This window comes from Sinohyriopsis cumingii, chromosome 8, assembly GCF_028554795.1.
Source record: "Sinohyriopsis cumingii isolate HCF-2022 chromosome 8, ASM2855479v2, whole genome shotgun sequence".
Taxonomy (NCBI): domain Eukaryota; kingdom Metazoa; phylum Mollusca; class Bivalvia; order Unionida; family Unionidae; genus Sinohyriopsis; species Sinohyriopsis cumingii.
In genome coordinates, this window is record NC_142968.1 from 39,034,011 (window position 1) to 39,176,038 (window position 142,028).

Consider the following 142,028-nt stretch of genomic DNA (forward strand, 5'->3'; position numbering starts at 1 on the left):
AGACAGAGACAGAGAGAGATGGGGTCAGTCGCTAGCCACGACCTTCCAAATGTTTGTACAAGCTACATTCTGACATGTGCGAGTGGCCGAGTGGTCTAAAGCGCTCACCGTTCCGGATCACGGCCATCTCACCTCTGTCTGCGTGGGTTCGAGTCCAAGGCTCGGCATGCGTAGGTACGTGGGAAAGCCTGCCAGTAGCTTCTCGTGGGTCGGTGGTTCTTCCCTGGGAGCAGCAGGGAGGGCGAATCCTACAAGCTACTTTTTGAAAAATAACACTTCCACGTAATAATAAACAAAATAAACCCTTATTGTGATAAAATAACCCTTATTTTTAGTAAATAAAGATCCGCTGACGGGTTCATCTCGCCGAACTGTAATTGAAAAAAGTTACACAGTGTTAAAAAATTCGGCGAGAAGAGTTTCAGAAACTCGAAGAGTTTTCAAGTTGAGTGCGTTAACGCACCGAGCGATGTTGACATCGCCAAGGAAACATTTTTATGTCAACCATACAATGTATCAAGGCCGATACGGTATCGTGTCCGCGGGTCGTGTAAATTTATTGTCACAAATCCGTGCGGGGTTCTTTGAGCGCGACTAAAGAAATTTTTGAATTTATTTATGTCCATATCACCGCTACACCAGGTTTGATGAATATTTCTCAGCGTGTGAACATCAACTCCGTTAAACACAGCAAGAAGATTACAGTTATCCCTGATTACTTTTGGTATTTGTGTGTAACGTTGAGTAACATAAATCACATCAGTGTTTTTGTGACGACCCCGGGAAAATATTCTTGCAGGATTTTTTTGCTTGTCCAGCATCACATCATCGTACACTACTAGGTTATTTATTTCACCGTCGAGGTCTTCAACGCTGGGAGCTTCCTCGATATCAGTTATAAATTCAACAACATCCTCGTCACTCAGCGCTTTTGCACTTTCATTAAAATCTTTTATAACATCATAACATCGCTGATCATCTACAGACGGAGCTACCAAATACATTTTATCCCATTTCATCCACTTCATTATTAAGTTCAGCAACAGCTGCGTTTTACCCGATCCTGACGGTCCTATAATAATCATCCTAATAGAGTTTGGTAGCACTGAATTATGCTTGACTGGTTCTTTCTTTCGCGTCGCAGAAAAATCAGTGATCTCCATTTGCATATAAGGAATAATAATTATGGATCTATATTGTGTGAAGTGTAAGGCGCGAACCCCTACGAATGATTTAACAACGGTTACAACAAAAAATAACAGACAAGCACTTTCTGGTACTTGCACGCAATGTGGCACAAAAAAATTTAGATTTCAAAAAAAAAGCTTGACAAAGTCAGCGGAGGTGATATCGCAGCCGCCCTCGGACGACTTCCAGGTACCCCTTGGGGAAAATATCCCGGAGAAAAACATCTCCCAGGATACAATTACTGTGGTCCAGGGACACGACTAGATATTAGACTTGATGAACAATCTAAACCAAAACCGGGAGAGTATCCGATAAACGCTATTGACGCAGCGTGTCATATGCATGATGTTGCTTATCGAAGTAAAGATCTACAAGACCGGCATATCGCGGATGTGAAATTAATTCACGCATTAAGCGCCATAAAAAATAAATCATTTAAGGAGTCACTCGCTAATTGGTTAATAAGATCAGCGATGAAATCTAAATTAGCATTAGGTGCTGGATAATTAAATAAAAATGCAAGCGATTTATTATTCTCCAATCGGATACTGGAGAGGTAACTCAGCAATTAATAAACTCGCCAACGCGGCATCAGTAACACGCGAGGTTGCCAAAAATTGGCTGTCAAAACAAGCAGTATGGCAAATCTACTTACCACCACCTCGACGAATCAACTTTGCACATTTTGATGTTAGTACCCCCAATGAAGTTCATCAGGCTGACATACTATTCCTGCCTCATGATACTGTCCGTGGCCGAACATACAAATATGCGCTAACAGTAGTTGATGTTGCTAGTAGATACAAAGAAGCAGAACCGTTAGCGACTAAAACAGCATCCGAAGTCGCCTCTGCGTTTAAACGAATTTATCAACGAGGACCTCTAAGCTGGCCACGATTATTACAAGTTGATCCTGGTAAGGAATTTCAGGGCGCGGTGTCATCGTTGACAAAGCAGCATAACGTTACCGTGCGACGAGGACACACTGAAATTCATCACGATCAGGCAATTGTTGAGCGATTTAATAGAACACTCGCTGAGAGATTATTTGGATACCAGTACGCGAGGGAATTCATTTACGATACGAGATCTCGTGAATGGGTTGCAAGACTGCCAAACGTGATAGCCGCGCTGAATAATGAAATTACTAGATCAATCAATATGAAACCTGTAAATGCAATCACAAAAAAATATATACCCCGTGTTAGTACACGCGGACAACAGCAGCAGAATGTTCCAGTTCAGCCAGGGACGCTAGCGTCCCCACTGCTGGGTAATGTCATTGTTAGGTATTTATACGAACCAGGCGAACTAGAAGGAGGAAAAAAAAGAGCAACCGATCCCACGTGGAGTGTTACTACACATAAGATATCCAGCATAACCAGATCAACTGGGAGAAACGCAATCTACAGATTAGATTCGACAGCTCCTCAGCGTGGATTCACACGCGAGCAACTTCAGGTGATCCCCGCGGATACGCAATTACCACCCCGATCACTGAAGTGATCCACACTTAAATAACTGCAGCAGCACCTCTGCGTCGGTTACACTCAAGACAGGTCAACATTACATTTTTACGTGTGTGACCACGACTGCTGTCTATTCTATCTACGGTAAATTGTCTTGGGTCGTTTTTCGGATACTGCCATAATAATAAACAATTACAATTCGCGCAGTGATTATTCTGACGCTCACGTAACAACAACACAAATTCAACATCCAGGTTAAACTCTCTATTATTTTTTTTGTCGCTTTGTCGGTAACTGTCTAATTTTTTTCCTATTTGATCTTTTTGTGTTAACTCAACAACGGCTGACTTTGTTGACGTATCTAATACAATCCTTCGCAACTGAGCCATCTTTCTTACCCTGGACACAGCCAAGTAAACTAAATTTGACCATTCGATGCGGTCATCAACGATCCAAACAGTTGTATCAGAAATAGTTAATCCTTGTGCGGAATGAATCGTCATAGCATATCCTAGTGTCCACGGTGATTTATTCATCGCTAATGCATCTTCGACCGCATCAACGTTAACTGTTACTATATCATTCAATACTAAATTTTGTTTCTCTGGCTGTGACTGAGTTCCGCGTCCTGGAATATTAACGTCGATATTTTGCAATCGTGTATCATCTGGTCTATAACATAACGGCACTTCCCGCGTTGGAAATTTCTGCCGATGTAACTGAAATAGTCGCCGCTGAAGTGTATCCCTGACTGATTTTCTACTTGCGACAATTAAATCATCTGGTTTCCACGCCGTTAAAAAGTTATTGAACGAAGTCCTAGGGATTACCTTACGCATTATTTCACACTGGACTTTATCGGTTTGCAGTCTAATCAACTTTTTAAATTTTTTTAATGTGTCATCAATCGCTCTGATGTCATCACACATTTCCTCGTAATAATCAACAAACCCTCGTAACCACTCGTGGGGAGATTCGCCGACAAATGGTGGTGGTTGACCGTGATCGCCGCACATCACTACTGCGGTATTTTTCTTTAGCAGCCAATCCAGAAACTGTTTTAATGTATCCAACGGCACAGTGTCTATCTCATCCCAGATGATTTTCTCGGGAATATATTTTGTTCCCATTCGTTCAGGTGTCCACGTACCACCACTGTATTTGAAAAAGCCGTGCCAAGTACAGGCTTTTACACCGCGTTGTGTCATTTCTCTGGCAAGTCTATGTGTCGGTGTTAGCACAATCATGTCAGAGCCGCGAAATAATTCGATTGCACGAGTTGTTTTACCGCAGCCTCCCTGCCCGTTTAAATAAACTGTTCTGTGTCTAGCAATTGGATCGTACACAGAAGGCAATGATAAAGTTAACAAAGATACGGGTAAAGATTTACGATATTCATCTTTGATTTCAACATCAGCTGATTCACAGTACGGGTGCAACTCCTCCTGTTTTACTCGCCAAGTTGCCCATTCATCCGATATTGGTAAATCTAACGCGATTAATTCTTCCCGGGTAATGTAAAACGAATCAGTCGCAACCCTCACCGCGTTGGGAACTCTGTTGACCATAGACAATAAATTTATGGAAACGTAAGCTAACATAGAAGATCTCAAATGGGTGTACTGGGATGAATCACCGTCGAGATAAGTAACAACTGTGCCTAATCGTTTTCCCGACATGTCCCCGGACAGCAGTATATCCTCGCGAAAACAAAACGTATCTTTCGCAGTAGTATCAGCGATAATGAACTTTAATTCTTCCTCGTCCATAATCAAGCGGCTATGATGTCGTTTATGATCAAACGCCCCCCCTTGAGTAAATTTACCTATTAATCTTCGGCCGAGATCTTTACAGTTGCGCTCATCGCGTTTCAACGCTAGTACGTGCAATTCTTCTTCGGACGCATCATCACAGGTTAATTTTAAGTCATCGGAAATCGGGCCACGTTGTGGGGTTGGTAGCCAAACCGAAGTTTGTTTTACGTAGCAAATAATGGCTTCACTGACAATAACGGATATTAAGATTTTTTTGTCAACCATAAACCGCAACAGCGGAAACGACGCCCATTTCTTTTCAGAAAAATGTCTGCCAAACCAAACGTAATTAATAGGATGTAGCCGCGCTGCAAATTCGAATGATTCCACGCGAGCAAATCCGGTCAAGTCGAAGTCAGGTAATGGTCCGTTAATAGCTACCCGTGTCATTAAATTTGTGGGGTGTCCAAATCGCTTAAAATATTCAGCGCATTCACCACCGCCAAGAAAACTTCCAGGATAACACGCGATCATATCCACTGATACCATATCGTCGACGTTAAACGGCTTATTCCATAAACCACCGTGACCATACTCAACGCAACTCTGTTGGACATCTTCACGAAGCGAGCTCGGAGTTGGTTTCCAATTATTTTTTTGTCGTGCCGTGTGTGCGACAACACTTGGAATAGTAAAACAACAAGTTAGCAATTTTTTGTCGGCGTCATCAGTTGGATATCTTTCCGCGAGCGCGTTCATCTCCGCGTGTAACTCCGCGGTTCTATATATTTCTCCGTTTGGTTTCACGAACTGGTCATAATTACCAATTTCAGAACTTTTAAATAACCACACAGACACAGGATCGGTTTTACTCATTTGATAAATACAATCGAACATATCCCCGGAATAATACCTTACGACACGATCTCGCGGAAATATTTTAACTGAGTCCGTCCAGGCGTGGCTGTTATGGTCAATAATTGTTATTGAAGCTCCATTGCGATTATATTTTGACTTGTACAATACCGTACCGGTTAACGATGAAACCGTTATAGGAAATTTTAATGATTTTTCCAACTCGGCAACGTCATTAATCGTAGCCCCCGTGGATGCTACTCGATTACCCCATTCGGTTATTTTTTTTTGTCTGATCGTTGTTAGACCATTCCCCCGCGTTGCGTTTTTAAAATGTTCCGTTACCCGCTCGGCCACACAATTTAATACCGTTGATGTTCTCATCGGGGGTAGTCTGTTTATATCTCCGGCCGTGACGGGATATATTCCGTAAACGACCGCCGACGCCGGGTAAGCCCGAGCGTAATACGGTGTATCAATTCCCGTTAACATTCCCGGTCTAGAATTTCCGCTTAGTAAAACAATTCTTCCCTTGACGTCAAGTACAGGCTCCCTCTTGTCGCGAATAATCCATCTGGTTTCACCAGAATCATCGATGATTTTAGTGATAAATTTTATCTGTGTGATATACCGCGTTGCGCCGAGACGTCCAATGATAATTCTCGCGATAACATCGGTCATAACGCCGTTATCAACAGTACCGCGAACAGAGATAGATCGGTGCGTTGACCAAACGTGAGATGCCCCTTCGTCACGAAACTCTCTCTTAGCTGTTCTAATTTGGTCACTCAACACCCGGTTTTTTGGTCTTTGTCGTACACGAATTAATGTCCGCAACCAATCAAAATCAAAAAGTCTTCGTGTGTTATTCATTCTATATATTTAAGGCCAAAATAGCATCTAATTAAAAATTATCGTAATTGTATAATGCCTGAAAACTATTGTAGTTGGAGAATACTAAAAACGAATCAAATCTGTAATAAAAAGTGCCGGGGAGAGTTTTGTGCGAATCACAATCAAAGTATCAGAAGAGGATCTTCCGGGTGCGTATCTTGCGCGATTTGCGGTGTTGCAGTCAGAGGAAAAACGGAATTGTGCTTGAGTCATGGAGGTAGAAGTTTTCGAGAACTTGCAAGATATTACTTGCGGAAACACAATCGCGTACTCACAGTACAACAATATATAGCAAACAGACAAATCAATCATTTAGACAAACAAATTACATCATATATAGGATGGAATTCAGAAAACATCCCTTGTACGACAACTACGAATCCTCCGCTGATGGAACAATCAGACACTGCGTCCGAGGCAAGCCACTTGGTACTGTGTCCAACACCGGGTATTATAGGTTAACAGTTTACAAAGACGGTAAACAAAAAACTTATTACGCCCACAGGTTTGTTGTTGAGTGTCATCACGGACTAATTCCCATGGGAAAGGTTATAGATCATATTAACGGAAATAAAACAGATAACCGTGTGACAAACTTGCGAATTGTTACTCAGCAGGAAAATAATAATAATAAACCACCACAGACTCCCAAAATCCCTCGACCGGTAATCGCTGTCACCGACAACGACGAAATAGAATTTTCATCAATGAGTTCCGCGGCTAAATATTTTGATATACACCACGCCTCGGTTCACAGAAATATTACCGGGGTAACAAAAACTGTTTACTCGCCGAAATATCGCACACGAGTAACTTTTCGTGAACCTGAGTCTGAAGACTTCGAGTCCGAATCCGACGAAGACTCAGAATAAGATTTTAAGGATTATACCTCAGTGATATACTCAATTTAAACAAAAAAAATACTAGTATATAATGAACGATGAACGCGTTGATGAACTTTGCGTCGAACTTGATGCAGTTGCTAAACTTCACTCAAATGAAATTTTCAACTCGGTTTGGTTGCGCGAACAGTACGATGATGTAGTAGATTCCCGCCTACAAGGATTTAAAACTCATAAAAATGAGTACCGAATAATAAAAACACTTGATACTCAGTTGCGATCTGATATTATTATTGGTCGCGATTTAAAATTGTTTATCGCAGTAGCAAAAAAAATTAAATTTATTCTCGCGGAAATAGGAAAAGTGTTCGAAAAGGAGAAGGCCGGAAAGGGTCTTTCCGTGCAACTTGATAAACTACTCGAAGAATTAACGTTGTAAAATTTATCCTGATACAGTCTCTGACTGTCCGGGACAATTACTGGTAATTTTCAATTACTGGTAATTGTCAGTAATTGTCACCGTAATCGTTATCATAATTACCAAATAATTGTTACCGTAATTGCAATAACAATTTCTGAAATAAAAAAATCTGAGATAAAATCAAAGATTTTCAATCAAAGATTTTCAAAAATTTATCATTTTATTTTTTTTTTGCCGGATTTTTTCTGCGGGGTTATTATTATTATGGTAAAAATTACTCTCACTGAGGATCAAATACAAGAAATAAAACTCGCGCGAGAACTAACCCCGATTCGCGATATTGCACGGCAGTATCACATCGGATACGGCAGAATTTATGATATTTGGCGACAGGACAATCCTGCCTCGGTTCGAAACAAAGTTTCATCGAAGGATCTCATAATTCGCCAACTACAACAACGACTTGATGCGATTCCGAAAGATATCGCCGGAGACAATCAAAGATTGTCAAAAGATAATCAGAAACTTATCGCGGACAATCAAAGAATTTCTCAGGACAATCAGAAACTTATCGCGGACAATCAAAGACTATCTCAAGATAATCAAAGAATATCTCAAGATAGTCAAAAATTGTTAAATCGATCAAAAGAGACCTTAGCGAAATGGGAAGCAGCAAAAAAAAAGATTACGGAAAAAAATCAGAAACTCGTTGCGAAAAATCAGAAATTGCATCAAGAGAATCAAAAATTTTCTCAAGACAATCAAAGATTGTACCAAGAAATCCAGAGATTGTACCAAGAAATCCAAAGATTGCCAGACAATCAAAGACTATCTCAAAGACTCGCGAGTAGCAAAATCGTCAACGAGATACTGTTACACGCGAAGTAAATCGTGTAATTGCGCCGGTGTCAGACACGAGTGAGCGTAATTAAGAATCTGACATCGATCACACACAATACTAGTAATAGGAGTCCGCGACAGTTGCTGTAATTGACTTTCTGTTAGTAAAAAATCTTCATTACCGTGCTTGCCTATTCGGATATTAACGTGAGAAACGCTCTGCGTTTCCAGAGAAGTCAAAGGACTTTCAGCGATGTTTACCGGGTGTTTAAAAGCCTGTCTGATTGCTTGTTCGAGAATCTCTTTATCGTAAATAAATACTCGTTTGTGATAATACATTATATATTTTTTACTTGTCGATAATTGGAAGTCAAGGCATTTCTGAAAATCGTTTACGATTTCACTAGTAAATGTACCGAGATTGTCTCCCCGCGCAGGTCCAACAAATTTCCTCGTTGGTCAGCAAGTTTGAAATTTATCGTTGACAACCACCGATTATTACACCGCAGATAGACGGGATTGATTGGTTCTTGCACAATCAAAAAACCCGGTGGATCTTTTGGTGTGAACGTATACAGGATAAATCCCTGCGTTGCTGTGTTAACGTCAGAAACGTTTCCAGCGCTGTAGCTACCGTCGATGACGTCACATACAAGATTAACCGCGATAACATCTGTGATATTTACGATCCCGACGGAGATGTGTCTGCCATCGGATGTTGTACTGTTGTCGTGTCTTAAAATAACAGGTTGTGGTTTTGTTCGCGTGTACGCGGCAAGAATATCTTCGAAAGATTTATCAATAAGATCCTGAACCGATTTTTTTAACTCGGGCACATTATATCCGGGGAGTTTAAACAACGGAATATCTTCCACGCAGATATTATTCAACGTCGCAAATTTTATTCTTCTGTCCGGGGTAGGATCATCCAAAAATCTTTGAATTACTTTTTGATTTATAATTTCCATCAAGGATGCGAGTTTGTTTAGTTTTTCTATGGTCGTGATAATTTTATCGCGAGTCGCGATTTTATCACTGGAAGAAATATACTCTTGAAAATACCACCGCAATAGTCTTAGCTCTTCTTGATGATATTGTTTGATCAGATCAAATAAATTAGATCCTATCGCGGATACGTGTATATTAAGGGAACCAGGGTACCCGGTCCAGTAGAACCTTAACCCCAACCCGTCTTCGAAGACTGGAATGAAATGAACTTCACCAATTATTGGTGGAGTTTGAGGCTGACCAAGTCTGTTGGTCCTTGGTCGTGCGAAAATGTCGTGTAGATCTTCTTTCGTTGTCTCGAAATCCGATTTTTTAGGTTCTGGTGGACCCTGTTCAAACCCCGGTTGTATTTGTGGCCATCCTAATACTGTTCGAAGAGAGCTATTATAAATATCAACGGCGTATCCCGGTGTTGAGATTTCGATGACAGTAGACAGTGTTGGTTCGTGCGCGGTCACAGATATTTTGGCTTCCTTGCCGGTGATTCGTTTTATTTGGCGTTGTATCTCATTGTTGATTTCTTCGATCTGATAACTCCCAGTGGGTAGCGTAATTGTATCCCAGTCGAATTCGTCATTAGGTTTGTTTTTCCACGAGAACACAAACGAATTATTCGGCTGCTGACCAGAAAATGATGCTGACCTGATATTGGGCCAGCTGTGATACACACTGAGCTTTGCTAATGCGATTTCACTCACTGGAATTGGAGTTCGAAAATTAATGCTGAATTCTGGTGTCGTCGAGGACACTGAGATCATTGTGGTCCTTACCGGTGTTGTGTTTGTAACTATTTGTTGAAGCAATTCCTGTGGCGTTGTCATTATTTATTTGTTTAGTTTTTAAATAATCATTGTACGCATCTGACATTAGTTGAAATTCAGAATCTGATATTGACGCGGCGTCGCTGGATTGCGCGTTTAACGATGATGATATCATCAACGATAATTTCTGATATGCGGTCGCGGCTGCATTTAATTTTATCGTGTAATCGTGTAATTTTGTAACCGAGCACGAGGATATTTTTTTTGCTATGATGCTGAAAACTCCCGCCGCAGTAGTTGTTGTACAAACAGAGATTGTGGCCGCGGCTGCCACCGGAGCAATCGCTGATAGTATTACTCCCGCGGATACAACAACGGCAGATACTGAATAAACCGCGATGTCTAACACTGTTATGCGTCGTTTGTATTTTTTTACCTTGGAACTGGTTATTTCGATGACAGTTTTTAACTCAGATTGCCACTCACGGACTTGATTATATCGATATTGTTGAGCATCTGGCGTCGTTGACATTTATTTAAAAATCGCTGCCGATTTTCAATTACGCGGTAACCAATTGAGGCGTTGCAGCGACGAATTCCAAACAAAACCAGTAAGATGTTGCTGTTAAACTATCGTCCTCGGCTTCAAGCATAAATGTTTCCTCGGTTCCGCTGTTTAGTATTACAGTGCAAACCCCGGAATACTTATCGGTGGAATGTCTCCAAGGATATGTTGTGAAGATTTCAAATTTAGCGGCTGAAAACACAGACAACCTGTAAACACCGGTGGCTGTTGCTGTATATTTGATAGTGTTATTTTGTCGTGACCATGTTGCGAATCCCGATGATACCGTGAATACGATGTTGGTGATATGCCCGGGAGTAACTCCAGTGGGAACTTTAATCAAACTGGTTTTGTTAACGATATCAGGAATACCCGATATGATATCCTGCTGTCTTTGTTTGATCGTGTTAATGTTATTTTCTATTATCTGAACTTGATCTGAAAAACTTTTTTCCGTTCTGACTACACCTAACCGGGTATTAATTTTGTTGATATCGTTGGCGTTATTAGTAAGATTTGGTATGATTTCAGAAAGTTTCGTGTCGACGACTGGAGGAGTCCCAAAGAACTTATCCACGACCTCATCAGTTTTTGCGAAGTTTCTTTGGAGTCTTTTAAACCCGTTCACGTGAACATCATACTCTGACCGCAGCGTATTTAGTTTACCGTTGACGATGTCCACGTATTGTTTGTTTGACGCATCCTGGTCGGATTCGGGATTCGCTAACGCGGTTATTTTGTTGCCGTTCATGCTGAGTTCTCCGGTCATTACGTCGCCGGATTTTGTTACTTTATCGCTGACTAGGCCAGCAACGAGTTGGTACTGCGCGTCGACGTATTGTTTATTTGCGGCATCTTCGAGACCTTCCGGATTTATTAGAACGGTTATTTTGTTGCCGCCGAGGCTGAGTTCTCCAGTCATTACGTCGCCGGTTTTTTTCACACAATTTTTAATTTCATCGTTGATGTCTTTGATGATTTTGTTTGATATATTTGAATCCCTGATGCTACCACGGTCAGTAAAAACTGGGAAGTTACCGGGGACAGCTGTGCGAACATTACGGATTAAATCATTCCACTTAATGTTGCTAGTTTTTAGTTTTCCTTGCCGGTCCTGAAAAACAGCAACTTCATCTTGTTCAACTCCGGCTAGATTCAAAAGATTATCGACTTCATCTCGGGTCGCATATTTTGAGAGATCAGCATCTGTGCTAGGTTTGACTTTTCTTGTGAAAGGTCTTCCGTAAATATCCACCATTATTCTTATTGCTGTTTTTCAAATGCTAGCATGGGAAACGCTAGCGTTGGATGCGGTATATTCATGCACTACTCGATGCGGAGACGTTGCTGGATTTCTTGAGATTGCATCAAGAACATTTAAAACCTCGTTCCCACAAATGGGCGGATCAATTAATGTTTGTGTTGGTAGCGTCGACTGCCACACTGGAATATTAAAAAATCTGGAAACATACCTGAGGAACTCAACTGGCGGTGCTAAACCGTACGAATCAAAATAGATAATTCCACGTGGATCGATCGCGTAAGCAACCCAGTGAGTTCCCGGACCGTCTTTGTTGTCGAGATTGATAATGCCAGTTTCTGGATTATTTGGTCGTTGCGGTAATTGATCTCGCATGAATACACCTCTGAAATGTTTTATACGCAATTTTTTAACAGCATCTAATAAATCAAAATTGCTCATTGGAGACTGACGAAGCGTTTTTAAACCCGTTTTGGGTACCATGATGCGGGAGTTCCCGGTAGTCTTAGACCTGATCCGCGAGTGGATCTTCCCTTTTTTTTCTTATACCCGTGTCCGGTTGCTTTCTTTAGTGCCATTCCAGCTGCGGTTCCAACTGCACCAAGTGCTGCTGCCTTTGCTACGGCTGGTGCTGCCGCGGCAATCAACGCCGGTATTGCTGCGAGAAGAGGAAATATTCCACCGGTTTTAGTCATGTCCTTGATAGCTGCAGCAGAGAAATTAAGTCGGACACCGGTTTTTGCTGTTAGTGCCTTATTAAAATGTTTAATCTGAGTATTGGTCAACGACAATTTGTTTGGACCACCAACAAGTTGATCTCGTTTTAGTGTTATTGATGTCCCGCACGTGCTTGCGTTCTTCGATTGCAATTTCTTTGTCTGACCGGAAGTCAAGGTGACATTAACGTGACTGTATGACATTATATTTCAGAAACTAATCTAATTGTTACATGTTTTCTACTGGAGCGTCAATAACTCTCATTCGTCCGCCAACACCTTCAAGCAGCATTGCTTTATCGGAGAGTATAACCGCGACAGCTCTAAAACCAGCAGGCGGGCCAGCGGGAAACTCACCTACATGAGCTTTGAAGTGTATATCAACGACAGATTGTTTTGTTAGATCCAAATGTTCCAGCGAAAAGTAATAAATCGGATACAGCGTTGTAAAATCCAGTTGTGATATCTGCAACCCGGTATCAATATTTTGATCACGTCCCATAAATGTCATCAAACGATGATACGCACGCGCAACTTGATTATTTTCAAAATCTATCGCTATATCCTCGGATGGTTCTTGATGTCCGTTTATTCGCAGCGAAACTTCAGAGACATTAAGTTTGTCAAATATCATATGACTCTGTAGTTGGGAAGTCAACCTCGCATTTTGCTGGAGTGCAACAAAAATATGTCGCGGCGCTGATATTCCCTGTTGTGATGATATATGCCACGTAAACTGCCCGAGACCGGCACCTTGAATGGAATCTGTTGATGTTGTTAACCACGATATCAGTGATTTACCGCCTGTGTCCATGAAAGAGAGTAACCGTTGCTCTTCAGTGATCGATGGGGACATCACTGGCATCCACAAAGCAAGCTTGAATAATATTACTTTACCGCCAGCAACACCGTCTTCTCGCCAGATGGCGTCAACATCATCACGTTTTCGGTTAAGTACAACTGTATGATTGGCTCCAAAAATAACCTTTCTGACATGTCTGCAAAATCCAAAGATGTGAGACAGTGGAATTGCGCATGAAAATCTCCTACGTTCACCTGATAACATTAATTTACGTGTAGCAAAACCTAAATTGTAATCTGGACTAGGCCTTAATATTGGAAATGCAGCACCTGGCCTGGCCGCAAATCCAGCCGGTTGTGGGTCTACAGCAGTGACTTGTGCTGTTTGTACTTGAATAGCAGATCTGTGTTCAGGATGATCAGAATTATCCTTAGCGAACATCATAGTCGGACCAGCTGATCTAGTGTAATCATCTGAGTATCTCGCTAATCCCAGGATTGTTGTAGCAACGTCAACATTATCCTGAATTATTTCAATTTCTCTTCCGTCAATGCTGTATGAAGCACTTTTGAACAGCGCCATGATACCGTTGTTAACAAAACCAACTCGAACATTAGCTCCGTATGCTGTATTAGCGGCAACATCTGTTACAAGTTCACCCGTGACTTCAAGAAATGCTTCAGCGGGCAGGAAATATCTACTTGTATCCTGGACTCGTAATTCAATTCGTCCGCGTTGATTAGGTACTGTTGCCTCATAAGAATAATACTGATAATCACGCACGGACTCATCTTTTAGTGTTGGTGCATCCATATCGAACGCTGGATCAGATATAGGTTTAAACATTTTATATAAAATTATCGTCTTCTAAAACGAAATCCGCTTCCTGATATCAGGCTTGTATTTATTTGTTCGGGTGTTTGGGTTACAAGCTCTGCAAGTTTTTGACTAGCAGCATCATTTATTACTTTACTAATCCCCGCCGGCATAAGTTCAGTACTGGCAAGTTTCACCGGTGGCGGTTTTTTTGATCTGCGAATTAATCGTGTCAATCTGTCTTTGATTGACGCGAATGCCTTTCCGGCGAGATCACCAACACCACTAAGGGCTTTATCCTTGATAACATCAATAGCTTTCATCGACAATTGTTTTGCAATTGGAATCGCTTTAGGGGCTATTCTTGAAAACAAACCAGTAATTGTATCACCGAGACCATCACCGTATGTTACTCTATAAACTGGTAATCGCGAGTTTACTACGCGGACCTGTAGCACGCGGCTGTGTCCAGGCTGAGAATTGTGCACGATCATTTTATTTAATTATTGTTTCTCTAACTGAATTCGCTTGCAAATTCATTTGTTAGTCGCTGTGGTAACCATCTACGAGTTCATCAATAAGTCCCCGGTAAACGCCAATATCCATAATGCCGCGCTGAAATAGTCGCTGACAGATATCTGCGGCTTCATTTATGATTTCCCGAGAGTTGTTTCCGGCACGTCTTCCTCCGATGAGAACTTCCAACCGTGACACATCATTGACGACGTTACGAGAACAGATGTGGTTGTTATATCCGCTGCCTGTTTTCTTTTTTATTTTTACTAATTTTTCCACTTGAGAAGCAATTTTATCAGATACAAATTTACTTTCATCTTCTATTTTTTTTAATCTTTTTCTTCCACCCTTATTCGTTGGTATTCCTAAACTTTCTCTTTCCTCCACTAATTTTTTTAATTCCTCCTTTAAATTTTTTATTTCCTCTTTTAGTATTTGTTCTTCTGACTTATCGGGGGACAGAGTCGGTGACAGAGTCGGTGACGAAATAGGAGTGGTAAAATCATCATCGTCGTCGGGAGCGCTAGCGGGTTCACGCGATAAAAATTCAGGCACTGGATCGGGTAGTGTCATTTGCAGAATTTGAGCTTGTGTTTTCTTCTTCGGTTTTTTCTCCTTTTTTATTTCCCTTTCCTGAATTTTTGCCTGCTTGGCCTGAATTTTTGCCTGCTTTTCCCTTTCCTTTGCCTCTATTCGTTGGTCTCTTAGTTTTTTATTAACCCCAATTACGCCAGTTTTTATAAAATTATAGGTATCATCAACGCTAGCTATTCGAGGAATGTCTCGGTTTACTTTGTAAACATAATCCCGCCACTCAGCCTGAGTCATACCCGAGGCAGCTCCTGGTTTTAGAAAATCTTGCCGGTTAGGATAATTTAAGACAATCCAAGCAGAAAATTCCCTGAGCTCATCTACGTTGGTAAGTGGAATATTTTTTATTTCAGTAATACCATCTTCGGTAAATTTATTAATAAATGTTTCCTTAGCAACTGTCACTACTCCGGCGGCACCTGGATCAGCTACAGCACCTGCATCTGCCTGTTGTTTAAGTTCTTCTATTGCTTGAAGTAAACCTCGTTTTGATTTTGTAGGGTCAGCAGGATCAGGTTTTCCTACAATTGCAGTTTTGACTTCACCAGTAGCTGTTGTAATAGGCTTAAATAATTCCTCCGCAGATGTTGCAAACTCAACTCGCGATTCTTGCCTTGCCTTTAATTTTTCTCTGACGGAATCACGAACCGGAATAAATTTTTTAATTGCTTCGAGTCGTTCTCGTGCTAGTCTAGTTGTACGAGATTCGCCAATATTTGCCATTATTTATTTGTCCACGATTTAATTTCCCCGTGAAAACTCTTCGAGTTTCTGAAACTCTTCTCGCCGAATTTTTTAACACTGTGTAACTTTTTTCAATTACAGTTCGGCGAGATGAACCCGTCAGCGGATCTTTATTTACTAAAAATAAGGGTTATTTTATCACAATAAGGGTTTATTTTGTTTATTATTACGTGGAAGTGTTATTTTTCAAAAAGTAGCTTGTAGGATTCGCCCTCCCTGCTGCTCTGGGTTTTCCAGGGTTCTTCCTCCACCATTAATACTGGCCGCCATGTATAGCCTATCTTGTGCTGAAAAATGGCGTTAAACCCTAGAACATCAACATCAACATCTGACATGTGCATTGTGAACTTGTTACATATTGTAAGGAGAAGATGAATTGAATATTCGGGCGGTACTAAATAGTTGATTTTGCCTCGCGATTAGATAATCTCTGACTATAGGCTTATCGTCGTATTATTAGGTTTGAATGAAACTGGAGCCTGAAAGAAGCACTGAAAAAGTTAATATTCTCTGCAGTTCTAATTCCAGTTTAAATAAATAGCTTCCTGTACGTTTTAATAATTTTGGACTTTGTCATACTCACCCATTAAAAATAGATAGGCTTATTATTGATTGTCGAAGAAAGGTTGTGTATGAGGTGTCAGACTAAAGCTAGTGTTGGGATTCATAGAGATGGTAAGCGTCTTTCGCATAGGAATTTTATATATATAGACCCTGACACGTCAGAGAAGTAAAACATAACCTGGGTGAATCGAAATTAGGAATGACAGACCAGATGGTTTTGAAAAAGAAAGTCATGCTATTTTCGAGTTTGCAGCTTTGTGCTTGCTCTCTCTCTCTCTCTCTCTCTCTCTCTCTCTCACCCACCCCCACACACACATTAGGTTTCACACAATCATCCTAACATTTCAACTGTCTTTGTCCTTCAAAAATGCGGTTCGTGGCTTTTTCATTTGGGATTTACAGCGAATATAGTTTGGAAAACAACACAAAAAACAAAGGCTTCGTTTTTGTTCATAACCGATTCTTCATTGATAGTAATCACAAGCATAATTCCCCTCCATTCGCTTAAAGTTTGAAGAAAGAAAAAGATCTGCTATCAGCTTCAATAATCCCACATTGATTTAATTTTAAGTGTTTTGGTCACTTCATGTAATGATGAAGTCCATCAAACAATGGCGAAGAAAATAAATGATAAATCCTTAAATGAATCACTTGCTTCATCACGTGACATGAAATGTTGATTACTTTTTTTTTTTTACAGCAATACAGCATCCTTTGCATACTTTGTAATCAACGTTTAGACATTGGTTGTGTAGACTGCTTTGTTTTTAGGCAACTTGATAGTAGAATATACACTTGCGGGTATGGCCCACCTTTGATGATCTCCCCCTGGTCATCAGTTAGGACCAGGTTATATTCAAGGGTCGCATTGTCATCTACGATGGCATTATCAATCTTAAATATGAAATCCAAATAATGACCACAGTGAGATCACTTTACGTAGCCAGTACCCGCAAGTATACACATTACCTGACAATCTTTGCCTTAATGTATCACTAATACATAAAAACGTGATGGTTTTTTAATTTGACAAATACCCATGATAGAATCAAAATGGAAAATAAAAACATTGGAACGCAGATTGGAAGAATTTATCAGTCGTTATAAAACCAAGAAGAGAACTGATGAATCATATCGTTGAATGGAAACTACAATTGGTGGTTCTGAAATAACTTGCGTGATGGGTCGATGTCCTTTCTCTAATGTAGATGATGTCGTTAAGAAGAAAATAAACCCACACGAATCCTCATTGACGTTACCGTGTTGTAGGGATAGTCTTTTCGAACAGGTGATCAGACGTTATACCGAGCGTACTCCCGATGGGAAAATAGTGGGTAATTTTATTTGTATCAAAGAATATTCAGATTCTGTTACTTACTGACTACTGCATCATTAATGATAACGAATTAATATTATTGGAATTCAAATGTCCTTTTCGCCGTTTTGTCAGTAAATTGGCAGAGTATTATTTGCCTCAGGTGTTATCCGGATTGCTAGTCTCCCCGATGGCTAGTCACGATTTACTAAACAAAGGGGTTTTCAAAAATGACGTTATTAGGATCTAATCCCCGGTATGATAAAACCTTTCATTCTCAATTTATCTTAATTTGCTATAATCAGTCCATATATTTTGGTATTTGTAGAGTGAAAGGTTCATTGTCCGATTGATAATATTTTTCTGTAATTCTGATTCTGCCGATGGAACATAAACGAAATTTCTAGTCGGAAAATCCTTCAGCGGGTCATCACGCGCTAACATAATCATCGTTAACTCATCATCTCGTAATTTTAAACATTCGAGGTAAATCTACGCCGCCGCAACCAAATCTTGATCAAATTTTCCATACTCTAGATACGCTTCTCGTGAGTCGGTGGTTCTTTCTGGGATTTTCCCGGGTTTTTTCTCCACCATTAATACTAGGCGCCATGTATAGCCTATCTTGTGCTGAAAAATGGCGTTAAACCCTACAACAACAACAACAACAACAACAGATACACTATGATTATAAAAATACGCTTCTATTATTTTATTTTTATCAAAAATATCATCGAGTTAGTCTTCGTCTGGAGTAGCATCGGATTTTATTTTCTTATCCGATAGCGACATTGTTTTTCATGTTCGTGTCAACATCCTCGTAATGTATCGCGGTTTCCTCAACAACAAAAACCCAATTACCCCCTCCAACAACAAAAAAAAAACAAAAAACGATGTGCTGTTTAAATCGGTAATTACACGTGTATCCATGATAAGGTTACCTACCATGGTGTCGCGGTAAATATCAGTACGTAGTTGGTAGTATAATCTTAACTTGGGACTTGATCGTCCAGAAAAAGCAACGTGGTATCGATTCCGACTATCAAATACCCGTCTATGTTGAGAATATCTTCAATGATATCATTGGATTTATTAAGAAGTAATCGCTGACCTGCACGTAATTCGCCGCCTGATAATCCTCAAGGGGTTCATATAACTCCAGAATTTTTCTGTTTTGCTGATGCAGGTTTTCACTCGCTGTAATGTTATCCTTTTCAACTTTTAATATTTCTGCGGCTTCGAGTACGTTCAGGTGAAATCCTTTTGTGGCCTTTACCGTCATATGATCATACATCGTTTTCCGTTTCTATTTTTATGCGCACGAAAATACTGCGTTGAACGCTACTCAATCGGAGAACGAAACCGCTGTCCGGATCGAGATGTGAAGGAGAGCCTATCCGCTATACAGATGGAGTCTTGTCCGTTCCCGATGGCGCTGTTCTCACAATGATATTCCCCGTAGACATTTTTCCACCCATGGTTAAATCACTTTGGTGGTTAAGTTTGCACTCGCGTTTACGTTTCCGGTGAGTGTATCCAGACGTTATTGTACTTAAGAGTCACCGCATTATCAAGCTGTGCATGGCGTACTGTATGGCATTCCCACTAGATTCGACAGCGCTTTCACCTCCGATAAGAGTGCCAAACTCAGAGTAAATCATGATATTTATAAGAATAAATTAAAACCCTATCACGTTAACATACCTTTTTGGGTTAACATCCTATCTCTTAACCATGGGTTAAGCAATGTTGCTGAGTTGATAAACAGATGCACTTGCGGTAAATTGGAAAAAATAAAAAATGAGAATAAGTTTTATCATTTTACCGATGAGATTCTTCAGGAAAATCGTGATTTGAACGCCAAAAGAAACAAATTCTGGCGATGATTACAAGGAATTAGCTAAAATCAGTCATCAGTTTATCGGCAAGTACTACGCGCTTGTTCAAAATAAACTTCCATTACAGATGAAGTGAATGATATAAAGTGAGCTAGAGATGATATCAAACCGATGTTGGATTTGAAGAAAATGAATGAAAGAAGGAATGAAACAAAAAGAAGGTGCTTCGCGATGAGGAAAAGGTATCAATTAATATATCGTCGTCGTAATTATCGTTGTCCTGTAATACCTTTAAAAGTTAACAGAACCAAAATTTTCCGTCTTTTTCCTTTCATTCTTTCTATATGCAATATAACGTTAAGTCTGTCTGTCCATCTATTTGTGTGTGTGTGTGTGTGTTAGCTTTCGTTTGTACCAAAATTTCATATGAACATTACATACAAAAACATAGTAACCACTAACTTAAACCGTTTAATTTTTCCGTGTAGGTGTATGTCATCGTTCTCAATTTTTTGTAAGTCACCTTTGGGCTACTAGGTTGTAAAACATAATCTTAATGAGACACCAAACGAATTTCTTTCTTCACTGGTCTCGTTGGTTCTGTCATCCTATCAGATGTACCACCGTTTTTTCTCTCTCAACCTCTCAGTCTCTGTAATGATTGTAGATGGTGTTGAATATGAGATAATCATATCCTCTTCAAGATCACTAGCACAAAAATCTACTAATACATTTGGAAAGTATTGTGTGACGCGGATTGCTATTGTCACTTGGTGTTTGTTTCTTCTTGAAAATGTATCATCGTTTCATCTTGATTATAAACTTTAATCGGACTAACTTTTACACACTATACTTGAAGTCTTTACATTTCACAGTGTAGGTGTAAGCCTTCGTTTTCAATTTTCTGTAAGTGAGTTTTGGGGTCTCTCAAATGTGACAATAACAAATTTCTTTGGGGCTGAATCTGGACTCTCATGGTTTTGAAATAGAAGTGGAGGACATTGATGCAGGCTCACTCATGTCGTCTTCGGAATCACTGACATAGATGCGAGCTAGCAGTTCGACTCACGTGATGGATGATAGAAACGGTGTGATGAATATTATTTTTCTGTAATGTAAGAGATAGTATAATTTGTGAGATTGTATCTCCTTCTCGTACATGTTAAGCTAAAAGAGGGCATTTTAATAGTGAGTATGATATAATAGACTGTTATAGTTGATATAATGGATAGTATTTTTGTGATGTAAGTGATAGTCTATTTTGTGAAATGTCATCTTATTCATTTGCATTCTAAGCTGGACGTTTGGAGTGTGTGTGCGTGTGTGTGTGTGTGTGTGTGTGTGTGTGTGTGTGTGTGTGTGTGTTGGTCTTTGTTTGTCCATATAAAACTTCCCTTTTTCCCTATCAAATTCATTTCACATACCTACCTACCTACCTACCTACCTACCTACGTACCTAGCTACCTACCTACAGTAGCATGTATTCAAGTCAGCTACTTGCAACTCTGTTTCCATTACCCCCCTAGTGTCCAGTACAATGACGTAATTGAAGCTAGAAGTTTTAAGGCAATAAATATAGACTTGGGTTTTTCCATAGGACTTTCCACAGGTTGTAGCTATAAATAGATACTAGGGTTTTTAAACAGGATCGTCACACAAGTTGAGGCTATAAATATAAAATGGGTAGGAAGGTCCTACAAGTTGTGACTATAAATAATCACTAGCGTTATTCCTCATAATATTTTTGGTAGTGTAAGAGATATTCTATTTTGTGAGATTTTATCTCCTTCTCTTACACTTTAAACTAACACAACGTGTTTGGATAGTTAATATGATTTAATGGACGGTACTGTGGGTGTAATTGATAGTATTTTGTGGTGTAAGGGATATATATTTTGTGAGATTTCATCTCCTTCTCTTACATTCAAAGCGAACACAAGGCATTTTGGATAGTGAGTATGATATAAGGGGCCGTCCATTAGTACGTTCGCATGGAGGGAGGAGAGGGTAACCCAAATACATAAGCTTGCGTATGGGAGTCTACTGATAATGTATGTACGCATAGGAAACGGGGTGGTGGTGGTGAAACCTCGATAATAATTTGTCTAATGCGTAACCTGTTCGACTGAGTTCAGTCGGCTTTTGAATCAGACAAACATTTTAATGTTACGCAGCTTATTTCTTTGATGCAGCCAGACATTCAACGTTGGTGGACTATCTGTTTTATTATACACGTTAATCGTATTAATCAGTGGTCGTTTCTGCGTGGATTAAATTTAGACCGTTCTACAGAATTGGGTTTGGGTGTAAAAAGTACGCATGTGTACAGGGAGGGGAAGGGGTCAGCGTTGGCAGATTGTAGCGTACGTACGAATTGGATGGCCCCTAATGGATTGTACAGTGGGTGTAATGGATAGTGTTTTTGTGGCGTAAGGGATATATATATATATATTGTGAGATTTAATCTCTTTCTTTTACATTCTAAGCGAACAGAAGGCATTTTGGATATTGAGTATGATATGTTGGATAGCATAGTGGTGTTATGGATAATATATTTGTAGTGTAAGAGATAGTCTCTGTTGTGAGATTTCGTCTTTGTTGTTTACATTCTGAGATCATAAAAAAAGAATTTTGGGATAGCATGTTAAGGGGGTTATTAAATGGTATAATTAATGTGATGGATATTAGTTTTGTGGTGTAAAGGATAGTCTATTTTGTGAAATTTCATCTTCTTCGTTTACATTCGTAGCTAACACATAACGTGTGTGTGCGTGTGTGTGTGTGCGTATGTGTGTGTTGGTCTTTGTTTGTCCCTATAAAACTCCCCTTGTCCCTATCAAATTCATTTTACCTACCTACCTACCTACCTACCTACAGTAGCTCGTATTCAGATCAGCCACTTAGTCTCTAGTAAAACTTGAACATGAAATACAAAAATAGGGATAGAAATAGGGACATAAAATTAGAATGTTTAGCGACATTTTAGAAACACTATAGAGACAAAAAATAGACATATCAATCCAGTGGATATAAAATGTAGCTAACTAATCAAATTTATAAATAACTCAGAGACACATTTAGGGGTATTGTAGGGACATTAAAGCTACGCACAAAATTTTAATCTGCAAGGCTATAGTGTACCTAATCGTATGACCATAAATACACAAATATTCTAAAGCAAAACGGATAACACAGCTGACCACTCAAATCAATAAATAACTTATGTATAATTAACTACGTGATCTCCTGCTCGGTTCAGCTGAAGCTCGGAGTGTGTGTGTGTGTGTGTGTTTCTTTTTGTGTGTATATATGCGTGCGCGTACGTTTGTGTGTATCTCTTTGTTTTTTCCTTAACAAAGAAACAATTGTCCCTAAACACAAAAATAGTGTTTGTGTGTGTGTGTGTATGTGTGTTTCTTTTGTGTGTGTGTGTGTGTGTGTGTGCGCGTACGCTTATGTGTGTGTATGTGTGTTTGTTTTTCCGTAACAAAAAAACTTTTCTCCCTAAACACGAAAATAGTGCTTTGTTTGTATGTGTGTTTGTTTATGTATGTGTGCGCTCGTACGTTTGTGTGTGCATGTTTGTTTTCTCCTTAAGAAAAAACTTGTCGCTAAACACCAATAATCGTGTGAGTGTGTAAGTTTTTGTATACACGCGTTCGTTTGTGTGTGTGTGTGCATTTTGTTTGTGTGTGCGCATACGTTTGTATGTGTATGTGTTTGTTTTCTTCCCTTAGCAAAAAACGTATCCCTTTACAAAAAAGTGTTTGTATATGTGTGTATGTGTGTTTGTGTGCGTTTGCGTAAGCTTGTGTGTGTATATATATGTGCACTTGTTTTCTTCTCTAGCAAAAAACCTTATCCCATAACCAAACGTGTTTGTATGTGTGTGTGTGTGTATGTTTGCGTACTTTAGCGTATGTTTTCATGTGTGTGTTTTTGTGTATGTATGTGTATTTATTTTCTTCCCTTAGCAAAAAACTTATTCCTTAAGAAAAATGTGTTTGTGTGTGTGTTTGTATTTGTTTGTGTGCATTAGCGTACGTTTCTTTGGGTGTGTTTGTGTTTATGTATGTGTTTGTTTTTTCCCTTAGCAAAAACTTATCCCTTAACAAAAAGTGTTGTATGTGTGCGTGAGTGTGTGCTTGTATGTGTTTGTGTTTTGAGTAATTTTGCATTTGTGTGTTTGTGTGTGTATGTATGTGTTTGTTTTTATCCCTTAACAAAAAGCTTATCACTTAACACAAATGTGTGTATGTGTTTTTGCATGCACACGTTCGTTTGTGTGTATTGTGTTTGTGTGTGTGGTTTTTGTTTGTGTGCGCGCTTACGTTTGTAGGTATGTATGTGTGTTTGTTTTTTCCTTAACAAAAAAACGACCTTGTCTTTGCTCAGTGTGTTTGTTTTGTGTGAATGTGGAGTAGTGTGACTACAACGACCAGCTCTTTTGCTGACGTAATTGTAAATAATGGTGTGTTTTGTAGTAAAATGTCCTTCTCCACAATGTATTGATAGCAAATAACGTGGATTTTGTTAGTATGAGTGTGTTGTTTTGCATACAAATTTATTTTAGATTAGTACTCTCACTACTATGGATTGTTTGGTAGGTAATTCTATGTCTATAAAGTTTTATGTCCCGCCCCGCCAGGCATTACAGATTTTTTCCCCCACTGACACTAGTTTCCCCGATTGAGGTCAAGCCCTTGCAAAATTGTTGCCAATGTCCAGTACCGTGACGGCACCCCACCTGTTCCATTCCTATTGTCCCTATACAGACCCAATATTTTTTGTCGCTATACAGGCCCAACCTCTTGTCCGTATAAATCTTGTCCGGGAATCGCCCCAGGGTGTTTTGTATGGTAATTCCTATTTCCTATTGTCTATAACTTTATAACTTTATATAACGCCTGGCAGAGTGGGACATATAACTATATATAACGCCTGGCTGACATTGTTGCCAATGTCCCGTACAGTGACGTCATCACTCATCTTGTCCCTATAAAACCCAATATTTTTGTCCCTATACAGGCCCAATACCCCCATGTTAAAGTTCCATTGTCCCCAAAGTGTCGGTCTTTTTTTCCCCATGTTAATTTCCCTTAGTCGCTAGACAGTCCCAATCCATTGTCACTCTACATCCCCATGTTCAATTCCCCTTGTCACTATACAGTCCCAATCCATTGTCACTCTACATCCCTATGTTCAATTCCCCTTGTCACTATACAGTCCCAATCCATTGTCACTCTACATCCCCATGTTCAATTCCCCTTGTCACTATACAGTCCCAATTCATTTTCACTATACATCCCTATGTTCAATTCCCCTTGTCCCTATACAGACCCAATCCATTCCTTGTCCGTATAAAGACCCAGCCTATGTTAAACTTTCCTTGTCCCTATACAGGCCCAATCTTTTGTCAGTATATTCCTTGTCTATATACAGGCCCAACCTATGTTAAATTCCCATTGTCCCTAGTGTGGATATAATATTCCCCATGTTAAATTCCCCTTGTCGCTATACAGGCCCAGATTGTATGTTTTTTTTACTGGGATTTCCATTGTCGCTATATCGTCCCAGCCACTATTTTAATCGTAAGTTCTATTATTGCTATATAGTCTCATCCATGTTAAAGTTCCCCTTGTCACCATATCGTCCCAGAGGATTTTGACTGGGATTTACACTGTCGCTATATCGTCCCACTTTACTAATACCGTTTATACTTTGCTGATATCAAAGTACAAGCCGTCTGGTAGCGCAGCTGAGGTGGATTTGTTACACATTGGACAGGGTAAGGACCAAGGGCACTAATGTTGTATCAAAAGGTTATCAGGCTTAATGAGTGGACAGTACGATAACGACAAGGGAACAAAATTTATTGTATACGTTCTTTTCACGGATACGGTGATGTCAGAAACCTTTATCATAAATTTGACTGAGTCGAACATGTAGCCGAAGATGCAAAAAAAAAAAAAAAAAAAAAAGAAGAAAAATAAAAAACCGATCATTTGCTGTTGTTTAAACATTTTGAAAGAACCATCCGTGTTCCAGAAGTGATTAATACTGATTTTTAATTATTATTGATATCAATATTAGGTGTTGATAATGATCCTGAAAAATCAACAACGAGAATGTATCCGGAACATATTTCTTGCGTGTTGCCTTTAAGGTAGTACACGTTAACCCGGAATATTCTAAACTGTTGGCGCTGTATCCATGTTCGCATTTTGTTACCAAATTTATCGACGTGTTGATGAAAGAAGTTAAGACCTATGACACGGTTAATCATCTCGTGATATTTACTGATGAGGATAGACTGGATTTTGCGGACGCGGTTGATTGTCATGTTGCGGATTATCGTTAGATCCTAGCAACGGTAAATCGTAATAACGGTGATGAGTCAGATGATGGTCAAAAACAGAAACCGAGACGTGTGAGAGATCACTATCACTCTACAAGAAAGTACAGAGGAGCCGCACCTGATTGCCGTAATCTGAGTTTCAAGCGGTCATAATTTGTTCCTCTGGTACTTCATAATATGCAAGGTTATGATTCATATATGATCATTAAATGTTCGGGAAAGCATCATCAAATGATCACTTGCATTTCTAACAATATGGAAAAATAAGTGTCACTGATGTTACCAGGCGAGATAAATTAGTGTCGTCACCATTCCTTTTTTTTTTAGCTAGAAAATATTTGATCCTAATTTAGTGACCATCCATGGTAAGCGGACGGTGATCAAATTAGTTAAACCCACCTACTGCAGATTTATCGTGCTGTAGTTATCCAAGCTGATGATGTACGAATTTCACTACGGATTCAGAAAAAGACACTACGGCGATCGAGCAAATTTATTATTCACCGACACGGACAGATATTTCAAAAAATGCAAACGCTGTTTCTGGAACATTTCAACCCTTGGTCACTTCGATAATCAAAACACAGACTTCACCCCTATCCAGTTTCGCCTGATATAGATATCAACCGGAATAATAGTATTATTCAATCAAGTTCTAATCATATGCACTAATAAATAAGCATCCTTAAACATGCCACAGGTTTAACCCGGTCCAAAATCGCATACATCAATTTGAAATTGCTAGAATTTACAGTGACATCTGGAAAATACACTATGTTACAAGAGCATTAGCTCTAATGTTAGAGTGCATAAATTTTGTGGATACTCTAGCAGTACATTTTGTAGTGGTCAGCTTGACAGTAATAATCAACTTTGACGTATAGGCTAGTCTCGCAATGAATTGCTGCATGTGAAGAAGGATGGGATATGTTCTATTCGGAGGTCATGATCGGATTTTAATTAAGACCCGCTAGGATATCGGTTAGAGATACACACGGCGATATTTAAGGGCAAATAGAGGGAAACGATAAAGTAGAGAAAATTCAGAGACAATTTGTGCCATTTGGAAATAATTTCTGATTGTTAAAGAAAGCCAATCCTGATTAGCTAAGCCAAACGAGGGGGTGTTTGTTCCCAGTAGAAATTCAAGGTTTTAAGTAATCTCCCTCGCGAAATTAATCGGTCCAAGCTTTTCTGCTAAAAGAGAAGTGTGAGGTACTCCGAAGAATTTAACAAGTATCGTTTCTTGTGAAATAAATGTTCCAAGGGTACGGGGGTCTGGAAGAATTTGAGAGATTCGGAACCAGAGAGGTTCGGATGCATAGAAACGGCAAGTCTCGAAAAGGCACAGAAGAAAAATAGCCCCATATATGTGCATCAAGCAGTGGGAACAGATAGAAGACAGCCAAGTTATGGTTAATGACCGGAAGAGGCCGGAGAGAAAGAGAGAAAAGGAAAACGAATACGGCAATTTTGACCTGTCATCGAAATCTGTTTTATCGGTAGAACAGAACGGCTAATTGCATATCATATAAAGTTTGTAATTCTTTTTCTGAGAGAACGTACATCCATCAAATGTCATATTTAATTTCGTTTTCTGTATTTAAATGATTAAATTGTTATATTTACATACGGAGCCCCGTGTTGTTCTATTCTATATCTTTGCTCGGATCTCTGTTATTCCATTCTTTAATTTCATATTTATGTTATTGATTACTCGATTATCCGGGCAATAACACCATGGTCGATGATCTCCTAGATAACGATAACCAAACAAAGGCGCCACATAACAAGTTGCCCGACAATCGCTAACATCTAACATGTGATTTTAGAGAAGAATTAGTATGTAAAATTGAAATGTTAAATACCTGAAAAGACACATGATCATGTTTAGTGTGTATCCGATTGCCTTGCAGATGACTTAAGAAACCGTGTCCAAACATGAATCTGGTGAGGACGTAAACAACTTTCATGCTAGTATTGTAGCCTGGAATCAAACATCTTCAATACTTTCAAATGTGCATTTAAAGGGGGGTGGGGGTGGTCATTTAGCCCATTTGCTCCGCACCAAGATAATAAATATTGATGCTTTAAGGCAAAGGAACACTTTCCTCCTTAGGTCAGGTTATCAAATGGTTCATCGGTGAGAGAATTGAACGAGATTTCATTTATATAAGTATTTTTATAAATATATTCTGTAAGCAATTATATGAACGGAGTCTGGAATATAGTTATCGTAATTAAAGGAGAAAATAATTACTTGCTGTCAATTATACGCAGGGTTCAGATGCCAGTAACATCTATTTGTAAAACAAAAGAACATGTGTCCTTCATCAGCTAGGCATAAATCTTTCTGCTCCGTACAATGCCGTATTGATTTTAGTTGTTGTTGTTGTTGTGGGGTTTAACGCCATTTTTCAGCACGATAGGCTATACATGGCGGCCAGTATTAATGGTGGAGGAAGAACCCGGAAAACCCCGGAAAGAACCACCGACCCACGAGAAGCTACTGGCAAGCTTTCTCACATGCCCACATTGGCTGAATCTTAGACTCGAACCGCCGCAGACAGAGGTGAGATGGCAGTGATCCGTAACGAAGAGCGCTTTAGACCACTCGGCCACTCGGGGCCCCATTGATTTTAGTTAAATGCAATAATATCAAATATTTTAATAAATATATCAACAGTATACATTGTATAATTTAATATAAAATGGATCTACAGTAAATACATATAAATATCCGCTGAAGTTTCAACTAAAATTTGCAATAAATTTATTTGCAATCTTATCTTAGCTTAAAAGCGATAAATATCATGCATATATAATTATCTAACCTTATAAATGTTATTCTTCTAGGATTACGTTCTGTATTACCAATTGATCATCAAGGACAGCAAAATATATTAGGCTCGATTTTCATTTGATGTATCGTTGTTATTATTGTGTCGTGTGGAAATGAATCACACGCGTTGTCAAGCAATTTGACATTTTGTTTTAGTGCACACATCGATCTGTCATTGTTTATTGACCTTGTACTTAATTTATTGGTGATGTTGTTTTGGGTTTAATGACATTTTTCCAGCGCATGATAGGGCATAACAGGTAAAGGAAGAATCTGAGAAAGCTCCGGTAAGAACCATCAAATCACGGGAAGCTTTTCCATATACCCACATTGTTCTAATCCGTGACTCGAACCCACGCGGACGGAAGTGAGATGGCAGTGATCCGTATGACGGGCGTTTTGGAACACTCGGGCACCCTTAAACTTGCGTAAGCAGTTTTATTTATGGAGGTATTTATAATATTCATTCTGAAAGTGCAATATGTTTTTTTTCCTTCCCAACACTCGAAGTAAACTATGGAAAAGAACATAGTATCTTTAAGAGTGCCTTATCTAATCCAGCCTAAAATCAGTTTAACATAGCATACCTGATCGCGCCCGCTTAATATGCAAGAACAAAGCGCTGAATGGATTACTGTCCTCTCATTGGTTAAAAGAAAATGACGTTCTGTGTTTATTTATAACTTATTTTCAGCTGGCCACTGAGAAGGTAGTATTCCATTCAGGGCGTTGTTTTTGCATATTAAGCGGGCGCGATCAAGTACATGTCGAGCGGTACCGTGGGAAAATGATTTGGCATTCCTTAAAGGTATGATATTAAGTCAAACTTTTGATAGGGATACACAGTCGAATGCCTGAGCTAAGTATCAGTACCAATTTTATTAAGCTACTCAGAGCGTAGCTTGAAAAATCAGCATTTATTCTTAAATAGGTCGCGCGAGAAATGAGAGAAGTGCCCTCTCTTGTAGTTATTATATAATACATGTACAGCAGGTCAATTTTAATCAACGATACGAACCCCTGTGACCTAATTCAGCCTACAATCAATTTAACATAGCATGTTGTTATATTTGTTGAAATGATATCGTTTAAATGTGAATCTTGCTTAGATAATACCAGATATACAAGCTGACTAAATGAGAGGATGTACATAGTCCAAACTTGTCGCTCTTGTTGCATGTGCAGATTATTCTTTATTGGCATGGAACGTTCGGTGGCAATTAAGGACTCACTTCAGCTGGTAATTTTTGTCGTGCCTGCGTAAGCATGATAAGACGCAGTAGGTACTTTTCAAGTCACGGAAGTGACGGCGGCTGCGTCGTAAACAGCATTGAAAGACACGTACCTTCTACATCAATTGCTGCACTGAAGAGAAATTCTGAATCACGATAGGTGTACCGTTTATGCCGCGATCTGCTACGAGTTCTGTCTAGCCTGTCCTACCTGCTTAAGCATCGTGCTGAACAATGTTAAAGTTTTGGCGTTATAGTTTGTAAAAGCCACGTGTCTTTTACACATCTGGTTGTATTTAACTGCAATTTTATGATAATAATACCATATGTGTCTAAAGTTTATATACTGATATTCTATGATTTCCCGTCTTGCTTGTATCGCCGGCATAAACTGAGAGCTTGGATCATACTCTTAAACATTATTCCGTCTTGATAGTATCAACGGCTCGAGCAGAAAGCTTGGTTCATCGATATGAACAGTGTTGACGTTTCTGAATGTCATCTACATTTGTTACTGCATTCAGCTAACACTTTCACTTTAGTATAACTTTACTGTAAGTTTAAAGGTTATACACTGATATGATAAGAGACCCTGTCCTGTCTTTAAAGCAGAAAACATGTTTCATCGATGCAAACTATGTTACAGTTTAGTGGTATACTTTTTGGGAAACACATACCTACAAAAGTAATTGTGTATTCAACTGAAACTTTACGATAGAATTACTTTAGGATAGAGGTTTATATACTGACATGTGAGGAATTTCTGCCTGTTTGTCTCGCCTACGTAAGCATTAGGGTAAACAATGTTACTTATTTTCATTTTTGTTGGTTTTAACGGCGCTTTTAAGACAGTATTGGCTATATCGTGTCTAGGAAATGGGAGGTACGTGTCTGACCTAACTGAACATTGAGGCAGGCAACCAGGGTTTACCAGAGTGGGTGTCGAACCTACGACCATTCGACAACGAGTCTGACGCTCAAACAAATGGGCTACCGCGGATTCCCCAACAATGTGTAAGTTTCATGTGAGAGCTGATGAAAGTCAGATACTGGTGTTACACTGTGAAACATATCGTCAGAATGTTTTTAAGGAAATACATAATAGCTCTAAATTATATCCACCAAGATTGGAAATGAAGCTTTGTATGACTTGACTAATTTTAGAGGTACATGTATTTATAATTTAACACAGCATGTTGTTATATTTTAACAAACACCATACTACACCATATCCACCAGGATTGGAAATGTCCTGTATAGTACTAGTATAATACTAGTACAACTCCATATCCACCAGGATTGGAAATGTCGCTATATAGTACCAGTATAATACTAGTACAACGCCATATCCACCAGGATTGGAAATGTCGCTATATAGTACCAGTATAATACTAGTACAACGCCATATCCACCAGGATTGGAAATGTCGCTATATAGTACTAGTATAATACTAGTGCAACGCCATATCCACCAGGATTGGAAATGTCGCTATATAGTACTAGTATAATACCAGTACAACGCCATATCCACCAGGATTGGAAATGTCGCTATATAGTACTAGTATAATACTAGTACAACGCCATATCCACCAGGATTGAAAATGTCGCTATATAGTACCAGTATAATACTAGTACAACACCATATACACCAAGATTGGAAATGCTGTCATGTTTGAAATGACTGGTGTAATAAAAATTGCTAAGAGGTCAGCTCTTTGACGGACTAACCAACAATATCCAACTTGATTTCAACGAAAGGTTATATTAATCTATATTGATCGATCCTTCCATCTATTTGCCGATGCTCACACCACCAGCCAAAAATGATGCAGGTCATGCCGTTTAAAATATAACCATATATGCTTGGAAAAATATGATTTATGTGCCTCTAAAAATTCATCCAATACGATGGCCGATAGCGGCCTACATGTTACAACGCCAAGAGGCTATACTTGTACATGTAAACATGTTTTTATAAAATGTGTTCATAACAGTCTACAACACAATATAACACATATATTGCATGCACACATATGCACATTTTTCTTTGAGTACGAAATGGTCGATTAAAACCGAATGCATTGTCACGACAAGTCATAAATACAACTGATTAACATTCCTTTCACAATAATACATTAAAGAATATTAGAGCTGTCTGAGAAGGAAATTCTGACCTCCTCTGGTGTTGATAGGTTGGTCTGAAACAATCAAGAGCGCTCATTCTGTTTATACTAATATATCAAGGAAAAAACGGGGAAAACATACGTAACGCTTGTATTAATAACATTCAATCTGCACAGCTTGAGGCAAACGTGAGTCTCTCTGTCTCTCTCTCCTCTCCCTCTCTCTCTCTCTCTCTCTCTCTCTCTCATTTCATTTGTTGTACACCACAAAATGTTGACAAATTCTAATGATATTGCCGGCTAAGAACTTAATTCATTCAGTACAAGTGTTAAAATGTAAAAATTAGAAAACATTAATTACATATTAATTTAGATGTTGAAAAATGTGTACTAAATGTATATGAAATTTTTCCTTGTATAGGAATGAAAGCGAATAATATTTACGTATTTTGCGTCATTGGAAAGAAAATTCTAATTTATCAGTTTCCTTTAACGCCCAATAATGTCAATACAAAGGAATAATATTGCATATTGCCCTTTACTTACTGCCCAGTAATATCTTTATAATGGAATAATACTGCATACAGTGATTTACTCTCTGCCCATCAATGTCTACATAAATGAATAATATTACAAACTGTTACGTGGTGGTGGTAGTTATCGTTATATAGAGGATGATATGCCTCAGTGTTGTTGCCCGGATCGAGTGAATAATTAAAATATGAAATTAATGGATGGAATAAATGGCGATCTGAGCAGAGATATACAATAGAACAACACAAAACCATGTTCACAAAATATTACAACTTAATCGGTTAAACAAAGAAGATGAAATTGTACAAGACACTTGAAGAGTACACTTCTAATAGAAAATAATTACCAGAAGATATTTAGAAAATTTAATGATCAGTTTCGTTGTACACATATATGGCAAATTTCACCATAAACTCGAGAGAGAGTTTTCGAACTCAATTATCCAGCCTGACAGCCTGACTGCATAAACCGGTGCTTTGGTTGTGTGTCACTTCACATTCAACACCGGTAGTATGCTAAGACTGATTTATCCCTCTGGCCCCTTGTACTGCAGCCTTTAAAGACGTCTCGATTTCATCCAGCCTCTTTAATTGCAATATGTATAGTCTTACGTCTACGTCTCCCGCTGTGTTGTGTATAGAGTTATTTCCTTGTTAAATTAGATAAATAGGCAACCTAAATAGTTTCCTAGGTCTACTTTGTAATGGTGCAAAATTCTGAGGAGATAATTTCGCGATACACTCTTTCGCGTTCAGCGTGACATGTAAACATTACGTTGACGTATGGACTATATTTGCATTACATTTCTGACTCCTCAGTTTCGGGCATGAATTAAATTTTAATTACTGTCCGTTTGATAACGGTTCTACAGATATGTCAATGTAGGGTTAAGTGTATGGAATGACAGTCGAAGCAAACCAGAGCAGATGTTTTTCGGAAAGCTTGGGCTATTTGCAACAGGTGTCTAAATGTTATTTTCCAGAATGGTTATTAATAAAGGTGGAAAAAAGAGGATTATTCTTACCTCTATGGGAATGTTAACATTTTTGGCGGTTAAAGAAAGTAGTCCTTACTGGCATAACCTAAACGAGGGGTAGTCGTCCAAGATGGAATTCAAAATTTTAAAGTAATCTCCCTCGTAATATTAGTATGTCCGAGTTTTCTACCAAGAGGATAATCTGACTCCGAGATCAGTAAAAAGTACCCTTCTCGTTAAATAATCCATCAAAGGGACAAAGGGGTATGGAAATTTGAGAGACCCGAACCCAGATAAGAGACATATGGAATTCTCTGATGATAAACGAACGAGAGCTCTGGAAGGCACAGAAGTATAGTCTCAGTCGCATACAATAAGCATTGATGTAAGTTTGTAATGCTTTCTGAATTTATTCGTTCAAATTCATATATCAATTTTTATGTAAGTTCGGAAGCTAATGGTATGCATGCCTTTGTCTCGAATGCTATATGACTCGTGGATGATAAGAATTTAAAACCTCGTTCAGATGTAATAAAAATCGTTTATTATAGTAATTTCATGCATTACTCTCATTGTGTTTACATGTCTTACATTTTATGTTATCGTGTATGCAAAGAATTGATTTTTCTGTGTATATGTCAATAAATCGCTAATTAGCAAAGTAACTTAGCTAGGACCAGGACTTAAGTCCATTAATTCGTTTCTATAATTAAGGTATGAATTCTTTTCGACCCAGAATCGATGGTGATAGCATTAGGGACGCATGTCGACCGACATCGTCAGTTAGTGATTTACAGCCCATAGGTTCGTAATAATAGTTATCAAAGAAGTCTGGTTTGGTCGTGGTTCCAGTTAGGAAGGCGCGGAGTATCTAACGAAACATTACTTTATGGTGATATTATGTGTTTATTAGGTTGAGATCTGACCTTAGTTTAGTTATTTTAAGTTACGATAGACGATTTCTGACGTATGAGTGGGAATATGGTTTGATCCCATTAGAAGAAAAAAAAACTTACACTTATTTAGGGTGAGTATAGTAATTCTTTAATTTTAAAAAAAGCTCCATACCAGCAAAGTAGAAAAGAATCCAATCTACAACTAAGATGTACGATGTCCAGAAGAGAATAGAGGAGAGAGAAGGAAAGAAATAGTCCAACGCTGACCTATCACCAACAGTGATGTGAAAGACCGGAGGTCACCAAGTAATACTGGCATGCCGGCAATTTGAGTTCGATCTGTCACTCGGTTATATGATGAAATTTGTTCTATCGGAATACAAAATGTCTAACTGACTTTGTCATAAAATTTTATAACTCTATTTCTAAGATGAAATGAATCATTAAAATGTCATGTTCAGTTTCATGTGGTATATGTAATTTATTCATTTTTGTATATTTTACATACAGATCTCTGTTATTCCATATATTAATTTCTATAATTATTTTATTGTGTATTCTATCCGAGCAATAACATCGTGGTCGAGCAGCTCCTAGATAATAATAACCAAAAACCATCATCCCACATCGTGACATATTTCTCCTCACGTCAGATATCTTTATATCATAATCAAACAGAGACTAACTGCTAATATGGGTTTCAGGTAGCAGCCTGACATCTCAGAAACAAAACACAGCACAGGAATATTAATATATAGATATGGTGACCGAGTGGTCTAAAGCGTTCTCCGTTACAGATCACTGCCATCTCACCTCTGTCTGCGTGGGTTCCAGTCTCGGATTCGGCCAATGTGGTATGTGAGAAAGCTTGCTAGTAGCTTCTCGTGGGTCGGCGGGTCTTTCTGGGGCTTTCCCGTATTCTTCCTCCACCATTAATACTGGCAGCCATGTATAGTCTATCGTATGCTGACAAATAGCGTTATACCCTACAACAACAACAACAATATATATATATATATATATATATATATATATATATATATATATATATATATATATATATATATATATATATATATATATATATATATATATATATATATATATATTCAGTTCGTAGGTTAAGAGTATTCACATCTTAAATATGCAAATGAATTAAACAATATTTATGTCCTGTCTTAAATACAATATTTGCTAACTAACAAATTCATAGGCACATACATCCCACAGACATAATATCAGTTCCAAGCCTACATTATTCGTATTATATACAATAGAATAAATTCAAGCGATTATGTTAAGACTCCGGTCAAAGAGAAAATTAAACGAAACTAAAAGTCGTCAATTCAAATAATTATATTCAAATCCTATCAAAGAAAAATTTTATTAACTTAGACAGGGTACCTTCCTCTCTCTTCCTCCTTTTACAGAACCGCTTTTGTTTGATGTTTTATGTATTGTACGCTAGTTTAATGACTGATCAAAACAAATAATTCAAAAATGTATTTAAACAAATTCACAGCAATTCCAAAACTACTAAGAAATCCTAAAATCTTAACACTTTGAAATTCCAGTGAATAATTTTAATAAATAACTTAAATCTGCTGAAATTAGCACAACTATTCGACTCATCTAAGACTGATGTTATGCTAGGAATCACGGTTTTTTTGTTTAGTAAATCATTCCTTAAATAAAAGCTAAGAAGTAATACAGAACATGAATGAGGGTCAACTAAACCTTTCGAAATATCTTTGTCAAAATGGTCAAGCACTTCAGCAGTTAGCCAATCATAAATTAGGTCTTCATGTTTTTTTCCAAGCAAACCCGCATCGTCAACTCATCTCATCAACATGTCTGCTTCTATTCTGAAACTATGTAATGTGTCTGCTAAAATGATTTAATCTTAAAGTACAAACCCACAACTATAAAGAAAATTAGTATTAAATATTTATTTAATGAATGTCCCTTACGATCTATAATGATGAAAATTAACCCACTTAACATGGATATACATAACACCTCCCCTCATAAAAAAAGGATTAATACAATAGAGCTTTCTTTTTTTATATTAGTCTAACATGTATATAATTAATATTGAATAGGAATGCATCTAATGGATTATACAGCATATATGCAGATACAATATCTGGTGGATTTTATTTGCTCGTGTTGAAAAATATGGAAACACGTGCTTATATGCACCTAACAGTTTTTTTAGTTCACTCTTCATTGTGCAGCAAATGCTAAAGTTTTTGGTCCAGAATATCCAGTATTTCCGAATTTCGAAGATTGGTTACACCAAGGTCACAACAGTCTACTTTCGTGCCATCGTCTAAATCGTTACTGTGTGGGACATATACAACTAAATTGACTGAATGATTTACAGGGCTGTCTCTATCAATATGCTACTTTAACATATTTATTTAGCAAATTTTGTTCTCTTTTCTTCTCCAAGAAAATTAGAGGTGCTTGGTATTACCGGTATACCGGTTTATCACCGCATTTATTTCCGGTGGTAACACGGTACTTTCTCACTGTACTGATATTTCGGTAGTTTCCGTCAGTAAGGAATCTACGGAAATTCCTTACAAAATCTTGTTATAAAATGTAGTGATACTAACAACATGCTTTCATGATAAAATAATTCAAACAGATTTTATTTATTTTTTATTTTCTCAAAATATAGTTGTATTTTGTCACAAATTAAATTATAATATTAAAAATTAAATTATATTTATGAATCTTTAATTGTGTTTGACACCTGCCAACTATGCCATCATTGCGGCTGAATGGGATATTCTGAAAGATCAAATCTAACTTTCGAAATATTTTCGGATTAAAAATAGAAGAAAAAAAGTTATCTTTCGTACTGTAAGTTAATGTGTCAAGTACATGTATTTATTTGTAAGAATAAAAGTCACCCAAGGAATTTTATAAGAGCAGTTGCTTTCTGTTTGAATTTTAAGTAATTTCTCTAGTCCAATAAATATTTTCTCGCTTATTGGGTCAGTATATTTTATGTTTTCCTGGCTCTCCCAAATAATCATCATACGTTTCCCTGCCTATTATATCAACATTATATCGAATACATTGTAGGCGTCTGTGTCGACATTTCCGATAGTTATCAACAAGCTGTGTGATGTCAGCAGTATGTCTTTAATACGTTCTCATCTATAGTGTAAACGTGATAATCCCACATTAATTCCAATTTTAGGTGACAACTTGCACATCAGTTAACATACACATAGCAAATTCCTCTACTGTAAGTTACTCAGCATTAACCACACCACAACATTCAATTTCAACCACACATGGTTTGAACTAGTCCAAACCACACTCGCACCGGAGCAAAGGTCAGTCCATTTTTTCTGCCTATACCGCCCTCCTCCTAGTAGAAAAAACAAGCTGGCTGACTCTCTTTTTGGAGCAGTTTCCGAATCTCCTGGACTATGGAAACTCGATAGGTGGCAACCTGGTTATTCTTGGAGATTTTAACTTTCACTTTGACTGTCCCGGAAACCCAAATACATCAAAACTCATAGATTCCATTAATGTTTTCAACCTGAGACAGTCAGTTAACCAACCCACCCATAAACACGGTCACACTTTAGATTGGATTCTTCAGAGACCTGATGATAACATTCTACGGTCCTCCCTGGTATCCCATGACCTTGCATCAGATCACCTCTGCATTGTACGCCATCATGACGTATCAGTCCCTAACCCTCCACCTTTATCTGCTACTAAGAAAAACCGCCGTATGATAAATAGAACCAAACTAATGCACGACATCCAAGCTAACTTAACAATTTGCTTACCTCCTACCGCAGAACAACTCGATAACTGTCTGCGTTCATTGCTTGAGAAACATACTCCAGCTACCAAGTGCAGAGTATCAATTCAAAAGTGTTCTCCATGGTATAGCAGTGTTAGGGACCAGCTTCGTACTGCTAAAAGAGACTGCCGTAAAGCTGAGAGGCTTTGGCTTTCCACCAGACTCACTATTCATAAGCAAATCTATGAAACCTCTAAGACGAATGTCACAAATATAGTCCATGCAGCGAAATCAGCCCACTACACTACTAAGATCATGGAAAGTTCCAGCTGCAAAGAGCTCTTCGAGATTACTAACAAGCTAATGACAAGGAACAAATCTACACCACTTCCAACTACCTTCTCTCCAGTCGACCTTCCGGACATGTTTGCAAATTTCTTCCGTGACAAAGTACAAACCATTAGAGATAAGCTTGACACCACAATTTCAATTGACTCGTAGTCACGATACAGTTGGGACACATAATTTGAGCGGCAACCATTAGCAGCATTTGAACCTGTCTATATGGATTTCGTACGTACAGTCGTGATGAATAGTGCACCAAGTCATGTGAACTTGATCCAATTCCAGCATCACTGCTGCTTGAGTGCTTAGATCCAGTATTGCCTTCACTAACTGATGTTATTAAAACCGCTCTCATCCGGGGAATTCCCATCATTTTTCAAAACTGCCATTGTAAAGCCTCTGCTGAAGAAACCAACACTAGACCATAACGATTTAAAGAACTACCGCCCCGTTTCTAATTTCCATTTATATAAAAAATCTTAGAAAAGGTTGTTCTATCCCAGCTTGTATCTCATCTAAATTCAAACAGTCTTTTTAGCAATGGACAATCTGCATATCGCCATTGCCACAGTACTGAAACTACTCTTCTAAAAGTAGTTAATGACATTCTCTCTGCGTTGGATAGCGGAAAGATTACAGTCCTCACTCTACTTGATTTGTCTGCAGCATTTGACACAATAGACCATGATATGTTACTTCACCGTCTCCAGCATGTATTTGGCATTCATGATACAGCCTTAATGTGGTTCAGTCCTACTTGGTCAACAGGACACAAATTGTATCTGCAAATGGAATACACTCCAGCCCAGTTGATCAATGTTGTGGTGTTCCCCAGGGGTCTGTTCTTGGACCTGTTCTCTTCATTCTGTACCCTCAGTCGCTCTCTAGTGTCATAGCTCATCATCCATTCTAATTTATCAGTTTCCTTTAACGCCCAATAATGTCAATACAAAGGAATAATATTGCATATTGCCCTTTACTTACAGCCCAGTAATATCTTTATAATGGAATAATACTGCATACAGTGATTTACTCTCTGCCCATCAATGTCTACATAAATTAATAATATTACAAACTGTTACGTGGTGGTGGTAGTTATCGTTATATAGAGGATGATATGCCTCAGTGTTGTTGCTCACCAGTCTCTCACCAATTGTACGCTGATGACACCCAAATATACAAATCTAGCCACCCAACTGAAGTTGATGCTACCATCCAAGGTGTAGAGAGGTGCATTTCTGATGTGAAATCATGGATGACGTGTAACAAGCTGCAGATGAATGATGATAAAACTGAAGCCATTGTGATCACAACACAAAGACTTTCTCATTCACATCCTTTACCTCAAACAATAAATATCAGCAACGCCAACATTAAATTCACACAATCAGTACGAAACCTAGGTGTTACTCTGGACAGTAGTCTCACATTGCACCAACATGTCATGAACATATGCAAGGCTGCATATCTTGAGCTGAGACGCATCAGCTCAATTCGCAAATATCTTTCAAAGACATTGTATTGTAATTCAGTTCTGTCTGGTTCATCTCAATATCTGCTCCAGAAACTTCAAAAAGTTCAAAACACAGCTGCTCGGATCATACTTATAGTACCACGATCAGAGCACACCTCCCCGCTGCTCTGTACCCTATACTCGCTATCCATTCGATCCAGAATCAAACATAAAATTTGTTCTCTGTGCTACGTTTCACTGTCGGACTCTAGTCCAACATACATATCTGACCTCACCCATATGTATACACCAGCAAGATACTTACGTTCCTCTTCTGACAATCGTATAATAATTATTCCCACTACGAAAGCAAAGTCATATGGACAGCGTTCTTTTGCATACCAGGACCCAGCAACGTGGAATGAATTGCCCACTGACTTTAGACACAAAGACACAGTGATCACATTCAAGAGGGCTCTCAAAACTCACTTATTTCGACTGTAAGAACAAACTTAAAGACCAATAATGTTTCCTACCTTAAATATTCTCAGCATGTTTTTTGATGTTTTCTAATTTCATGGTGTTTGTTTTTGTAATCATATCATTATGCTTTTTATCTTACATGTGTTATCTAATGTTGTAAAGCGCTTTGAGCTTGTAAAGATTAGGCGCTATACAACGTCCTCATTATTATTATTATTATTATTATGTAATTATCTGAGGGATGGGGTGCACAGCGATTTTGTCTCGAACAGAGATTTTGTTTCTTTTATTTCAAGAATTATTTTATTATTTTACAAATAATATAACGGATATACTACGGTGTTATTTCTTTCAATTAGAGCAAGATAGTTTTGCAGCTATTTGAGAGTCGAAAATCTTAACAATAAATCCCTTACTCCTGCCCCAGATAATTAATATAATTGCGGCATACTATAAAGCGGTACTATACGGGCAACTGGCAGACCTTGTACGTCCTTCGTGTATCTATGCAACTGTTGCTAGCGTTGGATGCATGCAAACACGTTTTAATTTGCGAGGTCATGATGTTTACCCATAATTCTTACACTGGGCTATACATTATTTTAGTGAAAATAAACCATTATAACAGCAGAGATGTACGTATTTATCAACATCATCGCGTCGTAGAGCATCACTTTTTCACATAATGTTTTCCACACAGTGTCACGGCTAGCAATCCCATTTCAACAAATATACTAGCGTACTAATATATATAGAGCTCACATTTCAATAAAATGCAAATATGGTTGATTTTGAGGTCGTTTGTATGCATCGACACACATCAGCGTATAATTAGTACGACATAATAACTCCTTGCAAGGTGTAAAGATGGATTATGCACGCATAGTAATTTTATAATGGGTGTAAAGGAAATTTACTGACACGAGTATTTATCTAAACCCTGGAAGAAAACGAACAAAAGAATGAGGTTAATTTATTCTATGGGGATTTGTCATGGAAGATTACTTAGTTATTTTTGCATACATTGACCTGTAAACGGGTCACTGTATACACTTGAGTGTATATGAGAGGAAGGTTGTATCAAGTATTTCTCAAACATCCATGCACACGCACATACTCACACCTTGATTATACATACATAACTACGTAAATACAATGTAAAATTGGCTTCTTACGTTCAGTCATTTATTATTTTCCCCTCGCGTTTGACAGCGTGACCAATTCGCTTCTGGTGTTTACTATGTTATTATCACAATATTGATTGTGTTGGCAAAACCTACTTTACATTCTTTTTTGTCCGTGATATGAGTGCAGACGCTGTTGAAGTTACTAATTTGTGTAGAGACGTATAGACCTTTTTGTCCTTGATAATAGTGCAGACGCTGTTGACGTTACTAATTTGTGTAGGGAAGCACAGACCTTTTTCTCCGTGATAATAGTGCAGACGTTGTTAAAGTTACTAATTTGTATAGGGAAGTACAGCCCTTTTTGTCCGTGATAATAGTGCAGACGCTGTTGAAGTTACTAATTTGTGTAGGGAAATACAGCCCTTTTTGTCCCTGATAAGAGTGCAGACGCTGTTGATGTTACTAATTTGTATAGGGAAGTACAGACCTTTTTCTGCGTGATAATAGTGCATACGCTGTTGACGTTACTAATTTGTGTAGGGAAGTTCAGCTCTTTTTGTCCATGATAAGAGTGCAGACGCTGATGACGTTACTAATTTGTGTAAGAAAGTACGGCTCTTTTTGTCCGTGATAAGGGTGTAGACGCTGTTGACGTTACTAATTTGTGTAGGGACGTACAGGCCTTAAAATAATATTTACATATGAGCATTTAGGACGTTCTGAGTGCTAAAACATGAGCCATCCATTAATCCATATATAACCAGTTCAAAACAATACATACATACAAACATACATACATACATACATACATACATACATACATACATACATACATATATACATTGTTGGTTTGACTTCGCTTGCGACGATTAGGAAAGGTATATCCATGTCTATTGTACGCGCGCTGGTGGCTGATAAGCCCTCAGGCACGTCCGTTCACAGAGGCTGCAGGGGAATGTCTGGATTGTGGTTGGTGCTGCTGATGGTTCCCGGTTTTTTCTTCGCCATCGTTTTTCTTCCAAGATGGCCCGTCCGTTTTGTTCATAAAGTGTCAGCGGCCTGGTGAGCTGTACGTCGCCAGCTTTCACGGTCAGCAGCTTGTGATGCCCATTGACGGTGATCAATGCCACAGGTGGTGAAGGTCTTTTCAAGGAGTCTTTATATCTCTTTCGAGGTGCCCATCTATCACGGTGCCCAGTTGACAGCTCACCATACAGTGCGATCTTTGGCAGGCGATGATCCTCCATCCTGGACACGTGCCCTGCCCCGCGAGGACTTCAGTTTGAGGACTTCAGTGTTGGTGACGAAGTCACTCCAGTGGCTGTTGAGCATGATGCGGAGGCAGTGCTGATGGAAGCGTTCAAAGAGGCGGAGGTGGCGGCTGTAGGTGACCCAGGATTCGGCGCCATATAGGACGGTGGTCAGTACGACAGCTCTCTAGACGCTGATCTTTGTAAGTAGTAAAGTGGGTCACTTTAGCCTCAATGGGAATTAGCATTACAGACCCCCCCTGGGTCACTTTAGCCTCAAGGGAAATTTGACATGGAGAAAAATCGTGGGTCACTTTAGCCTCAAGGGAAATTTAACATGGAGAAAAATCGTGGGTCACTTTAGCCTCAAGGGGAATTTAACATGGAGAAAAATCGTGGGTCACTTTAGCCTCAAGGGGAATTTAGCATGGGAATAAATCGTGGGCCACTCTAGCGTCGAGGGGAATTGAATATGGAGAAAAATCGTGGGACTGTCTAGCGTCAAGGGAAATTGAACATGGTGGGATTGTCTAGGGACAATGATGGTAGAGGGTCAAACACAACAGAGACAGAGACATACATACACTAGTACAAGCGTGAGATTTATATATAAAGCATTACCAAGACCTGAAATCTTGCTGGGGTGTTCAAAAATTTGCATAATTGTAATGATGCTATAAATAGCTATAATCAAGGAAATGCTCAACGACAAAATGGATGTGACTAAAAGTAACGCTAAAACGACGAAATTGTCCCAGAATTTAAAGGAAAATAAACATATCCCCGAAAATTAAGTTACAACGGTTTAGAATAAAATGGATAAAATTAGTAACTACTTACAAAATCAACTTGTTTGACGATCGTCGATAAACACCCATGTATCTATTTATAGCTATAATCAGTGGCTGACCTGAATACGCGCTACTGTAGGTAGGTAGGTAGGTAGAATGTATTTGATAGGGATAAAGGGAGTTTTATACGGAAAAACAGAGACCAATAGACACACACACACACACAAACACACAAACACACACACACACACACACACAACGTACGCGCGCAGACATACTCACACACACACACACACACAAACACACAAACACACACACACACAACGTACGCTCGCAGACATACTCACACACACACACACACACACAAAAACACACAACGTACGCGCGTAGACATACACACACAAACACACAACGTACGCGCGCAGACATACTCACACACACACAAACACACACACACTATAAAATGGATAAAATTAGTAACTACTTACAAAATTAACTTGTGTGACGATCGTCGATAAACACCCATGTATCTATTTATAGCTATAATCAGTTAAAATTCCTATGAAATCTCACTATCTATTTATACTAAAACTTGTGGGTTATTCCTTTGGAAAATCCCACTATCTTTTTATAGCCTCAGCTTGAGTGACGTTCCTGTTTATGAACTCTGGTATATATGTATAGCTACAACCTGTGGAAATCCCCAAGTCCATATTTATAGTCTCGAAATTTCCAGCGTCAGTGACGTCACTGTACTGAACACTAGGGATAAGTGTCAGCAGTGTTGCAAGTGGCTGACCTGAATACACGCTACTGCAGGTAGGTAGGTAGAGTGTATCTGATAGGGATAAAGTGAGTTTTATAGGGACAAACAGAGACCAATACACACACCCACACACACACACAACGTACGCGCGCAGACATACGCACACACACACACACATACACACATACACACACAGAGGGAAGAGGAAAAAACAAACCCCAAATATACTATCAACACAGAAGGGAGATAATACAAACCCCAAATAAACTATCCACACAAACGTACGCGAACGCATACAAACCCCAAATATACTATCCACACAACGTCGCTAACGCATACAAACCCCAAATATGCTATCCACACTCAGGAGGAAGAAGAAAAAAAAACAACCAAATATACGATCTCCACAACGTACGCGAACACACACACACACACACACACACACACACACACACACACACACAGGGAAGAGGAAAAAACAAACCCCAAATAAACTATCCACACAAACATACGCGAACGCATACAAACCCCAAATATACTATCAACACAGAGTGAAGAAGAAAAAGTTTTTTGAAAGCACCTGAGCCCTCACCTGCAATGACCAACTCTGCCAAACACCTACACCCCACCCCCCACTCCCAACACTACAAAACCCATTTAACCCGTTATTTTATGGCATCAGTGTGTGATTTAGGAAACATCAAGACACAAAATGATGGATGAATTGACTGACTATTGTTTACGGACTTGCATGCCTAAACAACGTGCGTGAAGGAAAACATCCTTCCATTTCAATTCTAACTAAAACATGATCCAGAGGGATAGAGAGAGGTGAAAGAGCACAATTTCATAAAGTGTGAGTAAAAACAAAACACGCCATCCTTATTATACAATGTCAAGACCAAGAGACACTTACGTTTTCTTTCTGGTCTATTCTCTTTTAGAAGGTAGTATGAAATTTCACATCAGGGCCAACGCTTCGGCTCACATTGTCAATTTTTCCATTTCCATGTCTTTACTGGCACAAGTTCTTCATCATCTTCAATTTCTTCTTCTTCTGAATCCCTCTTCTCTGTTTCGTCTTGTTTCTGTTTCTTCTCTTTTCTCGTAGGGCACTCTGAATTCCAGTGTCCATTCTCCTGACAACGATATTAGGTATCTTGACTTTTGTCTCTCTTTCTTAGACGAAGCAGGTATTCTGGAGACAAATACCCATTTACCTTTGCAGATATAGCAAACTTCATTAGCACACACTTTCGTATGACTCTCATCAAATCAACGACCAAAAGAGTAAGTTTTGTTGCCACTTTCGCCTGTGAATTATGCTTTCGTATGACTTTTAGCAAATATTTGACCAGCAGGTCGATCTGTGCTGACTCTTCCATCTTCTTGATCGTTTGAGAGTGGAATGAATACTCTGACGCTAAGACACTCTCCTTATATGCAGGGACCTGCTGCGTATGAAACCTAGTCAAATGTAATTTTGCAATAAGATGAAACGATTTCATTGAGGAAGTAAAAGGCAATGATGTACCGTATCGCCTCACACAAAACCTGAAGTGTTAGCTCAGATCCGTGTCAGCGATTTCGAAGACGACATAACTGAGCTTTCATCAATGCTCTCCATGTATGCCACAAAACCACGAGTCCTGATTCACGCCAAAAGAAATTTCGTTCGGTCCATAAAAAATAGTATCACATCTGAGAAACGCAAAAACGAACTTCCAGAAAACTGAGAACGACGGCTTACACCTACAACGTGAAATGTATGAGTTCAAGTAGTGCGTAAAACTTAGTCAAATTAAATTTTTATAGTCAAGACGAAACGATCTCTTTTCGAAGAAGAAAGCAGACACCAAGCGACAATGGCGATCCGTGTCACACAACACTTTTCAAAATGTATATGATCAGAGGTTTGTTCTAGCGATCTGCACGGTTAAATTAAATGTTGATGTATTTTGCAATAAGACGGACACAATTTCCATGGGATCGCCCATGGAACCATTGTTCGTGCATTAGTTTAATTTTTTTAAATATTTTTTTATATAAATCGCCTATAGGATAGACCCAGTAAAGCATGGCCATTCTCGTCACTGTGTGAATAGCTACTCAAATCAATTCGAAGTGAACGCGGTAAGAAAATAAGTATAGCCAATGAAATGGCTTACAACGGGTGATGCATTGTTTTGTTCTAGGACTGTGTGGCATAATAATCCCTATGTTCTTGCGTTGTTACCATTACAGTGCAGACAGACTGAAATGTGAACTTACAGGCCCTCTTTGTGTGTGTTGTACCATTTCTTCTTACCACATCAAAATACTGAGCGTCACAGTATTGGTTTGCGTTTTCAAGCTGACCATTTTTTTTTATACCTCACTTAAACATTTTAACATAAACGCTCACACTCACATCGGTAGAGTCAGAACAGACGTGTTACAGTATTGAGGGGCATGTTATCTTTTTTTTTTTTTTCAAACTAATGAATTTGGGGTTTATATGAAGTAAAGAACCGAAAGTACAGTGAAACTCAAGGATGATGACCCAATCTGTCTGTCTATTGATGCGTGTATTTACTTAAGAAGAAATATGACCTCTAAAACACAAAGAGATACGGCAAGCATGATTAGAATGAACATAACGATGTTTTCCTTCACGCCCGTGTAATTTAGAGTTTCAATCCTCTTTGAAGACAAACTTGGTCTCCTTTTGTAGGGCTTGAAATAATACAAAACCTGAAAAAATCTTAAGCACTTTGCTATAGATAATTTCATCAACGGACTAAACAACATAAATACCGTTACAACACTAGAAAGCCTTAAATCTTCTATCAAAAAGAAATGCATAAATAAATTAAAGATTAACGATAACTAACCAATGAAACCGAATTTAACAAAGGCAGTGACATGTGAAGAAATGTCTCTCACTTTGGAAAGGTAGGCGAATGTACTCTGTCATGCACCATCAACTTGAAAAAAAATTATAAACAGAGAGAAACCTGAATTCAAAATTCAGTTGTTTTTTTCTTCAAAATTGTTTCGTTTCTTTTTTCTTTTTTTTGGAACAAATCTAAGCACTAATATAGAGTGGAAAAGGGAAAATGCACATACAAGCTTTGATATTTCTGAAAAAATGAGGGGATATTCCTAACGTTCATAACCACCTATGGACTTGGACTTGTCTGTGACTTATCCACAAAACAAGATGTACATATTTCTGGTCAAGCTGCAAGTGTGTGCGTGTTTTTTGAAAATGGTAAAAATGGGATATACAATTTTCTCGTGACACTTATAAAGTGAAGAGTCTGTGCAAGTGTCAAAAGCCAAAGTCATATAAGTTTTGTATTTTGTACGGCTTGTAAAGATTTCCACTTTAGAAAATGCGAAGTATCACAAGTTATTATAACAAACAGAAGTGGAACATAGGGGCTTGCAAGAAAGAAAATAACCCAGACAGTTGGTGTCATCAAGAGTGCTAGAGACGGTACCCGAACTTGCTTGCTTGCTTACTTGAATTAAAGTGATTTTCGCTCTAATGGAGCATATCTCACTGGTTTAATAACGCACCGCGTGATTTTTAATTACTCCTAGGGAAGGAAAGAGAGCCTCATCTCCCAGGCTTTTATGTACTCACAGACTACTTTTAAATTTAGCCACTCAGGTGTAGGACTAACTAGTCCTTAACAACCTGACTGAAAGGCTTTAAACATGAGTGGGAATAGTCTCACCACACACTCATTTTTCTGTCCGAGCGTGGTAAAGGAGGAAAAAGGTGCTCAAAAAGACAGCCATGGGTGTTAAGTACTCAACAAAACGCTTGCCCGTACTTATTTCAAATCAAGTCCCGTTTTTTGCTAATGGACAGTAAAAAGTACCAATAATGTGTTAACCACTTGTGCAATTAGTTCAAATCTAACGAGTCTGTTAAATTTTCTACTTCCTTACATATCTATCTAATATTAGTACTTAGTGTACATAAAAATAGCCATACTGATCTTATTTAAATTATTCTAAGAGACATATACCAGTTTGGTCACTGTTAGGTTTAAAAAGTTAAGTTTGTTGCAGTGTTCCAATGGGTCAAGTTTGTTTCGAGAATAGTTTAGTCAAGGAGGGATACCAAGCCAAATATGGTTCCCTATTTAATAAAAAGCAATCTTTTGGAGCCCTAAAAAAAGGTTGTTTTTTTCTATTAGAAGGTAACACGTCTCTCTTTTGCTTTCACGTTCTTTCCTGCACTCCTAGTCTCATGATTCTTGATATCAGGAAATGCGTAGCCATGATGGGCGGCAATGTAAGCAGCGGCTTCTACCAGTTGACTGAGGGGGTATCCAGTGTAGGTTTGTCTGTAGAATTGGGGAAGAACTCTGACCCTAATCCCCATTGAGAAGGTCTTGGTTTAAAGGTGTCTAGAGATTTGTAGGCAACGTATTGTATGGCTCTAATAAACTGCCCTGCTTTGTTGACGTCATACAATGCTTGATCTAGTCCCATTTCGGTGTACTTCTCAACGAGGGTCAGCGTCCCCCTCTTCCTCCTCAACCGCCTCAATTTCCTCTTCTGGTTCTGATACTAATTCTTTAGTTGAGGTAGATAGTTTCAAATCCGCTGCTATGGTGTCTGTCGCTTTTATTGTTGTTGCGGTTGTTCTTTCAGCTGAGATTGCCTGTAGTATCGGAGTGAGAAAAGAACGTTGTTGTTGTTGTAGGGTTTAACGCCATTTTTCAGCACGCGATAGGCTATACATGGCGGCCAGTATTAATGGTGGAGGAAGAACCCGAGAAAAACCCGGAAAGAACCACCGACCCACGAGAAGCTACTGGCAAGCTTTCTCACATACCCACATTAACCGAATCCGAGACTCGATCCCACGCAGACAAAGGTGAGAGGGCAGTGATCCGTAACGGAGAGCGCTTTAGACCACTCGGCCACTCGGGGCCCCAGAAAAGAACGTAGTGCCTCCGATAATTACATTTGAGTTTGCCATACCGTTTGTCTAACATAATTGGCCCTTTGTTTTGCCACCACTCTTTCCGGGGCAGGTTGTTTGTTAGGTATAGTCGGCTGTTGACTAGATGTTATTTGTGTTCTCGAAGTGGGTGGAGTGCTAACTGGCTAGGTCTGCATTTCTTGCTCCCGCTACTGTTGCGTATATTTCTTCCCTCCACACCGAGTTCTGGGCCTAATTCTTTTAATTTCGTTGTATCCGAACTTACATTATCCATATTATCACCAACAAAAAAAAACAAAAACAAAAAGAAAAAACACGCACAAACCTAAAAGAAACACTCAGTCACTTTTTTACAAAACATTACTAATTTTAAAATTTTGATAAGCGACGGAAACGAAGGACTTAGAGTCGCACTTTCTAACCAAGATCAAGAAATCATGTGCTGATAGACTCACTTCTGTATTTTTTCTTCTAACTGACTAACATATCATAGGCAATGGAATGTTATTTCTTTTCGAGAGTATGGGGTAGCCCTGAAATTTGTTTTTGGGAACTTGAAGCTATGGCGATCGCTTAGGTTATAAGATGGCGGCCTCCTCTGACGACAGGCTTTCTCACATGATAAGGTCTGCTTCTTCGGAAAAGAGAAGAAGAACTCTTTGGTGTCGATACAACTGTTGACAAAGCCTCTGTCAGGTTCATGCTGCTGCTGTTGCTGCTCTCTCTGCTGTTTATAAAGTCTGTACTTCTCCATCCATTCTTCTTTCTCCTTCTTGAATTCCTCCTTGAAGAGCGTTCTTTCAGGTCTTCAGTGACTTTCAACATTATGATATTGTCTATCTCTTCAGGTCTCGGTATCAGACTTGTCATGACCCTATGCAAATTCACATAGGCTTCGTTCAACTTGGCTAATCTTGAGCACATCTTCGTAGGAAGATGAGTTAACAATGGATGGGCAGACTGGAGACTGCCCCGTTTTTTATGGTCAAAGCGCGGACGTGAAGGAAAACATTACTACACGGTTTTCGAGCCGGAACTTCAAATAGTGTTATGGGAGGGATAGAGAGAAGTCAAAGAGCATGAATCAAGATTCCTATAGCCAAACAAACCACAAAAGCATTTTTTTTTCTTCAAAACACAACATTTTTTTATTCATACTAACAAACAACTCTAACATTTTTTTTAACAATAATCCAACACTATAACATCAAACATTATTTTCAAATACCAAACATTTTTTTTCAATTCACACTCTACTTTAAACAGGGCTGACAACGTTGTGAATGAAATTGTGATTTCCACTGTTGGAAATCATTAGGCCATTGATGGACACTACGTTTCCTAACTTGAGACAAAAGATAAGCATAATGGTCACAAAACCATCGATCTACGATCACATCGTTTCTAGAAGAAGAACGAGGATCAAAATGAGTCACTAAATGTTCTAAGGAATAGCCCAGGCTGCGATGATGCAGAAAATACACACAATATTGTCCACACACCAAGGAATCTGTGCCTTGTAATTTCACATTATTGAATCGGGTGGTCTGAACATTTCTTCTCATAAAGTCGATGATATCGTCTTCCAAAGGGGGCAATCCGTACGAATCAAAATATTCCACACATCCTTCTTGAGGAAAGTAAACGGCTACCCAGTGGGTTCCTGGGAGATGACTGTCGTCCGTGTTGATGACATAAGCTTGATGGTCTTGAGGTTTGCGATGAGGGAGTTCATCTTTACCACAGACGACAGGATTCCAAGAAGCCGTGTACGAACTGTGGTTCAAAAGGTAATAAAGTTCCCAGGTATCCATTGTTTTGTGTGTTTTCTTCTTCTTCACAGGTAATAATAAGTCATCAATTCGATCCTGACTTTTTGCTTGAAAATGTCTGACAAATAACCGTTTCTTCGTTTCGTCTCCTCACTTTGATTCACGAGAGCTTCGATACGATCGATCTCTTGAGTGGTTAATGGTGGACAAGAATGTTCACGCAAGTCTTTATACCACTGATGCAACACGTCTTCGTCCGAGATGAGACTCCAAGCATCGTCCAGATACTCGTCCAATTTTTCTTCTTGACTCAGCATCAGGCATTTATCGTGTTGAATTTGACTGGGATGATCGTTATGACATCCATAGCAATCTTTCTGGATCAATTCCTTAATTTTTTTCTGTCAAGACTATAGCATAACAGGAAACTAAATGTGATTCTTGTTCTGGCCATCTAGACTTCATCATGATGACTTCGTCTTTGTCTTGGGGTTCTCCTTCCTCAGGGATCTTCACATTCCATGTCCAAAGAATCCCTACTATACAAACATTGATAAAAGTCTTCCATGACTTCTAATAGTCTAGAATGACTTCTCTCAAACTGTTGGTTTATATCGTATTGTCCAATTCAGCATACAGGATGACGTTCACCGTATTATCTGCGCGTAGATTTTCTGCAAACTGAAATTCCACACGCATCTGGCCGGATTTTAAAGGGTGAAAATGTCCCTCCTCGCTGTCTTGACTTACAATTCGTTAGAGAACCGTTTTCGAAAATGGAGTTTCACTGTAACTTTCCCTTTGGAGAATGGAATATTTTGTCCCAGATCTCCTTTTATAGCAATGTTGACAGTGTCTAAATACGACTTACTGACGGGCAAATAGTGAGGATGTACAAATTCACGGTGTACATGATAGGTGTTTGCACCTTCGTGGTCATTGTTTGTGGTACTATCCACTTTGAAAGGAATGACACGCAGTAACGGAACAGAGGTGTGTCCCACCACGTTGTACTCCACCACATCGGAATACACAAAGATCAAATTAAGTCCTTGGTTCAGTTCTACCGGGTTTCCAAAAGCTCTGTAAAAATCCATATTACTTTTGATATTGGGGCTCATATTGTTTGCGACCATTTCTGCATGTCCACCCAAAATTTCAAACAAACTACCATTGAACCTGAAGGACAATGTGTCCGTATCTTGAAATTTGATCACGAGACGATGAGCCACTTTATTGTACTCAATCTTCACACTTTTTTTGGCTCTGTTCAGTGCTTTGCGAAAGGCTAAGTTGAACCTGTCCGCAATAGTGTCCACCAAAAGTTCACCACTAAAATAATAACCTGAAGGAATTTTCAAGGTGTAGATAATGAAGGCTTGATTGCTGGCTGGTCTTGTGTCCCCTAAAAACCCGATTTTGTTGATTTCTTCCTCCAATTGGGCATTCAGGATTTCCACCTCGAAAGTGTTTTGCTTTTCGGTGATGTTTTTGATTTGTGTTGGGTGAATGATTTCCACTAAAGCCACTTCCCAATGGGCTTCGTTATCTAACTGGATGGTCTGAGGTAATTTGACCGTGTAACAGCGCAACGTATTCTTGGGAAACACCTCCATGGAACTGTCACTGGGTAAGGTTAAGTAAAATTGGTTGTTATTGCTCATAATTCCAGAGTTTTGTGGCTCTCCGAGGCGATACTGGAAGTTAGAGGAGTGTCTCCGCCCAAAATGGGGTTGTTGTTGGAGTGGTGACTGGCACTGACACTGGACACAAGGTTCTCGTTGTTCCCGTTCGAGGAGAATTTCAGGGAGGGATTAGGAAGCAGGTAACCGATGTAACTGCTCAATACAATGGTCCACAAGTGTTTGTCTCCTTGTTGCAAACTCAAATTGGCAATGGCTGCACCGATGACACAATACACCACGAAGGTTTGGCAGAAAAAGACGATTTGCGTTTTAGGCACACGTTTTCCATACCACACCCACAAGGGTTGTGTTTGTAAATCTTGCAGAGAAGAATTGGGTGAAGGAGTGATCGCAGTAGCTGAATCTGTGTGAAAGGGCATGATGGTCACTTCTTTTTATAGTGCGAAGCGTCGATGCAAGAATGAAAACTGGGTGGATATCATTTCCAACGTACTTTCACTTCTCTGACACGTCGTTTGCCCACTTTACGGTTTCTGCGTTTGACAATGCTTTTGATGTCGTACACGTCGTCTTTTTTGGTGACACGACTTGATTTGAAATAAGTACGGGCTAGCGTTTTGTTGAGTACTTAACACCCATGGCTGTCTTTTTGAGCACCTTTTTCCTCCTTTACCACGCTCGGACAGAAAAATGAGTGTGTGGTGAGACTATTCCCACTCATGTTTAAAGCCTTTCAGTCAGGTTGTTAAGGACTAGTTAGTCCTACACCTGAGTGGCTAAATTTAAAAGTAGTCTGTGAGTACATAAAAGCCTGGGAGATGAGGCTCTCTTTCCTTCCCTAGGAGTAATTAAAAATCACGCGGCGCTTTTATTAAACCAGTGATATATGCTCCATTAGAGCGAAAATCACTTTAATTCAAGTAAGCAAGCAAGCAAGTTCGGGTACCGTCTCTAGCACTCTTGATGACACCAACTGTCTGGGTTATTTTCTTTCTTGCAAGCCCCTATGTTCCTCTTCTGTTTGTGATAATAACTTGTGATACTTCGCATTTTCTAAAGTGGAAATCTTTACAAGCCGTACAAAATACAAAACTTATATGACTTTGGCTTTTGACACTTGCACAGACTCTTCACTTTATAAGTGTCACGAGAAAATTGTATATCCCATTTTTACCATTTTCAAAAAACACGCACACACTTGCAGCTTGACCAGAAATATGTACATCTTGTTTTGTGGATAAGTCACAGACAAGTCCAAGTCCATAGGTGGTTATGAACGTTAGGAATATCCCCTCATTTTTTCAGAAATATCAAAACTTGCATGTGCATTTTCCCTTTTCCACTCTATATTAGTGCTTAGATTTGTTCCAAAAAAAAGAAAGAAAAAAGAAACGAAACAATTTTGAAGAAAAAAACAACTGAATTTTGAATTCAGGTTTCTCTCTGTTTATAATTTTTTTTCAAGTTGATGGTGCATGACAGAGTACATTCGCCTACCTTTCCAAAGTGAGAGACATTTCTTCACATGTCACTGCCTTTGTTAAATTCGGTTTCATTGGTTAGTTATCGTTAATCTTTAATTTTTTGATGCATTTCTTTTTGATAGAAGATTTAAGGCTTTCTAGTGTTGTAACGGTATTTATATTGTTTAGTCCGTTGATGAAATTATCTATAGCAAAGTGCTTAAGATTTTTTCAGGTTTTTTTATTATTTCAAGCCCTACAAAAGGAGACCAAGTTTGTCTTCAAAGAGGATTGAAACTCTAAATTACACGGGCGTGAAGGAAAACATCGTTATGTTCATTCTAATCATGCTTGCCGTATCTCTTTGTGTTTTAGAGGTCATATTTCTTCTTAAGTAAATACACGCATCAATAGACAGACAGATTGGGTCATCATCCTTGAGTTTCACTGTACTTTCGGTTCTTTACTTCATACAAACCCCAAATTCATTAGTTTGAAAAAGAAAAAAAAAAGATAACATGCCCCTCAATACTGTAACACGTCTGTTCTGACTCTACCGATGTGAGTGTGAGCGTTTATGTTAAAATGTTTAAGTGAGATATAAAAAAAAATGGTCAGCTTGAAAACGCAAACCAATACTGTGACGCTCAGTATTTTGATGTGGTAAGAAGAAATGGTACAACACACACAAAGAGGGCCTGTAAGTTCACATTTCAGTCTGTCTGCACTGTAATGGTAACAACGCAAGAACATAGGGATTATTATGCCACACAGTCCTAGAACAAAACAATGCATCACCCGTTGTAAGCCATTTCATTGGCTATACTTATTTTCTTACCGCGTTCACTTCGAATTGATTTGAGTAGCTATTCACACAGTGACGAGAATGGCCATGCTTTACTGGGTCTATCCTATAGGCGATTTATATAAAAAAAATATTTTAAAAAATTAAACTAATGCACGAACAATGGTTCCATGGGTGATCCCATGGAAATTGTGTCCGTCTTATTGCAAAATACATCAACATTTAATTTAACCGTGCAGATCGCTAGAACAAACCTCTGATCATATACATTTTGAAAAGTGTTGTGTGACACGGATCGCCATTGTCGCTTGGTGTCTGCTTTCTTCTTCGAAAAGAGATCGTTTCGTCTTGACTATAAAAATTTAATTTGACTAAGTTTTACGCACTACTTGAACTCATACATTTCACGTTGTAGGTGTAAGCCGTCGTTCTCAGTTTTCTGGAAGTTCGTTTTTGCGTTTCTCAGATGTGATACTATTTTTTATGGACCGAACGAAATTTCTTTTGGCGTGAATCAGGACTCGTGGTTTTGTGGCATACATGGAGAGCATTGATGAAAGCTCAGTTATGTCGTCTTCGAAATCGCTGACACGGATCTGAGCTAACACTTCAGGTTTTGTGTGAGGCGATACGGTACATCATTGCCTTTTACTTCCTCAATGAAATCGTTTCATCTTATTGCAAAATTACATTTGACTAGGTTTCATACGCAGCAGGTCCCTGTATATAAGGAGAGTGTCTTAGCGTCAGAGTATTCATTCCACTCTCAAACGATCAAGAAGATGGAAGAGTCAGCACAGATCGACCTGCTGGTCAAATATTTGCTAAAAGTCATACGAAAGCATAATTCACAGGCGAAAGTGGCAACAAAACTTACTCTTTTGGTCGTTGATTTGATGAGAGTCATACGAAAGTGTGTGCTAATGAAGTTTGCTATATCTGCAAAGGTAAATGGGTATTTGTCTCCAGAATACCTGCTTCGTCTAAGAAAGAGAGACAAAAGTCAAGATACCTAATATCGTTGTCAGGAGAATGGACACTGGAATTCAGAGTGCCCTACGAGAAAAGAGAAGAAACAGAAACAAGACGAAACAGAGAAGAGGGATTCAGAAGAAGAAGAAATTGAAGATGATGAAGAACTTGTGCCAGTAAAGACATGGAAATGGAAAAATTGACAATGTGAGCCGATGCGTTGGCCCTGATGTGAAATTTCATACTACCTTCTAAAAGAGAATAGACCAGAAAGAAAACGTAAGTGTCTCTTGGTCTTGACATTGTATAATAAGGATGGCGTGTTTTGTTTTTACTCACACTTTATGAAATTGTGCTCTTTCACCTCTCTCTATCCCTCTGGATCACGTTTTAGTTAGAATTGAAATGGAAGGATGTTTTCCTTCACGCACGTTGTTTAGGCATGCAAGTCCGTAAACAATAGTCAGTCTATTCATCCATCATTTTGTGTCTTGATGTTTCCTAAATCACACACTGATGCCATAAAATAACGGGTTAAATGGGTTTTGTAGTGTTGGGAGTGGGGGGTGGGGTGTAGGTGTTTGGCAGAGTTGGTCATTGCAGGTGAGGGCTCAGGTGCTTTCAAAAAACTTTTTCTTTTTCACTCTGTGTTGATAGTATATTTGGGGTTTGTATGCGTTCGCGTACGTTTGTGTGGATAGTTTATTTGGGGTTTGTTTTTTCCTCTTCCCTCTGTGTGTGTGTGTGTGTGTGTGTGTGTGTGTGTGTGTGTGTTCGAGTACGTTGTGTAGATCGTATATTTGGTTGTTTTTTTTTCTTCTTCCTCCCGAGTGTGGATAGCATATTTGGGGTTTGTATGCGTTCGCGTACGTTTGTGTGGATAGTTTATTTGGGGTTTGTATTATCTCCCTTCTGTGTTGATAGTATATTTGGGGTTTGTTTTTTCCTCTTCCCTCTGTGTGTTTATGTGTGCATGTGTGTGTGTGTGTGCGTATGTCTGCGCGCGTACGTTGTGTGTGTGTGTGGGTGTGTGTATTGGTCTCTGTTTGTCCCTATAAAACTCACTTTATCCCTATCAGATACACTCTACCTACCTACCTGCAGTAGCGTGTATTCAGGTCAGCCACTTGCAACACTGTTGACACTTATCCCTAGTGTTCAGTACAGTGACGTCACTGACGCTGGAAATTTCGAGACTATAAATATGGACTTGGGGATTTCCACAGGTTGTAGCTATACATATATACTAGAGTTCATAAACAGGAACGTCACTCAAGCTGAGGCTATAAAAAGATAGTGGGATTTTCCAAAGGAATAACCCACAAGTTTTAGTATAAATAGATAGTGAGATTTCATAGGAATTTTAGCTGATTATAGCTATAAATAGATACATGGGTGTTTATCGACGATCGTCACACAAGTTAATTTTGTAAGTAGTTACTAATTTTATCCATTTTATAGTGTGTGTGTTTGTGTGTGTGTATGTCTGCGCGCGTACGTTGTGTGTTTGTGTGTGTGTGTGTGTATGTCTACGCGCGTACGTTGTGTGTTTTTGTGTGTGTGTGTGTGAGTATGTCTGCGAGCGTACGTTGTGTGTGTGTGTTTGTGTGTTTGTGTGTGTGTGTGTGTGTGAGTATGTCTGCGCGCGTACGTTGTGTGTGTGTGTGTGTTTGTGTGTTTGTGTGTGTGTGTGTGTCTATTGGTCTGTTTGTCCGTATAAAACTCCCTTTATCCCTATCAAATACATTCTACCTACCTACCTACCTACCTACAGTAGCGCGTATTCAGGTCAGCCACTTGCAACACTGTTGACACTTATCCCCTAGTGTTCAGTACAGAGACGTCACTGACGCTGGAAATTTCGAGACTATAAATATGGACTTGGGCATTTCCACAGGTTGTAGCTATACATATATACTAGAGTTCATAAACAGGAACGTCACTCAAGCTGAGGCTATAAAAAGATAGTGGGATTTTCCAAAGGAATAACCCACAAGTTGGAGCTATAAATAGATAGTGGAATTTCATAGGAATTTTAGCAGATTATAGCTATAAATAGATACATGGGTGTTTATCGACGATCGTCAAACAAGTTGATTTTGTAAGTAGTTACTAATTTTATCCATTTTATTCTAAACCGTTGTAACTTAATTTTCGGGGATATGTTTATTTTCCTTTAAATTCTGGGACAATTTCGTCATTTTAGCGTTACTTTTAGTCACATCCATTTTGTCGTTGAGCATTTCCTTGATTATAGCCATTTATAGCATCATTACAATTATGCAAATTTTTGAACACCCCAGCAAGATTTCAGGTCTTGGTAATGCTTTATATATAAATCTCACGCTTGTACTAGTGTATGTATGTCTCTGTTGTGTTTGACCCTCTACCATCATTGTCCCTAGACAATCCCACCATGTTCAATTTCCCTTGACGCTAGACCGCAGCAGGGAAGTTGAACAGACCAGTGCGTCCAGCCAAAATAAACCTTCCTACGCGAACTTTCTCTGTAGAAGCCTCAGAATTCAAAAATAAAGCCTTCTACGGGAGCTAATTTTCGTGCATTTCAGACCGGATGCATCGGGTGGTCGCGCCGTGTGTGTTAGTAAATATAGCGTCCAGGACAGGAAAATAAAAATCAGGGAATAATTTTTGTTTTTTTGTTGCATGGTGGGGCTGCTTTGGTCCATTTTACGTCGCATTAAAATAATATACTTGAAAATAATATGAGTTCGAAAACTAGTACAGTTGGAGAGCCTCATTCTGCTAGATTAGCGCGAGAACAATTAGCGGCACTAAAGAAACTTATTCCAGTAAAAAAATTATTCAAGGAAAAGGTCCGAGCACACGAAGATACGCAATATGGAATTACCGAGATATCGTCAAAATGGTTAAAGCCAGTTACCGAAACAACTGAGCGAGTCTTTTTTGGTGACATAAAAGATCCGGATATCATGAAACGTGGAATTCTTCCCGTGTTGAGAGGAATTGAGGAACATTCACGAGTATTACCGGAACGATTAGCAATACTAGCACAACAACGCGGGCAACAACCAGGAGGAGGAACCCCTGCAATTGGTTTTAAAATAAGTAAAGGAAAACCTGGAGGAAGAAAACCACCTATAGGAAGAAAAGCGTTCCATCTCGAGAATTTAAGAGAAAATTTCACCGAGGAGGGATGGGGAATAATATCACAGCCGCTCTCGACGTTGTATAGTAATATAGATCAATTTGGTGAATTTGCGGAAAATTATTTTGATATTCGAAGAGGATATCTGACTGATATAGGGAAAAAAAGATACGCAAACCGTGAAAATTGGTATAATATGTTATATAAAGTTTACTCGGGAAAATCACAGGCGAGAGAAACGGATCCATATTACAGAAGATTTTTAACAGCCGCAAAGGAAACGTATAATTATAATATGCAACAAGCGGAAGAAGAAAGGCGACAAAAGAAAGAAGAAATTCAACAAGCGAAAGAAAAAAGACGACAGGAGAAAGAAGAAAAGGCTAAATCTTCACGGAAAAGAAAAGCAAAATTAAAAGAAGATATTCAACCACAGGAAGAAGATATTCAACCACAAGAAGAATTTCAACCACAGGAAGAAGAATTTCAACCACAGGAATTAGGGGCCAGACCAAAAGTAAGAAGTCAGCCTCAGGAAAAAAAGAAAAAACCAAAGAAAAAAGATAAGAGCGACCAGGAACCAATAGTTCAACCAAGCGATTACAAACGACCTGCGGACGAGGGAGTTCGAACATTAACTGAGGAAGAAATTGCATCTCATTTAAGAGAGAAGATTGATTATAGTAAACCTGCTGATATTTATTTGAGAGAAGACAATATCAAATATCTCAAAGATAGTGGTGAAAGATTAGATACCGCTGCGAATTATACTCCAGAGAATATAAGAACATATGTGAAAAAAGAGCACATTGGATCAATCACATTAGGAGATTGGCCGGCAGTAATTTATTTTGGTAATTTAGGGAGGCCAATAAATATATACGATCATGAATATTTAAAATTTTTAGAGGAGGTTAGTGACCACAGAAAATTGATAGCAAGCAGATCGTTTCCACAACATCCTAGCGGGATAACATGGGGAGATCCTTATCCCCCCCCCCCCCAGGTACGCCACCACCACAAAATACAAAAATAGGAAGCGGATATACCGTTTGCCCTGACAGTGTCGTCAACGATGTATCTCGCCTCGAAATATTAATCGGAGGAAAACGAGCCGGAAATAACTCTCATGAAATAATCAACGAGGCCTCAGATATTTGTCAGCGATTATTTCGTGGCGGTGTTATTAACTCTCACATTTATAAAGAGCTCGTTGACGAACTCATCGATTAAAACAACATAATTGAAATAACATGATTGTTCCCAAACATCAACGCAGACCTAGACAGGTCCGCATAGTTAACTCTCGATTGCCCGTATACAAATATATTCACGGCAATGGATTCGGCGATATTGTTGGAAGCCTCGTTACGCGAGTAGTCCCTAAAATAGGACCCGCAGCCAAGCAAATTGCATCAAAAGCAATAGGAAAGATTGGCGAGACTGTCATTTCTGGTATTGGTAATTTGGCCAGTAAAGGCTTCGATTTTGTCAAAGGTAAAATATCAAATTTGGTGCGTAAAAAAAAGCAGCCCGTCAAATTACCTAGCACCAGCGAAATGCCCCCCGAGGTCAGTAAAGCTATAAACGATGCAGCAAATAAAAAAATAAATGAACTAGCACAGGAAGTTGCTAACACAAATCTCGCAAAGGAAGTAGCAAAGGAAGTAGCGAATACAAGTTTCATATCAGGTAGCGATCTTCGTTTTAGATGAAATTCTTATTAATAAATGTTCGCACAAGTGTCAAACGAAGTGTTCGACATGGACGAGCCTGTAGGTAGAGACACATCCGTGCGTGATTTCCAGTATTTCTCGTACGACACAGTGACACCAAATGCGATTAATCGCTTGGAAATTCAAGTTCACGATACAACAAGATATTTTATTCCATCTGAGGCGTATATCGAAGTTGTTGGGGAAATTAAGAAGGCGGATAATACCGACTATGGCGCAGATTTTAAAGTCGGATTTGTCAACAACGGCATCATGGCATTATTCAAGAGTGCCACTTACATGATCGATGGAAGAGAAATCGAGTCAATCACGGGCAACGTTGATATAGCAACGACGATAATAGGCCTAGCTAGATACTCGGATGATTTTACCAGATCGGCTGGTCCTAGTATGATGTTTGCCAAGGATAACTCTGATCACGCTGATCATCTCCCGTATAACATCGGTGTACCGAGAAATGCCGCTAATAATGCTGATGCCACAAACGTTGGTGTAATGCTCGGCGCCAATGACAATTACAACCTCGGATTTGACATACGAAAAAAATGTTAAAGGGAGATGATCGAAGATTTTCCTGTGCAATTCCGCTATCTCATATTTTTGGATTTTGCAGGCACTTCAGGAAAGTCATTTACGGAGCGAAACACACGATTTCTTTCGTTCGAGACGACACAGGCAATGACAAAGCCATCTGGCGAGAAGTGGGTGTGGCAGCTGATCGAGGTAAAATATTACTAACCAAATTTACTTTGTGGATGCCAGCGATAGTTCCGTCGATGCTTGAGGAGGAAAAATTATTGTCATTCATGAATCAGGGCGGTAAGTCTATTATGTCCTGGCTAACAACTACGACCGACTCTATCGACGTTAATATTAACGGAATATTTACTTGGCGAATTGCGTCACAGCAAGGCGTCTCGGCACCTAGACACATCTTTGTGGCTCTTCATGCCGCAAATAGATACGATCAAACTCACAGTCACATGATATTCGATAAATTGGCAGCAACAAACGTGTCGTTGAGGATAAACGGGCAACAAGAACCATCAGAGGAAATATCGATTGATTTTGAAAATTACTCGACGGCCCGCGCATATCATCGCTTGTTGTGTTTCATGGGTCGCGATCAAAATATCGATACCGGATTGCAAATATCGCAGCTGGATTTCAATAAATTTTATCCTATCTATTACTTTTCCCTGGAACATCTCGATTTGGTAAAACAATCCGTCGTTGATATTCATTTCAAAGCCAGAATTAACACAGCTGGACCAGCTAGGGCAATCGCGGTGATTCTCAGCGATAGAACAATGATCTTGGAGGGAATTAGTGGTAGAATGAGAGTCATCGACGCGCCTGTCGAGAAAATGTAACTTTAAAATCGAAGATTTTAAGATTTCTAAATTTAGATTAAACGATTATTAATATGCCATACGAACACGTCAGCGTAACTCTGACCCCGGGTCAGATGAATAAACTCCAAACAGCAACAGCAAAGCGATGCGGTGTGAAATTAACCCTGAAAAATGATCAAATTCAGGGCGGTCCTAACAAACTGTCGCTAACTAGGGGTCAACGTGAACGCTTTACCAAAGCCAAATCAGCAAATTCTGGCGTTCATGTGAATCTTAGTATAGGTGCCATCAGAGACATGGTCAAAACGGGCGGAATTTTCCCTTTCCTAGCTGCTATTCCTGGATTATTATCCGGGGCTCTTCCGGCAATTGCAAAAGCGATAGGATTAGGTGCGGCCGGAGCTGTAGGCGACAAACTAGTACACAAAGTAATGGGAGGGCGATACGGTAAAAAAAAGGGAAGCGGCCTTTATCTAAGACGCCCCCCATACGGATCCGGCCTAAGATTAGCACGGCCTATTCAAATTTAGATTTATTCAGCGAAGCAAAAAATAAAAAAATAAAATTTTTCAGAGGCGTATTTATGCGGGATCAACTACCAGAAAAACCAAACCCCACCGAGACAGGAATAATAAATCTCGATTCAAATACCGGCCCTGGCACACACTGGGTCGCCTACGCGATTAATCCTCGCGAAGTTGTTTATTTTGACTCGTACGGACTAGCTCCACCAAAAGAATTTATCGATTACGTGTCAAAGTTAAATATTCCAATTTGGTATTCGACACTTCCGACGCAGACGTTAATGGATCCACCGATATGCGGTCCTGAATCAATTAATGTCCTTGATGCAATTTCAAAATCATCCGACCCGTATCATAGGATCGTATTTAAATACGCCGTAGATAAATATCATGGTTGATATTTACGGTAGATTTATCTACAGGAAGAAGGAAGCAGAAGTGACTGACGTCGATCTATCAAAATTCGCAACCAGGGATGATATTAACAATCTTCTATCGCTGTCAGAAGTGGATCCTGGCGAAGTTGCTATTTTTCAGAGCCGCGAAGGGAGATTACAAACAAGCAACGTCAAAATAACTGATATAATCAAGCGAGACGAATATAACGATCGCATTAATCAATTTACTAGCCTGTCAGATTCGGTATCAAAATCCATCGCTGATATCGCCGATATTATAGCGAAGTTGCCACTGAAGGCCAATATCGCTGATGTGGAAAAAAAAGACAACGAGCTACCAGCAACGTTGCTTCTGAAGGCCGATAAAACATTATACGACGATCTTCAGGACAGATTGACAAAGAGACTTAACAGGCTAAATAACGATCTTAAAAAACTCGACGATACCCTAACTACATTTAGCAAAAAATTGACGAGGACATAAAAACATCTATTGATAATATCTCCACCACCGCAAACGAGCTTGCAAAGAAAAAAGCCGATCAAGCATCGCACAATGATCTCAACGAGAGAGTAAGAAAAATCAACGAGAATATTACTAATATTCTCGCCGATATTACCGAAATAAATATCGTAATGAGTCAGAAAAGCGATAAAACATCATACGATGATCTCAGCGAGAAAACGAAAAAAATCAACGAGGATATTCCCAAAATTAACGATGAAATTAACGTGGTGCGTGAATTGGCGCGTCAAAAAGTCGATACATCTGTGTACGACGGAGAAATTCGAGATTTGAACACGAAACTTCTCGACGCAACAACAAAAATTAGCGATATTAACACAAAAATATCGTCAATGAATCTTGGAATATTAGCGCGCATTTCGATACCATCCGAGGTAGAAACAGAAAATATTCCTTGTCATGTACCATTTGTGGTAAAAATACAGGATCTTACTTGGACACCTGAGAATAACACATTTAGCTTTACCTCGCCAATTACTGGCGTATATCGAGTATATATTATCTCCTTGATGACAAAATTCAATGTAACAATAGACGATGGTTATGATTTTCGTAAATATTATCCTGGGTTTTTTGTCATGACCATATTTAAAAATAAAACGAAAACTTTTAGGCTAGAACCACCAACTAGAACCGTGATGATGGTCGATTGTCAAGTAATTTTCGAATATTTATCCGGAATACACGCAATTGGTTAGATAACCTAACTAATAAACGACTGCATCGGACTACCGATACAATCAGGCGCGTTTATGGCAGGATTCGCTAAAAAAGCTCCTCGACGAGTATCAGGTAAAAATAAAAAAATATCAACGCAGATTAATTGCCATCGATGTTGCTGTGTACGGGGTAAGTGCAATAATCGCCGGTGCGGGAATAATCTTATCCGCGTTAACAACAATCGCGCCGATCATAGCAACGATAATAATCTCGTCGACAACGACAATCGCCGGTGTTCTCAATATTATCGCAAAAAAAATATCCTCATGCACAAATGAAAAATTGTCCCTATACACGAGTAAACTATCCCAGGTCAACGAGGCGTATTCGAAATTATCATCGCTGCTTTCTGAGAGTCTCAACGACGGCGTTATATCCGATCTCGAATTTTCCGTGATGGTAAATATCTATTCTGAGATTGAACAAATGAATATCAATAATGTCGGAACTAACTCAAATCGTGACAAACACGACACCACCGATAACAACGCTGATATCGGCAAGCTCAACCAGGCCAGAATTTAGTATCGATTTTCCAATACCAATTAGCGTCAAGGAAATTGCGCTGTCACAGTTACGCGTCTATAACAGCTGGCCCAATGTTAGGTCGAAATCATTCGGTAGATTATCGTCGAATAATTCGCTTGTTTTTGCCAATAAAAACCGCCCCGATGGAACTCCCGATTGGATCGTCGTTGGCATACCAACAGGCAGTTACGAAATTGAGCAACTAGATAAGGAATTTACCAGTAGGATATCAAATATAACCGGCGATGCTAATCCAGGAATAAAAATATTAGCACACGAACCAACGCTGTCATCGATAATCGAGGTAAAATCGCCATATATCGTCGATATTTACCAATCATCGATTAGGACAGTGCTAGGTTGGCCTGAAAACCCACCTCTGGAAAAACCAGAAAAATCTGATTTTATTATTCCAGGTTGGCACGAAGAAGCTCCTCCAGAGCTACCGGAGCCAAAAAAATCAGATTTTACCACCGACGAAGGATGGTACGGAGATATCAGACATAAACCTATAATCCACAGCGCCATTAATCTCATGAATAACCACAAATTTAACCTGGTGATGTTCGCTTTTACTTTTAGGGACGAAAGAATTCTCTCGTGGTTGCCTCTTCCCAAAATTCCCCCCGGTGTGAAAATCTTCGACGCTACCAATATTAACAGGATAATAACCCCCGTAGACGGTATCTTGATAAGAAGAACCCTCGACGAATTTAATCAAGAACATAAATTACATTTAAATTTATTGCGGGAATCCTTTCATGAATGCATCTTAAATAAATCAGGTTCATGTAGCGATATTATCGAACGCGTGAAGATTTTAAATCAACTCGCGAATGATGTTGAATATTATCATGGTATGTTCATTCGGGCGATAATCGACGATATATCAATTGCCGATTATGTTCTTCCTATTAGCAAATTCGAGTTGATCAGAAATTCAGGAGAAAAACAAAAATTCATGAGAGTATTTGGATTAACCGAGGAAACGCTACCAAATTTCAAATTTCCCGATTATGATGTTGATAAAATGAGAAAATCCGTCGTTGATACCATCGATGATTTATTTCCGAAATTACATGCCGCGTGGACTAAAAAAATACAATCAGAATCGATTCTCAAACATAATAATGATCCTGCCGGGCAAGGGCGGCATATCTCGCCAGGTATCGTTAACATAACGGAGGTTATCGCGATTTATCTTCACGCGGATGTCGTTGAAGGTAGCTACAACGTGGATTCGTCTGTGTCAGAGCAGGCACAGCAGGGATTTATCTTATATTCGTTTTCACCTAGCGCCTCTCCGGGTTTTTTGATAATAAAAGAGCCAGTAAATCCGTTTTACCTGCGATGCCACAATCGATTATTATCGAAGATAAATTTCAAACTGACGGATCAAAATGGAAATTTGCTTGATATACGCGGGGAAACACTGAGTATCAACTTGCTGGTGAGATCGTAGAATTGGAATCGAAGATTCTTAAGATTCTTAAATCTGCCCGCCAGAGAAAAATAACCAAAAAAATAAATAAAAACCAGGAAATTTTTCAAAATTAGTAAATTTCTTAATTTTGATGGGGTAAATACCCGTCAAATTGAGTAATTTATATAATTTAGTAAATTTGTTGGGGTAAATACCCGTTAAGTTGAGTAATTTATATAATTTTATGTTTTTGATGGGGTAAATACCCGTCAAAATTAAGAAAATTGCACAATTTCAGTAAATAAATTAATTTAGTAAATAATAAAAAAAAATAATAAAAATCAGGGAAATTAAGAAATTTGTGTAATTTTATGTTTTTGATGGGGTAAATACCCGTCAAATTGAGCAATTTACATAATTTCGTGAATCTGCTGGGGTAAATACCCGTCAAATTGTGCAATTTATATAATTTCGTAAATTTGTTGGGGTAAATGGTAGTCAGAAACAAGAAAATTGTACAATTTCAGTAAAATGAATAAAAAAAATAATAAAAATTAGAATTGGAATCGAAGATTCTTAAGATTCTTGAAATTTTGTTTTTTTTGTGGCAAGAATGAAAATCAAAGATTTTTAAGAATCTTAAGAATCTTTGACGCTAATTTTACTTTCATCGACCAGCTTTTTTAGCTGCCTGACGCGCGAGCTGGTAATTTTTCTTGACTCATATTCGTCAGACAAACTCGACCTAACTTTTTCTACCAGCGTCGATAATTTAACAAAATCCTCGATTTGATCATCGCTGACAGTCGCAAGAGATTGGTACATCGCAGTCTGGATTTTCTTTATAAATTTGTATTCTGACGGTAGCGTGTATCTGTATTCGAGTTTTCCTTGGACGATCGTCTCAAATTCGGACCGGATTTTACCTGTGTCCAAATCTGAGGATAAATTTACATTTTTATTTTTTAAATCCTCGATGGCCTCGATGATGTTATTTATATTCTTCTCGTTCATTATACAAATTTGTAATATTTAATTAATTTTTAGAAAATCCTGAAGAATCTCCGATTCCTTATTTTTAGTCTGAAATTATCGGAATATAAGAAAACTCGATCCATTCACCAAATCGATAGGAAAATGTCGCGTTGATTATTTTTTCTGTTGCACGTCGCACCGAGACCATGTGAATACCAAAATACCTTGCAGCGGCATTCATCGATGTGAATATGATTTCTTCATTTGTTTCTTTATTTATTGATTTAACCCCCTTAGCTGGTCGATATCCGCGGCCGGTATTGCCGGATATGCAATTTTCACTCTGAGTTACCGCGCGAAGATTGGACAGTTTGTTGTTAAGTTTATTTCCGTCAATATGGTCGATTACCAAATTATTCTTGATGGGTCCGTGAAAACACTCGAACACAAATCTATGAAGGGTATAATTTGTGTATCTTCCTTTTCTACCCCCGCTGAAGGTACATATCAAATAACCCGAATTGCCAACTCTACCAACATGTTTCTTCGTTTTGATATGTCTGACAACACCATCCGATGACGCCTCGTATCCCTCGATCGTTGGATGAGATTTAAACTCGCATGTCATTGTTGTTTCTGGAATCACTGATTTCAAGTTCATTATATAATAATTATATGTCTAAATCGTTATTTGCCTTGAATCGATTAATATAATCTTCTTCACATGTTATCACCGACGAGGATCTTTTTTCATAATATCGCCGCAATTCCCGATAATTCTTTCCTCCGCAGGCCAAACACAACCGAGTTTTTCCTCGCGTGCCAACTTGACAAACTAAACATCGCTGTGGTCCTTTACTGCCACGTCGAATCGCATGTATATGAGCGCCGCAATAATCGCCTCTGCAGGATTTGTCACAGAATTTTGTTGAGCCGATTAATATCCACTTGCATTGATTCATTATAATTTAAACATTTGTCTAAAATATAATCATGGATGTATTTGATCTTGATGAGGCAGAATATATTATACCTGAGGCTGATCTGGCGAAGAAAGAATTTTTCGATGACGGAGCCGTTCACACTTGGTCGACATGGAAAACAAATTCCATCGATGCCACGATGAACCTGGAGCGAGCTAAGAAAATAATCGAGTACATAAAAACCGAACACAAAGAAGAGCGATTTATCTTTGGAATAAAATTTATCGCACAAATGCCCGACGATACTTGGATTATTCGCGATAAACGAGATCCAGTGCGTGGCGGTAAGAAAAACGTTGTTCTCGATAAGAATTCTAAGCCCGGATTGTTATTGGGAATCGATGGTCCTTATTATGCTAGGGCATATCCATCTAGTGCAGTTGTTTATGGAATTTATCGGCTAAATAATAATCCGGATGTGAAAAATCTACCTGCGATGAAAGAATCGCCGATGATAAATTGCGTGGCTGAGCGTGTTATCGAACATATGAAAAACGCTCGACGTGGATCTGGTTTGACTCAATTGAGGCTAGATAAAATTAACGCGTGGGCGAAGACTGTCGCTGATGGTGCATCGGTGGACGATGTAGCTGCGTTGAGTAAAAAACTTAAATTTCCAATTACCGTGAAAACGTTATCGGGAGAAATATTATAGTCGTCGCCGTATAGATCCCGAGGAGCACCAATCGAGATTGTCGATCATAATTCACATGCGTGGTCGCAGTCGGTAATGATATTTCCGCGGGATCGTATTGTTAAATTTTATCCCGTGGAATTTTCCACGGCGGATGTTGAGAATAATAATTCCGATGCTATGTTCAGATTTATCAAAAAATTAAGCGCATCTGATCCAATATCGATATGGTTATTTTCGAGTGAAGAAAAATACGATCAATTTATTCTACCATGCGGTGATATTTACAGGGACGAAATATTACACGAGTCGATGAAAAATCTCGCGGTGAAATATTCGTCGAATCCCGACCAGTTGCTAACGAATTGCTTTACAGTTCCGTCTGTGGCCGCTCATGCCGCTAGAGAAAAAAACTCATGGAAGCCTACGAGGAATGAATATCTCGCTGATATTCAACTTAGTTGTATCGAATACGGCCATGGCGGATTGTGGAATACCAAGTACGATTTCGAAGATATGATTTCCGTTGACATGAGCGCGTGTTATCCTGGAAGTTTCCTTGGATATGGCGATTGTGCAGATTATTTTGCTAAATTCGGCCATCCTACCAGCGAAATGACAAGAGTAGCGATTAACGGACCATTGCCTGATTTTGTCATGACGGGATTCGCTTGTGTCACGTCATTCGAGTTTGCTGAAAATTTACATAAAATTTGCTATATTTGGTTCGGCAGGCATTTATCTCAGCGCCGTTGGGTTCCTACGGTGTTATTGAGATATATGCTAGATTCGTCGATGTTAGTATCGTTGACGGTGAGCGAGGCGATTATATCCTACAGAAAACAGACCGATGTGTGGCTGCCGACAGACTGTGACAACGCGAAAGATATAGGAAGAAAAATAATTGGCAAATTTACTCAAGGTGGATCTGTTGATCACAAGCACAGGCACGCTAGATTATTTATCAACGACGCCGAGATGGATTTTATAATCGCCGATACGGTATCACGAGGAATATTTTGTAATAGAGAGAATATTATGATTGATGGAGCAAAGTTAGGTACCGTGATTAGCTACCTTGACGGAGAATCAGCGCAATATACGCATTTACGATCATCGATGCTCGCTTATGTTAGTATAAATTTGCTCTCGATGATAAACAAATTTTCTGATATCGCGGTAAGAGTCGCAACAGATTCGTTTTATATCGATAAAAAATACCAAGATAGGCTGAAAAATTTAATCACCGATGGTAGCTCCTGGGGGAAGTGGAGAATAAAAAACGAGGATATTCTAGATTATTGCGAAGACGCTGATGTTGAAGATCGCGATGAATTTCACCAAGGTAAATTTGGAGAATCTTCGATTCTGGAATCTTCGACAGCCGCATCTGCATTTGACCCAATTTTACGCAGCAAATTCGTCTACCTAAATGGTCCTGGTGGTAGCGGTAAAACAACGCGAGTAATAAATTTATTTACGAACTCCGATATGATTGTATTGACTCCGACACATAGATTAGCGCGAGAAATAAAGCAGCGTGGCGTTAATTCGTGCACGTATCACAGTTATTTCAAATACAGCGGTGGATCATGGGACTCGGTGCGTATGGGCGATAAATATATCAACAAGATCATTATATTTGATGAGATTTGCACAGTGAATTTAGATATTTTAAAATCGATCTTGACTTGGCTGGAAGGGAAAAATACCGCTGTGATAATGTGCGGGGATCACGGCCAACCTAATCCTATTGATGGCGAATCGCCTCACGAATGGCTCAGAAACTTCGTTGATTATTACGAGGAAATCGACGCTGATTATAGATCGACGGATACTTTACTAACAGAATTCAAAAAATTGATTCGATTACAGCCGAATAAGATTCAATGTGACGTCATGAGGAAAATAATCGACGAGACTCCGATGAGCGATTTTCTAAATTTGTGGCGTCCCGATCATTTGATCGTCGCTAGTAGGAAAATTGTTCGTGATATTTTTCAGGAAATGTTATTCAAGCTGCATTGCGAGAAATTTCCCACGTTGCAGGTACCGTTATGCTACAGGCCCACTGATACTCGACGACAAAATATTAATATTATTTTGCCATGTGGGAAGGAAAAGATTTTGGTCCTAAATGATGTTATCTTTGTTGATATTAGTCTCGTTAATGACGCGATAAATGCAGAAAAATCACCGTGGAAATTAGGCTACGCAACAACGATACACTCATCGCAGGGATTGACCGTAGATGGCCAAGTTTGGATCGTCGATGATAGAATTTCTTGGTCAAATTTGGTATATTTGGCCGTGTCGAGAGTAAGAAAATTATCTCAACTAGGACGAATTCGAGTAAATTATCTTAGTGACGCTGGCGGTAGTTGAGTATCTTCTGGTACTATTTGTAATTCTTCCTTGGTAAATCCGCGTTGAGGCGCTAACGAATCTAGGATATAAATAGCTGGTCTTCCTGACGATCTTGTTACAGCGGATATTTTGTGTGTTGTAACGCTCCAGGTTGGGTCGGTTGCTCTTTTTCTTCCTCCTTCAGCCTCGCCTTCTTTATATAAATATCTGACTGTGACGCTACCTAGTACAGGTTGAATTGTGGAATCTCGCTTTAGGGGTATATTCGATTTTGTAATTGCAATTGCGGGTTTCATTGCTATTGTTCGAGTTGTCTCGTTATTTAACGCGTTGATTACATGAGGCAATCTTGATACCCAATCGTGAGATCGATTATTCTGAATAAATTCACGCGCGTATTGGTATCCGAATAATCGTTCTGCAAGCGTTTTATTGAATCTTTCGACGATAGCTTGATTGTGATGAACACCTACAATACCGCGACGGATTTTGACATTATTCTTTTTCATCAATGAAGTAACCGCACCAAGAAATTCTCGACCCGGATCAACCTGGAGAAGATTCGGCCATGTTAACGGGGATCGTGAATAAATTTCGTTAAATGCCTTGGCAATTTCCGTTGCTGTTTTATTCGATAATGGCTCGGCTTCTTTGTACCTACTAGCGATATCAACGACTGTTAAAACATATTTGTACGTGACACCGTCAACGGTATCGTGAGGAAGAAACATAAGATCCGCTTGATGGACTTCATTAGGTACACTGACAGTGAAACTCGCGTACGGTATTTTCTTAGGAGGAGGAAGATATATTTGCCAGATTGCCTGTTTTGATAGCCATGATTCAGCGACAGATTGTTTCACTTTAGCGGCTTTAGCGAGTTTGGCGATCGCTGATTTTCCTCGCCAGAATCCTCGCGGAGAATAATATATCTGCTCCATATTATTTACCAGCGCCGAGTACTAATTTACCTTTCATCGCGCCTTTTACCAGCCAGGTTGCTAATTTCTCTTTGAAACTTTTATTAGGAATCGCGTCTAATGCGTGAATTAGCTTGATATCAGCGAGATGCCTTTGTTGTAAATCCCCGCTGCGATACGCGAGATCGTGGTAGTAACAAGCTTTATCGATAGCGTTTACCGGATTTTCATCCTGAAATGGTTGGTTATTATCGTCGAGTCTGATATCGAGCCTTGTTCCGGGTCCACAATAATTATATCCAGGTAGATGCTTTTCTCCGGGATATTTTGCCCAGGGCGTTCCAGGTAGATTTGTCAAGGAGGCGGCAATGTCTCCTCCGGTTCTTCTAGTTTTTTTTTTACAAATCTGAACTTGCGTGTCTTGCAAACTTCGCATTCTCCTGCAATTGCGTTCCTGTTGTTGCGTGTAACGATTTCGGTTGGATTTATTGTAGCTGTGTGTGTGCGACACTTAACACAATATAGATCCATGTATTTTAGTAACATGAATGTAATTGATTTTTCAGCCACGAAACGACGCGAGCAAGTGAAACATCATGCGGTATTACCGAATTCGATTAGAATGATAATAATTGGTCCATCTGGATCTGGTAAGACACAATTGTTACTGAATTTGATCATGCGATGGCTAAAATGGGACAAATTGTATTTGGTTGCACCATCCGTTGACGATCAACGATGTTATCAAGTGTTAAAAGAATTTAGTGACAATACCGATGAGGGCACAATCGAATTCATCACAGACATCAATGAAGCTCCATCCGTGGAGAATTTGGACGGTGATGTTAATAATCTTGTTGTATTCGACGATGTTATGCTGGACAAGCAGACCAATCCGGCTAGGATATTCTCGCGTGGCAGACACAAGAACACCGATGTTATTTACGTAACACAGAGATATACGCAGATTCCAAAGGTGATCAGGGACAATTGCAATATTTTATCGGTGTTCAATGGCGTAGACACGCACACGCTGAGAAATATTCATCAGACCTGGTGTAACGGCGACATGGATATAAATAAGTTTAAAAATTTGTTCAGCCACGCTCAGGCAACGCCGCATGGTTTCATCACGATAAATCTTCACGATCCACGCAGTCGGTATCGAATTGGTCTTGATCAAATTTATTCATGAAAAAGCAGCCCCACCATGCAACAAAAAACAAAAATTATTCCCCGATTTTTATTTTCCTGTCCTGGATGCTATATTTACTAACACACACGGCGCGACCACCCGATGCATCCGGTCTGAAATGCACGAAAATTAGCTCCCGTAGAAGGCTTTATTTTTGAATTCTGAGGCTTCTACAGAGAAAGTTCGCGTAGGAAGGTTTATTTTGGCTGGACGCACTGGTCTGTTCAACTTCCCTGCTGCTCGCCAGACAGTCCCACGATTTTTCTCCATATTCAATTCCCCTTGACGCTAGAGTGGCCCACGATTTATTCCCATGTTAAATTCCCTTTGAGGCTAAAGTGACCCACGATTTTTCTCCATGTTAAATTCCCCTTGAGGCTAAAGTGACCCACGATTTTTCTCAATGTTAAATTTCCCTTGAGGCTAAAGTGACCCGGGGGGGGGTCTGTAATGCTAATTCCCATTGAGGCTAAAGTGACCCACTTTACTACTTTTGTATCTCTCTTGAGACTGGGGTTGTGCCATACTCGTTTATAGAATCTGCCGAAGGCGCTGTTTGCCTTGGCCAGTCGGTTGTATATTTCCTGCCAAGACTGATAAAGAAACATACATACATACAACATCACATAACATCAATATTTAATAAAGTTTAGTTAGCATTTAAAGGTTTAGCGGAGGGGGGAGGCATGGGGAGAGATGGTGTAATTGAAAACTATATTTCATAGAAATGAGATACACTCCTCCAACACCGTTGCAACACATTATGCCCTATCACTGGACGTTCAATTGTAATTGACAGTTCGGTTTGGCATACAAATTGTACCCTCATTTGTTTGGATTAAACAAAATATCCTCCCCTTATAGTCACAGCCGTCTATCTTTACAGAATTTGAACACATTTGCCTTTCCAATTTTATCTTTGAGTACTTAATGTTTTCCTATATTTGCAAGGTTTTATCTCTAAATTTGATTTTGGTGGGATGGACGCTTGGTGAGTAAATCATTATCTTTATATTTAAAAACTTTAATTTTAATCAATTGTTTATACATGAGAAATCAATAATATTGTCTCCATTTCAATCCTGCATCACATTAAAAACCATGTATCACAAAAGTGTGTGTAATCACTACTAAAACTGCATAAAATGAGAAATCTGACACAATTTATGTGCAGTTATACATGGCAAGCACTCTGTTCTATTACTTGGATATGCTATTTTTCCATTACTTTTTAACTTTTACTTCCTTAAATAAAATTTATTTCAGCTCCTGGTATACATTTAATAGGTTTTACCAAATCTAAGAAATTACTTGTATGCGTCGTCGTTGTCGTCTTCTTCCTCCTCTTCTTTATTAAAACTACAACTACTACAACTATCACCTCCACTGTCTTTGGCCTTACTTGTTCTTTTCATACGAACATTACATTTAAGCTGTATGAATGCATCAGCACCTCTAAGTACGAAGTCAAAGTCCAAACATTTCGTATATACTCGCGTAGAAGTCGAGTCCAACTGCTAACTGCCCAAACCCAGATCAGCCGTCGCACAATGCTCCGACAGATCTGGGTCTGGGCAATTGTTAGGAGCAATCAGTAGAACAAACAAATAGACCCTGATATGCAGGCGCATTGTGCTACAGTAGATTATGATATTTGTTGTGTTCAGTTTGACTCGACTTATAAGTGAGTACATGTGGTAGTTGTTATTAAATAAAGTTTGATTTCATAAAGTTCACGGTCCTAATGCGAAAACATAGTTCAAACAAGTCACCTATTTTCGGGACAGTGTCAATAAGACGATATGAAATAATTGTCCCAGTGTTAACCACCTACGGCGAGGGCTTAATGACACGTAACTGCGATTGGTATATTCTGTATTAAAGTTGTCGATTTAAAAAAAAAAAATAAGATCTGTTTCGCAATTTCTGTGCAAGAAAATATCAAATCACGCAGCTAGGACTGAAAGTGAAATAATAAAAATTATCACAACCCACTGAGAGTTATGGAACGGAAACTTTCAAGCAAGTTTAGAAAGTATGGAGAAAATGAAATGAGTAAAGATAAATGAAGATTTACATAATAATCGCTTGGCAATGACAATGACAAACAACAGCAACCCTGATCTAGATATTTCTGGGTCAGCCCCTGCTAAGCCTTCAAACCAGATATAACTGGTCTGATCATGTCATTATTCGAAATATACTGACGCGTTCATCGCAATTTATCCCAATCGATTCATATTTTCAGATATTTAATTCGCCGCTTGTTTTCCAACAAAGTTGGCATGTGATAGATCATTATTGCCTGAATGATTTACAGAATGTAACTGATTAATTCAGAGTAAATTTGCACGTTTTCAGGACTGGTTCTTGTGTTATTCGTTCAAACTTTCTGGGTCACGTTATTCCACGTTGTTAGGATTGATTCTCGTGTTTTTCTTTTAAACTTTCTGGGTCACATTGCTGCCCGTGATTAAGAGGTAAACCTAATACATATACATTCCTGGATAATTATTATATTACCTCCTACTGTTGAGCTTGTCATAGTGAGTTATAATTTGTCAAAATTAGTACATAAATATATGAAATATATGAAACATATATACATTTTAACCCACGAAAGTCAGAATAGTAACTGGACTGGAGTGTGCAATAATATCATGGAATTTGTTTTATCGACATAACAAGTACAGCCCTCACTAACCGACATAACTAGTATAACCTTTACCAACCGACATTATTAGTATAACCTTTACCAGTCCACATGACTAGTATACCCTTACCAACCCACATAACTAGTAAAACCCTTACCAGTCCACATGACTAGTATACCCTTACCAACCCACATAACTAGTAAAACCCTTACCAACCAACATAACTAGTACAACCCTTACCAACCCACATACCTAGTATAATCCTTACGAACGACATAACTAGTATAACCCTTACTAAGCCACATAACTAGTATAACCCTTACGAACGACATAACTAGTATAACCCTTACTAAGCCACATAACTAGTATAACCCTTACCAACGAACATAACTAGTACAACCTTACCAACCCACATAACTAGTATAACCCTTATCAGCCAACATAACCTGTACAATCCTTACCAACCCACATAACTTGTATACTGTATAACCCTTACCAACCCACATCTAGTACAACTCTAACCAACTGACATAACTAGAATAACCCTTACCAACCCACATAACTAGAATAAACTTTACCAACCAAGATAACTAGTATAACCCTTACCAACCGATATTACTATTATAGCCCTTACCATAATATAATAATCCATTTAAATTTTAGCTGTAATTATAGCGGCTGTTTTGCGTTATGCGGTAATAGTAACAATTTTCAGTATGGTTCCGACAGCAACAAAATTAAAGCACCTTAATAAAGGACATACCACAGTAAACGATACTGGCTGATCTAATGGTGCGAATTGAACCCTGCACATCTCTGGTCCAAAGCCTTAACCACCGCTTAAAGGTGTATTATCATACCACACTGTCACCAGATGGGATGCAATACATCGTACTTCTGTATCATTGTCATCTTCAGATGCAGGTAAGGGACCCAGGATTTAATTATTGTGGTTGGGGTGGGGTGGCGGGCTGGGATTTTGTTTCGAGCAAGGTTTTTTTTCTTTTCTTACCGCAAGATAATTAATATTTTTGAGAGAAAAAATAGTATCGATATAATAGTTTTTTTCTTCTATAAATGAGACCAAGAATAGTTTTAAAAGCTATTCGAGGACCGGACATTTTCCGGACAAAATATCCTACTCCACCCCGTCCAGCCCTAACCGCTACCAACCCCGAAAATTGAATGGTCAGAACCTAACATAGATTATCCAGATGGAAATAAAAGACAATAGCTGATAAAATGTATAGTATGCATCATTACTACCTGAGTCTTGCAGCATTTACAAAAACAAGTTCTATTTCTGTTCCCGTTTCCGATATTGGTCAAACGGCTGTGTTGTCTAAAGCGCTCACCGCCACCAATAACCGCCATTTCACCCATGTCTCGCGGGTTCGAGTCTCAGGCTTGGCAAATGTAGGAATGTGAGAAAGCTTGCCAATACTTTCTTGTGGGTGGGTGGTTTTACCGGGTTTTCCTGGGTTCTTTATCCACCACTTATTCCGACTGCCATGGATAGCCTATCGTGTGCTGAAAATGGCATTAAATCAACAACAATAAAAACAACATCTTTCCAAATTATGCTCATTCAACCAGAACTCGTAATCATATAACTCAACCGCCACTCTTTGGTATGTATGTACACGGTGCTTTGTGTTCTTGTGCTGTATTCACTTTATTTGTGCTTAATATGGAAACACTATGATGTTCGTGTATTTCTTTTTTGTTCATCAAATGGGAACAATAATAACTAGGCTCCAGAGGCTGTTAAGTTTGTTTCCATTTCCAAGGGAGGCCACTAAGCACATAAAAATAAGGTTTTGAAATACTGCAAGGATAAGATTGGTGCTTTTGAAATGTACAATGTGATGACGTAAGAGTAATGACATGTAACAAGTCTGTAACCGATGTCAATATGCACGAACGTGAGAAAAATAAGGAAATTAGTTTGTGGGTTTTGTTGTTGTTTTGTTGTTGTTGTTTTTTCTTTTTTCTTTTTTTTTTTTTTTTTCATTTATTGGGGGCATGCAGCGGCGTCGCTAGGGTTGGTGTCACCCAGTGCGGTAAACTCATGGTGTCACCCCTCCAGACTTCCACCATGGATTTCTTCTTCTACCTCATTAATTAACGCGTTCGCAAATAACTCCAAATTTTGCTCCGACCAGCTCTGAATTTCATTCAAATAAGCACCAGACGCTCTGCAGACTGCATGGTGGTACCCTGTGCCTGCTAGTCATGTATTTAACTATGATCGGTTATCCGCTTATGAAATCCGACTAGACCGAGCAGTGTGTGCTCTGTAAAATTTGCAATTTTTCATTTTGGTGTCACCCCTCTGAGATGGTGTCACCCAGTGCGGTCTGCACCCACCGCACCCCCCCCCCCCCCAGCGACGCCACTGGGGGCATGCATTTTCTGTTGCATGGTTTGTTTTAAAGGGTATTTTTAACACATTATATTATATATGAAATCTCGGCACTGATGGGTTATTATATATGGTAGCACATCAATAACGTTTTATAATCGCATGAAGAAGAGTATGATAGAAGAAAAACATTGTAATAATAGAAGGGATATGTGAATATTACTTACGTTGCCTTGTAAGTGTATACATTTTCATATGGAACACTGTGATGAAATAAAGCTGAATGGAAGAACTTACCATATGTATATAAGCATAAAAAATAATCGGAGCCGAAGAGGAAATATACAATGTCTATTAAGCATGTAAAATACATCTGGAAAGTGGGATATGTTGGAATGTTGGTTATGATATTCAATTTCACAATTTCAGCATATTTCATTGGTTGTTGTTGTTGTAGGGTTTAACGCCATTTTTTCAGCACACGATATGCTATACATGGCGGCCAGTATTAATGGTGGAGGAAGAACCCGGGAAATGCCCGGAAAGAACCACCGACCCTCGAGAAGCTACTGGCAAGCTTTCTCACATATCCACATTGGCCGAATCCTAGACTCGAAACCATGCAGAACGAGGTGAGGTGGCAGTGATCCGTAACGGAGAGCGCTTTAGACCACTCGGCCACTCGGGGCCCCTATTTCATTGGTAAATGAGTGAAGAGGAAGCCATGGTTCAGCAACTGAACATAATAGACCCATATGGTGGCACAGTTCTTTCATTAACGAAAATATCAATTTCGTTAGAAGCAATACCAAGGAAACATTTACTTTGCAAATCCAATGTTATTCATTTGATAATTTGAAAAAAGAAGCATATTGGACAAATCTGTTCGGCAAGTCTAAATGCATGAACAAACATAGATTTGACATAAATAACTTTATCGATCCATCTTTTAATCTCGTCGGCTTCCATAATGTACAAGATTTGTAATATAAGGCAATTTACGCTGTTAGTTAGCAAATGGAGTGTTTGCTAAAAGAAACATTGGACTCACCGTCTGTATAGTAGCTTTTGGTTTTGTTTTTTTTTTTGGTGATTTACGGCACAGCAACACAAGTAGGTTAATTAGTGCCGATGACATAGTAGTAAAGTGCCATGGCCAAGGACACACCACGGTAGTAACCGACCCTAGCTTGTCCGATGGTAGGATTCGAACATAGGAACTTGACTGGTAAATGCTTAGTGTTCGGTCAGGTCTATTATTACTGGTGTAGGTCAGAAATACATTCTCAATACATGGTTTGGTGGTTGAATCCATTTTAATGTTATTTGCCTACAACGTTTGTGGACCTAATAAAACTCAGCTAGGTTTTTGTCTTTTGTTCATAAAATGTAAATGTCATATTTACATGATAATAGATGTACAAGACTATACACATTAATATATACATACCATATTATTAAGTACAAAATCATTCTCCCTGCTGTTATATATAATGAACGTTTCCTAACATATAACAATGACGCTAATATTTTATAAGTTTATTTATTACTTGTAGAAAACCGGCAAATATTAATTAAAAAAATATTGTGCAATTTAAAAATGTACAGTCCTCTCGACGATGTTTCTTTATAAATATTTATTTATCAGAGTAATACAAATATAGTTATAAGATTATTTATATTCTAAATTCATAATTTTGTAAAACCGAATCAACCGTACGTGCTTAAATGGAAATATTATTATATAGCTCTATTTCTGTACAAAACTTAGGACTTGTATCGATCTAATCCGCTTCCGTTAGCGTTTAGATGCAGAGAGGCGTATGATCAAGCAGTTCGCATTCTGCTGAGAAGGTTAATGGCATCCGGTTCTTTTACACTGGGAGATATTCTCTTATATAAGGGGCGCTCTACATATATTATGACCTTCTGAGAGAGTGACAGTTGTTTGGTGAAGTTGTTTGCATTTGCAGCATGCAAAAAAGACAGAATGTTGGTATAGCTCATTGTTACTTTCATATATTGTGGCTGAAATTTCTTTTCATATTGTACTTGTGGAAACTGTACATGATCTAAGCAAGTAGCTAAACATAACGACTGATCCCAAATTCAGCCTGAATTAGTCTAAAGTACACTAGCTTTAGCGGTTATCAAAATAGGGAAATTAATCTTGACAGACAAGACAATACCACCTTCTAAAGTGCAATGAATGAGTAACCAAATACATAAAATGTATATAAAAAAAGTGATTGGCTCTTTTTTCTTACTATTTCCATCTGAAGCCAAGAATTGAAAATGACCAAGCGGAGCTAATGCTTTTGTTAAATGCTCATTTGAAGTAAGGCAAAGCTGTATAGTCAATAACCCATACTAAACCAATCAATAATACATCAAAATAACGGGAATCAAAGGTTCTTTAAACAATACCTAAGATAGACAATGTCCTTTTTTGAATAGCTAGTATAACCAGTGAGGACAACCGGGGCAATTCTTGACCCTATGCAAAATACGAGACTGTAGAGGCCACCGTATGTGTATGCTACTCTATTCAATTAACCAGTATATGACGGGTAAAGTAATCAGTTGCTACATTACATCCTTGTGTATACGCATGAGAAAGGCACTCCATCAAAGGAATAATTCTGTTTAAAAAAATAAAAACTACCAAAAATCACCCAGATGCTAAAAACCTAATATAATAAAACGAACACTAAAAAGCGTCCTCTAATAACCTAACAGATTAATATAATCGTATCTGAAGTGCTCTATATTCTCCAACATTATCTTAGAAAAATACATGTAAAAATATACAGTAAAATGTTGTATTTACCTGGAAATTCTCACTGCCTTGTCTTTGAACGACCTGTATCATCGTTCTAGGTTCACGCTCTGTAGCATTTTGACTTCGGTTAGAGGTCTTGATGAAGGGATGCAAATAATTGTTTATGGTAGATAACAAAGGAAGCGAATCCACGTAAACAGTGGATTAATATTTATTTTGCACAACTTATACTGCACGAACGGAGTAATTTACAAAAAAATGAAACTACAAAGACATACAATTAATTCGTATTTTTCAACCGCTAACACACGTGCAGAAATAATAAAAATGTATCCAGTATTGCCTTTGGTGACTGTTTTTTTTTTTTTTTTTTGGTTTAACGCCATTTTTTATCACACGACAGAGAATGCAAGACTGCCAGTATATTCGGTGGAGGAAGAACCCACGGAAAGATACAGGCATTCGTTCTCTCATACCTACGCTGGCTGTCACTTGTGTCCTACGGTATTATTTCTAACACCGGAGAAGATGGACAATTAAAATTGAAATACCTCCCAAGCCCACAGTTAGCAATGCTGACGGTCTATGTGTATAAATAACTCAAGGTAAAAGGTACACCAATTTAATGAAACATATCAATTATTTTATCGACAAATTTTTCAATCGCAATTTCTTTCGAACAAATACAGACAATGACCGATTCACAGTTGACAATTACTATTTCGTCATGTGAATTTAATGTCTTAAATGAGAGTGTTTCCTTTTAATGTGGTCTCTGTTACTCATCTGTCAACCTCTTATTTATCTCCAAGCACTTCCGGATCCGCCCTTCCGACACTTCCGGTACTCTCTTTCACGTTCCCTTTCGCCACTGCGCCTCCACACAACTGCTTACGCCACAATAGACCTACCACGTGCCCTCAACGTGTTTTTCCTCTCTTCTGTCCTCGGATGTCCCGTGGAATTAGAAGGGACATATAATCTTGTCTCCTTGCTCTGAGAAGAATTAATCACACTCTAAAATACATTTCATCAGCATAATAGCGAATAAATTATAGGGTCAATTCACGCACTCACATCTAAACATTCCAGACACGCTTTGTTCCATAATACTTGTGCTATAATAATAATATTATCAACGACTTCTAAAGCATGCATACACATCCATAATTGTTAACTTCTCGATATAGCAACATTCATCACCAACAGCAATAATATGCATTTCTTACCCTAAGCAGCAGAGGGGCTGTACAGACCGAAACTTTTTGCACAATAAACCCCTCCAGGAAACTATTCCTCGATAGAGGGCTTATTTCGACGAAATAAACCCTTCTATTCAGAATACAGGACAAAAAAAAATGTCCCCCGAAAACTCGAAGAGTTTCCAGGGACAAACTCGTTGAGTTTGCACTGACAACTTGGGTTACTTCAATAAATCTGAAACAGTTTCCGTGGCGGGGTCGTTATTGAAAAATCCATGGGTCGGGTCCATCCCCTCTGCTGCTCTGGGAAATGAGTTTCCAAGGAAAAACATTTTTATGTTGCAAATAGTGTATCAAGTCCAATACGGTATCTTGTTCTGGGATCGTGTAAATTTATTGTCACAAATCCGTGAGGTTTTCTTTGAGCATGACTGAAGAAATTTTTAAATTTATTTAAATCCATATCGCCACCACACCAGGTTTGATGAATATTTCTCAGTGTATGTGTATCAACTCCATTGAATATCGCAAGAAGATTACAATTATCCCTGATTACTTTAGGAATTTGTGTATAACGCTGAGTAACATAAATCACATCAGTGTTTTTGTGACGTCCCCGGGAAAATATTCTTGCGGGATTTTTTTGCTTGTCCAACATAACATCATCATACACTACTAGGTTGTTAATTGATTCATCAAGATCCTCGACGCTGGGGGCTTCTTCGATATCAGTGATAAATTCAACAACATCCTCACCGTCTTTACTCAGCGCGCTTGCACTCTCATTAAAATCTTTTATAACGTTATAGCATCGTTGATCATCTACAGATGGAGCTATCAAATACAGTTTATCCCATTTCATCCACTTCATTATCAAGTTCAGCAACAGCTGTGTTTTACCTGAACCGGATGGCCCAATTATAATCGCGCGGATAGAGTTTGGTAGCACTGAATTATGCTTAACTGGCTCTTTCTTTTTTGTCGCAGAAAAATCTGTAATTTCCATTTGTATATAAAGAATAATAATTATGGATCTATATTGTGTGAAGTGTAAGGCACGAACCCCTACGAATGATCTAACAACCATTACAACAAAAAATAACAGACAAGCACTTTCTGGTAAGTGTACGCGATGTGGCACAAAAAAATTTAGATTTCAAAAAAAAAGCGAGAATTTAGCGGAGGTGACATTGCAGCCAAACTTGGAAAGCTCCCCGGAACTCCCTGGGCAAAGTATCCCGGAGAAAAACATCTCCCAGGATACAATTACTGCGGTCCAGGGACCCGACTAGATATCAGACTTGATGAACAATCTAAACCAAAACCGGGAGAGTATCCGATAAACGCTATCGACGCAGCGTGTCACATACATGATGTTGCTTATCGAAGTAAAGATCTACAAGACAGGCATATCGCGGATGTGAAATTAATTCATGCACTAAGCGCCATAAAAAATAAATCATTTAAGGAGTCACTCGCTAATTGGTTAGTAAGATCAGCGATGAAATCTAAATTAGTATTAGGCGCTGGATAATTAAATAAAAATGCAAGCGATTTATTATTCCCCAATCGGATACTGGAGAGGTAACTCAGCAATTAATAAACTCGCCAACGCGGCATCAGTAACACGCGAGGTTGCCAAAAATTGGCTATCAAAACAAGCAATATGGCAAATCTACTTACCACCACCTCGACAAATCAACTTTGCACATTTTGATGTTAGTGTGCCCAATGAAGTTCATCAGGCTGACATACTATTCCTGCCTCATGATACTGTCCGTAGAAAAATATACAAATACGCGCTAACAGTAGTTGATGTTGCCAGTAGATACAAAGAAGCAGAACCGTTAGCGACTAAAACAGCGTCCGAAGTCGCCTCTGCGTTTAAACGAATTTATCAACGAGGACCTCTAAACTGGCCACGATTATTACAAGTTGATCCTGGCAAGGAATTTCAGGGCGCGGTGTCATCACTGACAAAGCAGCATAACGTTACCATACGACGAGGACATACTGAAATTCATCGGGATCAGGCAATTGTTGAGCGATTTAATAGAACACTCGCTGAGAGATTATTCGGATACCAGTACGCGAGGGAATTCATTTACGATACGAGATCTCGTGAATGGGTTGCAAGACTGCCAAACGTGATAGCCGCACTGAATAATGAAATTACCAGAACAACAAACATGAGACCTGTAAATGCAATCACAAAAAATATATACCCCGCGTCAGTGAACGCGGACAACAGCAACAAAATGTTTCAACGCAGCCAGGGACGCTAGCGTCCCCACTGCTGGGTAATGTCACCGTTAGGTATTTATACGAACCAGGCGAACTAGAAGGAGGAAAAAAAAGAGCAACCGATCCCACATGGAGTGTTACTACACATAAGATATCCAGCATAACCAGATCAACTGGGAGAAACGCAATCTACAGATTAGATTCGACTGCTCCTCAACGCGGATTTAAACGCGAGCAACTTCAGGTGATTCCCGAGGATACACAATTACCACCCCGATCACTAAAGTGATCCGCACTGAAGTGATTCAATCATTTAAATAACTGCAGCAACACCTCTGCGTCGGTTACACTCAAGACAGGTCAACATCACATTTTCACGTGTATGACCGCGACTGCTATCTATTCTATCTACGGTGAATTGCCTTGGGTCGTTTTTCGAATACTGCCACAGCAATAAACAATTACAACTCGCACAGTGATTATTCTGCTGTTGTTGTAATTGTATTACAAATTCAACATCCAAACTTTGTTTGGGATCAAACTCTCTACCATTTTTTTTGTCGCTCTGTTTGTAACCGGCTAATTTCTTTCTTATTGTGTCATCAGCGATTGAGCTGTCGTTGACAACATCATCTAATACAATTCTTCGTAACTGACCTATCCTTCTTACTCTTGACACGGCTAAATAAACTAAATTTGACCACTCGATGCGATCATCAACAATCCAAACTGTTGTATCTGAAATAGTTAGTCCCTGCGAACTGTGGATGGTCATAGCGTATCCTAGCGTCCACGGGGATTTGCTCATTTTCAGTGCCTGTTCAACAGCATCAACATCAACTGTGACAATATCATTTAATACTAAATTCTGTTTCTCCGGACCCGACGCAGTCAGGCGCCCTGGAATATCAACATCAATATTCTGCAATCGCGTATCAGCTGGTCTATAACACAACGGCACTGGCAACATGGGAAATTTCTTCTGATGTAACTGAAATAACCGCTGCTGAAGTGTGTCCCTGACTATCTTTCTACTTGCCACAATTAAATCACCTGGTTTCCACGTTTCCCAAAAGTCGCTCAGCGAAGTCTCTGGAATTATTTCACGCATTATCTCACACTGGACTTTATTGGTTTGTAGCCTGATCAGTGCCTTAAACTCTTTCAGCGTTTCATCGAGTGCTCTAACATCGTTAGTTATTTCCTCATAATAATCTACAAAAGTTTTCAGCCACTCGTGTGGAGATTCACCTGTAAATGGGGGTGGTTGACCATGATCGCCGCACATCACCACTGCGGTATTTTTCTTTAGCAGCCAATCCAGAAACTGTTTTAATGTATCCAACGGCACAGTGTCTATCTCATCCCAGATGATTTTCTCGGGAATATATTTCGTTCCCATTCGTTCAGGTGTCCACGTGCCGCCGCTGTATTTGAAAAAACTGTGATACGTGCACGCGTTAACATCCCGTTGTCTCATCTCCCTGGCAAGTCTGTGTGTGGGTGTTAGCACAATCATGTCAGAGTTTCTAAATAATTCAATCGCTCGAGTTGTTTTACCAGAACCACCAGGACCGTTCAGATAAACTGTTTTGTGTCTTGTAACAGGATCGTGCACCGGCGGCAACAACGAAGTTGCCCCCGACGAAACCATCGAAGATATTTCTGCGCTGCGATACTCATCCTCGATTTCAACATCAGCCGATTTACAATATCCGTGTAACATTTCATTCTTTATTCTCCACGAGCCCCACGATGGATCATCCGATATAACATTATCCAACAGCGCTGAGTGTTTTTTATCAATATAAAATGAATCCGTTGCAACTCTCACTGCGGCAACAGGGAATCTATTGATCATCGACAACAAATTTATGGATACATAAGCCAGCATCGAAGATCTCAAATGTATGTACTGAGACGATTCTCCGTCAATATAACTAAAAACAGTCCCTAGTTTTTCCCCGTTTGACAGAAACACATCTTTGCGGTTACAGAACATGTTGTTCGTGGCTGCATCAGCGACAATAAGATCCAATTCAGTCTTGTCCATGATTAATCGACTGTGATGTTGTTTATGATCATACGCTCCACCTTGAGTGAATTTCCCTATTATTCTTCGTCCTAGATCTTTTGCTGTGCTTTCATCATTTCTGAGTTTGCTTTTAAGTACTTCAGGAGCTTTCTTGATGATAGCGTCGATAGAAGTTTCTGGATATTCTCGTGACCAATCTTCGATGACTTCTTCTAACGTAACCGGCGTTGGAGTTGGCAACCAAACTTCGGTTTGACGACAATAACATATAATCGCTTCGCTGACCGTCAGCGACAACAGTATTCGACTGTCAAGCATGTATCGCAATAACACTATCGGTGCCCATCGCTTCTCAACGAAATGTCTGCCAAACCAAACATAACACACAGGATGTAAATCCTTAGCGAATTTAAACGACGACACACAAGCAAATCCGGTCAAGTCAAAATCGGGTAAAACACCGTTGACAGCTACTCTTGTCATGGTATTGCCAGCGTGGCCAAACCGTTTAAAATATTCGCTGCATTCTCCACGCCCAAGGAAACTTCCTGGATAACACGCCGTCATGTCCACGGATATCATACCGCGGTGATCATACTGAGTATTCCACAAACCGCCGTGTCCGTATTCGACACAGCTCTGCTGGATATCAGCAAGAAAACTTTTCGGAGTTGGTCTCCATGAATTTCGTTCCCGGGCTACATGCGCGACAACACCCGGGACAGTAAAACAGTGTGTCAGTAACGTATCAGTGTTGCCAGCATGATATTTTTCTGCGAGTTTTTTCATTTCCTGCTGTAACGCCATTGTTCTGTATATTTCCCCGTTGGGTCTCACAAACTGATCATATTCTCCATCTTCGCTACTTCTGAATAACCACACAGACACTGGATCGGTTTTACTTATCTGATAAATAAAATCAAACATGCTCCCAGAATTGCTTTGCAATTCCGGATAATACTTCACAACACGGTCTTGCGGAAATATCCTAACCGAGTCAGTCCAGGCGTGACTGTTATGATCGATAATAGTTATTGGTGTTCCACGGGAATTGTATTTACACTCATACAATACCTCACCGGTTAACGATGAAACCGTTATAGGAAATTTTAGTAATCGCTCTAGCTCAGCAACATCATTTATTGACGCTCCTTTATCCGCTACTCGTGTCGCCCACGCTGTTATTTTAGTTTGTCTTAGCGGTGTTAGGCCGTTTCCTCGCATTGCATTTTTAAAATGTTCCATTACTCGCTCAGCTACACAATTCAACACCGACACCTTCATCGGTTTGAGTTTATCAACGCGTGGTTTCTTCATCGGATAAATTCCATAAACAACTGCGGTCACAGGATACGCTCTGGCATAATATGGTATATCAATCCCAACAAGTACTCCCGGTTTTGAGTCTTTACTTAACAGAACGGTTTTTCCACGAACGCCTCTGGCATCAAGAACAGGGTCTAGTTTGTCTCTGATAATCCACGTTCCCTCGCCGACTCCAACAATAAATTTTATCTGTACGAAATATCTTCTATCGTCGAGATACCCAATTATGTTACGCGCGATTGTATCGTTCATGGTAGCATCAATGATACGGTCACGAGAAATGCTTTGCATTTCCCGAGAAACGCTCGCGTTTCCGAGGATAATTTTATACGAAGACCACGTGTGTGCGGCACCATCACGACGAAACTCTTCTTTGGCATTCTTGATAACACCAATTACCTCTGCTAACTCTCTTCGTCGTGGATCAGCGGTTAACCGGTCAAGATCGAATCTAGAACCTGATATGGGTTTTATTCTGGATAGTCTTTCAAAACCCATTATTATAATTAAGACAAATATTTAAATAGACAAATATATTATATGATGAACCAATGCAAGTGGATCAAACTAAATTCATCAGCGCCGTGTAGCAAACCCTGCAGAGGCGAATACTGTGGACAACATGCTCAACAGGTCCGCGGTGGGAGTCTAGGACCGATACCGTGTATCAGATGCGGCATTGGAGTACGAGGAAAAACGCAATTATGTTCAGCGTGTGGTGGAAAACGCTATCGAGAACTAAAACGGTATTATGATAAAAAAAATCCAGACTGTGATAACGCTCTCAAATGCGAGCGTGATTACATAAATAAGTTTTCAGACAAATTATGAATTAGACAATGATTTGCTTATAGTATAATGAATCAAGAATTCGTCCGACATCCAACTATTCCAAATTATGAGGCAAACCGAGATGGCATAGTGAGAAACTACAGGCTGAGGAAACAAGTTGGTACAGTTGATAATGCTGGTTATTTAAGATTTACTGTTAGGAAAGGGAGGTATTTATGTCATCGTTTCGTCTATGAGGTTTTTAACGGAGAGATCCCTAAAGGCCTTGTCATTGATCATATTAACGGGAACAGACTTGATAACAGTATTGAAAACCTTCAAGTGATCACTCAGAGCAAGAATACCATACGAGGAAGAGTTAAATGTAAAACAGCTATAAGAAGAGCAGTGAAATCTGTGAATGTTGAGACTCGTGAAGAAATAATATTTCAATCAATGAGCGCAGCCGGTAGGTATTTCGGTATTTGTCCACCTTCTGTACAGCATGTCGCAGATGGGATCTACAAAACAGCATTTTCAAAGAAGCTCAAACAGAAGATTTCATTCTGTTATATAACTCTTATCGTTGACACAAACGACGATAACTCCTCCGAGAGTGTGTAACGCTTTGCAGAGTTGTCGTTGCTGGTCAGAGGATTTGCTCCCCCTAAGAAAGCCACCTTGATAAAATATTTTATCGAGTTCATAACATGTAATCATTTATTTACCGTAGAATATATATTTTTTTACAAACAATATCCTCGTTTTACTGAATATATCCGACTGTTTTGCTCTTCTGTGCTTGTTATATGACCGCGCTTAAGAAAACATACAATTAAAATATTTTAAACAAGTCCCGCCCACTGCTAGAGCGAATTTCCAACTCGCAAGTAACAGTTGGGTTATATACGAAATCGCTCCCTAAGACCTTTGGGTCGATCGAAAGTCAGCACGCGCAAGCAAAACCATAAATTTAATCCGCCAATGGCGGGTGTCTTTTGTGCACCATCCAATGGTCGATTCAATGGATGGTTTTGCTCTGCTGCTGACCGTAGAAAATGACCCACCTGTGTATGTTTGTGTCGTCATAGGATAAGGTCTTAGGATAAGTTAGGATAAGATTACATGTTCATTGTGCCTTTACTTGCTGTCATACTCGAATCAGAGGTTAAAGGTTGTCTGTTCTGTACCGTCTCTTAGGATAAGATTACATGTTCATTGTACCTTTGCTTGCTGTGATACTCGAATCAGAGGTAAAGGTTGTCTGTTCTGTACCGTCTCTTAGGATAAGATTACATGTTCATTGTACCTTTGCTTGCTGTGATACTCGAATCAGAGGTAAAGGTTGTTTGTGTTGTCAAATAAATGTTTGCCGGGCCTGCTAGAGAACTCGATCCTAGAAGCCAGGGCTGTCTCGTCTTGTAAATAAATGTGCCTCTGAGTCACTTGGCAGTCAGAGGGGTCCGTCCTTAGGATAAGTTACGTGTTATATGTTTGTCCTTGTCAATTCACTAAACACGTCCTCTTGAGCCTATAGAACGTTATTTGACGATCTAGAGGCTCTTGCAGGGGATAAAGTGTTTCGTGTTACATGTTGTATTGTCATGTCGGAAGCAGTCCTCGTGGGGTTCTAGAACGTTATTTGACGATCTAGGCCCTTGCAGGGGATAAATGTTTCCGACTGTCTCGTTTTGTTTTGGAAAGCTAGCGTTTCTCATGCAAAGTGTTTCTATTAAAAATATAAAAATATATAATAATACGAATCACGAAAATATAAATACCATACTTGTTGAAATTAAAGAATTACAACAGCGAGGTTTTAATATTTTACTAGACACTGAAACAATTATGTCAGATTTTGAATCCTTGAATGAGCTATCACGCTTGGGGAAGAACAATCTCCCTGCTCGTTATAGGTTCATTAAGGGTTTGCAAGATCGTGTTTACAGATCACTTGCCGGGATAACTGAAAATCAGGTATCTGAATTTATTCCACTGTGCCGTGCAGTCGAGAAGATTCGTCTTGGATTGTCACAAGAGTATGAGACTCGAAAATTAATTAGCACCAGGGTGAGACGGTTAAAAGGTTATATAAAGAATCTAGACACGGAAATGCCTTGCATTTCTGACAAAAATACTAGTGTTTCTGACTACGAGGCCGACAAGGAAGTATAAACCGCATAGCGTGTGACTCACAGCACAAAGTGAAAGTAGAACCTGAGAACGCTAGCGCCCCCCCCCCCCCCGCTTGGAGTGTAAAGCACATTTCCACGGGTAAAAAAAAAAGTATTATTTTTTTTGCCCTTGGAAACTCAAAGAGTTTCTCAAGTGAAGGGCGCTTTCAGATTTTCAGGATTTGCTTAAGCGTTTCAACATCAATACAGGAATGAGAATAGTTCATAATCTGTTCTCGTTGACACCAAACTATGATCATATGATTTTGCTGTAGCTCTGTTAATTGTGACGGAGTTAACAAGAAGTCTTCGTCACCATACACGTCAATAACTATTTTAACGGGGAAATACTGTTCTGGGAATGTCTGTATTTGAAATGCGGTTTTTATTGCCTCGTAAAGAATTTGCTTATCATGAATATGAACTCGTGCATGAATGTACTCGGGTTGATACATTATACACAACCGTTTTTTTTTAAATGCGTGCTAGCACTTTCAACGATAACTTATGCTGGTTTTGATAGGGTATTTGCACGATAAAATGACGAAAATGGATCAGTGCAGAAAAAAAAACTATTATAAATATTATGGATCCCTTGACTTAGGACTTCACCAGTAAGTTTATACTAACAGTCTCGTCACGCAGGTCCAACAAATTCCCCCTCTGGTCGGTGAGTTTGAAATTTATCGTTGACAACCACGGGTTATGACACCGTAGATAGACCGGATTGATTGGTTCTTGCACAATCAGAAAACCAGGGGGGTCTCTTGGTGTGAACGTATACAGGATAAACCCCTGTTGTGCCGTCGTAGTATCTGATGCGCTGTAACTGCCATCGATGACGTCACATACAAGATTGACCGCAATAACATCTGTGATATTTACGATCCCGGGTGAGATGTGTCTGCCATCGGATGCTGTACTGTTGTCGTGCTTGAGAATAACAGGTTGTGGTTTTATTCGTTCGTACGCGGCAAGAATATCTTCGAAAGATTGATCGATGAGATCAGAGACTGATTTTCTCAGCTCGGGCACGTTATATCCAGGAAATTTAAAATCTGAAATATCATTCACTTGAATACCATATTTAATTGCAAAATCTGCTCTGGCTATCTGTCTATAATTATCATCGATATAGTCTTTAAGATCCAGTAAAGCCTGAATTATTCTTAGATTTATAGTTTCCATGGCCGATGCGAGTTTGTTTAGTTTTTCTATGGTTGTGATAATATTATCACGCGGACTTGTTAAATCAGAAATATAATCTTGGAAATATACTCGCAGGAGTTGTAGCTGTTGTTTATGTACTAGATTGATCGGAATAAATAATTCAGATTCTATATCATCTAGACGGTAAACACGGAGCTCCTGCCCCCCCTTAACACGTGGAGCTTCTATACTCCAAGTATCGGGCATTAAAGTACTTTTTCTTGCTAGTAATTGATCTGCAAGGAGTAAATAATAATTGTACTCGAGGTCGTGTAGTGCTTCTTTATAGGTCATAAAATCCGATTTTTCAGGTTTTGGTGGACGAGGTTTAACCTCGGGGGCCTTTGGCCATCCTAATAATGTTCGGATTGAGCTGTTATAAATATCCACGGCGTATCCTGGCGTTGAGATTTCAATGACCGCAGACAGCGTTGGTTCATGAGCTGTTATAGATATTTTGGCTTCCTTGCCGGTGATTCGTTTTATTTGGCGTTGTATCTCATTATTGATTTCTTCGATCTGATAACTCCCAGTGGGAAGTGTAATTGTATTCCAGTCAAGTTCACCCTGTTCGCCGGAGTCGGCTTTGCTTTTCCCGAACACGAATGAATTATTTGGCTGCAGACCACCAAATGATGCCGACCTAACATTGGGCCAGCTGTGATACACACTGAGCTTTGCTAACGCGATTTCACTCACTGGAATTGGAGTTCGAAAATTAATACCGAATTCTGGTGTCGTCGAGGACACTGAGATCATTGTGGTCCTTACCGGTGTTGTGTTTGTGACTATTTGTTGAAGCAGTTCTATTGACATTATTTATTTGTTTAGTTTTCAAATAGTCATTGTACGCATCTGACATTAGTTTGAATTCAGAATCTGATATCGTAGCGTCGCTACTTTGCACGTCTAACGATGATGATATCAGCGATGATAATTTCTGATATGCGGTCGTGGCTGTATTTAATTTTGTCGTGTAATCGTGTAATTTTGTGTTAGCACATGATGATATTTTTTTTGCTATGATGCCGAAAACTCCAGCTGTTGTTGTGGCCGCGGAAACACAGATCGTGGCGGCGACTGCTGCAGTTACCGGAGTGACCGCTGATAGTATTGCTCCGGCAGATGCAACAACGGCAGATACTGAATAAACCATAATATCCAGCACTGTTATGCGGCGCTTGTATTTTTTTACTTTTTGACTAGTTACTTCGATGACAGTTTTTAACTCAGATTGCCACTCACGGACTTGATTGTATCGATATTGTTGAGCATCTGGCGTCGTTGACATTATTCAATTACGCGGTAACCAATTGAGGCGTTGCAGCGACGAATTCCAAACAAAACCAGTAAGATGTTGCTGTTAAACTATCGTCCTCGGCTTCAAGCATAAATGTTTCCTCGGTTCCGCTGTTTAGTATTACAGTGCAAACCCCGGAATACTTATCGGTGGAATGTCTCCAAGGATATGTTGTGAAGATTTCAAATTTAGCGGCTGAAAACACAGACAACCTGTAAACACCGGTGGCTGTTGCTGTATATTTGATAGTGTTATTTTGTCGTGACCATGTTGCGAATCCCGATGATACCGTGAATACGATGTTGGTGATATGCCCCGGAGTAACTCCAGTGGGAACTTTAATCAAACTGGTTTTGTTAACGATCTCAGGAATACCCGATACGATTTCCTGCTGTGTTTGTTTGATCGTGTTAATGTCGGTCTTTACATCAGCGAGTTTTACATCGACGACTGGAGGAGTCCCAAAGAACTTATCCACGCCCTCATCAGTTTTTACGAAGTTTTTTCGAAATCTTGTAAACGCGCCCACGTGAACATCATGCTCTGCACGCAGCGTATTTAGTTTACCGTTGACGATGTCCACGTATTGTTTGTTTGACGCATCCTGGTCGGATTCGGGATTCGCTAACGCGGTTATTTTGTTGCCGCTCATGCTGAGTTCGCCTGTCATCGTGTCACCGGCTTTTTTCACACATTTATCAACACCTTTATCAATACTGTCTTTGATGCTTGCGATTGATATATTCGAGTCCTTGATCCGGCCGCCATCACTAAATGCAACGAAGTTATCCTTGGTAGCTCCAAGAACTCTGCGAATTATATCATTCCACTTAATGTTGCTCGTTCTTAGTTTTCCTTGCCTGTCTTGGAAAATAGCAACTTCATCTGGGTCAACTCCAGCTATATTCAAAAGATTATCGACTTCATCTTTGGTCGCATATTTTGAGAGATCAGCATCTGTGCTTGGTTTACCTCCTCGTGTGAAAGGTCTTCCGTAAATATCCACCATTATTCTTATTGCTGTTTTTCAAATGCTAGCATTTCTCGATGCGGTATATTCATACACTACTTTATGAGGAGGAGTTGCTGGATTTCTTGAGATTGCATCAAGAACATTTAAAACCTCCCTCCCACAAATGGGCGGATCAATTAATGTTTGTGTTGGTAACGTCGACTGCCACACTGGAACATTAGAAAATCTGCTGACATACTTGAGAAACTCAACTGGCGGTGCTAAACCGTACGAATCAAAATAGATAATTCCACGTGGATCGATCGCGTAAGCAACCCAGTGAGTTCCCGGACCATCTTTGTTGTCGAGATTGATAATGCCAGTTTCTGGATTATTCGGTCGTTGCGGTAATTGATCTCGCATAAATACGCCTCTGAAATGTTTTACACGCAATTTTTTAACAGCATCGAGTAAATCAAAATTGCTCAACGGCGTTAGAATTTTTTTGGATACCATGATGGTGGAGTTCCTGGTAGTCTTAGACCGCGTCCCTTTTTTTTCTTGTATCCTTTTCCCGTTGCCTTTTTTAGTGCCATTCCAGCTGCAGTTCCAACTGCACCGAGTGCTGCGGCTTTTGCTACGGCTGGTGCTGCCGCGGCAATCAACGCCGGTATTGCTGCGAGAAGAGGAAATATTCCACCGGTTTTAGTCATGTCCTTGATAGCTGCAGCAGAGAAATCAAGTCGGACACCGGTTTTTGCTGTTAGTGCCTTATTAAAATGTTTAAGCTGAGTATTAGTCAACGACAATTTGTTTGGACCACCAGTAATCTGATCTCGTTTTAGTGTTATTGATGTCCCGCACGTGCTTGCGTTCTTTGATTGCAATTTCTTCGTTTGACCGGAAGTCAAGGTGACATTAACATGACTGTATGACATTATATCCTAAGTTTGATTTTAATTGCGTTACATATTCTCGATTGGAGCGTCGATGACCCTCATTCGTCCGCCAACACCTTCAAGCAGCATTGCTTTATCGGAGAGTATGACAGCAATCGCTCTGTAACCACCAGCAGGAACACCTACACGAGCTCGGAAATGTAGGTCGACAACAGATTGTTTAACCAGATCAAGATGTTCCAGCGAAAAGTAATAAATCGGATATAAACTCATAAAGTCTCGCTGTGATATTTGCAGGCCAGTGTCTACATTAAGGTCGCGCCCCATAAATGACATCAGACGATGATACGCGCGTGCGACACGATGATGTTCGAAATCTATTAATATATCCTCAGATGGCTCCTGATGCCCATTTATTCTCAACGAAACTTCAGAAACTCCAAGTGTATCAAATACCATTGGATTTCTTTCCTGGCTATCTGTTCTAGCACGGTATTGAAATGCAATGAAAATATGTCGTGGTGCTGATACTCCTTGTTGCGATGATATATGCCATGTAAACAACCCACCATTATCACCCTGAATAACGTCTGTGGTTGTTGTTTTCCAGGATAGCAGTGATTTACCGCCCGTGTCCATGAAAGACAACAGTCGTTGTTCTTCGGTGATTGACGGAGACAACACTGGCATCCACAACCACAGTTTAGTTAGTATTACCTGACCAGGGGCAACAGCAGCATCTCGCCAGATAGCGTCATTATCATCAGGTTTTCGCACAAGTACAACTGTGTGTTTGGCACCGAATATGACCTTGTGGACATCTCTGCAGAATGCAAAGATGTGAGACAATGGAATCACACCTGAGAACTCTTCATCTCCACTTAACATCGATCTACGTGTTGCAAAACCCAAATTAAAATTTTCGTTCATCGATGCAACTGCGTCACCGGCATTATTCATTGTTACATTCCTGTTCTCGGGGCTGTCGGTTATATCCTTTGCAAACATCATTGATGGTCCGGCTGATCTGGTGTAATCATCCGAGTATCTCGCCAACCCGAGAATTGTTGTGGCAACGTCGACGTTATCATGAATTGTTTCAATTTCTTTTCCATCTATCATGTAAATAGCGGATTTAAATAACGCCATGATGCCGTTGTTAACAAATCCAACTCGGTCGCCGATTCCGTAGTTAGTGTTATCATTCTTTAAAAGCCTACCTTCAACTTCGATGAAGGCCTCAGCGGGCAAGAAGTATCTACTTGTATCCTGGACCTGTAGTTCAATTCTTCCGCGTTGGTTAGGATCACGTGCTTCATAAGAATAATATTGAAAATCACGTACAGAATCATCTTTAAGTACTGGTTTGGACATATCAAACGCGTCATTGGATTTTCGTGCAAACATTATTATTATTTGTGATGATCTAATTAAAATGTTATCGTCACCGGAAACCACTACCAGCTATCAAATTAGCAGTTACACTATCTTGCAACGCTTTGGAGGTAATTCCTGATGTTGCGATCTCAGCTAATTTCTGATTTACGGCCTTATTTACTACGCTACTAACATTTGCCGGCATAGCTTCAGTGGATGGTAGTTTTACTGGCACCAACCTCTCGACTGGGTTTTTTTTTCGTATCAGCTGTGCTAGTCGATCCTTGATTGATTGAAATGCTTTCCCGGCAAGACTACCAACAGTGCCAATGGCTTTATCCTTGACAACATCAGCGGCTTTCATCGCGAATTGTTTTGCTAACGGTCCAGCTTTCGGAGCGATTCTTGTGACTAAATCCCTAACAACATCACCGACTCCATCTCCGTAAACAACCTCGTATACTGGTAATCGTGAGTTTACTACTCTGACACTTCTTGGTCTGCGAAAAGAATCGTGTAGTATCATTTTATTTAATTATTGTTTATCTAACTGAATTTGCTAGCAAATTTAATTATTAGTCGCTGTGGTAACCGTCTGCGAGTTCATCAATGAGCCCCCGGTAGATGCTGATATCCATGATGCCACGCTGAAATAGTCTCTGACAGATATCTGCGGCTTCATTTATAATTTCCGGAGAATTGTTTCCGGCACGTCTTCCTCCGATGAGAACTTCCAACCGTGATACATCATCGATGATATTATTAGGGCAGGCAATAAAACCGGATCCTAAACCCTCCCCTGTTGATGGTACAATTCTTGGGGATAAAATGTCTTGAGGCAAACTTTCAGAAGATGTTGTTAAGCTAATTATCGGCGACCTAGTTTGTTTGAATTTTTGGCCCCGCGGACTTCCTTCAGATGCAGCCTCGTATTCACTTAACGGAGTTAGGTCAGGATCTATTGCTCTTCGCCGTGAAGGATATTGTTGTCGTTCTGTGTGTTGCAACGGTGATTTTTCTTCTTGAGGTTGCGATGGTGGAATTTCAAGTTTACGTATAGCATCTACAAGTCTATCGTATTTTGTATCGTCCCTGCTGATTTGTTTTTTATTTTCACGTATACGATACGAATATTTGATAAAATTATCATCTGTCATAGAACCGTGTTCTGGGTTTAAAGACACATCTCTTCTAATCAATCCTAACAGTATTGTCTCAGGTAATTTCTCTTCTGGTACATTTTTAAGAAGTTCAATATAATCCGGCGTAAATCTTTTGGCGGGGTCAGTAATTCTCCCTGTTACTCGCTTACCAGCAGGTACTGACACAACAACTTCATCGGGTGGAGGCGGGGGTTTAAGTCCAGCTGAAATATCCTGTAAAATTTTCCTTTGCTCTATTAAAGCCTCTTTGGTAACAGCTGCGGATTTTTCAGTAGCTTTGGTCACGGGTTTAAATAATTCCTCCGTAGTCTCTGCAAAGCCTTCCCGTGCTTGCTGTCTTAGTTGTAATTTTTGTCTGACACTATCACGGACAGGAAGAAATTTCTGAATTGCTTCGAGACGTTCTCGAGCTAATCTAGTCGTATGTGCTTCTCCAATATTTGCCATTATTTATTTGTCAATGATTTAATTCCGCTAACATAAAAATGTTTTTCCTTGGAAACTCATTTCCCAGAGCAGCAGAGGGGATGGACCCGACCCATGGATTTTTCAATGACGACCCCGCCACGGAAACTGTTTCAGATTTATTGAAGTAACCCAAGTTGTCAGTGCAAACTCAACGAGTTTGTCCCTGGAAACTCTTCGAGTTTTCGGGGGACATTTTTTTTTGTCCTGTATTCTGAATAGAAGGGTTTATTTCGTCGAAATAAGCCCTCTATCGAGGAATAGTTTCCTGGAGGGGTTTATTGTGCAAAAAGTTTCGGTCTGTACAGCCCCTCTGCTGCTCCCTACGAATTATAAAAGACGCATAAAAATATACAAATACCAAATTCTATGTGCACAAGTCCAACAATGACTAACTCTGCATAATTCACAATTTATATATTCATAGGTTAATGAAGCAAGTACAAGTTCTAACATAATTCACTAATAAATTCAGTTATGCATTACGATGCAACATAGTAAATTATACAATCAAACACTCTACATACGTTAATCTTGCATGTTAATAATTCGCTATACATGCAAAATTTCAGTTCTGATAAATACATGTAATAATAATAATAATAATAATAATAATAATAAAAATAATAATGTATAAATAATAATGTATAAATCTTACAACACTTTGTTGTGAAAGTGAGACAAATTAGGGCGAATATATTTAAATTTCAAGAAGCAGGTGTTCACAAATCCAACGCTCGAATTTCACTAGAATTATTTCCCGCCTTTAAACGAACGCGCAGCTTCGGCTACTTGGAATCCATTCTAATGGCTCCTAACTTCTCTATGATCCACATCTGGCGACGTTCGCACATGTACTGGTGGAAAAATGGATTTAGTCGGAACAAATTTCTTGCTGAGACTCTGCCCTATATTTGAATCTCTGTTTCGATTGGATACGGTCTGGTCTCTTTAAAAACTGACCTTGTGTAATTTAGCACTTGCCCTTTTTTCTCGGGTTTCTGGTCCCCAATAGCCAGAACCTGCTGCCAAGTCGGTCGTGACATCACTGCCTAACAGCAAAACAAACAGAAGGGCCTCTACCTGGTGGTAGAATTCCCTTTGAAATTAACCACGACCGGGTCGTTGGGTAATGGTTAAACAACAGACCGGCAGTTTATTTGTGTCCAGAATCGGGTCTATAGTCGTAATCTTACATAAAACGCATTGACATTATCCCAGGTGTTCTTAACTACGAATTATATATAAGATACATGTACACATGAAACATAAAGCATCGGCAAATTTTCACCACAACGTGACACTGGCCAAGCCGAGTTTGGAACTCCCGTTAATGATGTCAGATGTAAACGCGTCAGACCACTTGGCAACGTGAGACCACCTGTGTTTCCTTATGTGTGAAGAACATAGCAAGCTATATTTAATTTATTCACATGATCCTCTAATGACGGCAATATTTGGTTAGGAAACAAAAAAAATAATTTTAAAATATGTGCTAACAAGCCCTTTAAACATTGCAACTGTTGTAAACCTATACAAGTTTAATTGTTTGTTTGAATTTATTATTATTTATTTTTTTTAACCTTTTCATTGCATGCAAGAGTAAAGTTCCTTGGGTTATAATTGTCTAATGCATAATAAGATGGGGTAGGTCACATGATATTTCTTTGCAAACCATACCTTGAAGTATTACTTACAAGGTTCAGATGAGCTCGCACACAAAGAAAATCTGGTTTTATTTCTTTCAATAAAAAGTTCTTTTATTCTTTACTTGTGAACAAGCAACATCTGTAATAAATGTAAAGCCTATACTTAAAACATGCGCATTATCAAAGTAACAATGAAGAGATTCTATAAATGAGCATTTCATTCGTGTACTACTAGCCGTGAAAGTTTCACCTTGGTAAACAATTACACACAGATGGATTTTGTCAACGTTTACTTTGGAAAACAACTTTCTACCTTGGTCAACAACTATACACAAGTGGATTTTGTCAGCAAAATATATCCTCAAAATAATCTGCGGCAAAAATACCGTATTGGTCGGTTCTTGTGCCCATTCCTATAAAATTAGTTGAGGACATACATTTTATTTAGAATCGGTTTGCATTTACATAAGAGAAATATTACCTCACTGGTACCAATTTAACCAACTACAAACAATAAAAGAACAATTAAATTAAACATACATACATACATACATACATACATACATACATACATACATACATACATACATACATATATACATATGTAAATAGCTAGCTATGGAAAATATTGTTTCTATGCTACAAACATAGATATTAAAATAATAAACAAATCTGCATTTACAAATTCAATGTGGAGAAATGAATTAATAGGAGTAGAGACAGTTTTGCAGGCATAGAAATTGAAATATACATACACAGGAATGTATAGATAAGACAGGATTACATGACATAACGCTATATAAAAAACTACAGAACTAAAGCTATTAACAAAACTACAGAACTAAACGACATAGACAGAACCACAAAACTAAATGCGCTTGCCTTTACAGACCACTGGCATATCACCCCTGTCTGCTTTGGCTCGAGTCTATGATTCGGCCCTGTGGGATATGTGAGAAAGTTTGCCAGTAGCTTCCCGTGGGTGAGTGGTTCTTCCTGGGAATTCCCGGTTTCTTCCTCCACCAAATATACTGTCCGGCCGCCATATATAGTCTATCATGTGCTGAAAAATGGCATTAAATCCTAAACAATCAGCCAAACAGCCAGAACTAAATGCTATAAACAAAACTACAGAAATAAATGTTATAAACAACACTACAGAACTAAATACTTTAAACAACTCTACAGAACTAAATACTGTAAATAAACACTACAGAACTAAATACTATAAACAAACACTTCAGAACTAATTACTATAAACAAACACTACAAAACTAAATAATATAAACAAGGGTGTCCCGAGTGGCCGAGTGGTCTAAAGCGCTCACCGTTTCGAATCACTGTCTGCGTGGGTTCGAGTCCAAGGCTCGGCTAGCGTGGGTACGTGGGAAAGCCTGCCAGTAGCTTGTCGTGGGTCGGTTGGTCTTCCCTGGGTTTTCCAGGGTTCTTCCGCTACCAGTTATACTGGCCGCCATTTATAGCCTATCTTGTACTGAAAAATGGCGTTAAACCCTAGAACAACAACAACTATAAACAAGCACTACAGAACTAAATAATATAAACAAATACTACAGAACATTACAGAACTAGATGATATAAACAAACACTACCGACCTAATGCACGAAAACACTACACAAATAGCAGGGTTAAAATAACTAAAATGGTCGGATAATCAATCTGAAAGAGGCTGCAAGGTAAGCAAAATATGCCACATTTAGGGTGATCATACGTTTTAAGCGCAACACATCCGGGTGATTATGGCAGCAAGAACTCCAATCTTTATTGTCTTTATTCTGAGTCGATACAGCTAGGGTCATGTCTTAATGTATGGTTTGATTTAGTAGGTTACCCTGAGCAGACATTTAGAACTACTTCTGATATTTCTGCAAGACAAAATAATGTCTCTGACAACCTTTGGCTATTTCTGCGACTGGATTGACCGTATGGTTGTCGGATTAGTTACGAATGAAATAACTTGGTTCGATCATGCGCAATGTTTTTGGTCAACCTATGTTTCGTAAATAGCCGAAGTGATAGCCGAAGTGACCCGAATTTCGTCAATCGGCATACATTGGACGTGTGATCGCTCGGATTTGCGTCAGATATGCGAATGTCTCGGCTGGTTAACTATTTGTTGGATCACTGGTAGTTTTATAGCCAGTGTGCATGCACGTTTAACGACACTAGGGCAAATGAGAGCATGCTTTCCGAGTAAGGTACCAGTTGAGTTTCGTACTGAGGCGACTGGATAGGAATGAAATACATTATGTCCTGTTATTTAAAAATGCTACTCAAAGAATGTTACACTTGCAGGCAAAATGCATCCGTCGTACACACATAGTAATCATTTCGAATAATAAACGTTACTTCAGATTTGAAGATCTTACTTGAAACGTATAAATGTAACATTTCGATTGGCCAGAATTATTTCAGTAAGATTTGGGGTTAAGTACCATTTATGACGGAGTGGACTTTCGCCACATATTCCGCGTGTCTTAAGATTCATATTACACCTTTACCATTGAAAATTAACTCAAGATCACCTGGACCAAAAGTCATACACTACAAAAGCACGATACTTTACTATTTCTGTTATTTTTGTACACATTATCAAATATGTTTCCAATTGCTTTATGTTGATATAGAAATTTTGCATCTAGTGGACTATTGTGATAATTGGTTACATCCTTGTTTTGCAAATGTTGTCACAGATTCTTGTGATGAATTGCATTGGAACGTTCACATATAGGAGCCATACAAATTTAATCAAATTCACTCCAATGATTTTTCAGGTAAGTCTGTAGTCAGCTGATATTTTTGCATACATGAAGGGAAGTAGGGGTATCGTGTTCTTCATATTTAGTCATATTATCACGTAGTAGGGAGTGTGGGGATTTCACAGACTGTCGAAAATTTCCTTTAGATACCATTCAATAGTTATGTAAGATTGACCATGGGTAACAGTTTGGCTTTGTTTCCCCTTCATGTCTGCTAGCCGGGGTCTAGATTAAGTCTTGACCTACAGTGTATACATGACATCTGTCAGATTTTGCTCAGTACCCTTGCAAAGTTTCGGGATTTTCAAGTGTGTGTGTGTGTGTGTGTGTGCTTTTTCGCTCTAAATGGGATCCTAATATAAAGATCAGCTTTGTTGTGCCATTCTTTCTACTACTTCGATTTCTATATTCTCATACGAATTGATGATTATGTGGTTTTATTTTGTATTGCAGGTGTCTTAAAAGACTACAGGATCTATCCTCGACCCGACCGTGTCCGAAAACTGTTTGGGACTTTCCCAGCTCATCGACGCGTGGATATTACAATCAGAGAAGATTTACAAGTTTAGATGCATACACATTGCTTATTTTAGTTTATATATATATATATATATATATATATATATATATATATATATATATATATATATATATATATATATATATATATATATATATATATATATATATATATATTAATGGACAACCTTATGACAACATTTATTATTCGTGTAGTAGCTTTTTACTGCACCTCATCACAATAGTGGCTATACTGAGTCAACGAATGGCAAATTTCGAGAAATGTAAAATGAATTGCATAAAGTCGTAGAAAGATAAACCTTCAAAATAATATATACACGAAGAATAACAAGACAAAATATAAAACGTAAAGATGATAAGATTCTGTAAAATTTATATACGATAAACATAAAGGTGACAATTAAAAAGACTTTAAAACACATAGTCAAACCTATAACATTAACCTCAACACTTTAAACATTGCTGCGATTTTCTTGGATGGTACAGAATCATAGACTTTCATCATGCAGTTCAATTAATACTTTTTCTGATATGTATGCATGTGCTGAGAATTGTTATATTTCAGTGTATGGTGATTCTAATTTTGCAGGATTTGATTGGAATTAAAGTTACACACTTCTGCGACTCGGCATTTTATAAAAGCATACATCATTTTATTTGTTGCTTTTTGTTATTGTTGGTAACATTATCTGGATGGAACAATAAAACAATTACATAAATTGTATACGAGCAATAGACAAACATCTGAGTCAATTATTGCTGTTCCTGATAAGGCTTTCTCTTCTCCTCCCCCAGCTTATGTCCGTTGGTATAGAACACCTGTCTGTGCAAAACACACCAGAGCAAACGGTTTGGTGTCATGCAGCTCCCCACCCACATCCATTTTACAATATGAGAGAGAGAGAGAGAGAGAGAGAGAGAGACAACGACAGAGAGATATATTTCACTTCATGGAGGAAAACATGCATACGTGTTGGAACTCTGATATGTGAAAATGTTATACATTTTTCATACGTTTGTTAACGTTAGATCTCTCGCTATATTCTGCTCAGATTGGCAGAGTTCTAAAGATTTCGCTAATATTATAAGTACAATTGTCATAGAAACAATCCAGTACAGCATGAAAACCCTAACAACTATCCATGCGCAAGTATGACATCTTAACTGTAAATATTATATTTCTAATTTCTAATGCATTCTCGTAGAGTTGTGATCCGTTACCATTGTGCTGCTTTGTGTTTCTATTGTGCGATTTTCACTCTGTACAATACTAGAAACTGCAATCTTATTTACCCATAGACCATATAACACCAACTAAGAACACTAGACTCAGACGATATATCATCAGTTTTGTTAAATGTATATTTTTTTTGACGGGTGTTTGGATCTAAGTGCAACTAGACTGCATTTTGATTGGTGATGTGAGACCTCTCGTGCTCTGATCAATTTCAGCCACCGCCAGTTCCAAATCCAGTCATTTTATGACTATTTTACTGTCTAAATATGCATTAATTTTCTATGTTTATTTATTTATTTATTTATTTATTTATTGTGGTTTATCTACTTCTCTTCACTGATTGCTGATTGAAAAGATATATCAGTATAATTACCAGCTCTATAGGAATGTAAAAATGTAAAACTAGGCAAACTTTTTCTCGTCTTTGGTGGAGGCGTGGAGAGAACTGTAGTTATTTGTATAATGCGAACTTTTTCTGCATTACAAAATTTGTAGTTTAAATTTGCAATAATCATAATAACCATCAGGTGAAAAAAAAGTTTGTACTGAAAGTAGAAATTGTTTCGCTTCTTTGACTGTACTTTCCTATTTTATTTATTTCTCTTCCCAATACAATTCAGCAGCATGGATAGCTATAAAACAGATGTTCAATTAATCACATGGTTTTGCAAGTTTGACATCTTAGCTTAACTGTTCACAGTCGGAATACTTTTGACAAAAAATGTAACTGACCGAATGTACCCGCCATGTAACCGATCATACTCATTGTTTATGTACCTCACTGGTGTAGATAAGGTGTCGTTCAACATTGAAATATAACTTTTTAGCAAATAGTAAGATGTATATACTTTTCAATGGAAAAAATAAACTTCAGCACCCCATGCATGAGCCCTATTAACAAAACTGAGATGTACATTGAGGATATCTACGCTTTTTTAAGTAGATATAAGTTAATATTTAACTAGTGAAATGGAACATTGTATTGTTGTCACGAGTGTATACAAAATGTTTCCACTTTACGACTGAAAGATTTCTATATCTATACATAAAAAGTAGATTTAATTTGAATTATATGTCTGCTAAGGCAAAAACTTTCGATTTGTTTGGATTAGTTTCTCCATTAATATATCCATAGAAAAAAGTTCATAAATTGTGCAATAATTTTATGAGAGTGACTTTTGGGGTACAATTTAATTGTACATATAATGTTTCCAATTTTGTCAAATTAATGCATATTTTCATACGAAAAGAAAATATTTTTAACACATTTCTTGTTCGGATAGATAACAGTGAACATTGCGAAACAATATTGCTGCGGTGGGGGAACTATAGCAGCTTAACTGAATGTTCCAATATGGCGTAACATAATTAAACAATCATAATGATTGTGAGTTTACTTTTAAGGATTTTGGCTGCTTCTTCTTTAAATCTGCATTCAGACATGACTTTATATGTTGACAGGTTAGCGGTCTATTTTCGGTTACAGTCGCTGTACTCTAATTTCGGTTGTCACTTAATTTCTGTTTTCAATCATCGACTCGATTTCTCCATCTTAGGATTATGATTCTGCTGGCAGTTAGAATCACCACAGTTTAATTACTGTTCGTAATCAAGAGTTTTTCTTAATAATCTGTAGCACGTGTAGTTCAGTGTAACAGGCATGATACTCTATTTGTGACACTGATTATCGCATAGGAGCAAGCCATGTATGTTCAGTCACTGACAATTTGCATGATTGATTTGGAAAACTATTTTTTAAACGTTAATACTTGAAGCATGCTTTTTTTGTTTGAGATTCCTTATATTTTGCATTCTAACGGCGCCTTTTCGTTGGTTACATAAATGTATTCTAGAGGGTCAACAGTGTTGACCATTATAAGATATATCCACTCTGATGGAGGGAGTAAGTCGAAGGGCGGGAAAGAGAGCAGGAAAAGAAGACGAAGAAATACAATAGGCCTAAATATGGAAATACGGGTATGAAGATCGAGCATAAGGAAATATATACTTCCTAAATGAAAAACGAGAGCACTTTCAAAAGAGGTATCTCCAGTGAAGCAATATCATAATTCTCCCTCTGATATATTTTAATATTTTATTAGGAAACATACAATAAATTGTATTATTACGGTTTTCAGATAGCAGAACCTGGTTAAGCAGAAAATAGATATAATGAATAAAAACTTGTGACTAACAATTTCAAAATAGAACATGGTAGCTAAAAATCTTAATATTTCAATCTGGAGCGCTACATTTCGTTAATTACTGAAAAAGAAAAAGAAAACCTCAACCAAACCAAACAACAAAATGAATGATTACATTCTGGTGGGACGAGCCAGTTCCGCTTTTTGGTTCAGTTCAAGCTGGCTTATACTCTCATTATATGAAAGAAACATTAACATTGCGTGAACAAAATATAAACATCATTCAGAACTTCAAAGAATGTGACTCGACACTGTCTAGTAAGTAATGAGTTTTAGTATTGGATGGCAAACTCATGAAATAGAGACATTATAACATCTTATGAATGTATGAAATGGGACAAAGAGCGAGTGAGAAAATTCTTATCTCCTTGTTATTTCTCTCTCTCTCTTTCTCTCTCTCTCTCTCTCTCTCTCCATTTTGCAACATTGAAGGTGCTTATGTTTATTTCTTTTGGTTTGTCATACATGCCTCAACCCAGTTACGCATGTTTTTACTTTGTTGTAAGTACCTCTAGCCAGGTGCCCGGAGTGGACGAGTGGTCTAAAGCGCTCTACGATACGAATCACTGCCATCTCACCTCTGCCTGTGTGGGTTCGAGTCTAGGATACAGCTAATGTGGGGATGTGAGAAAGCTTGCCAGTAGTTTATCGTGGGTTGGTGGTTCTTCCTGGGGTTTTCCCGGGTTCTTCCTCCACCATTAATACTGGCCGCCATGCATAGCCTATCTTGTGCTGAAAATGGCGTTAAACCCCACCACCACAATAACAACAACCTCTACCCAATTACGCACATTTTAATTTTTGTCATAAGTCTCTACCCAATTATGCATGTTAAAAAAATATTTTAAATTTGATTGAAATTCGTAGAACATTGTGAAATTTGTAGATTTGTTTTCTGGAAACCAAAACAGTATCTTTTATCGTGATATTTCTTTATGTGCGTTGTGTTCCTTCTTTGTGAATCGATCTAAATATTTGCGAAGTGTGCAGAGAAATTAAAGGAATAATTTGAGACAAATTCAGGATCCGCTTCAGAGTATATCTAGTTCCTACTTTGCTATTAGAACGAAACACCCAGTGAGGAACCCATGTTCACATACACCATTCAAAGTGAGCCATGTCTCAGTTTTTGAAGAAAAAAAAATAGAAATAGGCTAAATATTATTGGTATAAATGTATGAGAAAATTAAAACTATATCACAAACAATTACTGTTAGTGAACATGAATGTATATATCTCTCTCAGATTAAATTTTGTTCGATCCATGGCTAGGTATAAGGCAAAATAATCAGCATGGGATAGCACAAAAGCTTTCTACTGGGCTAAAACTTGAGACAGATTAACGTACGCCTTTACGTGAACATTGTAACTTCTCATTATGCACAAAGAAATCTACATTAGCCCTCTAAACACATATAGTACACTAAAGTACAGGTGTGGAATCTACAATTTCAGTGTCATGGTAAAATTTGTTGTTCGTGTAGGAACATCTGGAAACTAATGGTCATATTCAAATAATAACTGGTTTTGTTCAAACATTTCTTGTGACTGTAGATGTTAAATGTTTGGTCGAAATTATTATATATTTCTGAATTCCGAAGATTGGTTACACCCAAGTCATCAAAGTCCGATTGCATTCCATCGCTTAAATCCTCACTGCATGATTAATGTTGTTGTTGTTGTTGTGGGGTTTAACGCCATTTTTCAGCACACTATAGGCTATGTATGGCGGCGAGTATTAACGGTGGAGGAAGAACCCGGGAAAACCCTGGGAAGAACCACCGACCCACGAGAAGCTACTGACAAGCTTTCTCACATACCCACATTGGCCAAATCCTAGACTCGAACCCACGCAGACAGAGGTGAGATGGCAGTGATCCGTAACGGAGAGCGCTTTAAACTACTGGGCTACTCGGGGCCCCCTGCATGATTAATAGGGCTATCTCTGTAAAATACTGCATTAAACATATTTATATGGCAAAGTTGTTTTTGTTTTCGTCTGTCGGGAGTGTTAATGATATTAGTTAAGTCATTTGCTTTCTTCTCAACAGAATAAGGACCATTGTATTTAGCCTGAGGAGGATTTTAGGACATGAGACACCAGACCTATATCACCAGGCTGAAACATCCTTTCCTTTTTATTTTTGTCATACATACGTGTATTTCATTTTTTACTGAGAATTGTGAAAATTAGTTCGAGCAACTTCACAGGTTTTTGACAACTTATATTTAGAATCAGAAAGATAATCGAAAAGATTAATTTTTTAACCTTCAATTAAAGGAAAGTTTCTCTTTTAACAACGTCAATGATCCACGGACAGTATGTCTAAAACGTAGTTCAAAGGGACTACATCCTAAAGAGTTTAGAACCGATTCCCGTTCAACAAACAATAGTAAATAAACCAATTCGTCCCGATCTTTTCTGGTATATAAAACAATGTAACCGAATCATATTTTTCAATGCTTGATTAAATCGTTCCAAAAGTCCCTTGCCGTTCAGGGTGATAGGCAAAAGACTTCAATTGATGGATGCCTAATTCATTGGAAAATTCCAGACATAAAATTTGAGGTCTGATCAAATTTGCAAATTTGGGACGGCTAAATTGTGTACCATCCCAACCCACCTCAAAAACCCCAAAACAAAACAACATCAAAAATACACCACTAAAGTTATGAAAGCTATTACAATGGGTTTAGATTTAATATTCCTCAAAGTAATTGCCTCTGGAGTACTGTGGACGCACACATTATGGTCAATAATTATTGGTTGCCTGACTTAGGTAAAGGACCGACACAGTCTAAAATTATTCTGCTAAATGGTCGTCAAATGCAGGAATAGGTTGCAAATAAGCCTTCTGTATCTTCTGATTGGGCTTTCCTATTATTTGACAAGTGGGACAATATCTAAATATTTACAAACATCACATTTAATTTTCGGCCAGTAAAATGATTTGAGATCCTATGATAAGTCTTATTGACCCCTAAATGATCAGCCAACGGAGTTTCATGGGGTAGACGAATGCTTTTTTGTCAGTAGGACTTAGGAACAAAAACTTGATAGCACACTGATCACTCATCACAAGCGGATACATCAGGTGGACTCCATTTTCTCATAAGGGAAATATTTTGTATCAAAATAGCAAACATATACTGCTGTCGTTTCATTTTCACCAAAAGCACGCCGAAACAAACAGGAGCTCTAATGATCTTGTTCCTGTTCGAGTGATTGTCGTTTGTCACTCTGATTAATATAAAAAGAATGAATAATAAAAAGAGGAACAACTGAATCAATACCTTTTGACTTGTCCATTACAGGAACAAAATTGACCTCATAAAAAGACTGACCATTAAACGTGTCAGCTAAAAGAGTAATCATCATCATTCTCATGAGCTGTCTTCGCCATTGCTAAAGTAACTGCACAATCAGGGTACTAATCAGGAATTTGATTTGAAAATGATCGACATTCTGATCCAAACAAGGTTTTCCAGTTACAAGTGGAGTTACGACAACCATATCTCCAGCGATATAATTGCCTAGTAATAATGCCATCTATGGGTAAAGACTGCACTGGATCAACTATCACATGTCGTGAGACTACGTCTGATAACAAATCTACACATTGGAGAAGATTATTACCAAAGCCGCACTCTTACTCCATGAATAAGATAACAAAAAGACTACAAGAAGCTCCTGCGTTCTTTAAAATTTAATAGGAATAGGATTGGCAGAATCACGAATAAGTGATATAGAACCTTTTGATATGAATGATTCACAATTCTCCACTATAAAGTCAGACTGGTGTATTTGATGCAACTAATGTATTGCTTTCACTACATGACCGTGATATTGTCCTCTTAGAAATATGAGCATTTGGAATAGCTCTGTCTTCATTTTATTGCTTATTTTTCAATCTGTAGCAGTCATAAATAATAAGCTCTTTCTTCTTGCAAAAGGTGCAGGTAGGATTTTTGATCAGTCGTATCAGAAACTTGATTCATAAATGTTGTGCCAGATTGAGAATAAGAATTACTCGTATACAATTGGCTTTATATCAATAATAGGTAGAAGACGTACTGTCAAAGGAAACTTTTTCTAGTCACGAAATAATGAAATAATTGTTCTTTTTCTATTGCAAATTTGACAAAGGTCCGTCCAGTTTCTTTTCTGAAGTTCCTAAACCTTGGTCGGTATGTCTCAGGTACCTCATAGCCCTTCACGATACATACCGTAACCGTATATTAATCAGCACTTTCTTGAAAGGACAATGAAGTGTAGGTTTCACTATCTTTGCCAATAAGTACACTTTGTCATAATGGAGTCCAATGCTGTCTTGGTCATTTCAGATTTTCAGCATTTTTTATTTACTTCCTTTTCTTTAAAAGGGTTATTACCTTATATTTCAGGTAACATCATACACTGATCTTGTGTACAGTGGGAGAGGTGTTTTACACTTGCCAGCTGTAATTATTTTAGTCGAAATTGTTACTCCTTATCTTCCATTTCTCTTTGCATTTGTATTAGCCTATCTTCTCTTTCTCTTTATTTCCCTCTGTTACATTCAGCTTCAAAGGACACACAACCACCAAATAAGGGTCCTACAACTTTATGTAAAATAAGGTTAACATCTTCACAAAAACTAAAGAAACTTTGTGCTTACAGTACAAAGCCCATCGCTGCCTGCTCTAACACTCTGTTCTTGTTGTAGTAAGGGTTAGAGATAAGGGATCTTGACTAATTTAACATTTGTGCTTTATCCAAGGGCAGGAAGAAGTCCAGGCTCATTTAGCCTATGGAAGATAAACAACAGAACCGGACCTGTTGACAGTCTCTGGTATCAAATATCCAGAATGCTGGGATTAATGTTCTGGCCAACTGTCACTACTAACAATTAGAATCTGCTAGAATCTGATATAGGCATTGAGCGTGAAACCATACCTATAACAATCTTTTTCCTCTTTCTGAAATTGTAATTCTCTTTCTTTTCTGTAGCTGCATTTGTCTTTCTTCTTTCTCTGCCTGAAGTTCAAGTTTTCTTAATTTTATTCTTATCTTTTGTTTTAATTTTAGTTCTATTACTTTCATGTTAAACCCAAACAAATTATATCCCAAAAATTATTTTACACCAAATATTGGACCAACTTATTTTTTATTTGTTGCTCCCTTAAAGAAACCTTCGCCACAGAGAGATCATATTGCCTGACAAGCTGGAGTACTTCATCCTGTTACAAGGACTGTAGCCTTTCCTGGGTAAGATTTAAGATAAAGTTCTCCACTTTAAATGACTTTCATGAAAGCTTGTTCATTGTTTTCACTACTGATTTTTCAAATATGTGAAATAAAACCTGGGAAATAGAAAATTACAAAACAATTTAAATTTCAAAAACAGTTTTCTTAAATATTTTAAAGAAATTCGTTTCCCTTAGACGAATGCACGATTTTCTGTTACGACTCTATTGCCTTAAACTAATTAAGAGAAGAGAACGAAAAACAGCAAGTTTTATAACATTCAACAAATAATTTATTTTCCTTGAATACAAGGTGATTTTTTAAAAAAAAAAACTTACAGTACTGTGACTTAAATCCAAAATAGTCATAAAAGTTCCATCACAAGTCCAAATGTATAAAGTTTCAACCGAATTAAAGTGGTATTCCGAATAAGATCCAATATTGAATGTGTCAATGTGCCTTTAGTCTCGAACGTGGCCTTGTGCCATTGGCCTGATTCGTGATGATATAATTCCGAATTAATGTTCCAGTCCAAGAATATTACTGATGAGCACCTTGTATTTCCAGTGAATAATAGTTTTAAAAGATAATTCCACCCAAATGAAAATCTAAGCACAAAAATAAGACTGAGTCTACCTCGATATGTTAAGGCAAGAATGAATAATTTTTCAATAAACAACAGTTTATAAAAATCAAAAACACATAAACAGAACTAGGGGAGGGTCAACAGTTCCTTTCTAGAGCATTCTATGTTGTCAACAAGACAAAGTCTATTACTGAAATTATAAACAAGAACATTGTAAACATCAGATAAAACAGGTTTTTCCATGGGGGAATTGCAATGTTCTACACAGGCTACAATAAACATTTTTGCTTTCATTGATAATAATACTAATATTTCATCTATTCTCACATAGAAATATTATCTTATTTACAAAATCATCGTCTCATGTCATATACACAGTTAACGTGATTCTGGACCAGATCAAGTACAAAATCGACGTCTCATGTCATATAAACAGTTAACGTGATTCTGGACCAGGTCAAGTACAAAATAAAAATGTGTATAACATAATCATTCAGAAAATCAAACAGATAATACAAATTAAATCTGCGTAACAAATGGATCTGGATAACGTTTGGTAATCGATCAACAATTTGTCTAAACTGATTGATGATAGATTAATAACGGATGGATGTTTCGACTTGAAGTCTTGCCAAAACACTATTTAAAAACAAAAACAACCTCAAAACAAAACAGAAAATAAAGTTAAACAGCCAAACAAAACAATGTCTTTAGTTCGAAACTGATAAACTGGAATAGCGTAGAACTGAATTTCATTCAAAATCGATAACATGAATCATAACTATTTAATTGGTCATCTTACTGACATGTGACCAGTGCTTGGAACATAACCATAAACAAATGTCATGGCTGTCCTTTCATGTGTGTCTCCCTCTATCATCACATATCTCATTATTTCATCCCCGAGCTGTCTCATTACTCCAAATAACTGTCAGTACAGGATTACCGTCGTTGGTGGCCAAGCTGTATTTAAATCACATTTGAAAAAGGGACCATAAACGTCTAGTGCCGTGTGCACATCAGATCTATATATGTCCTCGACGCATCGCTTCGCCAAGTAAGACAACCATCACGACAGTCAGAACTGTAAGATTTTGTGAGCCAGTCTTGATCATCTGAGCGTATGTCTTACTGTACGTGTACGTCTTACTGTACGTGTATATCTTACTGTACGTGTTATTTGTATTGTACGTGTACGTCTTACTGTACCTGTTATTTGTACTGTACGTGCTATTTGTATTGGCGGCTCCATTTAAAATTTTTCTTAGATTTTAGTGATTATCTGTTGATTATAGCAAGTCCATTTTGGGAAAATGTGTTTCAAATCGAGTAAAAAGCCAATTTTCTATGAGCAGTCGACATCATGTACGGTATTCACGAGACTTCACAGTAGCATAGATTGGTTTCATAAGATAGACCCTCTCCTAACTTATTAACGTACTATATGCTCAAGATACTCAAATGTGTAAGTGTTTCACAATGTAGGATTGGAATAATTCTTTCATTTTGTGTTTTAGTCGTGTTTCATGTTGCATGCTGTAAAGTACAAATCTTCATCATGGCTTACTGAAGGGTCATACAAAAGTGTAGCAAGAAAATCAATGCAAGTGTGAAATTATAGTTCATGATGTGTGGTCATTGGATAATGATAGGAAATATTATTTGATGCATTGCGCTTTTGAGATCCCTTCAGTTGATAACGACTGTTGTCTTAATATCTTGGAAGTAGGGGAAACATGAACTCGCTCAGGAGTTGTTTGATTCGCTCGGTGGTGAGATCCGCCTTACTGGAAGTAGGGGAAAAATGAACTCACTCAGGAGTTGTTTGATTCGCTCGGTCGTGAGATCGGCCTTACGTGCAACATTACATGTTACCTCCAAATGGTTATCGTTGACCGCGAAAAATATTTTTTTCAGCATAAGAATCGATGTGTATGGAAAATCTCTTTCATACTAAGAAAAATGGGAATCATTTTGTAACTATGGAGCTAGGCACCGTGTCCTCGAAGCATTTTGTAACTATGGATCAGAGTACCGCCTTACCGAATAATTACGTTACTATAGATGAAGGGCCCTTCTATATGTCGAACTGTCACAATTTGCTGACGATAGTGGAATATGGAAGGCAGGCAACCCCAGCAGCCAAAACAACATCAAGCAACTACAGCAAAGCCTAGACGCCATCGGCAAATGGGGCAGACAACTATGGATTCAAAATATCTGATACTAAAACAGTAGGAATGTTTTTCTCCCCAACAAACAGGAAAACTACTACATACCCAAAACTCTACATCCAAAACACACCAATCCCATTCGTAAAAGAAACATACTTTTTGGGAATGCTACTTAACGAAACACTTAATTGGAAAACGCACATAACAAACTTAATAAAAAATGTCATCAAGATATCAACCTCCTAAAATATATCAAGTGGACAACGTGGGCAGCTGACCAACAAACTATGCTCATGCTCTACAAATCATTCATCAGGGCTAAATTCGACTACGGTTGCCAGGTGTATGCCACGGTAAACAAGGACCTGCTTAAGAAACTGGACAGCATACAATATAAAGCACTTAGACTATGTACGGGGACTCTGCCTAACATCTCACTTGATGAGTTACAAATACTGACAGGAGATCTACCGCTGCACCTCAGACGAGAAGAGCACATATTGAGATATGCTACCAGAAACCAATACATCAAGACACTAACCCAACCAAAATAATGATTAAAACGTGCAACATGCCGTTCAGGCAAAAATGAGCTCTAAACCAACCAGCAGGTAAGAAAATACACACACTCTGTGATGAAATTCAACTATCCGGAATTCAAGCAGAACAATACAAAATCAAAGATCCTACCCCTTGGAAAAACTGCACGCCCAAAATAAACCTGCCTGCCCAGAACATAGGATCCAAACTACAAAACACACCAAAAATACCAACATAAATCCAGAAAATCATCGAAGAAACTTACTCTGGATTTCTTAAAATCTACACAGACGGATCTAAATCGAATGAACTAAACAGAAATGCTGCTGCTATAGTGGTGCCCAGCAACAAGTTGAATTTGGTGCAAGACTCCCGGATGGCTGTTCCATCTACACAGCAGAATTCTGGGCAATAAATGAAGCCCTCAAATGGATTAAGACACAAAACCACAGCAAGTACGTCATTATAACAGACTCTCTAAGCGTACTCAAATCCTTAGAGAGTGGCACATCACAAAGTAGAGCAAATATGCTAGAAGACACTATGTTATCCATCAGGGAGATCGAAGATAAACAACAAACATTGAATTCCTATGGGTACCTTCTCACATCAATCTAACTGGCAACGATATAGCTGACCGAAGGGTGAAATACAATCTCCCGAACAATGTAACAGAAACACTTAATTACAGTGTGTACGAGATATATAGCCAGATAAGAAGCAAACTGAACAAGAAATGACAGCAGCTCTGGGACAACACAACAAGGGCAGACATGTATACCAACTGCAAAAGAGGCCACAAGGGTAATCAAGACACCTAAAATCCTGGAAATCGTGGACATCCAAATTATCAATAGGATCAAAACAGGAAACACTTTACTCCGAAACAGCTTGGAAAACATCTCAGGAAGGAATTGAACCAAACTACTAACTGTCCACATTGCCCTGCTGCAGAAACACTGGACCACGTATTCAACACCTGTCCCAGGATACCATAATCAACGAGTCGGTTTTCCAAGGATTTCCGAAAGAAAAATTAATTCCCCTTACAACATACCCTGAATTTTTGGACAAGGTACGCAACAAAAACATCGATACCACATGAGCATGAACATAATAAGGTACCTAAAATTAACAAACATGGCAACATATAAATACAACCACAAGTCAGTATTATAACAATTAATAGAAGGGCTAAAGCAGTAAGGTGAGACTGCAGGTTGAAGCTCACGCCGATGGTTGTTGTTGTGTGTGGGTTTTTTTTTTTTTAAATATTTTTTTTTCCTGCATGCCTATGCAGCTAACACAATACTAACCATCATGGTCTGAGAAAAACAACACATATATTCTCATAACTATGTATACATATTATAAAGGTGGCAAACCCCCGCCATCAGGCCCAGATACACACGACAACAAGAGTGGTCGGATATAAACAAAAAATTCTTAGGCCCCAACCATTTTAAGACATAAGGTGACCTAAGCCAAGTCCAAGGCCCCCCCCCCCCCCCACACACACAATGCGGAACTAAATAAACAACAACAACAACACAGTCCCCAAATATTAACACGTCATGTAAATCCAACCCTGATACTCAGACCAAACATACTAATTTATACAACAAAAAGGGGCACAATATACCTTCCAAATTCAATATAGTTATTAAACAAAGAATCGTGGCGATAAAAGACCAGTCACAAAATCAAGATCTAAGGAAATGGAAGTCGAGTCGAAACAGAACAGCAAACTCAAGCAAAACAGAAAACACTACAACAGCACGAAGAAGAAAGAAAGAGGGTATCACAGAATGAAGAAGGAGTAAAGAAGAAAACGGACATCGACTTTCAAAATTGCCAATTTATATGAGATTCTTCCTTTGGCTATTGAAGACCCCTTTCGATACAAGCTCTATCCCCACAACCCTAAAGATGGGTTATGTCATAAACGCAATGACGAATTCGTGTGTGGGGGTGGGGTGGGGGTGGGGGGCAGTCAGAGTAGAGAAAAAATATTTAGTCTGGTATACGAATCGTTTCGATCTGACAGCTTGGACTTGTCCCTACTCCATATCAAACACGCTCTGTGAGATTTGGGACAAACAAATAGTTTGTAAAAAAATGTCACAATATCCATCTTGGGCCACTAAGCCAGTGGCACAAAAAGTATATAAAAGCATTAATACAGAACTCTAAAAGAAATCCTATAATAACTGAATCTTTGTGAACAACATTACCGCAGTTTTTAAAAGAAACTTTCATCAATATTTTAATTAGTTCAATCACCATATTAAAATATTCATTTTTAATTTACAACTAAATGTACGTGCATGTAACTGTATAGTCAACACTGTTTGACTGAATGACCAGTCAGGTAACCGATTAAAACAGTTTTCGTGACTTTTGTGGGGGAGATCAGACATCCGGGTAATTTGAAGTGATCCCACATTCGTTATTTAATGTTCCAATATGTTTACGCATACCGCACATTGAAAACAGGAGGTGCCTAAAATACATAACGTGGCCTCAAAAAAACAAAAACAAAGACGGCTGACATGGTAAAATACAACGAACATTGCATATGATATCAGTCATACAGAAAATCCTTTGGCAAAGCTCGTACTTAACATAGCATCAAAATATCCATCTGTACATGCATTTGTTAGAATTACTATTATATATGTAATTTACAAACAGATCTCCCTAAACAATAAATAGTTTGAATTCATGTACACTCTGTAACAATAAATAGTTTGAATGCATGTACACTTCGTAACAATGCATAGTTTGAATTCATGCACACTTTGCAACAATAAATAGTTTGAATTCATGTACACTTTGTAACAATAAATAGTTTGAATTCATGTACACTTCGTAACAATACATAGTTTGAATTCATGCACACTTTGCAACAATAAATAGTTTGAATTCATGTACACTTCGTAACAATACATAGTTTGAATTCATGCACACTTTGCAACAATAAATAGTCTGAATTCATGTACACTTCGTAAGAATACATAGTTCGAATTCATGCACACTTTGCAACAATACATAGTTTTGTACCACAGGAACCACATTAACACCATTTTTCCGTACATGATAAGCTGTACATGGCGGCGGTTATAGTTGCTTGGGAAAGAACACGGGAAGACTCTGAGAAGAACCTACCCATAGGAATATACTAACGAGCTTTCTCACACATTCATATTGGTCAAGCCGAGACTCGAACTGACGCTGTCATAGGTGAGATTTTACCAAAAACTATAAAGATGAACGCCTTAGAATATGAAACCCCACTCGGCGCTGATGGAAAATGATAAAACATTTTGTGATGAGATGTAAATTATATCATGATTAAATACTTGGGTAGTTTCAAGCTATATGTGTTATTAGCATAGATTTTCAGTATACTTCTTTTTAAACTGCGTTTTGAAGGCTGGGCATTTCTCAAAACGATCCCAAAACCCCGGCCTGATTATTTTTATTTGTTAACACAACACGTCTAATCACGAGACAAGTCCTGTATCCGACAATTTGTGCCTATTAATGTTTAGACATCGATATTTTTAAATGGTTATCAAAATTTAGAATCTTTTAATATGGACGATTCATCAAAGACTCTAATATCATTTGCCAAAAGAAAATACTGGTATTAAATTAACTTTTAAGAACTGTATTGAATTGAAAAATCTGAAACTTTTTAAATAAATCGTGGTGTTATTTCCCTTTCATGAGGTGTTCAAATAAAATTTTCATGAAGATACGTGCAGCAGAAAATAGTTTATGAATCATAATCTTCAGTTTCTTAAACGACCTTCAAACACAGGTAAAAATCGATAAATATATACCCACCCAATTACCTATTTCCCGTCATATCCGCTGTGATCTTGGTTCCGCTGGAACAAGACAGGGTACGAGTTGTTCAGTTACAACCGATACATTTTCAATTATGTGTATCACATTTGAAAAAGAGATCATAAAAAATACAAACTATGATCTAGATGTGAAATAACACAAAGGTCATATGTTGCAAGAAGATAGCACATTTACAACTCTTACATAATGAACCAATCACAACTAGTTTTGTTGTTGATTTCTGAATATAATACTCCTACATATTAGTTATGTAGTTGTTGTAAATAATTAGTTCACATTGTTTTGTAACAATGGGCAAATGCATGCTTTATTACATTGCTAAAATTATCTGTCATGACCTACATACTCTGTTTTCTCCTCCTGTATTATAGAGGTATTTACAACATTAACCAGTGGAGTAATAAGAGAAAGTATTCGGAAAATCGGCAAATAAAGGTTTGATAAGGTACTTCAACACATGAAAAGTTATGTCGTGCAAAGGCATGTCTTGTTTTAGACTGTGCCCGAGTTGTTCTTGCCTTGGTCTTGGCAGAATTCGAAACCGCAAACTTCTGATCAGGAGTCAGGCACAACATGCTGTGCCTGGAAATCTAATTTGCGTGTTGTCTTCAGCATGATTCAGTATGTTTTTATTTTTTACTTCTTTCTAATGCTTGCTTTTCAGCTTTGGCAGCCTTTCTCTCATAACAACCGGATGTGACTTGGGTTTTTTGTTGTGTGCAGATCAGTTGTGTAATACAAAAACGAATTTTTATTAACAGATAACTCCTAATATAATATGGCATTCATCACAAATTATGCACCAGTCTGTCTGAAGCACTGTAGTTTGCCTGTGATGTAAGGACTTTGCATGAAGTTTGCATATTAGTAATATATAAGAATGTACTCTGTAAAAAATATGTTTTATCAAATTACTAGTTAAAAGATTTTATCTTGTTAAATATCATACACAGGTACAGAGACTTTCATCTTGTTAAATATCATACACAGATACAGAGACTTTTATCTTGTTAAATATCATACACAGGTACAGAGTTAGCTCCTTTATTTCACGCAAGTTTTTGTTATTTTTATTTATTTATTATTTTCCTATGCTGTGCTATAACTGCCTAGCCATTAAGAATTACTGTCCATTAATAATATGCCAACATGATTTAACCTTTAATTCCTTTAATTTTTCTGTTTTAGGCAGAAGACATTGGCAAAATGCAAACTGGAAAGTAGGCTATGAATTGTAGCTTTTTCGTCTTTGATACTGGCTCTCTTTTTTGTGCAGGTCTCTTGCCTGATTTGAATTTGTTATGTACATTTGTGTACATGGTCACAACTGACACTATACGGTTATCTAGTAATGGTCTATACTTTTCCCCTTATCTTATTTAACTTAATTAAAGCTGGTATTGGTCCAGTACATCCACAATCAAAATTTTCTTGCAGTAGCGAAATGGAAGTTATTCAGATCTGTGCTATAAATTTTCATGGAATGGAGGACCCTAAGAAAAGAAGAGATGATTGTTTTAAAGCAAAAGAAATTCCTTGTATTTTAATTTCATGATACAATTTTTTTATATATACAGAATTAGGGAAAATATATTAAATGCAAATGGAGATATGAATGTCTTTTTTAGTTCAAATACATCAAATCTTAGGGGTGATGCCATTTTATTAAATAATAATTTAGAATTCAAAGTACATAAGAGTAACGGTGATAATCAGGGCAGTAAGCTTGTATTAGATATTAGTATTCAGGATCTCAAAATGACTAATAAATACACATGGTCCAATCAAAGATACCCCAATCTCCTCAAAACGAGGACTTCTCTCGTGTACATAATGAAATATAATTTTACCAGGTGACTTTAATCTTACCATGAACCCTAATATAGACATTATTATAGACACTTTAATTATTTAGATATCAATAATCCAAAGGCAAGGGAAACGTCCTTCATCTTTGATATGAGTATGATCTCACTGACGGGAGTTAAATATGGATACCCACACGTATATTGGGAGAAATACAAACCCTTTCAAACAAGCTAGTTTATATTTTTAAAAAAACAGAATATCAGTTAGTTGACATTAAAGAAGCGTTGATCGAACCTTTGTACAGAACAGATCATCCTATGTTGATTACTAAATTTGAATTCCAAAACATTCAATCTGGAAAAGGTTTTGGATGTTTAATAATTCTTTCTTGAAAGATGCGGAATCTGTACAACTAGCTGAACAAATTGTACTTGATGTTGTAGAACAATATGCAGAAAAACCACCTTGCGATTTCCACATGACGAATGTCAAATACAACTTGTGATAAATAATTATGTATTTTTTTGGACATTGCCAATATAAATATTGGGTAATACTATTTACTTTACAAAATACACGAAAAAGGAGCACCTTATAAAGACGTACGTTTATTAGGAAAAGAAAAGGAATCAGACAACGATTGTGAAACTTTAGGTAATTCGCTATAACTTAACAGGAAAAAAGTAAGAACTGGTGGAATACAGGGTTAAAACTAAAGAGGTTATTAATCGTTCCAGAGCAAAATGGTTTGAGGAACGATAAAAGGTTAGAAAACATTTCTGCATCCTTGAGAAAAAATAGTATATTAATAAAATTGTGCCTGTGTTAATAAGGGACGATGGGTCACATAAAATAACGCAGAAGGAAATTCTGAAAGAAAATATGAAATATTGTGAGTCCTGGTATAAGTACAGGAAGTAGACTCCATCAATTTAAATTATTTCTTTTCAAATATGAATGTGGATACCCCAAACCAAGATAACATGGAGAAACTATCATTGGAAGGACCGATATATTGCGATGGAGGTTTACAATGCTTGAAACAGATGGCAGACAATAAAGGTCTCGGTTCCGCCGCTAATACTACTGAGGTGTTTTTAAAGCTTTTGGGGAAGGATTTTGATCATTTCTTTGTCAGATCTATAAACTATGGTTACATTTATAGAGAAACTTTCATCAACACAGAAAGAGCGATTAATTACTTGTATACCGAAAGAACCGAAAGGGTGACCAACCAAAGCAGAATCTCTATATTGGGATACCAATAGCATTGCTCAACGTTTGATCTAAAATGGCCTATGCATGTGGTATAGCTTACAGAGTGAAGAGAATCTTAAACTCAGCTTATAAATGAGGATCAGACTTTTTTTAAAGGCAGATATATGTGGGAAAACATCAGAATATTATATGATTTAATGTCTTAGACTGAAAAACACAACACTCTCGGTAGTATTATTACTATTAACTGACTTTGAGAAGGCTTTTGATTCTGTTGCTTCCTCCTATATTAAGACTGTCTTATTTTTCTTTAATTTTGGTGATTCCATTATAAACCAGATATAAACCTTTTATAAAAAATATCAAATGATGTGTTGCCTTGAATATTTACATCTCTTCTTGGTTTTACAAACAAGAAAATATAAGCAAGCAGACACCTTATCTCCATATACATTTATCCTTTTTTGCAGAGATCCTAGCACACATGGTAACAGGAAGTCCAAATATTAAAGGAATACAAATAAATATTAGAAAATATTGATCTCTCAATATGCAAATGATATTTCCTTTAACTTTGGATGAGAATTATAAATCACTGAAGTCTGCCCCTATTCTCTTACTTTTATCCTAAATGTTCTGGACATGGCGTCAATATTGATAAAACTAATGTTATCTGGTTTGTCAAAGTTCTCAAATAAATTGGGGCGAGACAGTGATTTTATATTCTTAGGTATAAAGTTTTCAACTCAGCTTGAAAAAATGGTACAAATAAATTACGAAAATAAAGTAAAGAAATAAAACTCATTAAAGTAGCGGTTAAGAAAGCCCTCAAATCATTTGGTAAAATCACTGTTATAAAACGGTTAGCATTATCTAAAATAAGTCATCTATTTCGATACTTTCCATAGCTATCAAAAGCCAAAATGTAATCGAAATTAACAACATATTTTATAAATTTACATAGAAAAATTATGTTGATCAAATTCAAAGAAACGTTATTGCAAATGATTACAATTTGGGATGTTTGAGAATGATATATCTATTTACATTCATGGAAGAATTTAAAGATCACCTTGGATTAGACGACTTACAACTACATCAGCAACACGAAATCACATCTTAGAGACATCTTGCCAAAATACTCAACTTGTTTGGGGTAGACTGCCTAAAGACAAATATTAAGCTACTTAATGCTTTTTGGATAGATTATTTTTCTGCATGGATCGATTTGGTAAATACTTTTTAGTTGATACACCTGTGAATTTTGTTTTAGAAAGCCTCTGGCACAATCGCAATATAAGAGTAGGTGGCAAATCTGATTTATTTTCATTCTGATAATAATTAGTTTGAACATGTAATTAGAAAACTTAATGACTTCTTGGATGCTCGTGGTTCAGAATGAATCTGTTTCAGCTTGTCATTTAATTCAAACCAATAACCCAATATACCAATACTTAATAAGACCAATAACCCAATATACCAAGACTTAATAAGACCAATAACCCAATATATCAAGACTTAATAAGACCAATAACCCAACATGCCAATACTTAATAAGACCAATAACCCAATATACCAAGACTTAATAAGACCAATAACCCAATATATCAAGACTTAATAAGACCAATAACCCAACATACCAATACTTAATAAGACCAATAACCCAATATACCAATACTTAATAAGACCAATAACCCAATATACCAAGACTTAATAAGACCAATAACCCAATATACCAATACTTAATAAGACCAATAACCCAATATACCAATACTTAATAAGACCAATAACCCAATATACCAAGACTTAATAAGACCAATAACCAAATATACCAAGACTTAATAAGACCAATAACCCAATATACCAAGACTTAATAAGACCAATAACCCAATATACCAAGACTTAATAAGACCAATAACCCAATATACCAAGACTTAATAGGACCAATAACCCAACATACCAATACTTAATAAGACCAATAACCCAACATACCAAGACTTAATAAGACCAATAACCCAATATACCAAGACTTAATAAGACCAATAACCAAATATACCAAGACTTAATAAGACCAATAACCCAATATACCAAGACTTAATAAGACCAATAACCCAATATACCAATACTTAATAAGACCAATAACCCAATATACCAAGACTTAATAAGACCAATAACCCAATATACCAAGACTTAATAAGACCAATAACCCAATATACCAAGACTTAATAAGACCAATAACCCAATATACCAAGACTTAATAGGACCAATAACCCAACATACCAATACTTAATAAGACCAATAACCCAATATACCAAGACTTAATAAGACCAATAACCCAATATACCAAGACTTAATAAGACCAATAACCAAATATACCAAGACTTAATAAGACCAATAACCCAATATACCAAGACTTAATAAGACCAATAACCCAATATACCAAGACTTAATAAGACCAATAACCCAATATACCAAGATTTAATAAGACCAATAACCCAGTATACCAAGACTTAATAAGACCAATAACCCAATATATCAAGACTTAATAAGACTAATAACCCAATATACCAGAACTTAATAAGACCAAAAACCCAATATACCAAGACTTAATAAGACCAATAACCCAATATACCAATACTTAATAAGACCAATAACCCAATATACCAAGACTTAATAAGACCAATAGCCCAATATACCAAGACTTAATAAGACCAATAACCAAATATACCAAGACTTAATAAGACCAATAGCCGAATATATCACGACAATTAAGACCAATAACCCAATATACCAAGACTTAATAAGACCAATAACCCAATATACCAAGACTTAATAAGACCAATAACCCAATATACCAAGACTTAATAAGACCAATAACCCAATATACCAAGACTTAATAAGACCAATGACCGAATATATCAATATTTAATAAGACCAATAACCGAATATTAGACAAAGGTTGGAATTAGACAAACAGAAAATCTCGCAGATATGTGAATCGACTGTAATCTAATTTATAGCGGACAAAAATGGTTGCAAGAGAATTTACAAGAAACTGATTAAAAACGGGGAAATTCCTATCTCAAGAGGCAAGTGGCACAGATAAGTTGGTCCAATAGAAGACGACGATTGGCTACAAATTTTCTCCCTTACATCCAAATGAACAAAGTGTCCACAAATAGTGTCGTTTCAGGTAAAGGTTCTAACCGACTTATTGCTAGAGATACATAGTTTTTAAAATTGGTATAATAAGTAATAATTTGTGCTGTTTTTGTGAGCAGCTTCCTGAATCCATGTGGCATCACATTTGGCAATGTAACACAGTTCAGAGGTTTCGGACAGACTTTGTGTCTCTTATAGCATCTAAATGTTGTTTTTGTTGTTTTTGTTCTAGGGTTAAACGACATTGTTCAGTACAAGATAGGCTATATATGGCGGCCAGTATAAATGGTAGAGGAAGAACCCGGGAAAACCCCGTAAAGAACTATCGACCCACGAGAAGCTACTGGCAAGCTTTCTTATCTACCAACATTGGCCGAACCCGAGACTCGAACCCACGCAGACAGAGGTGAGATGGCAATGATCCGTAACGGTGAGCGCTTTAGACCACTCGGCCTCTTGGGGCTCCGCTTCTAAATATAATCGTGCACAAAATTATAATTTATCAAAAGAACAGGTGTTGTTTGGTATATAACAGGCAAGAGGCAGTTGATGTTCTCAATTTATCCTATTACCCTCAAAGTATTTCATGAATAAATCCAAGTATTGGAAAAACCCATCCTAATTTATCACAGTTTAAACAAACTTTAATCAACTTTTATTTAGCATCAAAATACATTGCTTTAAAACGTTTCGAAGGCGAAACATTTCTGAAGAAGTGGATGACATATATAATAGTGTTTCAGTAAAGCAAGTTGGCTCAAGAGAAAGTTACAATCAGCATATCGAGTGGGCGAGTCGTCTAAAGCGCTCTCCGTTACGGATCACTGCCATTTCACCTCTTTCTGCGTGGGTTCGAGTCTCGGATTCGGCTAATGTGGGTATGTGAGAAAGCTTGCCAGTAGCTTCTCGTGGGTCGGTGGTTCTTTCCGGGGTTATCCCGGGTTCTTCCTCCACCGTTAATACTGGCCGTCACTTATAGCCTATCGTATGCTGACAAATGGCGTTAAACCTTACAACAACAACAACAACAACAATCAGCATATCATGTACAAAGTTCCAGAAAATAGTGTATACTAAATCTCTCTCTCTCTCTCTCTATCTATCTCTCTCTCTCTCTCTCAAAATGACACCACCCCTGAAAAAGTAATATATTATCCTCATTATTAAAATTACGAACATCAAGCAAAGAATCAGGCACACTAACCAATGCAACGTCGCTCTTCGTGTGCCCGATCCTCAACTTAGGTTGTTTTTGTATTTTTTAAAAATAAATTAGTCATCTGTTATCAAGGTAAATGTATCGTTCTACTGTCATCAAAGTGTTTGGTTATAAATATTAGAACCATTTCTATTCACGTGGTGACTGCTTACCAAACATTAGTCAAGAATGTTTGATATAGCACATGACATACTTTGAAAACATAGTAGTTAGGACGCTAACTGTGCTGGCGTTTGAGTGGTCTTCGTTTATTAAGGGGAAGTAGATGAATTCATTGTGGGTAGAGTCTCAATCATTTTGAGCACTTACATATGAAATGTAAGAGATACTTGGGGGGGGGGGGGGGGGGGCAACACAGGGTACATTTTCATGCCTCATAATTCGATGTGGGGTTCTAGATAGGCATAGTTCGAATTTCTCTGCAATATGACTTGCAGTTCTCATACCAAAGATCTTTCAAACATGGTACAAACAGCTGCCTCGCTAGACGCTCAGCATTAAGAGGTTAGTGTTAGGACTGGTCGGCCTGGTGTCAGGAGAATGTGATTGGGTAAATGTTATCAAGGTAAATGTTTATTTAGCATTAAAATACATTGCTTTGTCACATGTCTGAGGCATGATGCCCCAGTGCTAGACATCACTATAAACTGCCACACTGCAGACATCGTTGCGATATGACTGAAAATTATTTTTTTTAAAGCAACGTTAAATCTCTCTCTCTCTCTCTCTCTCTCTCGTGATCTAAAGCGCTCTCCATCACGGATCACTGCCATCTCACCTCTGTCTGCGTGGGTTCGGGTCTCGGGCTCGGCCAATGTGGATATGTGAGAAAGCTTGCCAGTAGCTTCTCGTGGGTCGGTGGTTCTTTCCGTGGTTTTCCCGGGTTCTTCCTCCACCATTAATACTGGCCGCCATGTATAGCCTATCTTGTGCTAAAAAATGGCGTTAAACCCTATAACAACAACTCTCTCTCTCTCTCCCTCCCCCCCCCCATATCTCTCTCTCTCTATCTCTCTCTCTCTCTCACACACACACACACACACAAACATGACTTGCAATTCACATCTTCCCTTTCCCTTTTACTTTTATTACCCTCACTGAACAACTTTTCCAACTTCTACATTCGCGCTATTGACGGCTAATATGTTAGCGCACTTACAGGTTATAAGGACTGTTAAGTACGTTATGTACTATGAATGTATGGATCATTATGCCCGCTTACTTAGGTCGGTTGATCGTGCATATTATGCAAACAATATGCATGGAAGAAAAGAAAGGTAAGAAAGTTAAAAATAATGACAGGTATTTAGGAAAGCAAGACGGCATCAGGTTTTTTCAGTGTGAATGCAAACTGGCATTTGAATTTTGCTTTTCCGTAATGTGTGTACATGTGTGTATAGCTAGTTGTTGCTGGTTGGTGGCAAAGTCAAAGGGACATAACTCTTAATATTTTACAAAAAGAGATTTAATTTAATCTTGTGTGCTCTACCGTCTCCCTCTGCAAACGTTAGCAAACAACAATATTTCGTATGCATCGGAAAGTACATGCAACCTGTGATATATATTGCGACGACTCGATATTTGCCTGAAAACAACACTACCACAACAAATGTTAATTACACACGTAATTCAAATATAGCTTAAAGTCACATGTCGTATCGGTAAGCGGTTTAGGTGTACTTTACGCTCTTTTTCCGTCTGAAAAGATGATTGTATATGACGAGATGCATATTTGTGTGATCTCAAAGTTAAATAAAAAATTTAAAGAAAAACATGCGTGTCAACATCCAACACATCTTTTTTTGTGAGGAAAATCACATGTACGAATACGGATGAATTATATTAAAAGGAGAAAAAAAAACTTGGTCTAATTTATACCGTTTATTTTTCAGCAATATTTTTTACTGTTTGTTTTACTGAATGGTTTTGTTTTCTAAAAATAAAAAGAGTCATCCATGAATAACTCAGTGATTACGGTAAGGCCAGGATTTGTCTACTCATCCCGAGATTCTAAGCCCGGCAGATGTCTTCAGGCAAATGCAAACCTCGAAGTAATTTCACTTCTCCGTACCGCAGTGTGTCGTGTTATGAAATCTTTAATTTTTACAGGTGTGAGACTCAGTGCTTATCTTATTGACCGGCATGTCTTAGGCAGAAGGCACGCCAAATATAAATTAAATCATCTTTTGAAAACAAATGCAAGGAGATTTTTTGTTTTGTTTTTCTTGTTAGTTGTTAGTTGGTGTTGTTGTTGTTGTGGGGTTTAACGCGATTTTTCAACACACGATAGGCTATACATGGCGGCCAGTATTAATGGTGGAGGAAAACCCCGGGAAAAACCACCGACCCACGAGAAGCTATTAGTTGTTAGTAGTTATTTGTATGGACCTCTTTGTAAATACCAGCGACAAATACAAAGACGGGGGGTGGGGGGGGGGGGTGGAGGGTAGACGAGAAGTGGTGGCCAGAGTGCATTGTTGGTTTGATATCCCACCAATCATCCACGCCATTGATGACTGTTTAGGGTAAGCACGCGGTTAGAACTCCACAAACCGCTGCAGTATTTCTCAGCACAGTATATTCCCATAAGGTCCACTGTTTTTCATTTATCTCCTAAGTCTCCAAATTGTCAACATCGGCAGCTCCGTCAGAACACACCTGAAGCTCTCTGGCAATACTTTTAGCTTTGGATCCCGACACCGAACACATAAAACCACTTTTGTACGCTTGCAGTTCCATAGGGATTACATCTTTGTGGTTTAATTAGAGCCAAAAGACCTCCTTTTGGGACCTGTCACTTTCGAAAGACCCCTGTTTTGTAACCAGTTGGGGCAGTAAGTGTTTTACTTTCCGATATTCATTACCGACGTGTCTCTTTTATTGACAGTAGGTACTGGAGAGTATGCATCACAGTACGACCAAGTTAGCTGGCTCGCATAAAGTATGCACAGTGCACACACGCACCTGTACTGATTAAACGGTCCGCCAGGAAACACGTACCTATTTATCGATTGGGCCTGGCCCTAATTGAAAGGTTAAAACGGACAGGTAATGCACCGCGAGAACACTAACATAACACGTTGAAAGTACTATGTGTACCTTACACGAGAATCATTGAACAGGTGGTGTTAAAATCTTTGACAGAATATGTTGTAACTGTTCATTGCTCTGTTCTTAATGTCTTTTAATTAATTCAAACTAATGAGTAGATAAGAACACGTAATCAAATACACCCAAGATGGTGGGCAGTCCCAAAGGTCTATTTTTTTTTTAAATCCAACATAACAGCCAATTCCATTAGTAAAAAATATATATATTCCGTTGGAGCCGAAGTCTGAGGTTTAGAGTGAGATGGACTGAAGAGGGTAAGAAAATGACGAAATATTTTTGCAACGTAGTACACGTAAACTATCTCAACAGATGTATAAAAAGCATACAAAGTGGCAAAAATATCAATACCAAACAAAAAGAAATACCTGAAAAGAGACACAATCCTGTTATAAAAATCAATATGCCTCAAGAGATGCAGAAAACAGATCTCAGCTTCAGTGACTCTGATATTCCAAAACAAAATACAAAACAGAGCCAAAAATTGGAGGGCGTTATTTCTTTTACCGAAACTTTAACAGTCCAAGACAACCATGAAAGATTGTAAGAGTCCAGGTTTTGATGTGTTTTCTGATGATTTTTTAAAAGTTATTTTGGAATGATTCAGGTTATTTTCTAGTTCGGTCAGTTAACCTTGTTTACGGTATATATAGTCTCTCAGCAGCTCAGAAGGAAGGCTTTATTACTTGTATTCCTGAAGGTGATAAAGATAAAAGTTATTAAAAGCATTTAAGACCAATATCTCTTCTTAATGCTACCTATAAACTGGCCTCTGTATATATTGAAAAAAAGAATTTAATAAATATTACCGGACTTAATTAACGATGACCAAACTGGTTTTATGGCTGGTAGATCTTTTTGTGAAAATATAAGAGCAGTATACGATGTAATGTTTTACAATGATACGCATAAAATATTAGGTATGCTACTACAGACTGGCTTAGAAAAAGCTTTTGATTGTGTGGAATGGGAATTTTTATATTAAATAATATTTTTTTAAAACTTTGGTAATTATATGATTTAGACAAGGCTATCCCCTTTCACCTTATTTATTTTTATTCTGTGCAGAGATACTGCAATTAACGATTAAAAAGACTAAATATATAAACAAGATTAATATACATCAAAATGAATTTCTCAATATCGAGATGATAGAAGATGTGTTTTGGAAAGATCTGAAAAAGCTCTTAAATATACAATACACACATTACAATTATATGCAAATGCCTCCGGATTTATTGTAATCATAGAGAATACAAGACAAATATGTATAGGAAGCATGAAAAACAGCAACAGCCGTTTGTGTATAGAGTATAATTTTACCTGGATAAACAATAGCTTCACAATATTAGGCGTTATATTCTCTACAGTCATATGATAAATCTTAATTATGACATAAAAAAATTTAAATCACATATTAATAAGTTTACCAAATCATCCAGGATGGTTCATTGAAAATTAAGTAGTTTAATCTACAAGTACATCTGGAAAGGGTCAGCTGACAAGATAAAAAGAAAAGTAATAAATACAAGAAGGGGGACTTGTATTGACTGACTTGAAAATAAATTCTCTCAAAATGTCATGGGTCAGAAGAATACTTACCAAAATTACACAGTGGAGTAAACTAATGTTTCACTTTTTTTCAATTTTTGATTTGAACAAGTTTGGTATCGATTATATAGAAAGTAAAATAGAAGATGTCGATAATATATTTTGGAAAGATGTTTTTATTTCATATAACAAATAATCTAACACGTTTATTCCAAAGACCTTTTAAGATTTTCTTAGTGAAGCCCTAATGTGTAATAAAAATACTAAGGTCGGAGTGTTTTTATTTTGTAGCAACAAATGGTTTTTAAAAGGTATACTTTTTTATAAACGATATTTTCCAGAGTAATGGGACAATTCCTTTCATGATAAAAAGTGAATGAAATATAAAATGTCGGCACTAACTTAATACAATATGATGGGGTCCTTAATTCCGTGAAATCCATATGAATAAAGTATCCATATGATCCCAACCAGAAAGTTTAGAGAGAAAAAACTGGTTTGCTAAAAAGTTCTTTTTTCTCCTTGAAACTAGGAAACATTGTAGAAATATTCAAAGCATCTTGGTAAACGACACAGAAATATTAAAAGCCAAAGTATTAATTTAATTTAAAACGTACCGTAATCTACCACACCAACTGGATTATACAAGGTAATTTACTTAATATACAGAATCACAAAAGATTCTAATTAAATTTGGTTCCAGTATAAATTACTGCATAGAGTTATTGCTTCAAATACATTTCTAGAGACAATTGGAAGAGCAATTAATAATAAATGTTCTTTTTGTATGGATTCACTTGAAACATTAATTCACCTTTTTGGGACTGTGCAACTGTACAGTAGTTTTGGAAAATCAGTTGATGCATCTACAATCTTGAATTATCTCTTGGTTATATGTTTGTTCATATCATCAGAAGTTAGTTTTACAAGTTTTATATGCAAATCTATTATATACTTATTTTCTTACAATACTTCTGTTTCTTAGTCGCTTCTGTTCCACACTTCTTTCTCTTTGCTTTCTTACATCTTAATGTGTTTACTTTCTTCAGGCTATCCTCTTCTTGTGCCTATTCCCCATTTACATAGCTCAAAATCTAGCTGTTTGAAACATTTATGTAGAATAAAAGACTTATATTAGAAATAAAAAGAATTATATGGTAGTCAGTGGAATGGCATCCCGACTTACATATGCACAGAAAATGACCAAAAAAATTTGATTTTTGGAAGAAAACAATTATACAAAACTGTTCAAATTCTGGTAAGGAATATGCTGCACATATAGCAGCTTCCCTCATCTCACGTTAACAGCAAACAACAGTAAATCAACATACTCGTCCAAATCTTTTCCTGTTTCTTTTTTTTTTCGGCCAGTAAAAATTATTCAAGATCTGTGATAAAACTTGCTGACTCCCTACATAACCAGCCAACTATGTTTTAATGGGCTAGACTACAAATTTCCTGTTTTTACGACTTATGAACAAATATTTGATAGCTCGCTGACCACTCATCACCAGTAGGTACATCAGGTTGTCTCTGTAATCGCAATAATAATACACTGGTACTTGTGTGCCTCCAGTTTCGCTAACAGACCCTTGAAACAAACAGGATCTTGATTAGAATAAAGAGAGAGAATGTGTCAATTTGCTGTTACGACACTATGGTCAAAGTGACACAACTGGGTGAAATCCAACAGGTTTTGTAAATTTAACATAGAATTTATTTACCTGAAATACGAAGAGAAAGTGTAAAAAGAATTTACAGTATTTATGAATTAAATCCCAGATAGTCCTCAACGTTCTGTCACAAGTCCAAATGTATAAAGTATTTCGAATTAATTCCAGTGGTGTTCCTAATGAATTCCAATTTTGCAAGTGTTGATGTGACAATATCCTGGAATAGTGCCGGTGTGCTAACAGACTTGATGCATTACAATGATATAATCCAAAATGTCCTTCAGTGAATGCACAATAATCCCAAAATAGTTCTAATTTATTAAGGAGTACTTTGTAATTCCAGTGAAGAATTAATGATATAGCTCATCTAAAATACAATCTACACACAACTAAAAGTGATTCCTCTAAAGACTGAGGTGAAGAAAGGAATAAATATTTTTTTCTTCTTGCTGGTATAAAACCCAAGTCACAATATAAGGACCATGATGAGGTTCAAAAGTTCATTTCTAGAACAGTCTAATTTGTCAACTATATCAGGTCCATTCTATTACTAAAACTTCATAAAGAACATGGCAAGCAGCAGGTGCAACAGGAATTTCTATCGGGGAAATCAATGTCCTGAACTCGAATCCAAGTAAACATGTTTATCTCCAAGTAATAATAACCTGAACATATAATTAAAAATCATAGGCAATAGTTAGCTGTGTAATATGTTTCTTTCAAAAATATAATGATATTAGTCAGGTAGGTCTAAACCCTACCCTCTATAAGAGACAAAGGTCAATAACACAATAGAAATTAAATAAGCATAACAGCAATATTATCCGTTCTTCTCTCTATAAATATAGTTTTACCATTCAAAACATTCTTATCAATGGTGTGGATATTATTGATGGTGTGGATATTAATGACGTGGATATTATTGATGGCGTGGATATTATTGGTGTGGATATTAATAATGTGGATATTAATGTCGTGGATATTAATGGTATGGATATTAATGATGTGGATATTAATGGTGTGGATATTAATGATGTGGATATTATTGATGGCGTGGATATTAATGGTATGGATATTAATGATGTGGATATCAATGATGTGGATATTATTGATGGCGTGGATATTAATGGCATGGATATTAATGATGTGGATATCAATGATGTGGATATTATTGATGGCGTGGATATTAATGGTATGGATATTAATGATGTGGATATCAATGATGTGGATATTATTGATGGCGTGGATATTGATAGTATGGATATTAATGGTGTGGATATTAATGATGTGGATATTATTGATGGCGTGGATATTAATGGTGTGGATATTAATGACGTGGATGTTATTGATGGCGTGGATATTAATGGTGTGGATATTAATGATGTGGATTAAAATTAGCAATATAAAGTGTTAGTAACTTGAATTTTTGTTAATAAAGGCGAATATTTCTATTGAGAATCTTTATGGAAAGCTGGAACTCACATAGACTGTTTATTTAAATCCTATTATTTTAACAGCAAATGTTTTGATGGAACTTCTATTTCTTTTACATTGGAAAATATGTTTAATAATCATGTGCCTTTAAAATTTAATGTTTTTGGGTTTTTTTGCTGGACAAGCGGTATAGAATGGTGTTTATTACACAAATATTTATATTTTCCAAATCTATCAATTACTTCATTCTTTTATTAATAAAAAACCCACAGAACAGATAAACTTAAATTGAAAATATTAGACGGTGTACACAAATGTAATCATTGTGTGTCAATGGGTACCAGGGGCGAAATCAAAATGAATTATTTTTTTCCCAATAATATTAACCAAAAGTAACAAAGATTTTTCTTTATTCAAAACGGGAAATATTTTATTCCATGTACAGTTTGCATTTAACCAGTTCTTTGCTTCGTAATGTATACTATGTTGTATTGTTACACAGATTGGAGAGAAAAAGATTGATAAAACTAAACCGCAAGACGAATTTTTGCAAAGATCATCATCGTTAGAGCAAATAGATTTATTGTTGACATGGCGTTCGAAATAATGAATTTTACATGCTTTAATGGAAAAGGTGTCGGATTCCAGCGAAGCCATTCGTTATTACTGTTATTAGTCAGTATAAGGATATTTCGATTTGTTGTTTATGTTACGCGCTCCATTTTGTCCCAGGACAAATTAAGTACAGTCATACTTTTAAACATCAGTTACATCTTATTATCTTAAAATCATGGAGATTTACGATAAATTGCTTGTTAGTATAGTATGCATTTCCCCCCCCCCCCAAAAAAAATGGTGGCTACTTGTAGAAACTTCAGAAACGAGTAGCTTTCGTATATTTGTTTTAAATAATTTCATATCCTTAAAATAATTTTTCTTTTCAGTTTTTCGCTAATATATTTCTCTCGGATTCAAATTGTACTGAATTGTATATATATATATATATATATATATATATATATATATATATATATATATATATATATATATATATATATATATATATATATATATATATATATATATATATATATACATACATACATACATACATACAAGTCTTTAAAAACCTACAGAAAATGCATAAATACAAGTTTTTTAAACCGTGTGGAAATGCATAAATACAAGTCTTTAAAAACCTACAGAAAATGTATCAACACGAGTCTTTTAAACCACTATGGAATATGAATAAACACGAGACTTTTAAACTCTTACAGAAAAATATAAATACAAGTCTTTTAGAGCTCTATGCATGTATACAATTCTTTCCAAAATAAGTATGGAACATTTATGAATCCAACTCTTTAAAAACCCTATAGAAATGAATTAACTCAAAACTCTTTAAAACCCCTTTGGAAAATGCATAGAATATTTATGAATTCAAATCTTTTAAAACCTTATGGAAAGGGCGTGGAATATGTATAAATTCAAGTCTTTAAAAATCTTATGGAAAATGCATACACACATGTCTTTTAAAACCCTAGTAAAAATGTACAAAATACAACCTTTTTAAAGCCCTATAGAAAAATATATAAGCACAAGTCTTTTAAAACCTTATCGAACATGTATTAATACAAGACTTTTAAAATCGTATCGAAAATGCATTCTTACAAGTCTTTTAAAACCCTATTGAAAATATATATAAATGTAAGTCTTGTCAAAGCCTACAGAAATTGTATAAATAAAATTATTTTAAAACACTATGGAAAATGAATAAACCCGATCTTTTAGAACATTAACGAAAACGTATAATACACATCTTTACAATCCAATAAAAAAGGTATAGAAACACTTATTTAAAACCCTGCAAAAAATATATAACACATGTTGTTTTTTTTAAACCCCTACGGAAAATTTGCTAATTGAAGACTTTTACACTCCTACGGAAGATGCATAAACACAAGTCTTTTAAGACCAGGTGTGTGTAGGTATATATGTAAAAGTGTAAGAATGAAATTATTGTAAAACGCTATGTTAACATGTATAACAAAAACGCTATGTTAACATGTATATCAAAAACGCTATGTTAACATGTATAACAAAAACGCTATGTTAACATGTATAACAAAAATCTTCAAAACTTTATGGAAAATGTATAAATGCAAGTATTTAAATCGCTAAAAAAAATGTATAATGCGATTTTTGTAAAACCTTGTAAAATTTATATAAATATAAGTCTTTAAAAAAATCGTAGAGAAAAAAATATAATTACCAAGTTGTTAAAACTCTATAGAAAATGATAAGAACAAGTCTTTAAAATCATAAGGAAAATGTATAGATACAATTTCAGAACAAAATTACAAACTAAAAATATTTTACATGAGAATTATGAATTTTCAAAGACATTTAAATATTAAAAAAAATATATATATTTTTGAAGTAAAATCAATGTTAGATAACTCATCGAAAACAGATTGTATCTGCCAAATTGAAAATATACTTGCTAATCTTTTGAATATTTGTACTAAATTTTGATGATTTTGAAAATCAAAATATTAACAAATATTTAAGTAATATTTATAAAACGATGGTAAATTCGAATCTCATTTCAAACTTTTTATAATGTATATCAACGTGAATCAACATTAACTTTTCATTTACTAAATTGTACTAAAAAATTTCTTTTAATATTTGTATCCTTACTTTTTTCCGTATTTTATAGAGGAGAATGAAATTTAAATGATGCAGGGTTAATCTCTGTAACCATTTCCATGTCTATACAAATTAATCTTGGATCCTGTTCAATTAACATTAGTGGATATTCCAGGGCTTAACAATATTTTTGGAAAGATAACATCCAAGAATATCTGAAACTTTTAATTACACTTGACGACAAAATCTGAGAATATCCGATTATTTAGTTATGGTTAAGGGAGGTATTTCTAAAATAGTTCTGATTTAATTACAAATGTGAAATATTCCGAAAATTTCTACATTAGTTAACGATAAAATCCAAGGCATTCTGATTATTTTCTATTAACGATAAATTCTCAGAATATCAAACATTAGTTAACAAAATTTGAAGCATTCCGAAAATTTTTAACTTTGCATAACGATAAAGTCGTAAATTTATGCGTTAATAATAAAATCCGGATATTCTGCAAACTATTGTTTTCAAAAGAAAATCGGAGAATATTGAAAAGTTTTAAATATTCTCAACGATAAAGTCCAATTTTTTCTGTAACTTAGTTTTGACCATAAAATCCGAGGTATTCTGAAAACTGTTTAATGATTAATTCGAAAATCTCCAAATATTTTATGTTCCACGTAAACCCTTACCCCACACACATCCACAGCGATTTATTCTAAAACTGCATATTGCATTCTCGCAACATAGCAATTAATGTTATCTTAAAAGAGAGGAACATGAAACTTTCAACACTTGTTTTCGAGATGTCACAGATAAATGATACAGTCTGAACAGAGATGCAACGGATTAGGCTCACAGAGGTCTAATGGTGAAAGTTTGTTAATTCTTCAAATACAAGTGCACCGAACAAAGCGAATCTGCTTTGTCGTCATTTTCAACTTTATTTTAATACAGCCAATGAACAGTGTAATGTCGCCCTCTTAGTAAGAGGGTGGTTAATTGGATTTGGCTTGCGTTATCTAGAGGATGACCTCCCTCGATATTATAGCCCAGCGGGAGTGAAAGAAGAATAGAATTTCAACAGAGAACTGGGAGAGAATACTGGGAAGAAATAAAGCAATACGAGCCCCCTTTGACAAGAAAATAACAAATGTAATCAGAACAAATTAATAACGGCAATTCCAACTCAAGTTAGATTATATCAATAGAATTTAACAGGAGTGTCTAATTTGGATTTATTTCATCATCATAACGAGAGGTGAAAAAAGCGCAATGTCCACTATTGATCTGCATCACCTTCCTCCTTTGACCGTATGTCAACGTCCTCCTAGTTCATCAACTTCCTAAGCTCTATGTTATGCCCCTTCATGAACTTCCTGGTTCTTTTATTCTGACCTCGTCCTTCTTTTTCCTCAAACTTCTGTCTTCAGGATGTCCCGTTTCTCTCACAGAAAGATGTTCCTTATTCCTTCAGAACCTGTGCGTCCTAACACAAAAACCTGTCTTTCTGTTTACAAGATGGTGACCTGGTCCCTTTCTTGTTTAACGAGGAAAGCACTATTTTCTTTAGGCTTCCACGGAGTTAACACTACTTTTACTCTTTCAGAAAATTTCAAACTAAAGAATTTCGGCTAAGGTCATCAGTTTAAATTCTGATTGTTTCTAAAGTGTACGCTCTAATTTATTCTGCCCAATCGTAGGCAGCGGTCCCTAATGTTTCCCAAAGAAATAATTCCTTTCATCAGTTTTAAGACAGCTCAGAATCTGTTAACGACGGTGCGTAACAATTTCCCTTTGAACAAAATGATAATTTGACATAGGTTCCTACCAAGCGGTTAGGGTTGGTAGCTCAGATGTTTACTTTCTAAGGACAGTGTTAAGATAACCCCAGTTAATTTCACTGAGTTGGAATTCTGCCCCTTTGAAGTTTACACTGACATGGGGGAGATGAACGAAGAAAGGTCGAAGTGATCCTTCACAAAGACTTTCTGGCTTAAATACGATAAAATTTGAATGCTTTATGCATTCAACTTTAAAGTTCACTGCAATTCAAAATTCGACACTTTACAAACAGAAACAAGATTGCTTTATTTTTCAATTCACTTTACTGTTTTCTATGACTTTTAACTAACCCATAATTAAGGTCATTGCACACATAATACCGCCACTCGGCATATTTTGTAAGGAAGTGCTGAGTATGCATTATAAGCTCATTTTCATACATAGCAACAATGTTAACGCACAATGTTGTTGAGAAAATCATGCATAATGATATGGGGAAAAGTAATTGGTTATCCTGGCTACTTAAAAATACCATGTATTTCTTAGGTATTGTTAAAAGAACTTTTAATTTTCAAAGGTAAATTGAAGAAAAAAACGAGCTAGATGTAAGTTGCAAAACAGCGATCCAGTAACTTTTTTAATAGTGTTTGTCTATTCTGCAATTCATTCATAGCGCTTATAGAAGCTGGTATTGCATGCTTTGACCAAAAAAAAAAATCCATTTTAATAACTGCTAAAGTTCGTGTACCTTGTACTATTTTCAGACAGATTTTTCGAGCAAATGGAAGCAGCCACTTTAGTCATCTTTGTGCTTAGATCTTGTACAATTTCCATAAATAAAATATGTTATGAAATTTCAGCCACAGTACATGAAAGTAGCATAGAGGGATGCCAAAATTCTTTCCACTGTGCATATTGCATATGCCAAAAAACTTCATCTAACGCCTGTCACTCTTTCAGAAGTACGTCACATCTGTCGATTTTAACTGTTGAGTTCTGAGGTATTCAGAAAATTTGTTTTAACGATAAAATCCGAAGTAATTTTATTTTTGTCAACTGGATGTAATCCGAAGTACCCAGAAATTTGTTTTCGAACGATAAAATCCGAAGCAAACATTCTACACAAACAAACCCACCAAACAAAACCATGGGCTCCAACAGATTTTATGTATATGTTGCCATGGTTTGTAAACCACATCCGCTTTGTCGGACGCCTGCTTGTATTCTTTTTACTTCCAGGATTATTTTTTTTATAATTATGGGATTGTTTGGCATCTATAATTTTAGAAGCTTATGTGATTGGTCGCCTATTTGGATTTACCCTTGAGCCAATTTGTTTCTTAATAATTTTCTGAAAGGAACATCCGAAATTTCAGTTATCCAGAATGCATTGCGGTAGGTCCTGTGCAAAGTTTTCAGTCGCTCAAGGAACCCAGAGCGTGCCGGGTTCCATACAAAATATATTACCGGACAAACCGCTAGTGTAAGAAATTATATCGCAGAATATAAGTAAATTCTACTGAAGCCTAAGGTACATTATATATATATATATATATATATATATATATATATATATATATATATATATATATATTTATTTATTTATTTATTTATATCATCACTGGGGTAAGGAATCACGTCTTCCCTTGTGTTATATTTTTAAAAAGTTTAAATCCCCACCCTTCCTTCTGTCGAATGATCGATAGTTTCAATTTCATTTAGGAGACAGACCAAATAATTGTGGGGAGGGTACAGGGACTTTGTGTTCCCCTCAAACCCCCAACCTCCTGACCATCAAAGAGCTTGAACCTTGCTTTGATTTATAAAAAGAAAAGAACATTATATCCGTTATAGTCATTGATTGAATATCGTCGAACTAGCCGGAGAGTTTGGTTTATTTAATTGAAATTGTTTGGCTCCCAAGCAGAAGAGGTATATTCTTATTTTTACCTCGCTAAGAGCTATAATGCTCGAATTGACTTTAAATAATTATTTTTTATTTTTTACAATTTATTTACTTATTCAAGATAAAGATCCAGGTACGGTGTTGTTTAGCTATCTAATATTTATTTTATACCTTGTACTGACTTTTCGTGTAGAATTTACTCCAACTACAACAATAACTGATTAATTTCATAGAAATTGATTAGGGATTCAAATGCGGTCAAGCATTTCGCAGAATTGCGCTCAACGATAATCTTGGACACGTCAACATCGACCATCGAGCACAGAGCCCAAGAAGTAACACGTGAATGCTTCACACAAGCTACCAACATGTCAACTACTGCCTTTGAGAACTGCAATGGATACAGTTTTAAAAATACAATTTAAACATAAATGACTCAATTTACTCAGCAAAACTGTTACTGACATTCGCCGCCATTGAAACTTTTAATCACGTACACAGTATCTATAAAATAAAAAATTTAAGAATCTAATTTCCCATCTTTTTCCTTCTTTCATCTCTTCCTTCCTCCCCATCTTATGTTCTGCCCCTATATAGTGTAGGGCCTAAATCAGGGGGTCTCAGACTCAAACCACCCTGAGGGCCGCATGAGGGCATTTTCGATGTCCCAAGGGCCGCTCCACCTTTGTTTTCTCTCATGGCACATTGTGACGCCATCATTTTACGGACCACAGGATACTGCTTGGCGGGCCACGTGTTTGAGTCCCCTGGCTTAAATCCGAGAACTGGCGAAAAAATGAAGCACAGTATTTTAATCAAACGATTGTGTGATATAGGATGGTGTAATCAGATATAAATGTTTTCTCTTTTTGTGCCTTTCTTTCATATCCAAGTCGCGGAGAAAGAAATTAAGATATTTATAACTCTAATTTCTTCAGGGGGGAAAAAAACAAAACATTAAAGGGTATGGATGTTAGTGACATTTTGTTTTACCAAAGAGAAACTGTAATAAAACCAAAGAGAAACTGTAATAAAACCAAAGAGAAATTGTAATAAA

The 142,028-nt window shown here is 37.8% G+C and overlaps 1 long non-coding RNA gene across 1 annotated transcript; it reads left to right on the plus strand.

Moving 5' to 3' along the window:
• The first annotated feature begins 31,728 nt into the window (after positions 1-31,728).
• LOC149793317 (uncharacterized) lies at positions 31,729-104,356 on the plus strand. Its single transcript, XR_016422764.1, has 3 exons — positions 31,729-32,503; positions 35,425-35,574; positions 103,529-104,356. It is a non-coding gene; the product is annotated as an uncharacterized LOC149793317 (long non-coding RNA).
• The last annotated feature ends 37,672 nt before the right edge of the window (positions 104,357-142,028 follow it).